The sequence below is a fragment of the Setaria viridis genome, chromosome 7 (genome assembly GCF_005286985.2).
Source record: "Setaria viridis chromosome 7, Setaria_viridis_v4.0, whole genome shotgun sequence".
Lineage (NCBI taxonomy): Eukaryota > Viridiplantae > Streptophyta > Magnoliopsida > Poales > Poaceae > Setaria > Setaria viridis.
Genome location: NC_048269.2, coordinates 1,454,680 through 1,586,433, shown reverse-complemented (window position 1 = coordinate 1,586,433; position 131,754 = coordinate 1,454,680). Strand labels below are relative to the sequence as shown.

The window sequence follows — 131,754 nt, the reverse complement described above, 5'->3', positions numbered from 1 at the left end:
CCACAAATGAGTTCGGGCCTTCTTGATAAAGTTGCCATCAAAATTCTTCTTGAAGATCTGGAATTGGGTTGCCATTTTCATCATGTTCTCTCTTTCACATATTTTTCTTCGACGCCTTCAGGAAGTGTGAAGTATTTCTTGACATCTGCCCACAACATATCTTTTGTGTCTACAGGAGCACGTATGGATCATCTTTTTTACCCTTCCATTCTCTAATGTTGATGGGTACGTTGTCCCTTACAATAGTCCAACACTGATTCATGAACTTTCTAGCCACATGTTCGGGAGCAATTGGCTTGCCCTTTTGTCACTTCCGTGATGTGAAGCCTTCCCTCAATTATCTTTGTACGACCTCGTGGCTTATTCGCTTCGTCGATCCAGAGGGCTAATAGTTCAAGATTCGTTAATTAGTACATAGTAATAATGGATATGAAATAATAGATGGGATAAAATAATAAAAATAATATCTACCTCGCTAAAACATTCCATCATGGCACGGTTTTGTTCCGCATTGTCATCAATGCGGTGCTCGGGCTCATCATTGCCGTCATGGGACATGTTGAGGAACATGGCCACCTGGCTACCCTCATCCTCGGTGTAGTTATTGGAACGTTGGAGCTACTACCACCAGCAATAATCTGCTCCATTATATACCTTGCATCCTCTTCGTCTCCCATCTCAACTAATTTAAACCCACATGAAATCATAGATACATTAAATTAAAATTTTTATTGTAGACTTTGATGTAGCATCAATGAATCATACACATCAAAATTTGATTTTGTTGATTTCATGAAACCAAAACTTCACTATTCTAGTAGTTGAATAAAGTAGTGCATAAAACTATAAAAGAATAATAAAAAAACATATTCGAATTTTGGTCCTACATATATGATGTTATGCATGAATATTTGGATGAGCATAAAAAACATTTGTGCCATTTTGTCTAGCAATATTCTAGTCTTCTACATTTAACGTCAGGTTAAGTAGGTTTACATTGGTTTTCGTAATGGAAGGCTCAACTTGGTCTATCTCTTAAAGTTTGACTTTAACATACGGTTGATTTGTTTTTAACTTAACGTCCACATTCCAATGCATCCATATAAATGGGAAAAAATTACAAGATAATCCTAAAAATTTTGCATCAGTAAATCTAGAAATGCATGAGCACATCATATTATAAGGGAAATTGCATCTTTTATTAATTGGAATATCGGGTAAATGGATTTGGAAATTACTTTAAGCTATTTGAAGATAAGTTTATTGCGCATAAATATTTGAAGCATAACTCTAAGTTTAATTACTCCATATTAATAGGAATATCAAAAGTATAAGTTTATTACTTGAAGCTAAGTAAATAAAACCAGTAATGAAGCAATTATAATGAAACAAAAATAGTAAAACAAGGGGCCCGGTTCGGGGGGGGGGGAGGGGGCACAGGATGGCGGGGGCGGGTGAATGTGCATTTGGCCCCCTAAGTGGGTTTTGGTTAAGGGACTAATGATTTTATCAAGTGATTGATAGGTTTAAATTCTAAAGAAGTGCAAAGGTGTAAGAAAAGAACCTCAATTTCACTGAAGAATGGTGTTAAGCTTAAAAGAAGACCTTTTTATAATTTCTATTTTTGAAATTGAGTTTAGGAACACCGTACTATTAAGGGGGATGCGAATTGATAGCTTGAAGAGGCCAAAGTGCTGATTTGAGATGCTAACCAACCATCACCACTCGCTCTGTCAGAACCACTCAAATTAACCTATTGTGCTAAACATCGCCTTAAATGCGACCAAACACTTTAATCGGATCAAGATGGTAGTCTATCGGGTTTCACCTGATACAACCACGTATTTGCGATCGAAACAAGCATACATTACTCGTACGAAGACGAGCCCAGAGATTACAACAATCTAGATGAGAACATTATAGAGGTCCATATTTATTTATTATAAACCGAGTTCAAATTCATTAAGTAGTTCAGAGTTCAAGTGCAGCGGAAAGAAACAATGATCTAATGATAATCCATGACATCACTCACCACGGCCCTCACCCGCCAAGGACATGTCCGACTCAACCATCCATTTCGGAGGGAGCGGGGTACGGCCAAGTCACGCTAGCGACTATTGCATCAGTTTCATTACCTAAAAATAAAGCAAAGCAAGGCTGAGTATACTAATACTCCACAAGGCTTACCCATCAGGTGGTATGTACTCCACTGACTCCTAGACATGTAAGGCTTTTTGGCTGAGGGGTTTGTTTTTTCCAAAAGCTTTCTAAAGCGGGTCCTTGCTTTAAAGTTTTAGCATCAAATTCTAGTTAACTAACCATTTTAGCTAAGCATCTATTGTAAGCAAGCATGGTAGAACAAGCAATTTAATCAAGCCTCAATATTAAGTACCATCATTGTTCACCTTCTTACTCAGTGTAGTATAGTGATCAAGTAGTCTCAATAACTGTGAGAAAAATACGATTCGAATCGAATTTCTTAACCTTGCAAGGTGGACCTACACACACGACATATGCATACCATGATAGGTCCACACATTATCAACGGTTCCCATCTATCCCCAGTGCATGTTCAGGGCCCACTTCCCTTGGATACAAGGCCCCACTATTCCTCGGACGATGCCGTGCCTATGGTAGAACCACCCAAATTAACTTGGCTAAAGTGTACTCAACTTTGCCTCACATGTGAACCGACACTTTAATCAAGTTAACATGGTAGTATGTTGGGTTTCACCCGATAAACCACTTGTCTCGGATTGAAACAAAGCATACTCACACAAAGGTGAGTCCAGAGATTACAACAATCCATGTAGATTAATACAGGTCCCAGCTTCAATTATTACACCACATGAGTTCGAAATTGCATAAAGTAAAGTTTTCAGAGTTTAAGCAGCGGAAATAAGCAATAGACTAGACATCGATGCAGCGATGCCATGGTGAAGTCTGCCATGTCATCAGTTACCGCGATCCTCACCAACCAAGGATGGGTCCCACTCGATTGTCCAACCCGAAGGGAGCTGGGTCAGCCAAGTCAAGCTAGCAGCACAGTCATCAATGTCTACCATATTACTTGAAAAATAAGCCACAAGCAAGGCTTAGTATACTAATACTCAGCAAGACTTACCCATCAAGTGGTAACTACTCCACCGACTTCTCGACATGCAAGGCTTTTTGGCTGAGGGGTTTGTTTTGCCAAAAGCATCTAAGGTAGGTCCTTACTTTCAAATTTTAGCATCAGGTTCTAGTTGCTTATTCATTCTAAGTAAGCAGGGTGATCAAACAATTTAGATCAAACATCATTATTAAGTAATCATTCTTGCTTCCATTTCATACTCAGTGCAGCATAGTGATCAAGTAGTCTCAAACTATGAGAGGCAGACGATTCGAATTGAGTTTTTAATCTTGCAAGGTGAACTTAACCCCACGACATATGCGTACCACGCCAGGTCAACACATATCAGTCGTCCCCATCAATCCCCAGGCACGTGGTCAGGCCCACTTCCCTTAGATACAATACCCCATCGTCCTGGAAGGATGCCGTACCGTGACTGCACTTGTACCCACATGATGCACAAGGGGAACCAAGTTCCAGAGAAAGTGGGGAGGTATGCCCACATCCCAGTTCAATCAGGTACTAGGCTTCCCCATCCCATACTAGCTATGAGATTAGTACTTTCAAGCACTTGATCACAATCACTGTCACTGTTCAACCTTAGCACATTTATCATTAGACAGATGGGGCAATCCACCAATTCAGACCAATTGCCTGGCCCCGCCTGTCATCCTTATGGTTCCGACATGAGTAAGCAAGCAACTCCTATAACTTGCGAGTGACAGGAAATCACTCGACTTTTACCGAGTCCCTATTTAGCATTGTAGCTACTCGACCTATCCTGCTAGTGTTCAACCATAGGTACTTATGATCATGCAGCTAAGTTTTCAAGCAACTTCTATGAACTTAAATGTGCAAACATAAGTATCATACATATTTCATGTCAATGCAAAATCTGGCCGACAAATAATTATACGTAGTTTTGCCGTGCGTTAATCCGATATGACCTAGCACTCAATGACATAGGATCTATACTGGTTCGAGCAACGTGCCTTACATCCAGTTAGGGGGTCGGTCGTCGACTTTATTCCTGAGCCCAGGTGCTCAAAGTTTGTAGTGGGAGTACAAACGTGAGGAGGAACAAGATGGGTGTCTGAGCCCTGGTGTGGTCGAAGCCCAAACATGAGCTAATTGTTGGGAGTGTAGTGCATTACAAGTGTGAGCATGTATGTGTGTGAGAAAGGAGTCGGTCAGAGAGAGGGAAGGGGGCCACCCCCTTTTATAACACAAGGGGTGGCCCTTATAGGTTAGGAGAAGAATAAGAAAGTGGGTGTACGGGTGCTGCCTAGTCTTGTCGAATCCCATGCCGGTGGATATGGTATGGCCTCCATCCTCGGTCCCTGTTCTCCTTATCAGGTCATCATGTTGCAATGTCAGGCCATCACGCCGTAGCGGGTAGGTTTACGGTGCCACTGTGCAGACGTGCGCACGGCGTGGCATGGTACGGCTCTGCGTACGGCTGGCTGACCCGGGGGCTGCTTTGTTATCTGTCCCACCTGCTGTCAGGGCCTACTTCGGGTGGCCATTCCTGGTCGGGGGGTCGTCGCAAGTGGTACGGTGGGAACTTGGTCGGGAAGAACACGTCAGGAGCGCCCAGCCAAGGAGAGCTAGTCGAGAGACATTGGTTGGGGTCGGACTACGATCCCACCCCTGGTGTACTTTGTCTGGTAGGTCCCCGGCTGGGTCTCCTGTTCAGGGGAAGCTGGTCGGTGGCTAGCCGTGGCCTTGGCCTAACTATTCACAGCAAGGCCGGCCCAAACACTTGCTATCGCTGTGCCCTTTGTTGGGCTAAGTCTTATGGGAAACAGTCCCGTTGGGGACCCCGGGTCTATGGACCCGTCATTGCATAAACTTAAAAATCGAGATTATGCTCTTGGGCTTGCTTTCCTGAACTAGGTTAGTAGGTGGGTCGTTGGATGCTTGGCTGGGGTCTTGCTCAGCCTCGATCTAATGCAGCTCCGCAGAAGGTTCCTCCTCGTTGTCGGAAGCAGCTTGTACGTTCCGTCACCTAGATTCGCTTCTACACGAGATGCATATGTAATAATTCAAGATTCATATTTTTCATATGCAGGATGCATTTCAGATATTACTATAGAAGTATAAAGTTCATAATGACCACATTCACCTAGATAAGGTTTCAAACTTGATTTATTCTTAAAGTAAAGTACTTTTGCGATTTAAACCTCGAGCTTGATTGTGATTGTGTACATATATATAGTTTTGAACACTTGAACTTCAGAAAGAAAGGTGGGTTCATTCTAGGGTTTCTCAACTTCCATTTGGAGAGTTATCCATTTTCTGAATTTTTAAACAACTTAATTTAACATTTACCATTTTACCCTTCTTATTCAATATTTGTTATTATTCCATTTAACTAGCTATTAACTTCAATAAATGTTTTTGGTTGCATTAAATAATATACTTGCCCTTCAAATATTACAGAGGCTGCCCAACCATATCCGTGAGCTACTGTAAAATTTTGGGACTCATTTGACCTCTACAAAAATTACTAAATTTAAAAAGTACCCTATGGAAGATTTCATAGATCTATTTTATCTCAAGTTTCAGTGGCAGTTTGAATCTGAAATTTTTACAGGAGTTTTCCAAGTACTAACATAGATTAATGTAAATTTTCCAAGGTTTATAAAGCATGCCAACTATTTATCCTATTTTAAGTGTATTAAACCATGTGCAAAAATATAAGCAAGGTAAAACATGTATAAAACAGAAACTAAAATTTTTCCTAGGGAACCAATTGTATAAGTAACTCAACAAGGGTGATCTTGCATTTTTATCTATTTTCTTCCATTTATAGTGTAAATAACAAGATTAAGCCTAGCATTCAAGTAGTTGGCTCAAAACAATATGTTTAACATGTAAACTAGTGTTGTAAAATTCATATCTAGAACAAGCATGTCAAAAGTGATTCAACAAAGGTGGATTCATATTTTTATCATTTTTCCATGATTTACTAAGCATTTATTGGCTTAAACACAAAATAAATCCTTAATTAAAATCTACAACAGTAACATGTCCACAAATATATTTCTGTGGAACTACTCTTGACCAAGAGTCTAAAAAAGTTGGAATCATATTTTTAGAAATTTTCTACATTCTCCTACACATTTCCAAATTTTAGCCATTTTAAATCCACAATAAAACAGAAAAGGTTAAACCGTTTTACAGATGGGCCCTTGGAACTTTTGAATCCTCACAGATAGGCCCAGCAGTTTTACGGGTTAAACCTCAGAAAGATTTGGGGACTTTCAAATAGGTCCATGGACCTCGCCAGCGGTTTGCCGGTGAAATTCCGGCGAGCAGCAGCAGCAATAGGTGGGTGCAAGGGCTCACCGTGGTTCGATGTGGTGAAGGAAATGCAGGCGGAGAAGGCTTGACGGCGGCGGTCCACGGCGAGGCCTTAGGCGCGGCGGCGGGGAGTCATCTCCGACGCCGGCATTGGTGAAGGAGGCTGGGCAGCGGCTCTGGAAGCTCGAGTGGGGCGTAGGAGGTTCACTGGAGGGGCTAGGAGGTGGTGACGAGGGCCGGAGGGTGGTGCTTGATGGTGGGGTTCTCTGGCGGCAGCGGAGCTTCAGCGGAGGAAGATGGCGCATGGTGAAGCGTCGGGGAGGCAATGGGGCCTTTTAAAGGCACCAGGGGTCTAAGGAGGGGCTGGATGAAGCTTGCTGGGGACACCGGGGAGCACGGGGAGGGCCGGTGATAGGCAGAAGGGAGCTGGAAGCGTCAGGGTGGGCCACGGCGGTGCTGCGCACGTGGGCGGGCGGCGAGGAGTGGCAGAGCAGGATATGGGGCGATGCATGATTCCTTTTGTCGCACGTAGGGACTTGTCGGGAGGAGGAGCTCATGTTGTCGCCTCACCACCGGAATTGGCCAATCGGCGGAGCCAGTGGCGGTTAGCTCGTAGGCGCGACAGGGGTGCACGTGGGCGCGTCGCGGACATTGATCGGGGAAGAGATGCACAACAGAGGATAAAGATTGCACTCACGGTGACTGGGCAGCCTCGGGGAAGGTCACGTCCTGTCGCCGGCGAACATTTGCCGATGGAGCTGCACCGGTTGGGTGGTGCCATGTTGCAACATCGCAAGCGAGACGCACGGTAACCATGCACTGGCATACACCAGGGATTTGTGTGGCGTGTGAGGGCTGCCAGTTTGAACCGGATTTTCTCCAAAAATTTGAACTACACTTGAAAATTTTCAAATATAGAAGTTGTTGTCCAAATCCTACACTACAACTCCTACAAAGTCTCATGAGTCAAAAACCTAACATAAGAGGAGATAAAATGGGTAGAATTTTGGTGGAACGTCGGACATGGCTGAATTTCAAATTTTCCCCAAATTTGCTGACTTTTGATTTGGAATTTGAGGGCCTTACACTCAAAATCAAGAGATGTGCAAATAACAAAAATTGTTTTTCTTGACATTTTCTACAACCCTCATATTGGCCAAAAGTTGAGTTCTTATATAAATTTTTGTTTTTAAAAACTACCCCCAATTCGTGCTTTTTGAAGCATATTTGAACATTTGAAGAATCTGCAACGTTTTCAAAATTTGGGATTTGAACTTTGGATGTGTTTTGTACCTTCCCAAACTAATTTGTTGGTTTTCACATTTAGTTTCTTGTTTGGCCCTATTTGACTTTAAATTTGCCCTTTTGGTGCTTTACAAGTTAAATTTGAAATTTACAAGTAGCTACTTAAGGCATAGTGATGATTTGAGTGTTCAAATACTCTAATTAGCCTTTGCAAAGTTTACTTGAACTAGGGATGTTATAGTGCCATGGCCGTACATGATGCACAAGGGGAAAACGTTTCCAGAGAGAGTGGGGAAAAAGTCCATGCCCCGGTTCAATTAGGTACTAGGCTTACTGATTACCATATTGTCAGCATGTGTTTTGTACGTTCAAAGACTTGACCACAAACATCGACACGGTTCGACCTTAGAAATTTTTCTCTATACAGATGCAGCATCAACAAATTTAGGAACATGGCACAAAGCCCCGTCCGTCAATCTTATGATTCTAACATAAGAAAACATGCAACACCTATAGCTCGCGAGTGACAGGATATCACTTGACTTTTACCATGTCCCTATTTAGCATAGCAACTGAGCGACCTATCATGCTAGTGTTCAAACATGGATACTAGGATCATGCAAGACAGGTTTCAATACAACTCCTATGGACTTAATGCAAAAACATAAGTAACAAGAATATTGTATAATTTTTGAAAACTAGGGTTATCCTTTGGGGCTTGCCTTCTTGTCCTATATTAGCCTTAGGGTCTTCCGAACTTTGGTTCAGGCCTTGGTTTGCCTCGATCACGTTCAGCTCACCCTCCTGCTATCCTTCTTCATATTCCAAGACGAGCTCGTACGTTTCGTTGGCGAGGTTAGCTTCTACACAAGATAAATATGCATAAGATTTCTTCTCTTGTAGCCACATTCACCTAGACAAGTTTAAAAACATTTCTTTCCTTTTAGCCACATTCACCTAGACAAGTTTATGCACATTTCTTTTTCTTTTGGCCACATTCACCTAGACAAGTTTATAATCATTTATTTTCTTCACAAAACAAGCTTGGTTGGAAAGAAAACATAGATTTTATTTTGATGGTGATTGTGTACACATATAAAATTCTTAGAAATTTATTATTCAAAGGACAGTAGGTGGTGGTGGTGTTTTGGTACTGTTTAGCAAACTCTAAGGGATGATCATGCTATTGATGAAGAGCATAAATAATCATTTGTGAGCCTACAAATCCTTGTAGCAATTTCCTTACTAAATAAACTAGCTTTCAACATGAATAAATTTTCAGGAAGCATCGGCAAGTATATGAACATGAATGACTTACAAGAGCTTCCCCCTACACAAGATATCTACTGTAAAAATTTAAGATGGAGTTGACAACTACAGAATTTACTAAAAATCAAACATGGTTACATGGTAGATATGAAGAATGATTTATAACTAGAGGTCTACCATCAGTTTAGCTCTAAAAATTTTACAGAATGGTTTTCAACACTATCAAATACTACTGTGAATTTATTAGGATTTTATAAGTAGGAAAACTATTTATTCCACAATAAGGAGATTAAACAACATGCATTTTGGTAAACAACGTAAACACATATTTCACAAGGACAAGTATTTTTACTAGTCAATATGAGCATTAGGAAGCTAGTAAACTTTATTTCGCATTTTCATCAATTTTTAACTAATTATCATGCAAATAACAATATTAAGAAAGCAACAAGCATTTATATTTAAAACAGCATGAAAACCATAGATTCCACTAACACAAGTTGCAGATCTAGAACATTCATGATAAATGGAATCTAACAAAATTGGTTTTGCAATTTTTAGACCACCATATGATTTATAAAGCATTTAATGAATTTTAGACAAAATAAATCATAGCACCAGATATAGAATAGTAACATGCACATAAACATTTTTGAAATAAATTAGATATCATCAGAAACTCAATAAACAAGATTCACATTTTTATCAATTTTCTATGATTTTATACGAATTTCCAAAGTTTCAACCATTTTCTATGCATTTTATTCAAATTGGCATTTTCCCTTTTACAGAACGACCCTTAGAACCGTTCAGTATTTAGAACTGTGCCCCTGCATTTTTGCACTAGAGACCCTGAAATCAAAACTTCGATTGCAATTGGGTCCCTAGGCTGGCCGGCGGCTCGGGGAGCGTGATTCCGGCGAAGTGGGGCCATGGGGTCGTGGGCTAAGGGCACGGGGGTGACAAGGGACTCACCAGCGACTAGTTCGGTGTAGGGCTCGGGGTCGGAGGTGAGCTGGTGAGGTCTCGCGGCGGAGCAGTGGTGGTGCGGCTGCTTCGGCTCGAGCTCCGGCGAGGGTGGCGGTGGTGGTGGAGGTCTGTGGGGCTGGGGAGGTGGAGTGGTGGTTGGGAAAGGCACTGAGGCACTTGGGTGGCGATGGTGAGGGTCGGGAGTAGGGGCTCGGGCGGCGTTAATGGCGGACGGCGAAGGTATGGGCACTATCCCTTTTTATAAGCGGCAAAGGGAAGGGGATAGGTGAGATTCTCAGGCGAGCCTCTCTACGCATTGGCGCGGCGGGAATGGCCGGGAGGCCGTGGCTTGTGTCGGCGCGCTGGGGTGTGTCGCCACTAGTGGTTGGTGGTCAGAGATTGTGCCGTGCAGGGGAGGGGATAGCACGCACGGGGGTTGGGCAAGCTGTTGGCGCATGTTGTGCTATCGCCTCGCCACGTGGTGCCAGCAAGCACGCCGCGAATGCGGTGACCGCACCCAGAGCGCGTTGCGTTCCCAGTTGGCATGCGAAGGGGCCTGCTTCGACATGAAATTTCTCTCAAAATTGGAACTACACATTTAAATCTCCCAATATAAAAGTCTGAGTTCAAAGTATGGGCTACAACTTTTCTAAAAGCCAACATATGAAAAACTTGATGGATTTGGAGATAAATTTGGGAGAACTTTGGTAGAACATAGGCCAAAACTCTTTTTGAATTTGATTTAAATTTTGGCCCAACTTCAACTCTGTTTATGAACACCTACCACTCAAAATCAAGAAAAGTGCTAATTGTGAAAGTTGCTCAATTTGAAAAGATCTATCAGTTTTATATTGGCCAAAAATTGAGTTCTTCTTTAAAATTTGTTTTCATTTGCTTCCCAAGTGCACCCTTACAAGGGTGTTTAGTACTTAGCCAATTCTGACTTTTCTTTGGTTTGTTCTCAATTTCCTATTGATTTGCTCTTAATTACTAGGGATGTCACAGCCTACCCCCTTACAAAGAATCTTGTTCCGAGATTTGGGTGATTAAAACTAGTGTGTGTGTGTGTGTGTGTACCTTTCTATCCGAGTAGGAACCCGCGGAAATTTTTGTTGAGAAATTCTTCGGTTTCCCACATTGCGTCATCTTCGGTATGATGGTTCCATTGTATTTTAAACATTTTTATCACTTGTTGCCTAGTCCTTCTTTCCTTACGATCAAGAATCTTGGAGGGAAACTCAACATATGAAAGATCTAGTTCTACCCATATTTCCTCTTATTCGACAACCTTGGTTGGAATTCGAACACATTTCTTAAGTTGAGAGACATGGAAGATATCGTGGATAGATGAGAGTCTATGTGGAAGTTTCACTCGATAGGCCACAGGTCCACATATTTCAGAGATTTCATAGGGACCAATATATCGAGGGGCTAGTTTTCCCTTGACTCCAAATCTTTGCACACCTTTGGTTGGTGAAACCTGAAGGTATACGTGATCACTAACATTGAATTGTAAGGGTTTCCTCCTCTTGACAAAATAGCTCTTTTGTCTAGATTGGGCGGCTTTAAGGTGCTTTTGTATTACCCTAACTTTTTCTTCTACCTCAATTACCAACTTTGGCCTGAATATTTTCCGCTCTCCAGCTTGGGACCAACTCAACAGAGTTTCACACCTACAACCATACAAGGCCTCAAATGGTGCCATCCTCACACTAGCTTGGTAGCTGTTGTTATTAGAAAAAGTTCGCTAGAGACAAGCATTTATCCTAGTTTTTATCATAATGAATGATGCAAGCTCCAAGCATGTCTTCAAGGATTTCATTTACCCTTTCCGTTTGTCCATCTGTTTGAGGGTGATAAGTCAAGCTATGGATTAGTTTAGTGGCAAGAGAAGATTACAACTGTTCCCAGAAGTGTGCCACAAACTGAGTACCTCAGTCTGAGATGATTGTTTTGGGCACTCCATGTAAGCAAACAATGCGATCAAGATATATCTTGGCATATCTCTTGGTTGAGTAGGTTGTATGAATCGGAATAAAATGTGCCGTTTTAGCAAGTCTATCAACTATAACCCATATGGAATCATACCTCTGACAGGTGTTGGGCAAACCAAAAATGAAGTCCATAATTATGTCCTCCCATTTCCATGATGGTATAGGCAATGTTTAAAGAGTACCGGCAACTTTTAAGTGGCTGGCCTTTACTCTTTGACAAGTGTCGCATTCCGGCACATACTTAGCAATCTCTCTTTTCATCCCAGTCTACCAAAAATTTTGTTTGAGGCCTTGGTACATTTTGGTGCTACCCGGTTGAATAGAGAACTTGGAAAGATGTGCCTCATCCAGGATTTGTTTTCGGAGATCGGGATTCTCTAGAACAACCATGCGGTCCTGAAACCATGCAACTCCCTTCCAATCTCAGCGGAAGCATCTATATTTCTCTTCCCCTTGAGAGAGCTTTTGCTTTATAATTTTTATACCTTCGTCATCTAACTATGCCATAACAATTTGATCATGCAAAGTAGGTTCGATAGAAATGTGGTTCATTGTGCCTTGAGGAATAATTTCCAAATTAAGCTTCCTCGTTTCATGACACAAAGTTTTTGTAAAGGATTATGAGGAAACGCAATTGCAATGAGCCTTGCGGTTTAATGCATCTGCAACCACATTGGCCTTCCTGGGGTGACAGTGCACCTCAAGATCACAATCCTTAATTAACTCCAACCACCTCCTTTGATGCATATTCAGATCGGCTTGGGTAAAGGTATACTTGAGACTTTTGTGATATGTGTAGATGTTGTAGTGAGAACCCATCAGATAATGTCTCCAAATCTTTAGAGCATGAATGACCGCTGCTAGCTCGAGGTCATGTGTTGGGTAATTCTGGTCATGAGGTCGAAGTGCACGTGAAGCATAAGCAATGACTCGATTATCTTGCAGAATAACACAACCGAGACTAGTGCTAGAGGCGTCACAATAAACATCAAAGGGCCTCGCGTTATCGGGTTGAGCTAAGACTTGTGCTAAAGTTAGTAGTTTTCGCAGAGTGTGGAAAGCTTCTTCACACTTTTTGCTCCATACAAACTTGAATTCTTTCTTTGACAACTCCATCATTGGCTTAGCAATTTTTGAGAAGTCAGGAATGAAACGATGATAATAGCCCGCTAGACCAAGGAAACTTCTGATCTGATGAATGGAAGTGGGTGGCTTTCAATCCATCACTTCTTGTACCTTGTCTGGATCAATGTCTATGCCTTCACTAGAGATTGTGTGTCCCAAGAATTTCACACTATCCAACCAAAATTCACATTTAGAGAATTCGGCATAAAGTTGGTGATCTCTAAGGCATTGGAGAACAATAAGGAGATGTTGGGCATTTTCTTCTTTATTTTTGGAGTAAACGAGGATGTCATCTATAAAACCATAACAAACTTGTCAAGCTCAGGCATAAACACCGAATTCATGAGATACATGAAGTATGCAAGAGCATTCATGATCCTGAAAGACATGACTAGGTACTCATATAACCCATATCGAGTGGAGAAGGCGGTCTTAGGGATGTCACTCGGTCGGATCTTAATTTGATGATATCCATAGCGGAGATCAATTTTTGAGAACACCTTGGCTCTGGCTAGTTGATGAAAGAGGACATCAATACAGGGTAGCGGATATTTATTCTTGATAGTCATCGCATTGAAAGCTCAGTAATCTACACACATCCTCAAACTATCATCCTTTTTCTTGACAAAGAGAGCTGGGCAGCCCCAAGGTGATGTGCTTGGGCAAATAAAACCCTTGTCTAGTAGCTCTTGAAGTTGGGTTTTCAATTCTGCCAACTCCATAGGCGTCATTCGATAGGGTCTTTTTGAGATAAGTGCAGTGCCTGGCTGTAGTTCAATGGCAAACTCAATGTCCTATCCGGCGGCATTTCTAGCAAATCATTCGAAAAAACATCGGCGTACTCGCATATCACGGGAATTTCTTCTAGTCGGGACCCTATTGCTAGAAAAGCGCACAAATTTATGCACTCTCGGGGTGGCAATTAAAGTGTGGACGCTCCATGTTTGGTGAATTTATCTCGACGGTCCATGCTGCAATGTCTAATGTGACTTTGTGCTAAGTCATCCAATTTGTCCCCAAAATAATGTATATGCCTTCAAGTCCCAAAATAATAAGGTCAGTTTTGAAAATTTTACTACCCAACTTGACTGGCACCCGACGGGTTATTCCGTTGGAAGCAATTTTACCGCTTAGTGTTGAAATCATATAAGACCCTTTTGTGTGACAGAAATCCAATCCACATTTACCATTGAATTTGGTTCCAATAAAACTATGTGATGCACCAGAATCAAACAATATAATCACAGGCCGGTTATGGATAGAGAAAGTGCCCATCATCACCGGTGCACCCTTGGGAAGATCGGCGAGAGTAGTGAAATTCATCCTTCCTTGCTTGACCTGGACTGTCTGCTTCTTGCCCTTGTTCTGATTGGAGCCTTGTCCCTGATTCTGGGCCTGTTCTGAGGACACTCTCAGGAAAAGTGATTAGGACTCCCACAAATGAAGCAATGATTCCCATTGCCAGGGTGACCTGGCTACGGAGTATTGGGCCTTGGGCCTTGCTGTTGGAAATTAGGGAAATGTGAAGCTCCCTGCTGTTGCGGTGGCCTGATCACCCAACGTCCAGGCTATGGGGCTCTCTGGGGAGCCCTAGATGGAGTGTTCTGGACTATCCGATACCTCTGGCTTGGGGCACTAGCTAGTGCAACTGGGGTCTTCCTATTTTTGTCTGCATGATGAGGCATAATACAATCCTCTTGCGAGATTGCTAAGTTCACCAACTCATTAAAGTTGTTTCTCTTGATGGGATTCAGTTGATCTATGAGACCTTGACGGAAACGGTCCCCCTTTTTCTCATCCGTGTCAGCATGATAGCCTTTGTACTGACATAAGTCATTGAAAGTCTGAGCATATTCGAGCACAGTGCGCGTGCCCTAAGTCAGTGCCAGCATTCAATTTTCTATCCAACAGTCCCTCTGGAATATGATGGCCCCTAAAAGCAGTTTTGAATTCCTCCTAGGAAATAACATGATTTGCCAGTTGCATGCCATGGTAATGATCCCACCATAAATGTGCTGAGCCTCTAAGTTGTGGTGCAGCAAACTTTGAATTGTTCTGATCAGAACAAACAGTGGCGAGTAGAGAGAATTTGGATTCAATGGTGCGAACCCAAGCATTCGCGTCCAAAGGCTCCTCTGTTTTGAAAAACAAAGGGGGCTGAGTGTCGAGGAAATCCTGGTAGCTCGCAACATGTGGTAGATGGACGTTTCGCCCACCCTGGTGCTACTGTCCTTAGACAAGATGTCGCAGCAACTCAGTTTGGGCAACCAATATTGCCTCCATAGAAGGCGGGGGTGGTGGTGGTGGCTACTATTGCCCGCTGCCACTAGCTCCAAAACCACTAGGGTTTTGATGTGTACCCTACACCATCTGCAAGGGTGAACCTTTCTATTAGTCACATAATTTTCAAACTTGCTCACAAGAAGATGAAACAAGGTAAAATATGTGTGGAATATTAAAGTTCAAGATGCAGTTAAATAATGTGAGCAGAAAACTGTAACTTAGGAGAAAATTCATATCTCCTGACTCAAGCATCCATAAATTCTCATCTTTGGTCATTGAGTATGTAATTTAGTATGCTACAACTTTGGTATTCAATTCAAGGGTTAACTAGGCTGAAAAATTCCATCTTTGCCTCTCTGTCCTGGCTGTTTTTCAGCAGGCCGAGCTGCAATGTTTTACTCATGACTCGAGTTAGGCAAGTCCAATTATACTGAAATTTTGTGAGCATTTAGGTTATGAAATTCCCAACAACTTTGGTATCCATCAAACAGCCCAGAGATGAAAGGAAACTATGTTAAAAAGGCAAACATGTTCCTGCTGCAGAAAGTTGGCAATGACACGTTGATTACATCAAAAGTCAAGTTTTTGGGACATGCCCCCATTGTCATGGTGTCACAATCGTAGCATCGGCTACACAAAAGAATACTCAACTCTATGCTAGCCTATTACGTCCATGGTCCAAAAGTTAGGATGCACTGAGGAGTATACACAAAGGTTATCCGAAGCATCTAGAAATCGTCCAAGTTGTTGACAGAAGACACACTGAGCATCGGGGAGTGAGCTCCCCAAGGTGGTAGCTGTGGCGCTCTGCTCTCCATGTCCATACCGGAGATACCCTCTACCTCTCTGGGTCCTCCCCATCCTCCCCCATGTTGGCCGGATGGGCCTGCATAGCTGCCTCCTGCTCGTGGTGCATCTCAATGTGATCATTCGCGTCCTCTAACTCCATGTTCAGGTCGTGAATCTGATCCTCCAAGAGGTAAATGGTAGCTGCCCTGTCACTTAGCTCTGTCTAGAGCTCTGCCCCCTAACCCCCTAAACCTCCAACTGTCTGATCCTCGTGTCCTTGTCAACCATCTGTCTGGTTGCTCCTATCATTCACCATCATCTAATTTGCGTGCTCCAGATCAGACAACTGAGCTATCGTCTTGCTCTGGAGAGTATGAAATGGTACTGTGCTTTCATGCACTATGCGGAAGTAAGGATCGTCTCCTCAGGACCAATGAACCCCAAAAGATCCATGTGATCTACTCTATCAAGCCACATGGGATCGTCTGTCTGTGCTGCCGGAAACAGACCCACAGGGGTGACAACAATCTCCTTCGGGTGCTGACTACAAAAGGTAGCGAGCCCCTGCAGAGCAGTCGCCACCCACGTGTCGTCAAGGTGGTACCCAAGAGTCTCGACCTCCAAGGTAGGCCACTCGAGGTGTGCTGGGTGGGGGAGAAGCGTGAGGTGCACGCGGAAACGCGGCACTCCGTGCTCCTCGAACTCCTGTCCCATGTAGCGGGGACGGGTAATGTAGCCCACCGAGCTCAAAATGCCCCACAAAATGGAAGGAAAGCCCTCCCAGTATAGGCACTCAAAGTGAACACGCCCGTACATATCCACCATGATGTAAACAGGGTTAGCCATCTGGAAGAAAACAAAAATGAGGGAGTATGTGAGCTAGGAAAACCTCTTATCCAAGAATGATAACTTATTTCTTGATGGATAGTAAAATGGCCATAACTCGAGAAGTACCTATCCCAACCTCTCCAAATTTTACCAGAATATCCCTTAGGTATTTGGCCACAACTTTGTTATGACGCTGTTGATGCCTTTTTCGGTCAACACACAAGTGCGCTGGCTCGTGCATGCACTAGTTGATCACCTCGTCGGAGCCTCTGCTCCTAGCCGATCAGACCGGCCTAGCATAGGGACACCGCGAAAGCCTAGAAACACCACCTCAGGATGGATCCCGTTGGAGATGGCGTGCCTAGGGTTGCTCTGAGATTGGTCAGGACACTCAAAACGTCCTCAAACGCAGTTGAGACGAAGGAGGAAAACAAGGGGGTTGGAAAAGTTAGGATTTGGAGATAAAAAGGTAAATAGATTTGTTTTACAATTGGGTGCTAGCCCTCAATCGGTCAGGGCCCTTTATATTTATAGGGTGGGAGGTCTTTTCCTGCAAGGAAATCACGATTTATCTCCAATTCAACCAGGACTCCAAATCTTGCCTCGGACTCGGGCTAACGGGTCTAACTGGTCGGGGCCACCGGTCAGACCGGTGGGTGCTCGCCAGATCGGCTTTGAGCTTGATCAGTGCCACTGCCACTTTTGGACGTCAACACATGCCCCCCTGTTTCTTGGTAAAGCTTGCATACCAAGAAATAAATCTAAGGGCGATGGATTCAACCAGCCATTTGTCCTTTGACATACAGCACTTTCAGATGACTTTCAGTAGCTTTAGGCTTCTGGAATACAGCTTCCTTAGGCCCAAAGTCAAGGTCAGCCAAATCGTACTCCGATATCACATAACCATCCATCGACATATGAATCACATTTGTATCCAGGGTCATGCTCTTAGGCGAGGTATTGTAATCATCGAGTTGTTCATCATCCTTGAAGTCACGAACTGATGTCGACTCATCATCACAAGCCGTAGAGACCGAAGAAGCGAACCCGGGTGGCAACACTTGCTCGACTGGTCTGACCGACTTGGGTGTCAGCATAGACGCCTCAACCAGTCTGACCGGTTCCTCATCCGATCTGATCGGTGGAGCTTGGGCGGCAGCCTTGAGTCTCCACTCCTTCCTTTGAGGTGTCGTGGGTCTGTATCTATTGAATGCCTCATCCCTTTGCTTTTCTAGCTCCTATTCCTTCTTCTCTTGCAACCTCAGCCTCTGCAACTTTCTCCTTTGTGTGCGAGTCAACCCGGGAGGACACCACCTTGGCAAGAAGTACTTGGAGCTTGACCTGCTACTGCTAGCGTCATGATCATTAGCAACGGGAACCTTTTGATTAGACGACGTGACCAAATTGCTTGTGCCAATCGGTCCTTTTGCATTAGCCTCAATGGGAACATCCATAGACCCAATCTGGATAGTAGCTTTCTCTTTGCCCTTCCCTGAGTCTACTTTCATCTTCTAAGCCTCCTCCCCCCTCTATTTAGGGCAATATACTTGCTTCGGGGGAGGAGTCTAGGGTGCTTGGACAGACTGGTCCTACCGGTCAGGGTGGACTGGTCTGACCAGGCGAGTCTATGGACCCTGACCAGATGAGCAGGGTGCCCAATGGCCTTGCATGAGGATGAGATCCTGTCCAAAGCTGACTTTCTAGAACCTCCCCATCTAGGATGGAAAGACAGCTGCTGCACGAACTGGTAGGGCACCCACATTATCCCATTGTCATCCCACACCGAGCGCGAAGGATTTGGTGCCGGAGGAGCCCAGGATGTGGAGGGGTACCATTTTGGTTGAACATGGTCACTTCTCTGTTTAATAATCTCTCTCGGCAGCGAGCCTTGTCTCCCCTGATGAGTAGGCAACCTCATTCTCTTTTTTACTGGCCGATCACTTGTAACGGCCTTTTCTTTAGTATACTTGTCTAGAAGCATATCGAAAGTGACTTTTTCCCTAGGATTGCTCCCATGATCCTTTGCCAAGTTGAGCTTCCGACTCCCAATATCTGGATGCTTTTGTTTCAGCATTTGGGGGCATTCCTGGGTCTGAGCGGTCCCCTAGACCGATCTGACCAGTTTGGCCTGACCAGCAGACTTGAGCGACTTTTGACCCGATGCCAACAACGTCACTTGCCCCCCGTGCCCAGAGGCTTTTATAGTGATTTTGAATGACTCTCTACCATCTGGTGTTCATGTACCACTTCCCTTGTCAACTGTTTTCCTCTCAAATCGGGTTTCTCTTCCCCGATGACCACATTCTTACCCTTAGTGGCTTCAGCTTGATGTGGCCAAACCAGTACCTTGGGCTGCTATATTTCCATTGTATTGATAGGGAACGGTGCCTTATCCACTTGCATCTCATGGAATGTCAACCGGCCTTCATTTATAGCCGATTGAACCTGACGACGGAACACATTGCAATCATTAGTAGCATGAGAAAAAGTATTATGAAACTTGCAATATGCTTTTCTCTTCCGTTCTTCAAGTGGAGGCATAGTATGAGGAATTTTCAGATGTCCAAGTTTAAGCAATTCATCAAAAATACGATTACACTTGGAAACATCGAAAGTAAATTTCACTTCTTCTTGCTGACTTTTTTGGGTCGACTTAAGAGATGCACGGGAATAAGATTTAGCTTTAGAAGGCCACACAAATTTAGTAATATAAACTTCATCATTCGAATTATCGGAATCATACTCAATAGCATGTGTATTAGACCGACGAGACTTAAAGTTATCCTTTTCTTTAGCAATTCTAAGCTCCATTGTCGAAGCCTTCATAAGCACTTGTGCAATAGTATGAAGCTCAAAACCTTCTAGTCAATCCCTAATGGATGAACTAGGCACAATAGCGAGTAGCGCGGGCGTTTCAGGGACAATGGCTAACTGGCCGGCTTGGGAGGCCTGACCGGTCAGACTGCCTACCTAGACCGGTCGACCACTTCAGCCATGTTCGGCTTGGCAGTTCGGTCCGGGGCAGCGTCTGTCCCGCGTAGAAGTTCAACGGCATGCCATACTTAGGGTTTTCAGGAGTAGCCCTTGGATTTGCCGATGCACTTTATGCATGACCCCACATGAATCAACTTGAAAAAAACATCTTTATTAGACGTAACAGATTTACTTTCTACCAGTTGATCTATTCGTGCCATTAAAGAAGCAGTAACCTAATTTTGCTCAGCAAGGTTTTTACAGAACTCTTCATTAAAAGCGGACTGATCGAGGGGAAGATTACTCACATTGCCCACTTCCTCAATCATGCTATCTTTCATCTTGATCGCGGGCAACTCGAAGTCCTGCACTCTCGTCACCTTGCCCTTGCGATCTTTCTTGACACCCATAAGTTATCGCATCTTGATGTATTCCAGGAGCGTCGCAATGTTTCGCTGCTTCTCCTCGCTAAGATCCTCCATGGACGCCGTGATGATGTTGTCCTTGTCGATGTTCGTAGTAGATCCCATCTTACTAGGGTTTTTCCAGAACAGTTGTAAAACAAGATCTTTTTTCCCTAGCAGATTCGCCAAAATGTGTTGACGCCATTTTCAGTCAAAATATGAGTGTGTTGGCTCATGTGTGCACCAATTGATCACCTCGTCGGAGCCTCTGCTCCTGGCTGGTCAGACCGGTCAGGCAGGCTGGTCAGACTAGTCCGGTACAGGGATGCCACAAAAGCCTAGAAACACCACCTCGAGAGGGACCCCATCAGAGATGGTGCACCTAGGGTTGCTCTAAGATCGGTCAGGCCACTCAGAACGTCCTCAAACGCTGTCGAGACGAAGGAGGAAAGCAAGGGGGTTGAAAAAGTTAGGGTTTGGAGATAAAAAAGGTAAATAGATTTGTGTGACGATTGGGTGATAGCCCTCAATCGGCCAGGACCCTTTATATTTGTAGGGTGGGAGGTCTTTTCCCGCAAGAAAATCCCAATTTATCTCCAATTTGACCAAGACTCCAAATCTCACCTTGGAATCAGGCTGACCGGTCTGACCGGTCGGGGCCACTGGTCAGACCGGTGGGTGCTCGCTGGATCAGCTTTGAGCTTGATCAGTGCCGCTGCCACTTTTGGGCGCCAACAGACGCGTTCCCCAGATTCCATCGTTAATGTTGCATAAAATGACTTTGTTTTACGGCTGTCAAATCTGGAATTTTCTGGAACTGAGCACCACTAAACTGACCATAAATGTTAAGATACTCATCTAAAAATCTTGAAATTTTACGAGAATATTATCCACTATGTTATCTACAACTTTGCTTTTATGGAAATGGACCAAAACTAATCCCAATGTAGTCAAACAATTCAATTTCGGTCAGCTGTAAACCCAGAAATTCTGGCAAACAGTCGGTTACCAATTTGAGCATAACTTGAGTTATACTTTGCCAAATTTTATGAGAATTTTATAGCATAACTCATGCTAAATTTGGAACAAATTTTGTATAGAACATTTTTAAAAAAAAGATCATTTGATAGCCCGAAAAATTCCAACAGTAGGTAGTTACAGTTTGTGGACAGCTAGAAAATCCTTAGGTGATTGGCAAGAGTTTTTGTGAGAGAGACACTAGGTTGATATGCTGCCCATAACCAATTTGTAGGTTTTTAGCATGATGCATGCATGTCCTGTATGTCCTCACAAAATTCAAAGAATTGCCAATATCTTGGACTTACGGGGTTAGTGCTGGTGACATGGCATAAATTACGGCTCTCCCTATAATCTCTAACTGAATCTCTAACCGTTCTTAACTTAATGTAATCATGGTTAGTGTACTAGCAGAAGATCATCCAGAGCATAAATTGAACCTTTCGTGCTAGCATTCATGAAAGCGTCCCCATTCATTACCATTCACTCCAGAAAGCTCACTTTTTATGTGTTGCCATCATACTTTCATATGATGCCGTGGGTACATTACAGCAATCATCGTACCCCTGCGCCAACCATATTTTTATGTACCTCCACCATATTTTCATACGGTGTCGTGGGTACGTTACAGCAATCGTCGTACCCCTGCGGCAACCATTGTGCAAGAAAGTAAGTTTTGTCTGAAAGTAATGTGCTAGAAGTCAGTATTATATAACCATAAGTTAGTTAGCCACCTGATCAACCCACAATCCCCTAGGGCTTCACAGACTATATTTCATCCTAACGAACCAACGCACTTTTCAAACGCGATTTTTCTGGGCAAGTTTTATCGAAATAAGTTTTTAAGGCTCGTTGCTTTCTCTGGTGCATGCTTTTCGCTTTGAAACTAGCTGTGGCAGAACCACGCAAATTAACCAGACTAAAGTGAGCTAAACATCGCCATAAATGCGACCAAACACTTTAATCGGATCAAGATGGTAGTCTATCAGGTTTCACCCGATACAACCATGTATTTGCGATTGAAACAAGCATACAATACTCGTACAAAGATGAGCCTAGAGATTATAACAATCCAGATGAGAACATTACAGAGGTCCATATTTATTTATTACAAACCAAGTTCAAATTCATAAAGTAGTTCAGAGATCAAGTGAAGTGGAAAGAAACGATGATCTAACGATGATTTATGATATCATTGTGAAGCCATCCATAACATCACTCACCACGGTCTTCGCCCGCTGAGGACATGTCTCACTCAACCGTCCATCCCGGAGGGAGCTGGTACAGCCATGTCACACTAGCAACTATTGCATCAATTGCATTACCTGAAAACAAAACCACAAGCAAGGCTGAGTATACTAATACTCCGCAAGGCTTACCCGTCAGGTGGTATCTACTCCACTGACTCCTAGACATGCAATGCTTTTTGGCTGAGGGGTTTGTTTTTGCCAAAAGCTTCTAAAGTGGGTCCTTGCTTTAAAGTTTTAGCATCAAATTCTAGTTGATTAACCATTCTAGATAAGCATCTATTCTAAGCAAGCATGCTAGAACAATCAATTTAACCAAGCCTCAATATTAAGTATCATCATTGTTCACCTTCTTACTAAGTGCAGCATAGTGATCAAGTAGTCTCAATAACTGCGAGAAACAGACGATTCGAATCGAATTTCTTAACCTTGTAAGGTGGACCTAAACACACGATATGTGCATACCAGACGGGTCCACACATTATCAACGGTTCCCATCGATCCCCGGTGCATGTCAGAGGCCCACTTCCCTTGGATACAAGGCCCCATCGGTCCTCGGACGACATCGTGCCGTGGCCGCACTTGTACCCACATGATGCACCAAGGGAAACTATTTCTAGAGAGAGCGGGGAAAAAGTCCATGACCTAGCTCAATGAGGTACTAGGCTTACTGATTACCATAAGTAACAAGAATATTGTATAAATTTGGGAAACCAGGGTTATGCTTCGGGGCTTCCCTTCTTGTCCTAAATCAACCTTGGGCTCTTCTGAACTTTGGTTTGGACCTTGGATTGCCTCGATCCCGTTCAGCTCACCCATCAGCTCACCCACCTGCTGTCCTTCTTCGCGTTCCGGGATGAGCTCGTACATTCCGTCGGCGAGGTTATCTCTACACGAGATGCATATGCATAACATTTCTCTTATATTCTTTCATGATGTAGGTTTCATTTCGTTAACCATTACAAATATATGGGGTGTATTTTGTTTTGGCCACATTCACCTAGACAAGTTTATAACCATTTCTTCTTTTTTGGCCACATTCACCTAGACAAGTTTATAAATATTTCTTTCCTTTTGGCCATATTCACCTAGACAAGTTTATACACATTTCTTTTTCTTTTGGCCACATTCACGTGGACAAGTTTATAATTATTTCTTTTCTTCACAAAACAAGCTTGGTTGGAAAAAAAACATAGATTTTATTGTGATGGTGATTGTGTACACATATAAAATTTTTAGAAATTTATTATTCAAAGGACAGTAGGTGGTGGTGTTTTTGTACTGTTTAGCAAACTCTTAGTAGCAATTTCTTTACTAAATAAACTAGCATTCGACATGAATAAATGTTCAGGAAGCATCTGCTAGTATATGTGACATCCCTAGAATTTAAAGGGGCCAAATAAGAGCATTTAAGAATGAAATTAGAAATGAATCAAAATGGACAAGTGTCAAGTTTCAAAAACCTTTCAAATTCCTTAAGTGTTGAAAAACACCCTAAAATGCAATTATTTGGGGATGGATTTAAAAAAAGAATTTCATATGTAAACTCAACTTTTGGCCAATATAAAGTTGTAGAACTTCTCAAGTCAAGAAACTTTCATAATTTGGACTTCCTCTGATTTTGAGCGGAAGGCATTCAAAAATTGGATCAAAAGTTGGCCAAATTTGGGCAAATTCAAATTTCAACGTAGCCAGCGTTCTACCAAAATTTGCACAAGTTTATTTCCCGATCTGTTGAGAATTAGACCAAACAGCTTTCGTAGAGGTTGTAGCACGAGGTTCAAACTCCAACTTTTAGATTTGAAGATTTCAAAGTTTTGTTCAAATTTTTGGATAAACTTCAATGGAAAGACCCAGCCCTCGCACGCCTGACGCAACGCCCACATGCACCGGATCAGGGTGATCGCGCACGGCGCGTCGCACAGCGCCACATCGCGCCGCGCGGCTGGTGTAGCGCTGGCGACCAACCCCCACCGGTGAGGTGACCCAACGAGCCCGGCCTTCGCCCAGTCCCCAGCCACACTATCACCTCTTCTCCATGCCAATCCCCGCCAGCCAGTCGCTGCCCGCTGCCCATGCGCTCCCGCGCCCCACACGCCACCGGCGGCCAACCCCGGTGCCTGCTCTACCTGCGCCTCTCCCGGCCACCTCTCGCTCGCCCAACCATGCCTCGAGCTTATCCTGGCACCGCTCAGTCGCACATGTCGCTTTGCCGCTATAAAAGCCCCTCCCGAGCTCGCCAGTGCCCCCTCGCCATCAAACCACCTCACTCGACCCTCACCAGAGCTCCCTGAACCCTTCGAGCACCACACGCGCCCAACAACACCTCCCCGAGCACTCCCTCGGCCTCCTCTGCCACCGCCGTCACCGGAGAAGAAACACCCCCGCCGCGCCTGAGACCTCACCGTCGACCGCCGCCTCCATACCTCCTCCGCTCGTGACTCCCACAACCCGCCAACCCTCGGTGAGCCCCTCAACACACCTGTGCCCTTAGCTTGCCCTATCCTCGCCGGAATTCCTGTCGGAGCGCCGCCGGAGCACCGCCGGCCAAGCCCCACGACATTGCAAAACCCCAAATCTGTCCAAGGTCCTCAGCGCAAGAACATAGGAGCCTAGTTGTGAAACTTTAAAAGTTTCAAAGGACCAATCTGTAAAACGCAAAGTTCAGATTTGAATTTAAAATCCATTTAAATGGCTAAAACTTTGGAAATGTGTAGAAAAATGTAGAAACCTGGGAAAAATATGAAACTAATTTTGCTAGGTTCCTGATGATGTCTAGTTTCATTTAAAAATATTCATGAGCATTTTAGTGTCATGTATCTAGCCTAGAAATTATTTTGTATAAAAGCCATTTAAATGCATAATAAATCATAGGATGCTCTGAAAAAATGAAACCACTTTTGTTAGCTTCCTTTTGACATGCATATTCAGATCTGTAATTTTTGCCCTATTGTTTTAAATTCAAATAATTAATTTCTATTTTAATCTTGTTATTTGCGTAATAAATAGTGGAAAATAGGTCAGCATGCAAAGTAAATTTTGTTAGGTTCCTGATGTACATGTGTGACTAGTAAAAATAATGGCTCCTGTAAAATATGTCTTTTAGATTGCTTAAGAAAATACATGTTGTTTAAGGTCTTTATTATGTAATAAATAGTTTGCATGCTCCTAAAACTCTAAACAATCTACAGTAATATATATTGGTGTTGGTAACCCTTCTGTAAAATTTGTGGAGCTAGACTGTTGATGAAACTTAAGTTAAAAATAATTCTTCATGTTCTGCAAATTAATATTATTTGATTTTTAATAAATGCTGTAGAAGTCAAATGCATCTCAAATTTTTACAGTAGATCACTTGTGCAAAAGGGAAGCATTTGTAGAAATTTCAGAATCATATCTTCACAAATTCTTCCAGAAACATTTATTCATGTTCAAGGGCTAGTTTAATTAATAATCACCATCGCATCGTTATGCGAGGCTGTTTTCAATTTGAAATCTTCTTCTATGAAAGAGATGGGCATGTGTGCCGACTCTAGCTGGGCTGGAGGCCCATCACGTATGATTGTATTTACTTGCCTGAAGTAATCTCTCTTTTGTCTTTTATTTTTGAACTCAAGAAGAGATCCTCCAGCTATTGGCATTATCATGCCATAGGTGGGCAAGGCGTTTGGACTGTCTTTTGGGTGTTCAAGTTGCGAGGATCCTCCTAATATTGGCATTATCATGCTGTAAGTGGGTAAAGCATTGGGGTTGTTGTTCTATGTGTTGTTAGCCTCGGCTTTAGGAATTTCGTTGGATAGCTTTGGTGAAGGTAGTGGTATATCGTGTAGAGGCTGAGAGGATGCGAAGCTCGCAGCTTGTGAGGCTTGCTAAGTTTGAGGCTGGAATTGTGGTGAATGTTGCCACATCATAGTAGGTTGAAAGTTTATGAGGTTAGTGTTTGGGAAGTATGGTTGTTGTGGCCAAAAGAAGTATGGTGGATGGTTTTGGGTGCCACAGCAGCTTTTTTCTCTTCAGCTATTCTTTCCAAGGTTTTTTTTAATTTCTAGACAAAAGTCAGTTCTGTGGTTTGCTTGCCATGGAAGGTGCAGTAGAACATTCGAGGTTGGTTGTTGTCCTCTTCCTCGGCCTCTTCCTCTTTTGGTGTAACTACCTCTCCGTCCACTACCAAAATTTGGTGGTTGCTGCTGCTAAGGATGCCTGTTATAATTTTGATTTTGTTGCTGCGAGGATTGAGCACCCTCGATTGACAATACTTGTTGAGCTGGGTATGGGTGCTGATGTTACACGTAGTTGTACCTCGAGGCTTGCCAATTTTGATCTTTTTCGGCTTGCCTTTGGTGGTTTCTCTCCATCACTCTTTTTTGTGATCTTCATCTAATCTGCAATACTTTTCCAGCTTAGCAAACAGAACCTCCATGGTTTTTGTCTTTCCCTTGTTAGGTGCGAGGCTGTTGGGCCTGGAGTTAGCCCTCGGATGCAAGCAGCTATGGCTACACTTTCATCCACATCAGGAGTTTATGACTTTAACTGCACAAATCTTTTGACATAGCTAGCCAAAGGCTCTTTGTCTTTTTGGATGCAATGGAATAGGTCACTCGGGTTTGAAGCTGTCCAATGGAAACCTTGGAAATTTTGTATCACCTTGGTTTTGAGATTTATCCAGCTGTATGCAGACTGTGGTGGAAGTAGTGAGTACCAATAAGCGCTGCTCCCTCGCAGGCTATGATTAAGGATTTGGCTAAGACCACATCATCTCCTCCAGCAGATGCTACTGCAGCCTTGTAGCTCATTAGGAATTGGCGAGGCTTATTTTGCCCATTGAATTTTGGCAATGTGACCACCTTGCAAGTTGTAGGCCACGGAACTGTTTGCAAGCTCAAAGATAATGGAGAATTTTTGTCAGTTGTTATGCAGGTGTTTGTCATCGTTGTGGTGTTATGTCCAACAAGGCTAGAATTTGGCTGTGGGATAGGTGTGTCATTTGTGGCATGTTGTTCAAGAAGTTGGCGGTTGTGGTGGTGTGGTGTGCAGGTATTGCAGCTCATCCAGCTCTTCTTGCAATTCTGCTAGCTGTTTTCTTGCTTCATTCAATTTTGCTATTTTGCTGGCTGCTAGTCATTGAGCTTGCAGCTCTTGAGCGAATTTTTCTTTTTCTTTTTTCAACATTTCAAGTAGCTTTAGTACCAAGGCTAATTCTTTCTCCATCTCTCCAAGTGGATCATTTTGTGTCCTTGTTTGTGGTTGCGCTTGGCTCGAGGTCTCCTACTCAGCTCTTTTTTTCTCACTCCTTGTTCTTAGGCTGGCTTCTATTCTTTTCAGTTTTTCTAAAGTGTTCATGTTGTCTTCTTCAACAGGAACGAGTTGTCTCTACTGCTCTCTCTCACCCTCAACAGTCTTCTTCTTCTTTTTTGGTGGCATCATGGGTTGCTTCGTTGTTGAGAACACGGTGGACGCTTTGTTGGTCTCAAAGGAATTCGAGCACAACTGATGGAATGGGTAAAACACTTACAATCTCTTGAAAACCATCCGCCTTTTACAACGGGGTAGGGCTCCCCTTTTATAGTGACTTGGAGGTCATTTTACATACCGTAAATGTCCTTCCTCACCTACTACATTCCTAGGATATACCCTACATAAAGGTCTTTAGGGTAACATGTACAAATTGAACTCTCCTACGTGGTCACGCAACTCACGCTTCCTTGTAGTCACGCTTCTCACACCTTCATGTAGTCATGCTTCTCATGCCTTCATGTATTCACGCTTCTCACGCCTTTGAGTCCTTAACCTCGGGGCTTCTTCTCTGCGTCAGTTTAAGTCTTCTGCTTCACAACCTTAGCCTTGTGTTGAGGGAATTCCTTAGCCTTGTGTCTCCAACCTCGAGGCATACAGATTAGTCCTGACCCTGAGTAGAAAAACATAGCGAAAAGTTTGGTGCTCAAGGTTAGCTTTGAGCGCTTGAGGGTATCTTAGCTATCAAGCAGATAACCATTAGTCTCGAAGTCGAAATGGCAAACGAATTGCGAGGACCTAGTTTATAGGTTAGTTTAGAACCTGCGAGGTTAAATGAATTTTGTCCATTGTCCTCTATCTTGTGAGGTTAGAAAGTTTTTGTCGATGCACGCTGCTCGAGATTGCTCGGTTATTGGGCGTGTCCCAACACTCCACCAACGTATAACATATTCATTTTTCCTTTCGTGTTTCCATCGATCTAGGGGGTGTTTGGATACAAGGTATTAAACTTTAGGAGGGTCACATCGGATGTTCGGACGTTAATTAGGAGGACTAAACATGAGCTAATTATAAAACTAACTGTAGAACCCCTATACTAATTCGTGAGACGAAACTATTAAGCCTAATTAATCCATCATTAGCAAATGGTTACTGTAACACCACATTGTCAAATCATGGACTAATTAGGTTTAATAGATTCGTCTCGCGAATTAGACTCCATCTGTGCAATTAGTTTTGTAATTAGATTATATTTAATACTTCTAATTAATATGTAAATATCCGATATGACATGTTCTAAAATTTAGAACGTTGGATCCAAACAGACCCCTAGTCTAGATCTACATGATTTTTTCAATATTTAATTATTTTCTTTGTTAGCTGCTGTATCTGCGCTTTTATTCCAGCTACACAGAAGCACAACCGTTTCGTAACAACCTGTTTCCCCAATTCATCCCGCATGATTTACTTTGATTTCTGCTGACCTTTTGATTTTCTCCAAAATCCGATTTGACCACAGCCATCAATCAATTGATGGCCACCGGATTCCTCGATTGATAGCATTTACTTGTCCGATTCATCAAACCACACTACCATGACCGAATCTCTGATTTTTTTGCCGAATGTTTGTACAAACTGATATAGAAATTGCTTGTTAGTAGTTCTTCTCCATGCTCAGTAGTTTCTCCTTTCAGGTTAGCATATAATTGGTTTAACTGGCAGGTTAGCATATATTAACTAGTTGTTTTCTGGTACAGGCAGTGCTCGCTGTCCGATCATGAAGGTGAGCAGCATTAGCCAGAATTAAGCTTGGAGCACATTCTGGACAGCATCGCCCACAAGATCACAAAATCAGTTTAATGTACTTTTGTTTTTGTCCAGTACATCATTTACGTCACTAAAACTGATGTTGTAATTCATGCCCTATATCATCCATATTTTTCTATTAATTCAATTCAAATTCCAGTACATTGTCCCTGCCGTTGTCGGAATTCATACTTGTGCTACTGCTACACAATACCTAACATATTGGTCTAAAAAAAAATTTAGCTACCATTTTATAGTAAATAAATTACACCATTTGTGGCAAATGCCACCATGGTTTTACCATAATTTGTATTGCATCCTACTCTTATTTCCATTGAGTTACATCCTGCTATTCCTCGGAGCATCTTGACCTATCCTCAAAGCATCTTGATGCTAAATAGTTGTGGTAACTCCTAGTCTAAATTATGTTACAATTGATTTATAATAAATTATGACATACAAAAATGGACATATCAATTCTAGTAAGTCGACTACATTGTTGTCTGAAACCATATTAGTTATAAAATAGCATGATAAATTAATCTTTGTTATAGTAACTGGTTCCTCGTAACTTCAATATAACAAATCGTACCTTATTCTGTAGTAAATTGATACTGCTACATGTAAATACAAACAAATAGTAAGTTGTGTCCAAAATAACCAAAGTAGTAGTACTTGCGCCATTGTCGTAATTCACGTGCTACCAAATAGCAAATTCCGATATGTTACCTGAGCCATTCTCGTAACCATTGTGCACTGGCATGCACGTGTGAACAAAAAGAACTCAGGCACATTCTGTAGCCCTGCAGCGCGCTCACATGAACCATGTAGACAAAATAATAGGCATGCATGTTTTATTTAGTAGTAAATGCAACGGTAATAACGGTCATTTACTAGAAAAACCTGGCCGGCTCATGCAGCCTGCACGTCGGCTCGCTCGCCCTGGCTGGATGGCTTGTAGCTCATGCAAATGGAAACGGAACAAGCAAGGAAGCCGCGGCAATTGGACGGGGAGGACTGTGGCCGTGTGAGGAACCAAACGTCAGTGTATCTAATGCGTTGGATGTGCAGAATAAGCTATTTTATGGCTGGACATAGATTATAGTCATTCTCTATAGCCAGCCACAAAATAACTATTATGTAGCTGTTGACGTTATTTATTGACACGTATTAAAAGTTGGCGTCAAAAGGAAGCAGAGATGCTGATGCGTGATATAGGAGCAATGGCTAGTAAAATTGGCCGATGGAGTCCTGGAGGATCAGCCAATGAGGACAGGAGGATTCAGCCAATGGGAACCGATGGGGTCTAGCCGATGCAAGTAGGAGGGTTCCAGCCGATCAGAGGTGCTGGAGCTTCGACCGATAAGAGGCAAAAAAAAAAGTCTTGATCGACGAGGAGGTTGCAAGATAGTGGATATAGGGTTGGTTAATAGAGTCCAAGTTCGTTTTCGACTCTTATACGAGTCGTTTTGTTTAGAAAGTTTGTTTCTTTGGTTATAGATATTGTAGTGCGTCGTAGTCGACCAGGAGTAGGAGTCTTGAGTTTGGGATATAAATAGAGACCCAGAGAGATCTAAAAAAGATGTACACACCAATAAACAAATTCACTTTATTCACAATTTACTTTCAAGTCGGCGACTTCGCCAAAGTTCCCTTTTTCACGGGTTCTTCCAAGCTTGGAATAGATTCCAATCAGCTGCTTATCCTGTTTTTCAATCAAGAATTGTTCTATAGCCGACTAGATCTGTTTCAAGTGCGGTTCGTGTAGCATTGTTTAGGTTGTTTTTTAACAATTCCTTTGCATTGATTACGCATACATCAGCTGACCTAGCTGATTGTCTTTTTCTGCATCGGCTACTTGGCCGTTTACAATCTCTTGGAGCTAATCGGAACACCAGCCGATTCGCTCTCAGATTTAATGCCTTCATTGTCCTTGTCAATTGGTAGGTCAAATTGACTGGCACGCCTTGGATCGAGAGGGTCAACTTGTACTTGAGCGAAGCAGATCTCTCAGGTTTCGTGTGTTAGTACACGAAGGTTACCGTCCGATTTTTGCATTAACAGTAGCCAGATCCGACATATATATACAATTCTATTAGATTCATATATAGATGTTAGGATCACGACCATATATATGGAATTGAAATTAATAGGTTCGACTTGAAAGACAATCTCACTATAGCTCGGCTTGGCTCGTTGAGCACGGTTGAACTTGGATTTCAAATGATAAATGATAGAGACCATAATAAATACAAAAAAAATCAATCTGAAACTTTGCAGCTGAATGCTGGTCGTTATATGTATGGGTTTTAGAGAGTTTTACAAAGATATATGCAAAATGTGTTTGTAAATCTCTGCATAGTACTACCTCCATCCATAAATATATGACGTTTAGAACAAGTAAATTAGTTCAAAGCTTGTCATAAATGTCATATATTTGAGAACGGAGGGAGTAGGGACCGAATTGGTTTAGGCACTTAAATGGATAATTCGTATCCGAATCCGGACATTCAATATCCGTACATATTTGATACTCAAAGTTGAATTTTCTAATATCCGAATAGGATGAATATCAATAGTTGACAAATCTTGGCACTATTCCTATTCGAATTCGATCCGAGAAAAAAATAACTATATGTATTTGTATCCGCATACATCCGTTCATATCCAATCTGTTTTGTATTTGTATCCGCGTACATATGTTCATATCCGATCCATTTTCATCCTCCTAGGAGGGAGTATTACTATTGCATTCTCTTTTTCTAAGAAAACAAAATAGACCTGTAATCGTTCGAGACCACGCTAGAGCTAAAATCGTACCATTGAAACACAGCCTTGGTTCCATACATTTCCAATCATCGAATATGATCATAGTTTGCAAACATGATCTAAATGTGCAATGACTCCATCAGAAACTAACAAAATGCTGGCAAATTGTATTTCCTGAATGGAGGGGAGGGCTCTGTTTTTCTTGTGTAATATACAACACTTGAACTATTTGTGCTAAGTTTCTACCGGGTATCCACCCTTTTATTACATGTGCACCCATGAGTAGAAACTCATTCCTCTTGTACAATGATCTACACTCTACAACAGAATATCCCCAAAGAATGATGGTATTCGTCATTTGACCCTACACCTAACAACAGGTTCAGTGAATATCGACATCATTGTCTTGAATCTGTGGATGAGTTAAATTTCAAATAGGCTTGGCCCAGCATGTCACCCAGCCGGAGATGAGCTTCTGTGGAGAGGTGCAACTGATCGTCCCGGAGTGGCAATCCAATTGCATCCACAAGAATGACGTTAGGAAGTTTGATATTTTTCTGAGCTTCCCTTACAATATCAGTGTAATTCCCCTCTCCTGATGCAAGACCAACCTGAAGGGAACAAGTGACAAAACAGTTTCTTATTTCTCACTCTGGATACACTGACGTAGGAAAAATAAAATAAATGATCTTTTCACCAAGGATAATAAAGCTGAAAACAGAGGTAAGTGGGTGTAGATTCGTTAAATGTTCAGAGCTTAAGATCCCAGAACATGTTATTCACAGATTTTTAGAACTTTACTAACACATAAACATATCCAGATCAATGGGGTAACCAGAATGTACATGTGTAAACAAAGTTAGTCTTGAGGCATAGAAACAAGAATAACCAATGTTATTTTCCCTACATCATATTCACTGAAGCTTCATTAGACAGAGTACTGTACTGGACTCCAGTTCATATCTCAACTAAAGCCCAGAATCACAAAAAACATGTGAATTGACCGCTGGTAAAGGTAGTGCCTTAAAGGGTAAACTGCAGAGTGACTAGCAACAATCTCCTAGCTCCTGGTGGTAAAGTGCCCTCCTTGGACCATTCGGATTAAGCTTGTTCAAGGAAAAAATGGATCATTAAACCTGATAAAAAGGATCTACTATACTTTTATCAGAAAATGAAAATCTCAAATTAGTCATCAGTCCTGTGCTATTCTCACAAAGACCAAAAACATAACCACTTTGAGTCAAAGGTAAGAAATATGATAGTGATGTTGGGCGCGCTTGGTACCTTGGCCAGCCTAGCCTCACCTCGCCAGCTCGAGCAAGGCCTAGCAAAAATCCCTCTCCCTCAGAAGCAAGCAAAAAGCTTGCCATCACAGACTTCAGGAAGAGCTTGCTCAGAAACCAAATGCAAGTTTTCTTGCCTAGCTAGGCAAAGCAAGGTCCAGCAAGGGATCCAAGCACCCCCGTAAAAGTCATACCTAGTTATTAGGTAGTGTGTAGTGTGTCCTGTAATATACTAACTGTTGCTTGGAGGAAGACCATTATTTAAAAAGATGCTTGGCAAGAGCCACAAAATTTCTTAAAACAAAGTTATTGCGTTTAGTTTGGTTGTCTTTAGCATGCTGCCATTTCATATGGCATCAGCCATTTGGTAGGATGTACTATTTCCTTAAAAGGCTTGGTAGCTAAATGAATGTTCCATTCTTTACTCCAATGGTTCACAGAAGGGTGGCCCTAGTTAGCACATTGACAACTAGAGTACTTTCAGTGAGTCACAAGCAACTTTTTGTTACTTATGTTGGAACTTTAGTACAACATGTTTTCAGTCATGCCATTCTTGCATGGAGGTTTTCATATGTACTACATGTTGCATATCTAAGAATCAACCAATTGATTTACATTAACCTGCAGTTATGAGATAATGATGACTTCCTCACCCACAAAAAAATGCATTAACTTAACTTGATCTACTACAGAAGTTGTACTCGATGCAGAGTTTCAGTGTGTTTCTATGTTTCATTTCCACAAAGAGTGATGGTCAAATGTATGGGAGCTCTCTATCAGTAGTTCCTCGGGTCATGTATCTCTTAACATTTTGCAATAATTTCATGTGGAGTGAGTTCTAAGGACTCAAAGGGTCATAGGTTTCCAGCTGGAGTATGTCAAAGACATGACCCTTTCAATCTGGTTTGATTTTCAAGTGAATGCAAAAGAGTAGAGTGAAAGTAGCGTACATGAGGAAGGGTGACTGGCATAGTGGCATGTTCAGCATTCTTTCCCCCATACAAGGCCAATCGTCGGGCTACTAATTTTATAGTTAGTCAAGATGAGCCCGGAACAGCAAGTACACCTGGATTGAAGGGACAATTTTGCCCATAAAACAGCCAAATTTTGTTTAGCCAATTACTAGTTCCTCAAGCAATCAATTTGCATGGAAACGAATGGAAATTGAGCAGAGCATTTGTAGCATCCACACTGTTTGACTAGCAATGGAAATTAAGCTGAATTTCAGCAAAATTCTTCGAAATGACCAGGCTGATGACCTAAACTGATCAACTTTATCACTTGCTTTCAGTAAAAGTAAGGCCACCAATTGCCTAAAAGAGTGTTTACGCTATCAAGCAGTACTGGCGCTGATGTTAATCAGAAAGGAGCCAACTTTTAGTAGGCTCAATAATGCCTAGACTAGTTTTCCCGTAAAGAAACAAATTTGGCCTGATGCCACGACGGAAGCAGAAGTTGACCTGTATGACGAGCAGGTCGGGGATGCCGAGATCGGCCCTGAGATCGTTGACGAGGCGCTCCATCCTTCCACCGTAGGCCGTGGCGTCGTCCAGCTCGATGGTGTCGCTCTCCCCCTGGAACCAGAGCACGGCGCCGAGCGTCCCTCCGCCGGCGCCCAGTGCGGCGCGCGCCCGGGCGACGGCGGCCTCGTAGAGCGGCTCCCCTCTCGCCCACATCCAGATCCTGGTGCCGCCCACCGCGGACGGCACGAGGCCCAGCACGAGGGAGGAGTCGCCGCCAGACTCCCGGAGGAGGCGGTGCGCGAAGGGCATGGCGGGGCCGAGGCCGCAGGCCTTGTGGGTGTCGATGTCGGCGTGGAGCGGCGGGGCGGCGACGACCCAGCGCCTGGAGGCGGCGAGGCGGAGCACGCGCGGGTGCGGGCGGAACGGCGGCGGCAGCGGGGAGGGCGCGATGCCCCGGCCGGCCATGTTGGACTGGCCGGCGAGGAGGAAGAGCAGCTTGGGGCGCGGCGCGTAGGGGGAGGCCGGGAAGGTGAGGAGGAGGGTGGAGAGGTGCGCGGCGAGCGGCGGCGGCGGCGCGACGAGGAGGAAGGAGAGCGCCGCCGCCGCCGCCAGCGCGCACAGCAGCAGCGGCCGCCGGGCCGCCGCCGGCTTCATGGTTGACTGGGCTGGGCTTGTGGCTCCGGCTCGGCCCAGCAGCTTTTGAGAAGGGACGGTTGGCTTGCCCGCTGCGTTGGTTGACTTGGACGTTTCGGCTGGCTTTGGCCTTTGGGTGACCCCCACCACACCACGGCACCACCTGTCCACCCACACACGTGCGACACACCCTACCTGCATGTTCAGACTTTGGCCTACATTTGCTAAATTCTGTGTTACGTGACAATATTTTTTTTTGAAAAAAGACGTGACAAAAATTTGAGATTGAAGCAAAACGGTACTAGCACGGAATTTTCTAAACACCACGGAATTCCGGCATTTCAAGTAAAGGACTTGGAATAAAACGGCCCTGGCCAACACGTGGGCATACTTAAAAGTGGGGCCATTTCGTACAAGTAAAAGCTGTGTTGCGTTGAACAATAATGAAAATAGAGATCGAGGAGGATGATGGCAGTGTTTGAACCAAATCTTCAGTGCCGTTTCCTAGAACCCGTTTTTATCGATGCCATCTTTATGGATTTTAATGCTTTACCAGTGGTGCCAGATGTATTCTCCCCTATGAATTAGAAGGATAGGATGAAAGAACAAGCCAACATACTGCTGAAAGTGTACTGTGAGCATCTATGCAGCGCAGTCCACACGAGCATCGAATCCTATATCTTCAACCAGTGTAATACTTACCGTACGGGTGAGATTACATTCCTACATAAATTCAGTTAAACATAGCATGGTAACAAGCTATGTACAGGGTCTTGGTTTTAACCGCACCCTTAGCGTGACCCTAAAATTAAGAGAGTGTTTGAATACTAGATGTTAAACTTTAGCAGTGTCATATTGGATGTTCGGATGCTAATTAGGAGGATTAAACATGAGCTAATTATAAAACTAATTGCAGAACCCTTGGGCTAATTCACAAGACGAATCTATTAAGCCTAATTAATCCATCATTAGCAAATGGTTACTGTAGCACCACGTTGTCAAATCATTGACTAATAAGGCTTAATAGATTCGTCTCGCGAATTAGACTCCATCTATGCAATTAGTTTTGTAATTAGTCTATTTTTAATACTTCTACTTAGTATCCAAACATCCGACGTGACAGGTCAACCTGTTAATTGGGTTGGAACCCAAACTGTAACCCCACCAACCCATTCTCACAAATATATAAATTTAACCCACTCCAAATCAAACTTCCACCATCACACACCATACCACCCCAAACTTTTCAGTGCATAAGTTATACAAACTGCTTGCCAAATATGGTTACAACCCAATAAGAACCCATTAGATAGCTACTAGTAGTCAAACAAGTTGCAAAGACCTATGTTACATATATATACAGGCTGTTCACGCTTGTTCTCTGATCGGGTGCTGGTGCTACACTCCACAGCAAGCCAGGATGTTCTTCCAAAAACCTGACGTCCAATCCAAAAGGATGCATAAAAGCCTTTATTACAAAGCATAGACGAAGACACAATACTGCCTGGTTCTATACTCAGACGATGCTCCATAATGCTAGCATCAATTGCTTGGGACTGAATGCCAAGTACCAAGACTAGAAGTAGCTAAGAGTTAAAATCTCAGAAGAGGCCACAGCATTCCTCCAGCACGCAGCAGCAGCAGAGCGCGGCCAAACTGGAGAGGAACACAGATCAAAATGAGACCAAGTAATTAAGCAGGACATATGACATCAGGCAAAGCAAATGAGATCAAAATGTAAACTGGCAACATGCCTAACAGCAATCTCTATATTAGCTCTTAAACAGACACGCAAACAATGGTACAGGGACCAAAAGATAAAAAATGTTACAACCATCTTGCTCTCCCCTCTGCAAGACACTAGAAACAGCTAACTTAAAACCAGAATAAGCAATAAGCATCACCCTGATGAGCTCTCCATTAGCTGCATAGACCAAGTTCTCATCCAACTCACAGGGTGAATTGCAATATAAGCCAGAATCAGCAGTAATATCTACTATTTCGAGTAAACATGGATCTCCTCTTAAATTCAACATACTAGTAATATGCATTCAACTATTCAAGACTTAAATAGACCTTTGCTCCTCTTCTTTATTAATATATGAACAGCAGAACTCCTGCTTGTTCCTTTTTTATTTAAGAAAAAAAAGAAGACTCAAATAGACCGGTGAACTCAATTTACCAGAGCATCGATTGTCAAGATTAAGAGACTTCAGTGAACTCAAACCTATGATACTGCTAGCATAAACAAACCTGAGAGATGTCGAAGTTCATTGCTCCCAACTTCAGTGTCTGAAAGCTCCAGGCTTTTTAGCTACACGAGACCTACAGCACATCAAGATGCAAATATAGATCAACTGATACTTAGCAACTAAAAAAAACACTCAAACTATTAAATGTAGTAGCAAACAGTGAAAAAAAGAACATATATGAGTCCATCCATTTAGTGTGTGTTTAAACAGAAATAAAGCATGTTAAAACAGAAATAAAGGATGTTTAAAATAGGATGTATGTGTTGTGTAAAACCTGATGGAGTGACAAAGGTGACCATTTCACTAGTCTGATCTTCACTAATTTGTTGACCTGCAATATAATGAGCATATAGTAAGTAAATGAACATGGAAATATGCACACATGCCAAAACAGAATGAGGGTATACCTTCATTGTCTGCATCTTTTTCCTTGAATAACTAGTCTTTCCCACACACAAGGGCTTCTAACATCTCTGGAGTTAGTGAGCTTCTTGACTCCCCAAGAATCCTATCTCCAAGACTAAAGGCTGATTCGGAAGAAATGGTACTAAGAGGAATGGCGAGGAAATCACGTGCCATAACTGATAAGATCGGGAACTTCTCAGCATGTGCCTTCCACCAAGCCAAAATGTCAAAGTTTTCAATGTCTTCCACACAATCTTCTTCAAAGTAGATGTCAAATTCAGATTTTGGTGGACGAGTCTTTCTCCGACTTGACTTGAAGTTTGTAAATTCTGATCCTAGCTGCCTTTTCGCAAGCACCGGTGAGCCCACACAAATGCTGCCCTCACTTGCATATGTAACAGAGTATGCACTAACTCTCCTCAAGCGTTGCTCATACTCCAGGAAGTATTTTTTCATCCAAACTAGAGCAGCATCAACACTTGAATCAATCTGATCTATATTGCTACAAATCTTCTGGTAGAAGAACTCTGCATATTCTGCTTTTCCCCTCGGATCTAACATTGTTGCAATAACAATTCCAAGGTTGACATCATAATCCTTTTTATTTCTGCGAGCAATAGGCTGGTTTGACTCATCAAAATCTCTACCCCAATACTTTTCAAACTTGATACTCATGCCTGTAGCCAAGTCTTGTAGTGCCACACTTGTCTGCCAAGAAGGGTTATCCAAGGCATCTCGAATTGAAACAATTAAAGGTAAGAACATGTATGAAGTTGGTTTCCTATGAGCCGATATTGCTTTTGTAGCCTCTTCAAAAGTTTTAAGAAACTTACAGATTGAATCAGCTGTGCTCCATTCTTGTTCATTTGGAGGAATTTCTACATGTTGATTTGCATAGCTATTCAGGACGGTCTTGTACTTGATTGCTTCTGCAACCATCTTGAAGGTGGAATTCCAACGGTTGGGTATGTCAAGAGCAATACCATGTTTTGTTGGAAGACCATTCACCACTGCAATTTCATTAAAAGCTTGCATTCTTGAGGGAGAAGAGACAATGTACTTCAAGAGCTCCCGAATCTTCTTTATCCCCTCATGAATAATTTTCATCCCATCTTGAACCAAAATATTCAGAATATGCGCACAACATCTCACATGCAAATGTGCACCCTCAAGCATCAACTCATACTTGTGAGTATCTACCAACAGGTCACATGCAGTGTTGTTGTTACTAGCATTGTCCACTGTGAGAGTAAACAATTTGTTTCGTATGCCCCACTCAGTCAAGCAGCTGACAAGTGCTTCTTCGATAGCAAACCCTGAGTGTGGATATTTGACCTCTTTGAAACTTATTATCTTCTTCTTGATCTTGAAGTCAGGAGTGATATAGTGAGCTGTTACAACCATGTAGCCTAAGTTTTGAATTGATGTCCACAAATCCGATGTCAAGCACACATGGGAGTCTAGGCTTTCAAGTTCATTCTGAATATCTTGCTTCATTCTCTGGTACTTCTTTAGACAATCATTGTGAACAGTTTGCCGTCCCACAACACTTAGAGTTGGCTGCATGGACTGAACCCATGGTTTGAAGTATGGATCCTCAAACTTGTTAAATGGGATTTCAGCATGTATGACAAACTCTATCATACGCTCATGACTAAACTGAGGGTCAAACACAAAGTTCTCTATGGGCTTCTTTAAGGTTGCTATGAATCTGTTCCTCTCGGCTTCCCCAATTGCATGACAATATTGAGAAATGTGGGTTCTAAGGCTACTAGTTCCAGATTTGGTGCTTAACTGCATTCGACAATACTTGCAAACAGCTCTAAAACAATTATCCACTTCCACAAGATTCTGCTCAAAATGTTCCCACACCTTGGACCTTTTTGCACGTGTTTGAGTTGAATTAGAGTCATCAGAGCTTTCCGATGTGTTAATAGACATGTTGAAGAATCCCTAACAATTTTATGGCTTATCAGAACTTAAGTGACAGTTCTATTTAAACAGAGCATGTTCTATTTAAACAGCCTAGAAACTTAACTTTCACTGTAACACCAACATGGAACTAGAAATGACAGTATCACTTGTCAAGCAAACAGAAATTGTATGTTTACATTTTATACTCCATCTCTTTATTGTGGAAAAAATGACAGTATCACTTGTCAAGAAACAGGAAGCAATGTCAACAGCAACTCACAATGACAAATTGACAACAAGACTTTATATGATTGTCCGAAAATCCAACACAAAATTAGCAAACGAAGCAAGGGAGTACCTTGTAGTAGCCTCTTTTATCATAACTATCTTCTGAGAAGTCGTTTGTAGCAGCCTCCAACTAAGACAAACTGAACTGTGCAATGCCTGTCAGGGAAGCAGACGATAGTTCAAATTATGCAAACCTGAAACCGGAAGTTGTTGTGATACTATGCAATTCGAAGGGGTCAAGGGATCAGACTCTGCCCTTCTTACTGTTGCTACCATGGTCTTCCCCCACGAACTCTATTGTATGCAACATATAACTGCTACCAGATTTTATTTTAATCATCCATCACCATACAAGTAAACATTTATCGGCTTCTAGGATTAACATGAGTTATGATGATGTGCTTTCCCAGTTGTGTTGAATAAATCATACAGTAGTAGAGTGCTTATGATGTACCAGTTTGGCATCTGAGTAATGGTGCTCCAGGTTCAGTGGTAGATGGTGGGTATAAACTCAAAATATGTGCTTATCATTAATACATCCATGCTGGTTTTCCATCACAGAAGTGGGTATAAACTAAGGCTTCCTTTACACAGGAAAGAATGGAAACAATGATGAATTAAACAAGAATAGCTGAAGAAAGTACCAAACGAATTAACTTCTCCACCTCAATTCTTCTTGTCTCTGTCTGCACGAACCAGTATGTTTGAAAAAGTCTTGCTTCTTGTATTGTCCTTGTTGCTCGAAAGAGTTCCTTTAGTTATAGAACTTGAACAATTATACAACAATTATAGAACTTCCTTTTGACCCGTATTAAGGAAGACAAGAACTTGTTCATCAGAAAAGGGGAACATACCACGCGATTCAGGAAGGAGCACGGAGTAGAGAGGCTTGCCGAGGATATCTCGCAGACGATAGAAAGGAGCCTTCACTGCTGCATCTTGAGAGCTAGAGGAAAGGAGGAGGGAACCGCCGCCGCCATCGCCGCCGCCGGATCTTTCCGAGGTTGGGTGGGAGGCGTGGCCTGGTGCTGTTATGGGTGAGGCGGAGGTGGCGGAGTGGGAGGGGGAGGGAGGGAGGCGAGGCGGAGGTGATGGCGGCGGGATCTCGAGAGGGGGATGGAGGGAGGCGAGGCAGAGGTGGTGGCGGCGGGATCTTGGGATGGGGAGGGAGGGAGGCGAGTCAGAGAACCGGAGGTGGCGGCGGGATCTCGGGAGGGGGAGGGAGGGAGGCGAGGCGGAGGACCGGAGGTGGCGGCGGTGGCCGGTGGGAGTCAGTGAGGCGGAGAACACAACGGAACAGAACAGGCGGAGGTCGGGAGGTGGTAGGATAGGCCGGCGGATTCTTAACAGTTGGAACCCACGGGTACGACCCATTAGAACTCCAATAATAACTATTCATCACCACACCACACCAAACTGCTAGGGAGGTGGAGCCCAAACCAAGTGAATTTGTTAGCAGTGTTGGCCCATTAGCACCCAAGCTAAGGAAGCCCAAAGTAAAATCCAAACTGTTAAAGTTATTTCAGCCCAAACTATTTGCAGGGTTAGTGACAGGTGCTAAACTTTAGCGGGTAGTATCAAACACCCCTAAGTTACCCTGGACGCAGTAACACTAACACTGGATTTTTACCAGGCAAATTAGCGCGACAACAAAAGCCAGCCCTGCATCATTTTATATACTTCTAGAAGTTGGATCAGTGGGTCAGCACAGCAGCTAGGCTTCAAGGGCGCCTCAGCTGCTGAACCTGGGCTACCGGCAGAGACAGTAGTCCCAGGAGCCCCATGCTGGTTTGTTCTGGATGCCACGGCAGCCATTAGAGAAGCGATTATCACGCTCCGCTCCACCATAAGCTTCTTCCGCATCTTCTCTGTCAATTCTGTCGATCGTAAGACCAGATTTTCAACATCAGAAAGAAACGACATCTTAGCTTCCATTTTCTTAAACTGCATGAGAAAGGACGTCAGTGAGCCAAAGCGCACAATGTTAAACAAACAAAGAACAGGTATAAGTATTTTCTGAAATTTCCTAGCACAAACGCCTAGTCAAAAACAAAAGGTGACATTGGAATCTGAAACTTTGTTGGTAACGTAAACGGTATAGAATCATTGCCACATGAGTTACTTGTTTTTCGATCACAAGTGCAGCTAGCTAGTTGCCGAAGATGATCTTCCTCCTGCTCCGCGATCGAGGAACATAGCCTTCACTGCAGCTGCTGAAACGGCAGGTAGCCTTATTACGGGATCAGCAGCAGCAGTAGCAGCAATGATGTTTTTGTTGCTATTAGGTTCTGTGATCATATACGAGCCAAATTATTCCTACGTCACAGAAACTATTTTGGAAACAGTCTACCATAGGGAAATGATATAAAAGCTAAGCTGCATTTACAAGTCACTTTCCATATAATATTTAATAACTGAAATGCCAATGACTCCCTATGCTACATGATATAGGAACCTCATGCAATACGTGAATTAAACTTTGTAAGTATTGATGATCAGTCTGTTAAAAATAGGTATATTTCTTGTAAAGAGTCATGTGTTAACATGTCAAATGAACGTGATGACATTAAATACATAGAAGCGTTGGTTAAACCTCGAGCTACAGATAGATCTTGTATAGATAGAGAAGGTTTAAACCATATGTGTCTTGTATCACAAGTTGTAATCAAACTCTTCTAATCTATTGGGAATTCCTCCTATATTAACGCGGAGTTGTGCGCTAGCCTAGGCAGGCAGCCACGTTCACCTAATCACCATTACTTCTTTCATGGTAATCAGAGCCACTTCCTCAAAATACATCTACTGTCATGGCCTCCAGTTCCTCGTCGTCGTCGTCAAGTGCTCTTGGGTCACCCGTCTCCGAGAAGCTCACGCGAGAGAACTTCATTCTTTGGAAGGCCCAGGTGTTGCCGCCGATCACGGGTGCTCGCCTCCTTGGCATCCTTGACGGCTCAATTCCGGCACCAACAAAAACAATCCAAGATGACAAGAAGAACGACATCTCCAACGCAGCGTATGAGAGTTGGCTAGCGCAAGACTAGCAGGTACTCGGCCATCTCGTCAACTCCCTGTTGTCCATAGTGTTTGCCTAGGTAGCTACGTTGACATCATCATCCGAAGTTTGGGCGGCATTGGAAGACATGTACTCGGCAGAATCACATGCACGAGAGTAACCAATCTACAGATGCAACTTGCAAGCCTCAAGAAGGGAAGCATGAACATCGCGACGTACTTCAACAAGATGAAGGCCATAGGAGATGAAATTGCTGCTGCAGCGAAGTCTATTTACAATCATGAGACGATATCCTTTATTTTGAATGGTCTTGATTTTGAATACAATCCCATTGTCTCCTCTGTCTTGGGCCGGTCAGATCCCATCTCTATCAATGACCTTTATGCTCAAGTCATGGCATATGAGATGCGCCTGGACGTGTTTGATCAGCGTTCAGCAAGTCACTACCAATCCTCAGCAAATTCAGCTTCTAGAGGTCAGGGAGGCTTCAACCCTCATTGCAATGGTGGATCTAGTGGAAGTCGGGCGAGGGTGAGGCGGCCGCAGCTCTGGAGGGTGCGGCAACTCCTCCAACAACAACTTCAAATCTAGAGGACAGTCAAGCAGGCCCCAGTGCCAGATCTGTAGTAGGACCAATCACACCGCTCTTGAATGTTGGCACAGATTTGAAGAAGATTTCCAGCCATTGAACAACAACAAATCAAGCTCAACCGCCTATGGTGTTGACAGCGGTGCGACTGATCATATTACTAGTGAATTGGACAAGATGATGGTACATGACTAGTATGGCGGCCATGATCAAGTCCACACAACGAATGGTTCAGGTATGAAAATCAGAAGTATTGGTCATTTAACTTTACATACCCCAATTCGCAACCTTTTATTAAAAAATATATTGCATGTTCCTAGCGCTCATAAAAGTCTTGCTTCAGTTCATCGTCTTGCCTTTGATAATAATATATTCTTTGAATTTCATCCAAATCTTTTCATCATGAAGGACCGAGCAACAAAGAAAATTCTTCATCAAGGCAGGTGTGAAGGAGGCCTTTATCCCCTAGTTTCAAGCTCTTCTGAAGCAAGCACAAATAAAGTACAGTTTGGAGTCAATAAGCCATCCGTGTATAGGTGGTGTAGTCGTTTGGGTCATCCATCTTTTCCTATTGTTAGGATGTTCTAAAGAATAATAAATTATCTTTTCTAAATGATACTAGTAGTAACTCAGTTTGTGATCCTTGCCAAAGAGCCAAGAGCCATGAATTACCTTATGCAAATTCAAATAATGTGTCTACTTTTCCTCTCCAATTGATTCACTCTAACGTATGGGGTCCAGCTCTAGAATCTGTTGGTAGACATACATACTATGTGAGCTTCATCGATGACTATAGTAAATATACATGGATCTATTTGCTTCGAAAGAAGTCTGAAGTTTTCTAAGTCTTTCATAATTTCCAAAACTTGTTGAGCACAAGTTTGATAGGAAAATTTTATCCATGCAAACAGATTGGGGAGGAGAGTATGAGGGGTTGCATTCCTTTTTCCAGAAAATTGGCATCTCCCATCGAGTTTAATGTCCTCATGCTCATCAACAAAATGGTTCTGCAGAAAGAAAACATAGGCATATAATAGAGGTTGGGCTTGCTCTTCTTGCAAACGCATCAATGCCCTTAAAATTTTGGGATGAAGTTTTCCTAACCGCTACTTATTTAATTAATCTTTTTCCTAGCAAAGTCATCAATTATCACATGCCAGTAGAGCTTCTTCTTCAAGAAAAAACCAACTATGCCTCTCTTCGTGTCTTTGGGTGTGCATGTTGGCTAAATCTTAGGCCCTTCAACACAAGAAAACTTGCCTTTCGCTGAAAAAGATGTGCCTTCGTTGGTTATAGCTCTATTCACAAAGGATTCAAGTGTCTTAATATTCCAATTGGTCATGTGTATATCTCCCATGATGTAATCTTTGATGAATCTATTTTTCCTTTTGAAACTCTCCATGAAAACGTTGGTGCTCGCCTTCATCAAGAAATTCTTCTTTTACTGGATTATCTTTTGAATAATAGTTCTGAGGATGTAAGTTGTAATGCTAATACTACTGATGATCATAATCTTGGTTCTAGTGTTGTGTCACATGTGCAAGAGCAATCTGGAGAAAATTTGGCGCAAAATGATGCTTGGATCACCCAAAACAGGCAAGAAATAGGAAGCTTTCCATGCAATAACAGAGACCTGGCTGTCTCTGAAAATGACGATGTTCCGCAAGTGCCTATGAACCCTGATTTCTAGGTGGATCCGCTAGCGCCTATGCCTTCCTCATCCGCCCGAGCGATCCCGCTAGCTAGATAGTCGATGCTGCATGGCGTTCGGTCTCCACTCGCTAGCCCGAGCACGCCGCGTGCCGCCATGTCTCCACCCGCGCCCCGCGATGAGTCTAGCGCCCAGCCGCGTGGCACGCTAGGACAGGCAGGGGCCATCGCCGCGCCCGTGCTAGGACAGGGCATCTCGGCTTCGGTGGAGATTTTCTCTCTCGGATTGAAGAGTATCTTGGCTCCTTAAGTGGGTTTTGGTGAATTAATGATGCAAGCTTAAGTGTCTAATGAAGTTTTCAAGTGCATAAGAAGGTTTAAAAGGAATGATAGACATGGAGCACTTGTGATTGACCCCTCAAAAGGAAATGAATAGATACAAGGCATACCTTGAAGGCTAAAATTATTTTTGATTTGAATTTGAGTCTAGGAATGCCGCACTATTAAGAGGGATGCGTAATCTCTAGTCTTTACATTGAAAAAGGTGCTCAAGATGACCTAAAAAACCTATGAGACACACCTTTGCACCTGCACATCACATGGGGATACTTAGATTGGTTCTAACTAGAGAGCTCTGGAATTTTCCGGAAAATCTTCTAGAATATTCTGGAGTTTGCAGAGTTTTCGAAAAAATTCCGGAAGTCTAGAGATTTCCAAAAATTGTTTCGGAAGAATCCGGGAGTTCCGGAGTTTCCGGAAAATTCCAGAACTTAACTCCCAATAGCTAGTTTCGGGGTGAAGGGGTATAAATACCCCCTCACCCCCTCCCACAGTCACTCTCTCGACATAACACTGACTTGAGCTGTTCAGAAACATTCAAAGCCCCTCTTTACTCCCCTCCTGACCTTTAGGTGAAGATTTGGTGGGGGATTTAAGAAGGGATTCAAGGGAGAGCAAGGGAGAGTGCTAGTGAGCTGATTTCCCATCTCTTGAACACCTTGTTCTGTCAAGCCGGTGGTTTCACGTTTGTTACTCTTGGAGCTTCAAGCTCCTAGCTGGCTAGGTGTTGCCTGTAGAGCATCCAACGATTGTGGCTGCCCACGGGAAGTTTGTATTACCCTGACGATTGAGTAAGTGACTCTAGCTTGATCTTTGTGGTCGCTAGAGGGAGGAAAGTGGTTTAGGAGTGAAAGGCCCACCCTTCGTGGGTTCTCAACGGAGATGTAGGCTTCAAGGTGTGAAGCTGAACTCTGGAAAACAAATCCTTGTGTCTCTTGTGGTTGTTGTTATTAATTTCGTTCATATTCAAGCATAGAACATATTTCTAGATTTCATGCTCGATCTACATTCCTAGCACATTTCCGGCTGTTCTATCTTGTCCCAACGGCCTAGAATAACCTGTTGCTTAACCTATATTCAACGATTTACATTTTAGCAAGTATTTCATAAGGTTGTAGTTCAAATCCTTGTTTCTCCAAAAATTTCGTAAGTTGCGGAATTTCCGGAACAATCTCTGAAAACTCTGGAAGTCGCTGATAAAATAGTTAGAAGTTGTAAAAAATTTCAGGTTCGACTATTCACCCCCCTCTAGTCAACATTCTATATCCTTTCATGGATCTTCTACGGCTCCAAACTCTACAGTTCCGAACTCTGCTGATTCAACAGCAAATTCTCCTCGACCTAGGACAAGATCTCAAAGTGGCATTGTTAAACAAAAATAGTATACTGATGGGACTGTTAGATATGGTTTCTTTTCTTCTACAGGAGAATCGCATACTCTACAGGAAGCACTTGGTGATCACGGGTGGACAAAAGCAATGGAAGAGGAGCTTACGACGCTTCATAATAAAAACAAGACTTGGCACTTGGTTCCTCCCTCCAAAGGTAACAATCTTATTGATTGCAAATAGGTGTATAAATTAAAGTGAAAAGCTAATGGGAGTATAGATCGTTATAAAGCAAGATTGGTGGCTAAGGGATTCAAACAAATATATGGTATTGATTATGAAGACACATTCAGGCCTGTTGTGAAAATTGCTACTGTTCGACTTGTACTAACTATAGCAGTCTCAAGAGGCTGGTGTTTGAGGCAGTTAGATGTACAAAATGCATTTCTCCATGGTGTTCTTGAGGAAGAGGTTTACATGAGACAACCTCTAGACTTTGAGGATGCAAAATTTCCAAATTATGTGTGTAAGTTGGATAAAGCTATTTATGGGTTGAAGCAAGCTCTAAGGACCTGGTATTCAAGGTTGAGTTGAAAGTTGCTTGATCTTGGGTTTAGAGCGTCCAAATCTGATGCATCACTATTTATTTACTTCAGGTCGAACACAACCATATTTATGCTCATATATGTTGATGATATCATAGTAACAGGGTTATCTATGGATGCAATTTCAGCTTTACTTAAAGATCTATGAGCAGATTTTGCTCTCAAAGATCTAGGAAATCTGAATTATTTTCTTGGGATTGAAGTCAAACCAACTCAGGGAGGCGTTATGTTGTCACAAACAAAGTATGTGTCAGATGTTTTGAAGAGAGTTGGTATGACAAATTGTAAGTCTTCTTTCACTCCCTTAGGAGTCTCGGAAAAATTATCTTGTCAAGATGGTACTCTATTGTCATTAGAAGATGGTACAAGATATCGTAGTATTGTTGGGGCCTTGAAATATTTAACTCTCACGCGTCCTGATTTAGCTTTTGCTGTTAACAAAGTGTGTCAATTTCTGCATGCTCCCACAACTACTCACCGATCGGCTGTTAAAAGAATTTTGAGGTATGTGAAAGGGACAATCAATATTGGGCTTGAGATACGTAAGTCATCTTCTACTTTGATAAGTGCTTTTTTTGATGCAGATTGGGCTGGTAGCATTGATGATAGAAGATCTACTAGTGGATTTGTTGTTTATTTTGGTCCAAATTTAATCTCATGGAGCGCTAGGAAACACGCAATTGTGTCTAGATCAAGCAATGAAGTAGAATATAAGTCATTGTCTAATGCAATAGCTGAGACTATTTGGGTAGAAGCGTTACTGTCCGAGTTAGGTGTGAAATTAAAGGAACCTCCTTGTCTATGGTGTGACAATCTTGGTGCAACATATTTATCAGCTAATCCTATTTTCATGCACGTGCTAAACATATTGAGATTGATTTTCACTTTGTAAGAGAAAGGGTAGCAAGGAAGCAGTTGGAGATTCGCTTTATTTTGTCTAAAGACCAGCTGGCCGGTGGTTTCACCAAGGCAGTTTCATCTGGAGAGTTTGAGAAATTCAGAGACAATCTAAACCTCAGAAGCAAGCCTGGTTAAGATTGAGGGAGGCTGTTAAAGGATAGGTATATTCCTCGTAAAGAGTCTTGTGTTAACACATCATATGAATGCGATGACATTGGATACATAGATGTGTTGGTTAATCCTCGAGCTACAGATAGATCTTGTATAGATAGAGAAGGTTTAAACCATCTGTCTTGTATCACAAGTTGTAATCAAACTCTTGTAATTGTTGGGATTCCCCCTGTACTAACACGGAGCGGTGAGCTAGCCTAGGCAGGCAGCCATGTTCACCTAATTACCATTACTTGTTTCACAGTCATCAGTTATGCAACTTTGATATGTTAATTCTCTCTCTCTCTCACACACACAAGATCCCATTACATCTGCGATTTAAATGGGTTACTTCCACATGACAGTAAGTTATAGTCACTAGTAATCTATCACAAACATCATCAATTGCCAAATTTAGTTTCTGGAGACTGTCTATAGGAGTGGGCTGCCTATTAACGAAATAGGGGGAGTAAATAAGCACCAGCTGCAATAAAATTATCTTATTTTGAAATTGTTGTTTTTTATCCAATATTTTGGATAACCACAGCTTTCCATAAAACAATTGAAGCTCGCCAGTTTCTTAATCCTGGTTGGGGCCAGGAATTTGATGACCGGTCAATAGCCCCACTTGCAGGAGTTCAAAACCATGGGACTGAGACACATTCCTCAATGGTGTGCAATGTAAACAATAATTACAAAGGTCGAATGAAGTACCTTCAGTGTTTCCATTTCCAGTTTGGTTGGACTCGTGTTGTTGCATGCTAGATGAGGCAGCAGGTGCATGTTCAATCTCCTCTAGCTCTACCTTTCCATGTGAAGGTGACTCATCATCCGGTAAATCCTTAGAACTTGGTTTGTCCCCTTCTACTCGTTCAGGGTTGGTTGTGTCCTTTGTACTTGCTGCCCTGGCTTCTTGGGAAGCTATGGAACTAGGTTCGTTTGTATTATTTGAAGTAGCAGAACATGGAATGGTATTAGACCATCTCTCATCTTATCAGATGCAACACTACTCTCCACAATAGCAGTTTGATTATCAGAATCCTTTGTGCTATTGGATATGACCTCCGCTTGGGGATCTTCAACAAATGATTCCTTTATGTTAGATAATTCTAGTTGATCTTTCTGTGAGGTGAATGTAGCATTCTCCTTTTCCAGAGCTAAAGCATTTTCTTCACATTTTGAGCAATGTGAGCACCTCTCCTTGGCACTCATCGCCTGCGCAAGAGCCACAAGTTCCAATTTTTATCAGTAAAATTTGGCAATTGCAAATCGATGCTAAACATGAGTCTTAATGAACTACGCTACCTGAAATTGCAAGTGGGATCTTCGTGGTTACTCAGTGGATCTGGAAGAATAAAACAGTGCCCAGTTGCCAATTCGAAAGCAGGAGATATTTCTGATATAGCTCTCAGTGAATTACAACATGAAGTAACAGCATCATCAAATTCCACAAGAGAAGCCAAAAATGCAGCCTGCAGGTTATTTATCCAAACATCAAAGAGCACTCTTGTTATGTAACAGGTTTCCCCTTGGTAACAGGTGATTAGTCCTATGTATGTAAGTTGATGGTTTTTTCTGCTCAGGTTTTTTCCTTAAAAAACCTGGCTGTACCTTGGGTTTCTCAACCCTTTCTTCTTAATAATATATTGATACGCAGCTCTGCTGTGTTTTGAGAAAAAAAACTCTTGTTATGTAAGTAACAAAAGATTAATAAATGCAGAAATGTCTACTCACTAGTGCCATAACAGGATTTCCTGCTTCAGAAAAATGAACCCAAGTCTTCATTATACAGAAAGTGACCAACTGCTTCAAAAGTAGATCTCAGGACATCAATAACAAAGTTGGATGCGTGTTCCCCAGAGACATCAACATCAGCTGAATTTTTCTTATTTTCATGATCCATCAATGAAGATTTGTTTGATTCATCAACAATGGAAGATGCAACTAGATCATTATCACCAGGATTCATGGTACCCTCTTTAGCAGAAACAAAGTGAGCTAATTTTGTTTCTGTTTCTGAAGAACTAGCATTTGCTTTCTTGAAAGTTTTTCATCAGTGCTCTCTTTTCCTTTTGCATTGTCATCTACATCCATTTCCTTAGATACATCAAAAGTGCCAGTTTCTGCTGACTCCTTTTGTATGATCTTCTGAGGTGTTTCATTGAAATCTTCACCCTCTAGAAAGGAGTCCAAAATTGGCATTTGGAGAAAGTATAGCATGCACTGTTCTTTTGTTTTTGTAGCAACATGCTCAGCAATCATATCCCATTCTTTTCCTTTAAAAATTTCTAACGCTTCCAAAAGAAGCAATGTCTCCTGGTCAGTCCAGTTAGAACCACCTGAGCCTGAAATCTCTGCATATTCCATAAGGATGAAATCAGCTTTTGACATGCCTTCATCAAACTTTCCTTCATTGTAGCAATCAGAACACAAATCAAAGTCTACCTGGAAAGAATTGAGGTTAGATCAATCAGCATTAGACCCCAAATGAATAACAGATTATCAGAGTTCAGGAATGATGATTAAATAATATTTTGTGACAGGGTAAACACGCCATAGTAAGATGGGGGGTACCACTTAGCATGGTCAGAGTAATCTAAAATATGCACGGGTTGAAGCAAATAGGTGAATATGATGTACCATAATAATTGGAATGATCACGCTACATATTAGGTTAAGCTGCCTCATGCAAAGCTAAAGGTTGCCCCTTCTGGGTACAAGTGTAGAACGCACATAATGCACAAGGTAAAGTATGATTCCCAGTTGCGTAGAAATTATGTGAGCCTATGAACACATCATTTCTTAACCAAAATAATAAGTTGTTGAACATGCCCTACTCGCTACTCGAGGGGTTACCCAACGACTATCGTTTAGTGTTTAGATGAAAATTGGCTAAAAATGACACTGTGCAATTAATTCCAAGTAACAATTTGAACATGACAATGCATTGGGCATCACCACACAAACAGCCTAAGGAAGTGCCAGTATGCACAGAGAGCAGGTCTCGAAAGTTAGGTATGAACTGCAATACATGTCTTGTTGTGTTTTTTTTTCTATACTGTACTTTCCATAGGCTGGCTGTATGATGAAATGCATTAATGTACTGACGGTGCTGCTCATATGCAATATCATGCAAAACATGTTTATTTGGTAATTGGTACCAAATTTCGAAAGGTCAATTTTAGCCTAATTCAAATTCTGGAAAATGAGCATACGCGTGCATTCAGAAAAGAGTGAACACAAAAATTGAATAATATGGTTGTTGATTATTGCATCTATACGCAAAACTGCCATGGGAGTGTAGCTCCTATCACATTGACAACTATTTCTTGGCAAGGCTTACCGGCAAAGGTAAGGATGATATGTACAAGTACAAGGACCGAACTAATTTGGCAAACTTGATTGCAACTGAATCAAGTTAAAATTTAAAAGCTAGTGCTGGCTAATCATGGGCTTACCGGCGAAGGTGGGGGACGTGTACGCCGCGGGATAGGACGGCCTCGATCTCCTACTCCAGCGACGGCCGTGGCAGCGGGGGAGGGGGCGGCGCCTCCTCCTCCTGCTCCTGCTGGCGCGGAGGATCAACGGCGCGGCGCGGCGCTTTCTTCCGCGCGGGCTTGCCCCGCGATTTGCGGGCGGCCAGGCGGCTACCCGGTGCAAGCTAGCGGCGGCTCGACGACGGCGAGCTCCCGGGACTGGCGCTTCGGCAGCCGGGACGCGGAGAGCGCCGCGGGTGCGGCTCTCTCCTTGCGCTTGGTCGCCGCCCCGCGGCGAGGGTTTTGGGCTCCATGTCGAAGCAAAGGAGCTGGAGTGAGTGAGAGTGCAGGGTGGCGTGCGTGCGCTACTGTTGACTGGAGAAATGAGCCGTTTGAGGTGGACTTTGGCCTTTAGCAGGGCGATGCCGTTTCACTGAATAGTGGGACCTGTGCTTTAGTGTACCTATATTCCAGCAATTGAGCAGCTTCCATGTATATGTAAAATTCGTGCAATGGAGAAAGGGCCCAACTAGGGAAATCCATTTTTTTTGGCTCCAACGGAGTGAAAAAATGATTTTGGAGAGAGAGAGAGCGCGCACGCTTATAAGGTACACATATAATAACTCACGGGTGCGAGAGAGAGCGATGTATATATAGAACAAATCCAAAAAGGGATAGATTTAGAAAGAATTAGGTCCACCCTAAAAAAATAAGGTTTGATGGAGAAATCATGTCCAGTTATCAAGTGAAGTTTTTTCGATATGATGTTTATTAGTCCATACCATCAAAAATAGAAATTGAACCATGCATGCTCTGGGAACCCTGCCTCAAAAATTCACACTACAGCAGGGTTGTTCTTATATATGGAGTAGTATCCAATGATGCAGCTAGATAAAACTAAACTTTAGTATTCGCGTTAATTTGCAATAAGGTACACATATAATCTTTAGGAATGTTCAAATTCTTTGACAACTGAGTCTCAACAAGCCGGCCAACTAAATATGACTAAACTTTAGTGTTTTTCTTAATGAAAAATGCAAGTTGATTGAATATAATCTTTTATCAGTAATTTTGCTAAATACATAAAAGTAGATAATGATACACCAGTATCACACCGTTCCGTTGGCACCGTTTAGTTGGGTAACCAGACGTTGACATAACAGTACCCGTCCTTCTATAATATTGCTCGTCGAAAATATACTACAGTTGCACACCTTTAAATATATCCTTTAGGAGGGCTTTAGTAGGTCACAAGAATGACAATATGGTATCAAGACTAGTAAATATAAATTTGCAGAAGGGCAAAGATATCTTTATATGGTCATGCAAATAGATCTTTCTCAGTACGCTCTATGTATAAGTATCTTATCAATAGTGGAATTAGAGTCAGGAAATATGGCATACCAAGTTATCATTAAAAAAAGTTGGCAACTTACTCTATCCCATCACTAAACTAGTACTATGGAGTAGTTTGGTACAGTAATAGAAGGCAGCACAATCATGTTTGCCGACCACCTTTTCTACTTTGAAGAGACGATATCCTTGTAATGCAAAAAAAATGTATTTCCCTAGTTTGGGAATCCTTTCTCAATTGTGCATAAAGTTCCAGAATCCACTGTTAATAATCACTCACTCCTTGTGTAATGTAAAAAGTAAAAGAAAAAAAATAAAGAAAAGGTAAAAGAAACTAGCCCAGAGGGAGAGAGCAGAGCGCAGGCGCCGGTATTCAGGGGAGGTAGTGCGTGAGGGCGTAGGCGACGGTGGATCCGTAGAAGATGAGCCCACCGACGACGAGCACGGAGAGCCCGAAGGTGGCGCCGACGGCGAGCGGGGTGCCGCAGGAGACGATGCCGAATTTGAGCTGGATGGCGTCGACCATGGACAGCAGCAGGAAGAAGGTTCCCATGATGGAGCACCCGGCCGCCAGCAGCATCATCGGCTGCGCGAACCTGAGCACGGCGCGCCTCCGCTCCCTCGGCCCCGCGGCGCGCCACGCCGGCATCTCCTCGCAGTCGTCGGACGGCGGGGGCTTCTGGTCGCCGTCGCCGTAGAAGTCGTCGGCGGCTAGGAGCGTGACGGCGAGCTTCATCCCCTGCGCGACTAGGCTGGAGAGGAGGTAGAAGCCGAAGGAGAGGATCTCGAAGAGGAAGAAGTTGCGCGCGATGTCGTCGCCGGCGACGCAGGCGGGCGGGATGGCGGCGGAGGGCGTGATGGTGCCCGTGATGCCGATGAAGACGGCCACCGTGAAGAAGGTGTTGGCGGAGACGATGCCCTCCAGCGCCTTCACGTGCACGTCCGGGTTGCGCCGCCGCAGCGTCGGCATCGCTGCTGCTCTGCTTCCCCTGCTGCTCTGCTCTGCTTCACTAGTATAGTAAGCAGCTACTGCTAGTGATCGAGTGATGCGGCTGACGAGTTTCTTGTCAATGATGGCAAAGGTTGTTAGGAACAATAATCATCTTCTGAGGTGGTTTTAACTACTACGAATAAATTAAATATTTGTTGTACTAGACGAGAATAGAATAATTAATATTCAGAACCAGCATTCAACCCAATAATATAAGAGCGTGTTTCCACTTTCCAATGGTGAGCCCTATATCTAAATTCATGGAGTTTATTCGAAATATAAGTTTACACCCTAAAAATACTATAAAGTAATTCTCTATATGAAACCTCTCTGAGATGGTAATTCAATATAAATGCCTGTAATTTAACTTCCACAAATAATTAAGTTACACATCACTCAACCATGGCAAGCCTTGGCAGTGGCCAGCGATGCGTGACATCAAATTAAACGCCAACACAAATCTGGCAAAATTGTGGCTAATATCTCTGTAATTCAGGGCATTGGATAGCTACGGTCACACGTTTCCACAATACCTAGTTAAGGGACGCCCACACGTTTGCATTTCTTAAAATTAAATAGCTGCGGTCAATGACTGGTCAAACTCCAAAAAAGAAAATGAAAACCACAATGTTTCCAAGACAATGTCGACAAGTTGAACTGGTTGGTGCATGCAACTCAATATGGTATCAGAATCTGAGATCTCGAGTTCGAATCTTGACGAGCGTGATTAAATAAAATAATTGTAGCCCACTCCAATTTCCACGTGTGGCCTGAGGGACCTTTCACTATCAGCTTAAACTTTTGGATTGAATTGATTGGTGCATACAACTCAATAGTTATTAGATCAACCAAGCTCGATTGAATATGATCGATCACACTCCTACTCCATATAATTAACCTAGCTTAATGCCTCGCATAATGTGTGTACTACTTCTAGAACAATACTTGATCCATACTTAAAGCAGCTCCATGGAACGTGCGCTCAGCTAGCTTTGCGGTTGGGCAAACCTGAAAGGTGTGTTAATTAGCTGGATGATCCATATGATCAGGTCGAGAAGACGATGCACGGATGGATGTGGCCCCAGTCCCAGCCCTATCGATTCTGATAGCTGCGTGCCAACAACCGGTGGTTGAGAACATCGAGCCAGTTTATTTCAAAAAAAAAGAAAAAGAGAGGGAACATGGAGCCAGCAGGCCCAGCATACAGGATATAGCGCAGCAGGCAGCTAGTGAGTTATGTCCATGGCGTATTTGTTTTTTTTTTACGAACCCATGGCGTATTTGTTGTCTACTAGTACTAGTCCACTGCCTCAATCAAAGAATACAGGATACAGCAGACAACAAGAATGACTATCGTACTTATTTCAGTTTGACCAAGAAGGTGTAAATGGTAGTCATTAAGCTTCTTGCTTGATCTTTCCAATAGGGTCATTATCAGCTTTCGGATGTGGTAAGGCTATCACATGACTTCTACAGATCTTTGATATTTATTTTTTTCGAGTCGCTTCCTCTTAGGAAGAAGTACATGGTGAACAACTTGGCTCTAGACGTTTTCTCCTTTTTCTTCTTTTTGTATTTAAGCCAAAGCTCACGAATATTTTTTTTGTTAACTCTTTTTTAACTAATATTTTAAAAATAACTCACCCAAACACATATTTGCAGATATGACCCTTTTGGTCGCGCCGGTCCGCGTGGCGCGACAAATACACTCTGCCGCGCCACATGCAATGGCGTGACAAGGTGTGCCACGTCGGAGAGCACGGAAGGGGTCTGCCAGCGTATAATCCATGTGAAAAGCTTGTCACGCCACTCCTGGTGGCGTGACAACACACTCTTGTCACGCCACTCCGGGTGGTGTGACAAGGTCTGAATTTAAAAAATCATAACTTTTTCATACGAACTCGGATGAAGATGCTTTTTATATGAAAATTGTAGCTCTCGACGAGATCTACAACTTTGTAGTTTTGAGTTTTTTTATTTAAATTCATTAACATATATTAATAATTGATCTAAACTTTAGACAACATATTGAGCGTCTGATCCTGTTTTCTGTCATCTCCAACTTGGCTTGGTTCATCATGGTTCCACCAAATAAGTTCTATACAATATATTATCTATGAAATTATAGGAAATAGATAAAGTTAATATGTCAAAAACTACTACAACTAAACTGAAAGATATATAGTTATCAAATATGAAACATATATAAATAAAGATAACAGAACTCAAACTTTTGCTTTATTTATATACCTGTTTTGAAGCAGAAGCCTTTATAGGAGTTGTAGAGTAAATTTTAGACCACAACTTTGTTAATTTGAGTTTGGGCTAATTCACCCTGGAACATTTTCAAATTCGAGCTCAAAGTAAGCACCAGCTTAAATGCAGCACACAGCTCTAAGTTTCAAAAACAGTGAATGTCTTCCATTTTGGCATGTGATTTCTACAAAATTCAAAACTAAACTGGATGTAAACTTTTTATAAGATTTTTAGTATGAAGTGTGTACTACAATATTTCCCATTTGACCCCGGAGCTGAGCCATTTCAAAACTTGAGTTAAAGTTCAGCTAAAATATTAAAAACAACTCCATTTCTAATCCTGCTAAGTCTCTGAAACCCGCGTTACCGAGTATTTTGAACTCGTATAACTTCAATTTGAGAACGAAATTACCAAAGATCGTTGACTAGGCAGAGGCTGCACAGGATTTGACGATGTATGCAATTTTGTTCTCAAATTGAACTTATACGAGTTCAAAATACTCGGGAACGCGGGTTTCATAGACTTACGGGGTGTTTGGATACCAGGGGCTAAACTTTAGCCCTATCACATCAGATGTTCGGATACTAATTAGAAGGACTAAACATAAGCTAATTACAAAACTAATTGCAGAACCCCTAGGCTAAATCACGAGACGAATCTATTAAGCCTAATTAATCCATCATTAGCGAATGGTTACTGTAGCACCACATTGTCAAATCATGGACTAATTAGGCTTAATAGATTCATCTCGTGATTTAGCCTAGAGGTTGTGTAATTAGTTTTGTAATTAGTCTAGGTTTAATACTCCTAATTAGTGTCCAAACATTCGATGTGACGGGGGCTAAAATTTAGCCCCCTCCTCCCAAACACCCCTTTAGCAGGATTTGAAATGGAGCTGTTTTTAATATTTTAGCCGAACTTTAACTCAAGTTTTGAAATGGCTCCGCTCCGATTTAGACCAGGGTCAAATGGGAAATATTATAGTACACACTTCATACTAAAACTCTTATAAAAGGTTAGATCCAGTTTAGTTTTGAATTTTGTAGAAATTCACATGCCAAAATGGAAGACATTCACTGTTTTTGAAACTTAGAGCTGTGTGCTGCATTTAGGTTGGTGCTTACTTTGAGCTCGAATTTGAAAATGTTCCAGGGTGGATTGGCCCAAACTCAAATTAACAAAGTTGTGATCTAAAGTTTACTCTACAACTCCTATAAAGGCTTCTGCTTCAAACCAGGTATATAAATAAAGCGAAGTTTGAGTTCTGTTATCTTTATTTATATATGTTTCATATTTGATAACTATATATCTTTCATTTTAGTTGTAGTAGTTTTTGACATATTAACTTTATCTATTTCCTATAATTTCATAGATAATGTATTGTATAGAACTTATTTGGTGGAACCATGATGAACCAAGCTAAGTTGGAGATGACCGAAAACAGGATCAGACGCTCAATATGTTGTCTAAAGTTTAGATCAATTATTAATGTATCTTAATGACTTTAAATAAAAAACTTAAAATTACAAAGTTGTAGATCTCGTCGAGAGCTACAATTTTCATATAAAAATCATCTTCATCCAAGTTCGTATGAAAAAGTTATGCTTTTTTTAAAGTCAGACCTTGTCACACCACTCCGGGTGGCGTGACAAGAGTGTGTTGTCACGCCGGCAGGAGTGGCGTGACAAGCTTTCCAAATAGATTATGCGCTGGCAGATCCCTTCCACGCTCTCCGACGTGGCACACCTTGTCATGCCATTGCATGTGGCGCGACAGAGTGTTCTTGTCGCGCCACGCGGACCGGCGTGACCAAAAGGGTCATATCTGCAAATATTTGTTTGGGTGAGTTATTTTTAAATATTAGTTAAAAAAGGGTTAAAAATAAAAAAAATTCCAAAGCTCACTAATGCTTGGTAAAGAAGAAGAAAGGAAAAAATGCCCTAAAAGTGGCAGCAGTGCCTGGTTAATCCTAGACACACATTGCACTTTGGACAGCTTAAATTGGCTGCGGGTGCAAATTATTACTAATGTACAACTAAATATTTTATTTATCTAAATTCAACTGTTTATTCACTTATCCCCTAAAGTTCATTGATATTATACTATATTACAATCTTATAAAAATATAGAATAACAAAGAGAAGGAACTAGAGAAAGAGAAAAATAAAATAGCAAACAAAACTCGCACCATGTCACCGTTGACTAAATTATGATATGGATTTTAACTGGTGTCTTCAAAGTCCTTACAGTTCAAAGATAGGAGCCCCAGCTGCAGTGCTTTTAAGCAAGCATTGAGACTTGATCATTTCTTGTTCTCATGTCAATCATTTATGTTTCTTTCGATGAAATACCCTTTCAATGATAGTTTTGACAGATAATCAATTTATTCTATTTACTTTCCATTTGAATACGCTACTCCTATTTAGAGTGTTCCTATACGGTGTTAGAAAACGAAGCAACGACATAAATGATATGCAATGCTCCAACATGAAGTTCACGACTATGTATGATCAATGCAAACTCGATAATTTGAAGAAATTCGACCCATTATAACCAAAATAGGAGCATCTGAAATGAAGTTGAAATTTGCATTTTATCCTAAATAAAATATTGAAATATAGACAATGTTATGCATACTTTAAATCAATATCTTCAAAAAATCTGAGTCGAGATGTAATAGTTTGAAGTGCACTGAATTGCACGGTGCCGTTCTTGCCATCTTGTGTAGTTAAGTGGGAAATTTTGAGAATCTTCAGTGCTACCTTTTCTTTATAACATTCCTTTTCTAATCCATATACAGCTAGGATCATGCTTCGCTGTTTGAGGCAAGCCATAACTCATGGAATACGTACTAGAAAATTAGACATCCTACAGCAGCACCAAAGAGATAGAAGAAGCAGACACTATTAAATAATCCTCCAGTCATTCACTTAAATCAGAATGTTACTGCAGGTTGTGCCACGGTATATATGGCAGAAAATATGTTCAGGATAAGGTTTCTAGTTGCTATTAGCACTCCCCAGCTGGTTGCTGATGTCCACCGAATCTAAAATAAAGCTGAGGGTAGTTTACACAGAACCTACAGTTTTAATTGGATCACAGTCAACATTGCTAATGGACTCAGTACTTTTTTTTTTCTAATAGGGGCCAAAGAATAGAGTAGCCCCCTAGAACGCTAGGCACCGGGTTTACCTCGGCCGGACCACTTTCCACTCTAGTGAAGATGCGCCTAACAGGATTCGAACCTTGGCTGCTTACTCCACGGATGCAGCAGCTGGCCACCCAACCTTCCTCCCGCTCCCTTAGTACTTTTTTTTTTATTTCTATATTTTCTCTCAACACAAAATTCACTTGGAACCATTGGCTTACTCATAGCTAAGACAAAGTTTAAGCAGATAAGGCAAAATAAACTATTCCTTGAACTGACAAATATACAGAACCCCTGCAGCTCTGCAACAGTTAGGAGAATCTGATTAGTTTTGCAGGCCTACTTCCCAGATTCCCTGAAGTAGACCGGATGGTTGAATTCCAGTTTCTCATTTTCTTACAGTTCAAAGTAATAGAAGTTTGTTGGGCCTTGCTACGGTGCTCCGGATTACCTCTTGGGAGGTAAGAGTTCGAGTGAATCACAGCCGTCGGTTTTTAAATAAAAGATATAATTAAATAATTAAAATAATTCAAAAAAAAGAAAAAGGCTGGCAATCTCGCAGTGCTTATTTTCATCCCTTATCCATTCACGGAGGGAAAAATAAGATTCTATATGATCAACCATGATGCCATGTTCACGTTATGAAAAATTATGAAAACTATACGTGTTCACCTTCAATGTGAGGGAAAAAAATTAAAACGATATGCACTATTTTTCCTTTGACACCAAGTCACGTTCACGTTAGAACAAACGACCATCCTGCACATATTCCCGTTATGAAAAATAATGAAAATGGTACATCACGTTTGGCCTCTCACGTGCTCGTGTCACATCTTTTTCCTCTCTTTGAAACTTTGTATCACGTTACGTTCTATGCAACCGATGCATGTTGGATATATTTAGCCTATCATATTAGATGATTCAACCCTGCATGCATGGAAGTTATATCTAGAAAGATTTTCCCATACTTTTCATATTTTTTAAAATAAAAAGAATATAAATAAATATTTATTCTATTACCTCTTAGCACGCCAATTTGTGAACCGCAAGTGCATGGATCAGTTGTAGCTCTTCCCTTGGGGTTTGGGTTATCAATACGTGGAACAAGTGGATTTGCACACTTAACTAAGCACTAACCTATGTAACCGAAGGTTCTTTGTATAAGATAGGATTGAACTAACAAAAGAACTAAGTGATCTAGATTAAAGTAGATAGAGAGTATGGATGCAAACAAGATAGATAAAATGTTTATCCTAGAGATCTAAGATCACTTGTAGATGCAATCGCCAAGCATGAAATGACTCGATCTAAGTGTTATCGTGAGTGGATGTGAACCATGCCTAACACTTTTCTTTTCGCATGTTGTCACTACACGAGGGTACTCAACTATGGGATGATAAGAACATGGCATGATGATCATTCTAGGTAAGCAAATAAGCAACCCAAAGTAGCACTGGCCAGCCATTACAAGAAAGAGCATCATCAAGATATGATTGATAACAAATAGATCTTAAACAAGAGGTTCCGTGATTACAACCCAAAGTAGCCGATCAGCTTGGGAGGTTTCTCCCTTCTCTGGTACTCCGCTTCGCCTAGCTTCCTATAGATCCAATCTTCTCTCTATTTTTCCTCCTTGTGGCGGCGGTAGATGGTGTTTGTGTAGTGTTTTCCTGAAGCCATGGAGGGTGCTCCTCCTCCCAGGGACATCGGGGCGAGCGCCTCCTTGCGGAGGCAGAGTACGCCGAGCTGGTCGGCAGCGAAGTCCATGCTCCCGAAGCGGAAGGTCTGGAATGGCGCGAAGACGGGGGAGCCCATAGCCCACCGAGCGGGGGCGCAGGGAACTCCAGCGAGCCAAAGTGAATCATATCGCTCGAGCTCGCCATGCAGAGAATGGCGGGAAGGTGAGCCATCCGATGACCGAAAATGCGAACGCACGGCGGTTTCCCCATGGATGGTGCCAAACTGTTGCTGTGGAATCTGGCCGACAGGTAAATATATGTAGTTTGCCACGCGTTAGATCGGATATGGCCTAGCACACAATGACTCAGGATTTATACTAGTTCGGGCAACAGGCCCTACTCCAGTCGAGGGTCGGTCGGTTGATTGTATTCCTGAGCCCAGGTGCTCAAAGTTTGCAGTGGGGGTACAAACGAGCGAGAAGTGGAGAAGGGGGTGTTCGAGGCTCGGTCGTGCTCTAGTTCGAGTGGAGGAGAGTGATGGGGGCTCAAACGTGCACTAAGTGTTTGGAGAGAGTCAGAGAGTCTTCTATCGAGAGAGAGAGCGCGCGCCCCCTTTTATAGTTCAAGGGGACTGCCTTACAAGTCAGAGAGAGAGGGTGCATGGGTGCTGCCTAATCTTGTTAGTGCCCATGTTATCGGGTACGGGATGGCCATCACCCTCCATCCATGTTCATCACATCCAGTCGCTCCGTCATGACGGGTAGGTAGCACAGTGTTCGCCTAACATGGCACGGCGGCACTGTGCGGCGCGTGTGCAGGGCATGGTGAGGTACGGTCCTTTGTACGGCGGTTGACCTGAGTGTCTCCCCTTATCCGCTTCACCTGCTCCCTAGGTCCACACCGAGCAGGCATCCCGGTCGGTCCCGACCATGCCGGTTGGGAGGGAGCGATGTGCGTCGGTCCGATCAGAGGCATATCCCCGGTCAGGGAAACTTGGTCAGAGTCGGATTGTGGTCCTGGCCCCGACCCAGCCTCTTGGTCGGGGGCGCCGGTTGATGGTCGGATCATGATTGTGGCCTGGCGTCACGTATCTGGGTCGGCCCAGGTGCGCGTTGTCGATGCGCCGCTTTTTGGACCGAGCGTTGTGAAAAAGCGGACCCATTGGAGATCCCGGATCTATGGACCCGTCAATGGTCGATAGAAAAACCCTAGAGATGTCGTGGACGTCACGCTAAAGAAACGGGAGGCCGATCGGGCCCAAGAATGGGCCAGGCCAATCAAACTGGACCCTCTCTTACCCTCTTGGTCCTCTCCTTTCTCGTGCTGGCTGCCCTCGACAATCCATGTCCAAATATCCATTAAGCTCTTTATGTAAACCCACTTGTCGTATTTCCTATCATAATGCAATATACTCTAAAATACAACAAATATGTAATAATGAGGTTATTTGAGGTGCCAAGTGGTGAGTTAGTATAAAATTAATTATGAAAATACTAGTTAAATAGCACTAAAATACGTCAATAACAAACGTCAACAGTAATACCCCACCGTAACTACCACAGCAAAGTCCAAATTTGATTTGTACGTGTTTTTCTAGTTTCTGATGAGCTAGTAGCCTGCATGGAGTAGCTGAAGATTAATTTAGAGGAGTGCATCGATCACACTGTATAAAAAGTGATTAAAAGTTTTTTTCTTTTGAGAAAGACAACAATATATATAATTTAAATCAGCATGTAGGAGTTTGGCCAAGCATTTTGAGCGAGTTCGTACGACCATTCTCGTCTGCCTAATCACAGGTGAGAGGTACTCCTGCTGCTTGACTCTGACCAAAGCAGCTCAAGCTGCCGATGTTGACATTTCCTTCGATACGACCACGTGCGCACATCAAATCCAGTACGCTTGTTTGACTTTGTCAACGTTTAATGCATGGAGGACACATGAAGCAAAAAGCCGCAGCTATAAAGTGATCTATCCAACCCCGTTCTCTGATGGCGTAACAACTAGCTAGCCAGCCAGCCCACCACGATGCTGCTCTCTGATCGTATCACCGGTGCAATCCACAGGCTCGCCGTCCTGCTCCTCTGTGCGGCAGCAGCCATCTCCGGCGGCGCCGGGGCGGCGCGCGTGGACACCTTCAGCTACCCTGCCTTCGACACCACCACGATGCGGGACCTCGTGGCGGCCAGCAACGCGGCCATCCTCCTGCCGGCGTCCCTCCTTTTCGAACACGACGGCGCCTTCTCCGAGTTCAACCGCACCGAGGGCTTCCTCCTGCTCCCCGGCACCGTCGACGTCTGGCGCCCCGGCGCCGGCGGGGCCCTGGCCGTCGAGGCCTCCTTCAACACCAGCTTCACGCTGACCGCCGCCGCGCCCGTCGCATTCGTCCTCCTCCTCGACAGCCTCCCGCCGCTGCACGGCCGGGGCGGCCTCCGCGGCTTCGCCAACTACACCTCGTCCGACGACGGAGTCAGCATCGCCGCCGCCGGCGGCCTCGCGACCGTCGAGGCCGGCCCGGTGAGGTCGTACGGCCCGGACGACCCCGCCGTCGGCCTCAACGTCACCGTCACGCCCAACGTTACCGCGGCTAGCAGGACCGTGTGGATCGAGTACGACGCCGCTGGACACCGTCTGTCCGTGCGCGTGGCTAGCGCCGGCGAGCCGAGGCCGGCCATGGCCCTCATCGACGCGCCACTCGGCCTCGCCGGGCGGCGCACCACCGAGACCGCGTCCGTCGGATTCTTCGCCGCCGCGATCCAGGACATCGTCGTCGGTGTCCGCGACTGGCACCTGGCGGTGGACAGCTTTGAGGGCGGCGGGAAGAAGGGCACGGCGTGGTGGGTGATACTGCTCGCGGTGCTCGGGTCTGTGGCTGCCACGGCCGCCGTTGTCACCGCGGTGGTGTGCTGCTTGCAGTCCAGGCTGCGGCGGGAGCGCAACATGCAGCCGCCGAAGATGTAGCTTGGCATCATTTAGTGATACGTAGGGCCCGTGGCAACAAGTATTGCTTATTAGTAGTATGTATGCCTTGATCACAGTTTGATTAGATTTTTAACAAAAAATGTTGTATGTATGTATGTAATCTCGCTTAGTTAGGGGTTTAAAACTCTGCTAAGACCAAGAGATAGTATGGTTATGGTTCTTGCTATGTCGCGTGCTTTTTTTTAGGGTCACCTGGGGAATCCCCACCTAAATTTTACTAAAGGACCTTGAGTAAGCTAAAATCAGGACAAGATTTTCAGCATGTCGCCTGCTTTTTATGTAAAATATGAGAGCTCGCCTTGCCACGCGCTATGCTCTCTACAATGAAGCGCAATGTTACTGGGTGGATTTGCTGAAGGACACCAAATTTTGTCCAGTTAGAATCTGAATAATATAGATACAGGTTAAGCTTTCCGATGTTGTAATTTCTTTGTTCAGTGTCCTCTCGGTCCTTGCCATCATGCGGTTGGTACTAACTGCTAGTAAAAGTATTCTAAGTTCTAACCATGGATGCAAATTAAATAGCATCGAGAACAATGAGTTTCAGAAGCATTTAATTTTCTTGAATTTTAATCTACCAGGTTGAATATGACAGCTAGCTGTATTTCAAAAATAACCCCTCTTTTCCTTCAAAAGCAGCATTGATCCAGCTTTCTTCTTCCTCAAGCGCTCGTTTGCAATTTTTTACTACTAGCTAGTAGCCCAATCAACAATGCATGTCTCGTCGCTTGTTAAGGTATCTGCCATGATGCAGTCAACCGATGTGTTGAATATATGATTGCTTTGTTCAAAAGAATTGCTTGTGCTCATCTCCTCCTGCGTCTGTCAGTTCTATATTAATCTGTCTATGTTTATTACTTGCAAAAACAATCTGTTTGTGGAAGCGTGGACGCAATTGATTGGCCAAGAGGAGATCAGGTCGCCGCCATGCTTTGTTTTGAGCACGCAGGTTTGACCAAAATCATTAAAAGCACTTGAAATGTATATATACATCCTGATGTTATAGAGACAGTACCGTAATCGAGATGCTGATCAGTGCAACAATGCAGAGGCTTGTCCTGCTGGCGCTGTGCGCGGCAGCGACCTCCGCCGCGGCGTCCGGCGGCGACGTGGATACCTACAGCTTCCCGGCCTTCGACGCCAGAACGGAGGACATCGTCGCCGTCACCAACACGTCCATCACCGGCCTCGCTCTCCTCTTCGGCCCCGCGTCATCATCAGATGAGCACTACTCCCGCGTTAACCACTCCGAGGGCTTCCTGCTCCTTTCCCAGAGGGTCGGCGTCTGGCGCGCCGGCGACGTCGTCGACGGCGGCGGGGTGCCGGAGCGCGAGGCGTCGTTCAACACCAGCTTCTCGCTGGCCGGGTCCTCCGCCGTGGCGTTCGTCGTCCTCCGGGACATCTACCCGCCGTTCCTGAACCGGGACGGGTTCCGCGGCCCCGGGAACGTCACGTTCGCCCCGGACGCCGCCACGTCCGGCGGCCTCGCCGCCGTCGAGGCCGGCGCGGTGAGGGCGTACGGCCAGTACGAGCCGGGCGTGGGCCTCAACGTCACCGTCACGCCAAACGGCACTGCTCCTAGCAGGACCGTGTGGATCGAGTACGACGCCGCCGCGCACCGCCTGTTGGTGTACGTCGCTGCTGGCGCCACGGGCGCGTCGTCCAGGCCGCCCGAGGCCCTCCTCGACGCGACGATCAGGCTCGCCGCCGGCCGCCGAACCACCCAGAACGCGTCCGTCGGATTCTTCGCTGGCGCCGTCCGCGACGTCATCGTTGGCGTCCGTGGATGGAACATGACGTTGGAGAGGTTGGATGGCCGGATCTCGGGTGCCGGTGAAGGGAGGAAGAAGGGCACGTCGTGCGCGGTGATACTCCTCGTCGTGCTTGGGTCGGTGGCGGTCATGTTCTGATTGAGATTGATGCTCTGATGGTTATACAGTCAGAGCTACATCGACAAGTTTTGATGTAAGCGCTGCTGCAGGGCATATCCGTGTGCTATAGAATCATGTAGTTGACCTGACGATTTTTTAGTCCTACAAGAAAGTAGAAACTCTAATAAAGTAGCACATGGTCTTGCTACCTTGGGAGTAGTTGTTCATAGGAGATGGATCCAATTATGAAAAATCTTTGGGGTTATATTTGTGCACGGGTGGACCACGGTTTAGTGGTGTTTACGTGGTTTAATGGTGAGGATAAGGGTACTCACTGCTCCTACACGGCTCCTACAGACCAGGATACTGGTCAGCTTGGCAAGTGGGCCTGCTTGACCATGGTGTGCGGGGCAAGGCATGGCATGAAGACGTATGGAGCACAAGCTCGAAGATCGGGCGAGTAGATTCCGCCCGGATATTGCGGGATATGCGTTGTAGTCTGACTCAGGTTGCTTTTTATGTAACAACTGACTAGGATTAGATCCTATCTGACTTGTAACCCTAGATCGTCAGCCTATGTAAGGCGGCCAGAGACACCCCCGAGGGCAAGGCATCCCAACTCATCTCATACCAGCAATACAACCCACCAGAACACAGGACGTTGGGTGTTAAACCTCCTCGGTGGTCCGAACTTGTCTAAACCTTACGCCTCTGTGTTACCATTTGAGTTCTTGGTCTTGCGATCTCGCCCGCCTACAAATCTATCACCTGGGCAGTCCCTTGGTGGACTTCCAGTCACTAAATCCGACAGTTGGCACACCTGGTAGGGGTGATCGTGAGATCCTCCCAGCGATCTCGATGGCATCCTGTCCCGGCATCATCTTCCCCGAGAGCATGAATGACTTCCTCGCCAACCTAATCTAGCTTCGCTTCGGAAGCATGCCGGTGGAGTCTGACTTCGCCACCACCTTTGTCAGCTCAGCATCCATTGAATCTGCATCGACGGAACTCGGTCTTCACTCGAGGATCATTGCACCGATCATCCAGCAGGTCGGCGATCTCTCTCTTTCGACAAGAGTTCCGCACACCCTCGTGGCAACCTACCCACCCATGTCATCTGATCTAATCACGAGGCTAGATCAGATCAGCAGTACCATTCTGAATGCATCAACCTTCCCGAGTTGGCTTTACGCCCTGGAATGTTGGGCCAGGCCCTTCCTGCGCCCACTTTGACCTCAAAAACTTGGCTGCCATGTTTTCCCAGAAATTCACATAGTCATTTTAGATCCAATCTGACGACCCACCCGTACCCTACCCAGGTTTTGGACTACGATGAATTTTAGGTCCCTCACTTTGCCTTGACTCCAAACTCTTACGGCGAGGGTGACGATGGAAACTTCACCTTACCGAATCGGGAAGTCTTCGTTTCCGTCGATGAACCTCCATGGGATGGCAAAACTTCCTAGGAGGAAGGCTGCAACTCTAGGAACTGGGGACAATACCGTAGAAGGGTTCTTCACAGGGCTGGAGCCGCTCAAAATCGAAGTCCATGCACTTCAAGGTCTCGGTGAAGATGATGTTGAGACTGCTGCCACCGTCAATCAATTCCTTGAGGAGTAGCGCCCGATCTATGGTTGGGCAAACCACCAGCGGGTACGACCTAGGATCTGGGGTATGGACCTAGTGACCTTGCTTGGAGAAGGTTATAGACTGCTCTGACTAGCACAGATACTGGACTGGCTGTATGGAGACAAAGTGCACCTCTCACTAGCGTAGCTTCTATTGGCGGTTGCTGCAAAAAGCGTTGTGGCCACCCACGATGATGTTGACTTGGCACTCCGGTCACTGAAAATCCCCATTTTGGTTGGCATCAGGCCATTGGGCATCTTGGTGTGGCTGGTCGCAGTGCTCCTCTCGGTTCTGGTCATCGTGGTTATCATGCTCGCGATTGTCACGGTTGCCATGGTCATCGCGGTCGTCACGATGACGGTCGCGGTCATCGTTGTAGCGGTCATCGTGGCGGCGGTCATTGCTGACGTTGCCATCATCATGGTGTTGGTAGTCGTGCCTGTTGTCATCCCGACGGTAGTCAGTGCGGTGGGGCCGCTTGTATTCCATAGGGCACCGAGCTCTTTCTTCAAGACCGTGCAATCTTGGAGAGTGTGACGTGCGTCCTTGTAGAAGGGGCATGGAACATTGAGGGTGCCAATTCCGAAATTGTAATGGGCCAAGCCCATTATTTTAACAAGAGTCCGCTTGCCAATACCACACGCGGAGGATGGTGTGTGCTTGCTTCGGAGATAGATAGAGGTAAAAGCATGACTACAGGTAGAGTAGTTGCAACTTGCAAGACCTCCGCATCAGGTTGGTCATTCTTTGTAATTACTACTAATAGTGAGAATGTGAGATGCTAGATTACTGACTTGGGATGCATGGTCTTCATTTAATTTGATTTCATTCGTGCCTTTCTTGCTCATTTGTGCATTCTTTGTAATTACTACTTATAGTGAGAATGTGAGATGCTAGATTACTGACTTGGGATGCATGGTCTTCATTTAATTTGATTTCATGCGTGCCTTTCTTGTTCATTTGTGTTGGCAGTGGAAGGCGAGGCACCCATCTGCTCATGTGGGGAGGCGAGGCGCTGGTGACCAAAGGTGCCGTGGCCAGCCCCGCTGCGCGTCGGCGAGGGGGGGGGGGGGCAGCTAGGTGGGAGGGTGGCGGGGTCGGTCAAGGATTGTTGGTGGGAGGAGTGGTGGGGGTCGTGCTCGAGCCGGCGGGACTTGGGCTCGGGCTCGGGCTCAGGCAGGGTGATTTTCTTTTTATTTTTTAATATCCCTTTAGTACCGATTATTTCACCAGTACTAAGGGCACTCCCTTTACTATCGAAGTAGCAATACCGATTGCACAACCGGTACTAAAGGGGGTTAGGAACTAAAGGGGCTTTCCCGGTAGTGAAGCCCCAGTAGTGAAAGCACGAAACAAACACCACCTAATATGATGGATAAGTGTTACCCACTACATATATCCATATGCCATAAAATAATAATCCCTAATATCGCTTATGTCAAAAACTAGCATATAGTGCATCAATTTGTGATGCGGACCAAATCTAAACATCCATTCATAAGGGCAGGTATATTGCTACACCTCACCAGTCTCATATGTCATCTCGTGCAGTATCACATAGGATTTTTGCTGATGTGGAAAAAGAGGGTGAAGAGAGAGAGAGATTACATAGATTGCACATATTGTTTATTAAGTCATCTCAAGATTACATATCAATGCATGAGACCGTCTATTAGACAACGTTAATATACTCTTCAACCGCCCGAGGCTATCCAACTATAGCTCCACTAGTAGAAAAACGACCTTCCATCCTCAACAAAAATCTCGGTCATTTTTTTGACCATCCCGGGTCTAAATTTCGTGATTGGTGGAGACCTCTACCAACCGGGATTAAAGGGATTAAAGGGTCCCCCACGGGTGAATATGAAATGATCATATCCTCTACTCGATTGGATGGGCTGTGTAGGTGAGATGGTAAGGAAGTTACACACGAGATAAGAGGTTGCGGGTTTGAATCCCATGCACCGTGCACGCGTATATTTCGAGATCCATACGTCTCTCCAACAAGGATTGATGCTCAGTTTTCTACCATGCTCGTTTGACGTAACAGTAAGGCCGGTGCAGCCAGGTCGTAGAGCCCAGACAACCCGGGCTGTTGGCCTCAACGTCACTGTTGCGCCCAACGGCACTGCGCCGAGCAGAACCTCAGCGCACTGCGGCACTGCCTGACCATGTACGTACGTGGCTGGCGCCAGCGAGTCGAGGCCATCGAGACCGCGTTCTATGGCTTCTTTGCCTTCTAAAATATGATATGGGAGCTGCTAAAGTTCATTCGATCTATTGCTGAAAATCAGTTTGTTACAGTCGGTGTTTCCTAGGGAACAGTATCACAACGGAGCAGCTTCTTCAGGCAGAGTAAAACTATCACCGTTTCATTAAAAAAAGGTAAAACTATCACCAACTATGAAAATGAATTAACATCAACAAACCATTTTGTAATAAAGCAATGGAACTACCAAGTTCATTCATTCGGAATTTCTTCATCCCTGAAAAAGCAATGTGCGATCTGAGTAGAGTTATACGAGATATGTACCTCAAGACAGGTGTTTGTGAGCTCTGTAAGTTCTAGGTGGTTACCTATACAATTCGTATTTTCTGAAGAATAGATGAGCCGCAATATAAGCAAACGAAGATTGCAATGCAAGCGATAAAATTTTGACATAGACGATTGTTATCCCTGGTCGGAATAAAAGCCTCTTTCAATATGTTTGTGAGCTTAAACACCCGGTATGATATCTGCAATATAAGCCATGTAATGAATATCTTTTGATGGTTTTGCTGAACGGAAATCAATTTGAAGCTGGAGCTTACCAGAAGAAATATCATTGTTGTAAGCAAAAAGTTAAGCAACGGATAATCTTGTATGAAAGATAGAAGCAACTTTGGCTGTCCATTTGGAATACCAGATCTGTAAAAGAAGCCACTGATGGATCAGTCTGAAAACTGAAAACACAACAGAATATCTAAAGCATCTGAACATTCTCTATTGGGTTCAGTTTAATAAACTTCTAGTATGAAAGGTTAACTTGGTTGCTTTTGATTTCCACGGTTGAATCTTTAATTACCTTATAGGCACATTCATACACACATTACACTGAACGACTACCTTCAGTAATTAGAAACGTACTGAGTCCCATACCTGAGCCAGATGTGGAACTGAGAAATATAACTCTCCATTGTAATTTTGCCAAGCCAACTATAAAAAAGGGATTAAATACTTAGAGATAGAGTAACTGAAACTATATAAAAGCAAATATCCCGATAATAAGTTGATAAAGATTTAGAGATTTTCCTACGATCTTAGAAAGGTACCAAGACATATATACCAATCTCGAATTTTAGTTTTGATAGCTCTTGATAACTTTGCAAAGGCCAAAAGAAACATAAAATTTTAAATGCTTACACAAAAAGTGCCAAAGAGGTACTCCTCAACTGCTGGGTGCAATTGCGTAAGCAGATGTAAACACTGTAAGAAACATACGGGTCAACTGTAATGAGAAGTTTCTGCCATACACCATATCATAGGAATTTCATTGCAATAACATTTGTTATACATACGTAATAGGAATCCATGATGTGTAGGGATGGTACTTGTTGTATGTAAGTTTGTCTAGCTTGTAGATATATTCGTACCACAGATAGCCAGCCTAGAAGAACAGAACCCCTAGTTAGTTATTTTATTAACCTGAACTCATCCTAATTGGTGTAACGATGATGGAAACATTTGGTCAGAAGTTACCATCAAGGAAATTGTCACAATGGTTCCCTTGATTGTCAGTTTAACCTTATTCTCAGATTCTTCCAGCTTTTCCATCCATCTTTCAACCTGTATATGACAGAAGGATCTGTGTTAGATTAGCATGAGGTAAACATAAGGATTATGGAGCGAACGCTTAAATTAGACACACCAAAGAGAAAAACTGTATGGAAATTAACTTGAATATCTAATGCGTGTTCATACAGTTCAGTGGGAATGAAAGATATATCTTCTATTTGAAATACTTACATTAGGGTGAAAGTAAGCATAGATCATTCCAATGATCCATATGTATCGATCAAGGCCAGAACGGAAATGCCACTCGTGTAACAGGGGTAAGTTTACCTTCGAAGGCTCTGGATTTTTGTAGCCTGAACTAAAAGGACATTTCTGTTCAGTCCCTAACTCAAAATGACAATGGCATACAGAAAGAAATACAGAGTTACCTTACCTATGAGAAACGTAAATGGTGCCCACAAAATTTCAAATACCCCAGGAATTTCCCATATAAAAATGACAGTGAAAAAGCAACAAGCAATCTTAATAGCAATGACTGATGATATCTCGTTGTACTTGTTGAACAGAAAGAGTGATCCATATACCATTAGAGTATACAGGGTGTGCATTGGAGAGATATAATACAGCATGTAATCATTGTCGAGGACAATGCAACAGAGTGCTGCAAAGAAATTCACCCTCCACATCATCTGCATTAAAAGTAAAGTTGTTAGTGTTCAGTGATGGAAAGGTGGAGTTACAAGAAATATAGACAACTCAAATTTATCATTAGTATCAAAGCAGGTAAATTTGAGTTAGGATGGGCACCTGAGCAAATCTTGCAATACTAAAATCTTTCTTCTTATAATAATAGGAGAAATTCCCAAATCCAGTCATCCAGACATAGCAAGCAATGAATACACGAATTGCATTGTATATTTCTGAGGCAGCGAAATAGTGGTACATCAGAAATAAGACCTGGAATTGCAGATTGAATAATTAGACTACTCCTGCAGACAAAACACAACTATAAAAAAATACAACAGTGCATTTGACATGCCATCACGCTCAAGTCTCTCTTCAAATCCATGGTGATATAGATAGCTAAAAATCACACTACTGAAACAACTAAATAAGTCAAGTAAGATCACCAACCTGCATCCACCCTCTCCATTCATCAGTTTGGTGGCGATTAAGATAGAGAATGGATTTTCTTGAAATTGCTGACGGTTCGTGGTGCTTCTTAAGCGAAGTAAGTGTTGATGCAATGATAAGGAGAATGTATAAAAACAGAAACATGTCACGGTTGTAGCTCTGTCGAAAACAAAACAGGGATGGGCGTGCTGAGGCCATAGAAGATCAGAGCGCTAAAAGTCAAAAGGACAGTCTTCAGATATCTGAAACTTTCTAAAACTACAGTTTAACTAACAAAACTTATGTTACATCAAATCTCTAGCTACTCTGCTGAGAGTGTCAAGATTAAGTAACAGGACTGACTTTATTCTTACCTTCTTGCTTTCTGCAAAAATGCTTGTCCGATCACAGATGTAAAAGTAAACCAGAATAATGCCAAATTCAGACCTGGAAATGGTTAAACGACAAATAAGGACCATCATTCTCATTCATCACGTAGCCAGAATTCCTAGAGCAGATGTACCATTAATTCTTTATGATTGACCTTACATGGCTCTCAGCACACCCCTGTTTTCAAGCAGAAAGGACTTGTTCAATGTTATGAACCTGCAGCTCACAAGTCACAATTCACAAAAAAACAGAGACATCAACATTCGGCAAACTGTATGTGCTATATATATAATCATGATGGTTTTTGTTTTTGTGTTAGTCGTTTAGTCACCTTATTAAATTTGCCTTGGCAGACTTGTCCTGGGATGGATGTTTCCATGGGCCTCCTTCAAGTAGCACTGTCTTGTCATCTTCTTTAATGGTTTGGTTACCCAAATAAGCATCAGAGTGGCTGCAGATGATGAAACAATAATCGCAGCAAAATTAGGACGCCTGTTGTTCAAGTTGCTCGTGATGTAACTACCGTAAGGTCTAAACAACAATTGACATTACTGACAACTGTTGCAGTCGAGGTTATCCGTCCTTAAACATTGACAGACTTAAGAATCTTTAGATTGAAGAGAGATATTGATTCAGATCTTGAGTCTCAAATAAAGCTGAGCAAAATCCAGGGGTTTCTGCAGAGATGTAACTTACTTTTTTTCATAAGATGAGGATGCCCTGTATCCCAGGAATTCAGAATAGATCCATGCTGCGAGGACAGAGGAGAGACCAAGCAAAAATGACACCTGCAAGATATTAGCAAAACTATGAGTGCTATGAGCCTAGCAAATATTTCAACAAAAGCATCAGAATGGTTAACCTGAAAAGCCATCCTAATTCGTCAAGCGTCGTGCTGCCTGGTATGCACACAGCTTCTATATATACAGTTCCAAATACTACATAAAGTAGCTATAAGGTTGAACAAGCGAAAATATAGACGGAACTGATTTATTCCACACGCAAGCCTCAAAAGTCTAAAACTATTACACGGGGTGACAAAGTCCATGGGCATCAATTTCACTGACTAATTACCAATGACTGATTCTCAGAGAGAGAGATGATTATCAGAACTTAGTACTAACTACTAATAACTAGTCCGGTGCAGCCTCTGCTCCTTGTTGTAGGTGGCACTAGTTCGTATAGAGTTGTTCAACCATTGAGAAAAATAATTGTCTATTTGGAGATGTGTTGGATTCAATTTTGTTGACCTCAATTCAAATTTGTGAAATGACTGGCCTTGTCCACATTAGGGGCGCGAGCATGGGTTTTATTTGAAGGTCAAATTGCATACTTACACCTACTTCTACTTTTGAATTAGGATTTGTGGCATTAAAAAACTGCGAGTCGCAAAACAGCCATCAAAAGTCTTCCAAATACATTCTGTTTGCCACCAGAATCTTTTCAGCGAGCTGGCATCATCTACTGTGTTTAGCAAAATAAAAAACATAAAAATTGCAAAATCCAAGGCATGGAGAATGACACAATTGCCCTCACCTTCCTTTTCAACTCTTCCTTATCTTCCTAATCCCTTATATTCTACTGTTGAGAAAAATGTATACTGAGATTAGACGGTCCGAAAAATTGGCTGACGTGGCCTGACGAACGCCTGATTTTGGCCCGATTCCAAGGTCAGCTTTCATCTTATAGAGACTGAAACCAATGGTGAAAGGTGCAACTGAGCCTGATTCCAGAATTTCCACACTCCTACTCTAGTTTTTGCAGCAAAATGTTTTTTCACCTTCTAAAGGAAATTTAGTTCCATTCCACTAGTCAAATTACAATTTCAACCTTTGCTACCATCGCTAACCATTCATCTACGTTCATATTTACTTTTAATCACTCTTATGTAGCAAATAAGAAAGTCCAACTACATTCAAAGTTTCCATCTCAATTTGAATAGTCTACACCTAAAAAATCAACATGATTTGAATAGATTCTACCTCAATTATAAAAATTGAACATCTAATTGGAAAAAAGCTCTCCAACTTAAATACAAGAATTTCTAACTAGATTTAAAGATTTTCCAAATCTCAATATTGTTTTTTAATAATCTTTATGTCGGTATGCGTATTCCTTAATATAGAATTCTACCTAGATGCTTTTGGGTTGCCAATTTTTTTACTCAAATTTAGGTGTGTAGTCCTTCTTAGCAGACAAACTTGCAAATCCACATATATAGTTTCTTCTTATAATTTGCATAGGTGTACCTATTGTCTTGATCTCACTTTGGTCCACATCCTTCGCTATTACACTGAAGAAAGTACACATAAAAGATTGGAAGGTGTAGCCATTGCTGTGTGTGCAGTGGGCTCCAGAAGTTGGCAGCTGCATGCGGCAGACTGAGGGGGTGTTTGGATACGAGGTACTAAATTTTAGTAGGGTCATATCGGATATTCGAATGCTAATTAGGAGGACTAAACATGAGCTAATTACAAAACTAATTGCACAGATGGAGTCTAATTCGCGAGACGAATCTATTAAGGCTAATTAATTCATCATTAGCAAATAGTTACTGTAGCACCACATTGTCAAATCATGGACTAATTAGATTTAATAGTGCAATTAGTTTTGTAATTAGACTATATTTAATACTACTAATTAGTATCAAATATCCGATGTGATGGATGCTAAAGTTTAGCAAAACACCCCCTGAGACATGAAAATACTTGTCCGTATATGGCTGCTCAAGGCTCTGCCCGCTTCTCTGCTTTGACACTTGACAGTACCAAGGCCTACGCATTGAAAAAGCTGATGGACTCCTTCCTGTTTCATCGAAAGAAAAAAAAAGAAACCTAGGCTCATGCGTCACAGTGGCAAGCGTCGGTGAGCGTCATAGATGGTCGCCACTCGACACATGGTGCGCCCGCCCACAACGCAAGATCTTTTGTATGTGCAAGGACCGGAGGGTCTCAAGGTTGGGAACCTCCTGGTCCAGAGTTTGATTCCAGAGCTATGCGATTTTCTGCTAATGGAGTCGGCCTATTATGGTCTCCGATGAAGGTTAGGTGCATATCAAACGTTATATATCTAGAAAAATCAAAATAAATAGTAATTTGGAATGAAGAGAGTATTAATGTGCAAGGATAGGAGGGGGAAATAGAGGAAGGGCCCACATCGCCGGATCTTTTGTGTGATCAAATAGAAATAAGCCCGGCACAGAACAGTGGTGCATGTTGGTAAGAAGTAAGCTTAAACTTAGTAGCTCTTTAACCATACCCATCAGTTATAAACCGAGAACTTCATAACACATAAGCACTTTACCTTTGATCCCCGTCTCTAGACATAAATCTTGAAGAACAACATGAAATATTGATCATGAATTACGCCAAAGTTGCTGCATATCTGATGAGGCGGAATAAAAACTCGTGGTAGAGGAGAGGTGAGGGAAGAGAATATGATTACCAATTAGGCCCTGTTTGGAAATGGTTTTTTAGAGATAAATGCTCAAGATTTGTGTCAACATCTGATGATGCGGATTAACTCGTGCTAGAGGAGAGGTGAAGGAAGAGAACATGATTACAATTTAGAAACTGTTTGGAAAGTGGTGGAATGTGTACTAATAAATCCTGAAAATTCGGCCTCTTCCAAACAGGCCCTTCTTACAGAACAACAGAGTTATGGAACTGTAGATTCAAGATTTGTACAGCTGGCCATCTACTATGCAGCATGTGGCTTGGGCAGTGCCGGACCGATCACACACAAGACGCTGTGCATGGAAACAGGATTAGTACAATTTAGGCCCTATTTCAAAAGCGGTTTTAGTCTACCTACTAAATCTACCAGTTAACTCTTTGCTATGGACACACCACCTTGTTCCCCCACAGAGATAACCTTTTCTCCGTTCACACCATTTTGTGCACCCAAAGATTCAACCCAGTTAAAATGAAGAGTAAAATACATGCGTGGACATTATACTATTTCAATTTAGCCATCGTATTTAGAAAAGTATAAATCGTGACCTTAAAGTTGCTCGACTCTTTCGATACGGTCACTAGCTCTCTAATGATACAGATTTGGATGATGCTAGGATGGCCTAACTGAATTTTTTTTTCAAAAAAGACATGTATATATTTAAAAGTTGCTCTAGCATCACATATGCGTTTTCATTTATAACTTTTTTCATTTATCCCCTCCTCTCTGGTTCTCTTGATTTTATCTATAATCGTTGTTGGCGAACGTATGCGTTATGTTGACCCCTGTTATTAGTCCACGTTCTTTATTATGATGATAAGATCGGATCCGCCCTAGTGCCATTCATAGGCGGAGAGCAGCGACGGCAAAGAAACAACGACACTTGCCCACGCAACGCGTGAGGATAATTCTATCCATCGCCTACGATGGCTCCCGTCCGTCGGCCAAACAACGCACAACCTTGTACGTGTACAGGAACTTCAATGCATTTTATTTAGCCACAAAAGATTATATACTTCAATTATTTGGACACCAATCTATCCACGATGTAGCACATGCAATTCTTTAATTCCATTGCGGGTAAATGTACATGTGTTTTCTATTAAAAAAAACTCAGTATTGGATGCCACATCATTGAATAAGTATCGCTAGAGAGTTAGGGCAGTCCCAATGGAAGAAACCAACCTAGTTTCCATAGTCTAGGATATTGTATCAAGAAATCATCCTTCAAAATACAACTTTTTTATCTAGAGTCTAAACGAAAATCTAACCAATCATTCTCCCTTCTAGTACAAGCGGTGCATCATGTAAAGGAGCTCGAGTGATGGGTAGCAGCGGTGCAAGCGCAAAGGATCCGGCAATAAGTAAGAAGAAACTACTTGGGTCTCCCCAATGCAGATTCGCTAGTTTCTTGGCTTATTGGTGCGCATGAGGACTTGGTTTCCTCTGTAAAAAATGGTTTCTCTCTCTATCCATAATAAATCTACTGCCACATCAGCAAATTGCTTAGTTGGCATGATAATTAAGAGGGATAGAAACTATCATCAATGTCCCATTGGGACTGCGCTTAGTAGCTGTATTGATGGAGTTGAACAACTTTAATGACCATGACTTACACTTTTCTAAGCACGATGGCTAAATTGAAACAAGCTAAGTCATTCAAGCATTTTACTCTAAAATGAACCATCAAGATCTCTCCTGACATCGTTTTCTCTCCCATCACTCAAATCCAACGGTCCACATTGTTTCGTTAGTCCTTATTTGGCTAGTCCCTCCGCACGCCCCTCTGCCCGGTTAACTCTTTTCTAGGTGCGCTTCATTCGCCGGCGTAGACCCTGCGACCGCAGGCCCACACACCCAACGCACACACCCCTCCCGGTTCTAGCGGCGGCGGGTGCCGCAACCAGTCCTCGGTGGGCATCGGCCTAGATCCCACGCGACGCTCCCAAGGCGCGGCTTCTGGCCCAGATCGGCACGGTGCTGCTAGGACGCGGCTACCAGCGCGTGGATCTACCTCGGAGAGGGCCCACTGGTGGCACGACGAGGAGGACAGGCCCCTAGACGACGGCTGGCGGGGGGCTCGCCTCACTCGACTCTGCGGCGCGACGCGGCCGCCGAGGGGGCCGAAGCCGTGGGTGGGTGCGGTAGGCCGTTGCGGCGCAGGGGCTAAGGGCGCATGGCCGGCCGAGGCGCGGGGGACTCGCCTCGTGAGACTCGGCGGCGTGACGTGGGCGACGAGGGGGCCAACAGTGGCTGTGTAAGCCCGGTGCGTTGCACGGCTGGGGCGAGGGTGCGGTGGCGGCAGCAGAGGAGAGGAGGAGAAGGGCCGCACCGCCTGAGTTGAGGTCCGGCGCGACGACGCCGCGGTCGCTGAGCACGGGCTCCTCGCCGTGTGGGTCGATCCAGAGGTCCAACGACGGGGAGGCCTAACGCAGGGCAAGGCAGGGACGTGGCTGGCGTTGGGGGGCGGGGGGGGGGGGGGGCGAGTGGGGGGTGGCCTGGCGCCCCTAATGCTGCCGTAACACCCCCACAGCAGCCACTAAACTATTATGTTAATCATAGGATTAGAGCCCCAATTAGACTCACAATTACCCCAAAGCATGATCAGTACTCAGAGACTTGCCGTTCTTTATTTCTCCGACCAGAGTACATATATATCTTAAAGATCTAAATCTTTCTTTCTTTCGATTCTTTTGGATACTGGTCCACGGAGAAAAAGAAAACAATTGATTCAAGTTTTTGGTCTGGTAGTCTGAGAAAAAACATATAATTGACATGTAACTTTCTTCTATTTTTTCATGTTTTGCGTTTCATGCTATTTTGAAGCATAATTTACTCATATACACTTTTCTTATCACCAAACGCATCTGTATTCTCTATTATTGGATATTCTTTTACGAGTGCTCGATCAATGATCACAATTAGTAACATCAATGTGTAATATGAATATATATATATATTCGGGTCATACAACCTAACAACTATTACATGGCAACATATAGGAGGTCCCATTCTACATATACAATCGAATATATATAGTCTAGCATACTCGTTGCTAGAATACCTATAGTCTAGCATACTCGTTTCTAGAATACCTTTGTCGGCCGTGCTATATTATAGTCCTTTTAATTTTTTTTATGAGATAGTTTTTTCACTTGTGTCTCAGCCCCCTATCCTCAAATCTTGGCTCCACGGCCTGAGCCCCATCCAGGTCACAGACGAGTCGAGCCCTCGAGCGCACGAGCAGAAGGTTCAGCCGCTGGAGCTCTCCGCTCCCGACGGTGCGGTGCAGGTCCGCAGCGGCGCGGTGGTGACGCACCCGGACGTGATGGCGTGATCCACGGCATCGAGCGCCTCCTGGTCTGGCGCTCTGTGCAGGAGGCCTTCAACTGGCTACGCAGCCTGGCCGCCATCTCTGCCGTGCTCCCGACCAGCGCGACCGAGGTGGACCCCCCGTCCCTCTCGGCGCGCCGCCGCACATTCCAACATGCATAGCCACATCTCCCTGCCCAAAGTCGCAGGTTTCTTCATTCTTCAAGGAGCTCAAAGCTATGCAAATAAGAGCATTTCTTGTTTTCCCTCCATCTGGTATTGCCATAGAGAATCATAAAAAATTCAGAAGTTGCCGATGTACTGAGAATCATCAAACATTTGTCTTGTATAATTTAGGCCATTTTCTAATTAACATGGATCAAATCTTGTATGTTACTATGTTTTAGCAAATGAAATACTTTCGCGTTAAGAATAAGAGGCTAGGCATCAGGAGCTGAAAGTGGTTGGTCAGACAGTATAAGCAATCTTGCTCCGTTTACTGTAGTGTCTATATTGTGTTCTAAGTTTCAGTTGGATAAGCTGCTTGCGGTAACCAATTTCACCTGCAATTAGCCAATTAGTGATATTCTTATAAATTGTGATTCAAGGCGCTGTTAGTGGGAAGGCAAAGATAGGAACGCCAGCTATTGGCAACAAAACTGGTGATGATATTTCTTTGATAGTGAGCTTGCTTAGCTTTTGTTCTTTTTCTATGGACCAGGACCATACTGCCTAACCATCTACAGCTACTTTTAGAAAAAAAATCAGATTGGTACTTTCAGATGATACAAAGCAACAGATGCTTCATCTACAGCTACTCAGGTTCGTACTGTATATGACTACAAAATTAGATTTTACTGGCACTATCAATTTACCATGCTTCGTTCATGGAATTCTTCAGATCAATGACTTTGCTAGCTCAGTAGCTCTGATAATATTTGAAGTTTTTGAATTTTGATGCCTTTTTTGGGACTTTGACATAGCTGACTCATTTCGAGCTATAGGAAGTTGGACACATACAAGTGTGCTCTGTAGTTGAAGTCCGCGGCAGATGCGGGCTCTAAGTTTAGGAGGGGCTCACCTCTTCTTCCTCCCCCTTTCCTCCCTTCTCTTCTTCTTCCTTCTTCCTAAAAATCATGTTGTGACGACCAACCCCTAATCTTCCGAGTTAATCTTAATCGGAGCCCTTGAACATAGTCATCCACCTTGTTTTTACCGCGCCTGAATGCTCAGCCTTCAGCCGATCCCGACCCCGGAGACCCGACCCCTCCCCGCTTCTCTCCGATCCCGACCCCGGCGAGTTCAGCTAACCGTCGGATCCTGCTAGCCTTCCTCAAGCGTCCGTTCTATCTGACCGGTGGATCCGCGAGATCTTTTCCCCAGATCCTCCTCGACAGGCGCACTCGAGTTGCATGCCCGCTTCAGAGTCTTCCTGCCGCGTGGCTCGTCTTCTCCGACGCCGCCGCTCAGTTTTGTCTCTGGCAAGCGACCGAGTGGGTTCTCGCGCCCCCTTCCCCAATGGCAGCGGAAGCCCCTCTGCCACCTTTCTGCAGAGCCTCGCCTCCCGCACCCATCATCATGCCGCTAGATCTCGGCCCCAGAGCCCGATGTCGCCCGTCTTTTCCGTCACTTCAACCACAGTCGCGCCGCCTGGTCTCCGGTACACGACGATTCCTCCATCGCCAACCCTGACCGCGGCCGCGACAGCTCCTTTCCCCATCCTGTCAGAAGCCGCCCGACAATCTGTTGCTCCGCGCTCGCCCGCGCGTCCGCGGCTGCCTGTCTTCTCACCTGTGCGCCCTCGATTCTAGCGCCGTTAAACCGGTTGCTTCTATCATATCTTCCGCACGATGACGCCCGCCTTCCGCCAAATCTCAACCACCGGTCTACCGCTCCTACGCCGCCCTGACGGCAGAACCCAATGACCGCTGGCGCCACCCCCGGAGTCCTGCACCACCGCCCTCTTCGCTCAATCGCCGCCCCGGCAGAGCACTCCATTGTTTCTCCCCGGCCTTCGCGCCGCTTCCCTTCTCTCTCTCCCGCGCCGCTTCCTTTCTCCGTTCCAGCAGCTATAAAAGGAATGCACCAGCCGCTGGAGTTCCCTCCGCCATTGTTGCCTTCAGCCATTTTCTTACTCCCTGCTCAAGCTCCTAGCGCCACACACCAAGTTCCTGAGGAGCTCTGCTCTCAGATTCTCTCTCAGTTTTCTCCAAGTCACCCAGCCGCTTGCTCCTCCGCGCTGCGTAAAAGCTTACTTGTGATCTGCAAGAAGCATCGCCGCCGCCGGAGCACTGCCGGTCTTAGCCGTTGTTCAAGCTTTGGCCGCTCCACCCAAGCCTGCTTCTTCTCGACCCCAAGCTTTCCTTTCAGGAAGAAGGTGAGTTGCCGACCCCAGTCCGCTTCGCCCGACCCCTCCTATCCGCCCGATCCCGGTTCCGTCTCACCCGACCCTGTCTGTTCCGCCGACCCTTATCCGCCTCGCCCAAGGGCTCGGCTGTGATCGTTTTCTTCAACCCGAGGGTGTATGTGTAAAACTTAGGAACCCTTCAGCGCTTGCGTCTGAGGATCCCTAGTTTTCCCACATCCTCTAGTTCAAGGATCAGAGCATAAGTTCCTTTCCGACGCTTGCCTTTCGATCATCACCAGCTCTCTTGAACCTCCCTACCCTCCTGCTCTTTGTCGCGAGTTTCTGGGCTCAGGCGAGCCAGTGCTGCTGTTGAAATAACTGTCTATGCTAACTCTTGCATTGCATTCGTGTAGAGCTGCACCTCGCCGACGGCTTCTACGAGTTACACCCGGCGCCAGAAGAAGAAGGTGTAGCCGAGCTCCTGCCCTCCGAAGCCGAAGTCGCCCCAGAAGTCGAGCAGTTTCCTTCCTCTTTGCTCGAAGGCAAGCCCCAGTTGCATGAAAACCCTGTGTGTTTTACCAGACTTGCGCATGCCTTCTGTAACATGCTTGTGCATTTACGTATAGGAGTTGTTTGAAACCCTAGATGCATGACCTAGTTATCCCCTTGATCTGAGCACTAGCTGTTGGACCGAGTAGTTGCCTTGCTTAACTAGGAGACGGTAAAAGTCGAGTGATCTCCTGTCACTCGCGAGTTGTAGGAGTTGCATGTCTACTCTTTCTGTTATAACTATAAGGACGATGGACGGGGTAGGGTTTTGGTAACTCTTTGGTGGTCGGATGGTTGCCCCGTGTGTCTATGAAATCTTGCTAAGGCCCGACAGTGGTGGTGTTCGTGATCAAGTGTTTGAAAGTACTAGCCTCATATTTAGTATGGGATGAGGAAGCCTAGTACCGGATTGAACCTAGACGTGAGCGGTCGCCCCATTGTTCTTGGAACGGAGTTTCCCCTGCTGGTTGTCGCACGTGGTGGCAAGCGTGGTCACAGGACGGCAGAGGCCGGGTCTGTGGAACCTTGCACCAAAGGAAATGGGCCCGACACGGGTTAGGGGATTGATGGGGAAGGCCGACACAGGAAGCGACCTTCGGGTGCGCGGATGTCGTGAGGCTAGGTTCACCATGCATGGTGAAAGAACTCGAATCGATTCGTCTGCCTCTCACAGTTTGAGATTGCTTGATCGCTATGTCACCCTGAGTAAATGAGGAATCTGATGATGACATGTTTGTTGATATATCTATACATCTTGTTTGGTTCTATGAATGCTTAGAATAAGTTGCAAAACCTAGACTGGTAAATGAATCTAGAACCAGAGCTAAAACTTGAAAATAGGGTTACTTAGTGCTTTTGGCAAACACACCCTCAGCCAAAAAGCCCTGCATGTCTAGAAGGAGGAGTAGTTTTTACTCCTATCAGTTAAGTCTTGTTGAGCTTAGTAGCTCAGCCTTGTTGTGGCTTTTGTTTTTCAGGTGAAGTTGCTGCTCCCGACCCCTCTGTTGCTGGCGCTTGGCCGCCCCAGCTCCCGCCGGGCTGGACGGTCGAGTGGGATCCTTCCTCGGACGGCGAGGAAAGGAACCAGTGATGTCCCGGTTGGCCTCACCAGGGACGTCCGACCCCGACGATTGCTTCCGCTAGTGGTTTTACCTTTTGTTGTTTTACCTTCGAACCTTGTAAAAACTCTGATGTTGGTTTTTGTGACCGAACTAAAAGGTGAATTCGTTAATCTCAGTGGACTCGTTGTATTCTCTGGAACCACTCACCTTCGTGTGAGTCTGCTAAACTCGATCCTGTTCAGGTGGTTAATCGGATGAAATCCGACGGCACTTTGTGTTAACTTGGCTTAAGCATGGGTGTCGCATGTTAGGCGGCTTAACCCTGTTTGATCAAGCTAATTCGAAGTGGATCCGCCACAGCTGGTATCAGAGCAGGTTTAGCAGTACAGAGAACACAACAAGCCCTAAACACTTCTTTGAAAAGCTAAAAGTTGCAAGAAACTTTTGAAAAATCTCGTACGATCGTTAAGGATGGCTTTAGTGCGAGAGGCCCTAGGGGATTTTGGGGTTGTTTTAGGTGACTAATAATTACTTGGTTATCTTGCTAACCCTCCAGCACTTCGCCATGTCTATCATACGTGTGCCGAGTTCCGCATCACGAGCATGCGAAGGTTGATATGGAGTTCTATTCAAAGGACCCTATCCTCGTGGTTGTTTTCGCCCACGTCTATCACACGTGCGCAGGTTCCGTATGTACTCCATACGAAGGTTGGTACGGTTCGATTCCAACGAACCTATCCGCACGGTTGGTTCGCCACGTTTGTCATACGTGTGCTGATTCCGCATCACGAGTATGCGAAGGGTTATATGGTTCCATTCAAGGGGAACCTATTTCCACGGTTGAGTGCTGTCCATGCAGCCTTAAACGCATGGGTGCCGTTCCTATAGTGAGCGGTAATGTTTGGGAACACTTCCGTGGGTGCTGGCACGGAAGGTTCGTGTGTTGGTGTTTTTCTGCAGGTATGCTAACCGCGTTCGTTTAGGAGACGTTGTTAGACCTGACTAGATATTATAGGGAGAGACGTAATTGTTGTCTTGTCACCGGCACTGACCGCGTAAGACCCGAGTTTGGGCAGTTGTTTTTGGTTAAGTGTAAGGTAGGCCGTGCATGCATCATACCTAAAAAGCTGTAAGGTTTCCTTCTCAACAGCAACCTTGTTCGGAAGAGTTCTTTTTGGATCTAAGGATTTCTAGTTCTTTCAGTTGCCCTCGGTTACAACCGAATGCTTCTCTGTCCGACCCCTGACCTGATCCTTGGAGTCTATCTCACGTGGTTTCGGTTTCTTGGTTCCAGATGGTTGTTCCCGGGCATGTTCTTTTTGGAGCGGACGGTACTTTCCAGTCGACATGTCTGCATTTCGAGGGTTTTCCCGCGATTCTATGGGACACGTTGAAGTGGTTTGGGTACCAGTCCCCACCCTTGTACGCCGGACGGTTATATCTGGAGCAGGGTATCCAGACGTGTCAAGTGCAGGCGGTGGTACCTCCTCCCCCTGTGCGGCCCGACTGGCCCTCTTTCGGCATAATAGCCTATGGCCTTGCTCCTGAGGATACATGGGAGTCTGCCGCCCTCCAGCTTCTCACTCAGTTCTGCCAGCTGCATCCCTTGGAGATCACGCTCGACCCGATCGGCCTTTTCCCCGTTAGGAACTGGCTGGACCCGGCGTGGCTTGACCGCGTTGGGAACATTGAGGTGCTAGCCACCACATGCGCCATGGTCACCATCTCCACCAATATCAGGTGCATGGCAGCTCTTTACCGGCTAATAGAGCTTCAAGGGAGAGCCATGACCCTCTTCGCCCGGACAGCAGCAGATGTTCACGGGTACCTCCAAGCGGCACGGAGAGATATGGTAGGCCAAACCTACCAGCTTATTCAACGGGGTATCCAGATCCACGACATGCAAGACCGGATCTCCGAGCTTGAGGGAGAAGTCGCCGACCTCGTGGACGGCATGATAGAGCTATCGGAGGAGAAGATGGAGATGGAAATGGAGTTGGCAGTTGCCAATGCCTATTTGGAGGAGCATCAAGCTGAGCTCGACGATATGCATGCCCTCAACATGCAGCTCGAAGCTCAGGAGGACCCTGAGGAAGACGAAGGAGCGTCCAGCATGGATATCGAGGAAGATGGCGCCCCTTCTCCTACTCATAGTGTCCATTGGTAGATTGAGGGTTCTCAAGGAACCATTCTTTGTTGTACTCCTCGGCAGCCTAATTTTGGAAAGGTTGTAATAGGTTAGCCTAGAGTCGAGTACTCCCTGTGATTGGAACACCGTTGTATATAAAGTTAATTCTGGTGCCTGGCTTTTTCATCTTTGTATGGTGTGGATGCTAGGTTAAGTAAGTTGCGCCATGATCATATGCTGTGTTCTGAGAGCATGTTCAGTTGGCCGACCCCAGCTTGTGAGACCAAGTGTGCCGACCCTTTGAGGCAGTGTCCGCCTCGTCCGACCCTTTTTAAGTATGGATCGTTGCCGACCCCTTGGCTCGAGTTGTATATGACATGTTTTGCCCGAAGTTGAGTACCAGGTCAAGATAAGTGTTATCTACTCTGAGAATGGGAAAAGTGTGTTTTCCCTATGAGGACGTGTGTTGCACCATTGGCAAGAGTCGCATTAAAGGATTTAATTTATATGTTCCATTTGTTGGAGTACATCTAAGGTTATGAAATTAATGGAGCGTTAACTCTTGCAGATGGCGCATCGCACTAGGTCTGGTTCTGTGCCCGGCAGTAGCGATCAGTGACAGGATCTTCCCCCACCCCCACCCTCATCGCCACTGGAGGCAATCCTAGCAACTCAAACTGAGCTTCTAAGGCATCTGGTGCAAGGGCAACAGCAACAGCCACATGGTGGAAGAGCTCAGCAGCAGCCGCATATCGCTCGGTATGAGGACTTTCTGGGGACACAGCCCTCTTTGTTTCAAAAGATGCAAGAACCACTCGATGCTGACGCCTGGGTTCGTACGATCGAATCCAAGTTCGAGCTTCTCACTGCTCCATGCCCCGACAACAACAAGGCTCGGTTTGCAGCTCAACAACTGCGTGGCTCCGCACGGCTTTGGTGGGATCACTACCATGCCATGCTGCCGGCTGGCCATGTAGTCAGTTGGAATGAGTTCAAGATGGCGTTCAAGGCGCATCACATTCCAGAAGGTCTCTTGGAGCGCAAGCTCAACGAGTTTCTGGCCCTTACCCAAGGAACCTGAGATGTGCTGCATTATGCTCAAGCCTTCAACGACATGTGCCGTTATGCCGGCTATCATGCAGACACAGACGAGAAGAAGCGGGACAGATTCCGCCGAGGACTGAGCTTGGAGCTCAGGGAAAGGTTGAACCCCATAAAGGTGGACACCTACAATGAGTTGGTCAATCTGGCCATCTCTCAGGAGGACTGCATGCAAGCTCTCAAGGCCGACCAAAAGAGGAAAGCCTCTGTGGCATTTCCGAGTCCGCCGACTCGAAGGTTCCGGATGGTTCCTCCACAAGCCCCTGGCCGACCCCAGCAGTCGGGAAGGTGGATCGCCCGACCCCCGCCAGTAACAGCGCCTCGTTTTCCAGGCTTCCAACCGCAAGTGCCCCGGCCGACCCTGCCAACGCCACCCCACCCGGCAGCTAGTAACCGTTGTTTTACCTGCGGTAACGAAGGGCATTTTGCGAAGGACTGCCCCAGAAACAAGAGTCAACAGCAAAGTCCAAACCCCATGGCAGCCAGAGGAAGAAGGCCCAAGGTGCAAGTCCGACAAGGCCGACTCAACTACACCAGCTTGACCGAGCTCCCCGAAGGTGCGCCAGTAATGACGGGTACTTTCCTTGTTTTAAATCAAGCTGTTGTTGTGTTGTTTGATTCGGGAGCCTCTCATAGCTTTATCGGAAGTAAGGCTAGGGAAAGATGTGGGCTAAATGTCGGTCACACTAAGGAACCTTATGTGATCGCCACTCCTGGAGGAAGGATAACGTCGGATCAGATTGTTACTCTTGTACCCCTCTAGCTAGGCTCCACCCTCTTCAAGGAAAACCTTATCACCCTTGACTTAGAAGGCATAGATGTCATCCTTGGTATGGATTGGATGGCCCGACATCACGTGGTTCTAGATACAGTAGCCCGATCCCTCTACCTTAGCTCACCCTTCCATGGCAGTTCTACCATATCCTTGACCCATCCTGAGTCTGCACTTCCTTGTGCCTACCCTCTATCGGGAGCCCGTCTAGAAGGCCTCCCTGTTATCTGTGAGTACCCTGACGTGTTTCCAGAAGACTTGCCGGGTATGCCACCTGATAGAGAAGTGGAGTTTTCCATAGAGTTGATTCCTGGCACAGCCCCAATATCTAAGAGACCCTATCGGATGCCACCCGCTGAGTTAGCCGAGTTGAAGACCCAGTTACATGATCTGTTGGAAAAAGGCTTCATCCGACCCAGTACCTCATCTTGGGGTTGCCCTGCCCTGTTTGTGAAGAAGAAGGATGGCAGTCTACGTATGTGTGTGGATTACCGACCCCTCAATGCTGTGACCATCAGAAACAAGTACCCCCTACCACGCATTGATGTCTTGTTTGATCAGTTAGCCGGAGCAAAAGTGTTCTCCAAGATCGATCTTCGTTCTGGTTATCACCAAATCAAGATTCAACCCTGCGACATACCCAAGACAGCTTTCTCCACCAGATATGGACTGTACGAGTACCTAGTCATGTCCTTTGGACTCACCAATGCACCCGCCTATTTCATGTACCTCATGAACTCGGTATTCATGCCCGAGCTGGACAAGTTCGTAGTGGTGTTCATCGATGATATCCTATTGTACTCGAAGAACGAAGAGGAACATGCCGACTATCTTCATATAGTTCTCCAACGGCTAAGAGATCACCAACTCTATGCCAAGTTCTCCAAGTGTGAGTTCTGGCTAGATAGTGTCAAGTTCTTGGGACATACTATCTCTAAGGATGGTATCGCCGTTGACCCCAGTAAGGTGCAGGAAGTCATGGAATGGAAGCCTCCTGCCTCAGTGCACCAGATCAGAAGTTTCCTTGGACTGGCCGGCTACTATCGGCGTTTCATACCGGATTTTTCTAAGATAGCTAAGCCGATGACCGAGTTGTTGAAGAAAGAGGTCAAATTTGTGTGGGACAACAAGTGTGAAGAAGCCTTCAAGACCCTGAAGCACTTGCTGACCACAGCCCCAGTTTTGGCTCAGCCCGACCCCTCTAGGCCGTATGACGTATACTGTGACGCCTCTGGCACTGGACTCGGATGTGTTCTTATGCAAGACAATCGAGTCATTGTCTATGCCTCACGGGCGTTACGACCTCATGAGCTGAGCTACCCGACCCATGACCTCGAGTTGGCAGCAGTGATACATGCCTTAAAGATATGGAGACACTACCTGATGGGAACCCACCGCAACATCTACACCGACCACAAGAGCCTCAAGTACATCTTCACTCAAGCCGACCTCAACATGTGCCAAAGGAGATGGTTGGAGCTGATAAAGGATTATGAATTGGAAGTGCACTATCATCCCGGCAAAGCCAATGTGGTAGCCGATGCCCTCAGTCGCAAACACCATTGCAACTGCTTGTTGTCAACAGCCTCTACCAAGACTCTGTGTCACGAGATGGAAAAACTCAGTCTGGAGCTTATTCCTCATGGAACCCTTGGTCACATCATCCTTGACTCAGTTTTGGAAGACCAAATCCGGTCAGCACAAGTAAGAGATAAGGAAATACAACGGATCATCAGTAAGATCTCAGTAAAGGATGAGGGATATAAGCAATTCCGACAGGACAAAACGGGAGGCGTGCATTACGGAAACCGAATAGTTGTACCCGCCGACCCCGAGCTGAAGAAGCAAATCCTAGATGAAGCTCATCTCTCCAAGTTCTCAATCCATCCTGGCAGCACTAAGATGTACCATGATCTCCGTCAAACCTTTTGGTGGAGTGGAATGAAGCCGGAAATAGCTCGGTATGTTTCAGAATGTGACACCTGTCAACGCGTCAAAGCCAGTCATTTAAAGGTAGCAGGAACCTTGCAACCGCTACCTATTCCCTCTTGGAAATGGGAAGACATCAGCATGGATTTCATAGTTGGATTGCCCCTTACATCACAACGATATGATTCCATCTGGGTTATAGTGGACCGTTTGACCAAGACCGCCCACTTCCTTCCTGTTCGCACCACCTACACCGTCAAGCAGTATGCAGAGTTGTACCTCGACCGCATAGTTTCCCTACATGGTGTACCCAAGACCATCGTCTCTGATCGAGGAGTCCAGTTTGTGGCACGCTTTTGGGAGCAACTACAAGCATCCATGGGCACCAAGCTTATCCGAAGCTCAACATATCATCCTCAAACCGATGGCCAAACCGAGAGAGTCAACCAGATTCTTGAAGACATGTTAAGAGCTTGTGTTATCCACTATGACAAGAATTGGGACAAGTGTCTGCCCTTAGCAGAATTCTCCTACAATAACAGCTACCAGGCTAGTTTGAAGATGGCACCGTTCGAAGCCCTGTATGGCCGGAGATGCCGGACCCCCTTGAACTGGTCCCAACTAGGAGAAAGACAGGTCTATGGCCCTGACTTAGTGGCAGAAGCCGAAGAGCAAGTAAAGGTAATTCAAGCTAATCTCAAGGCTGCCCAATCTCGACAGAAGAGTTACTCCGACCGGCGAAGAAGACCCCTGCAGTTCGACCTTGGTGATCATGTGTACCTTCGAGTCTCCCCGACCAAAGGAGTACAACGGTTTGGAGTAAAAGGCAAGTTACCTCCCCGCTATATTGGCCCTTATGAGATTGTGGAGATATGTGGACCCGTTGCTTACCGGATCCAACTCCCAGAATAGCTATCGGCCATACATGATGTTTTCCATGTGTCTCAACTGAAGAAATGTGTCCGAGTTCCAGCAGAGATCTTAGAGCAAGAACAGCTTCAGGTAGAGCCCGACCTGACCTACGCCGAGTACCCAGATCGAGTTCTTGACCAGAAGGAAAGGCACACCCGACGCCAAGTGATAAAGATGTACAAGATCCTCTGGAGAAACCACACCGAAGATGAAGCAACATGGGAAACGGACGAATATCTGAACAAGCGCTTCCCAGGTTTTCTGTCTCGTCAAGGAGGTAAAACGTCACCCCGCTTTTTGATGTCCGAATCTCGGGACGAGATTCTTTTTAAGAGGGGTAGGCTATGACGATCGACCCCTAATCTTCCGAGTTAATCTTAATCGGAGCCCTTGAACATAGTCATCTACCTTGTTTTTACCGCGCCTGAGTGCTCAGCCTTCAGCCGATCCCGACCCCGGAGACCCGACCCCTCCCCGCTTCGCTCCGATCCCGACCCCGGCGAGTTCAGCCCACCGTCGGATCCTGCTAGCCTTCCTCAAGCGTCCGTTCTATCTGACCGGTGGACCCGCGAGATCTTTTCCCCAGATCCTCCGCGACAGGCGCACTCGAGTTGCATGCCCGCTTCAGAGTCTTCCTGCCGCGTGGCTCGTCTTCTCCGACGCCGCCGCTCAGTTTTGTCTCTGGCAAGCGACCGAGTGGGTTCTCGCGCCCTCTTCCCCAATGGCAGCGGAAGCCCCTCTGCCACCTTTCTGCAGAGCCTTGCCTCCCGCGCCCATCATCACGCTGCCAGATCCTGGCCCAGAGCCCGATGTCGCCCGTCTTTTCCATCACTTCAACCACAGTCGCACCGCCTGGTCTCCGGTACACGACGATTCCTCCATCACCAACCCTGACCGCGGCCGCGACAGCTCCTTTCCCCGTCCTGTCAGAAGCCGCCCGACAATCTGTTGCTCCGCGCTCGCCCGCGCGTCCGCGGCTGCCTATCTTCTCACCTGTGCGCCCTTGATTCTAGCGCCGTTAAACCGGTCGCTTCTATCATATCTTCCGCACGACGACGCCCGCCTTCTGCCAAATCTCAACCACCGGTCTACCGCTCCTACGCCGCCCTGACGGCAGAACCCAATGACCGCTGGCGCCACCCCCGGAGTCCTGCACCACCGCCCTCTTCGCTCAATCGCCGCCCCGGCAGAGCACTCCATTGTTTCTCCCTGGCCTTCGCGCCGCTTCCCTTCTCTCTCTCCCGCGCCGCTTCCTTTCTCCGTTCCAGCAGCTATAAAAGGAATGCACCAGCCGCTGGAGTTCCCTCCGCCATTGTTGCCTTCAGCCATTTTCTTACTCCCTGCTCAAGCTCCTAGCGCCACACACCAAGTTTCTGAGGAGCTCTGCTCTCAGATTCTCTCTCAGTTTTCTCCAAGTCACCCAGCCGCTTGCTCCTCCGCGCTGCGTAAAAGCTTACTTGTGATCTGCAAGAAGCATCGCCGCCGCCGGAGCACTGCCGGTCTTAGCCGTTGTTCAAGCTTTGGTCCCTCCACCCAAGCCTGCTTCTTCCCGACCCCAAGCTTTCCTTTCAGGAAGAAGGTGAGTTGCCGACCCTAGTCCGCTTCACCCGACCTCTCCTATCCGCCCGATCCCGGTTCCATCTCGCCCGACCCTGTCTGTTCCGCTGACCCTTATCCGCCTCGCCCGAGGGCTCGGCTGTGATCTTTTTCTTCAACCCGAGGGTGTATGTGTAAAACTTAGGAACCCTTCAGCGCTTGCGTCTGAGGATCCCTAGTTTTCCCATATCCTCTAGATCAAGGATCAGAGCATAAGTTCCTTTCCGACGCTTGCCTTTCGATCATCACCAGCTCTCTTGAACATCCCTACCCTCCTGCTCTTTGTCGCGAGTTTCTGGGCTCAGGCGAGCCAGTGCTGCTGTTGAAATAACTATCTATGCTAACTCTTGCATTGCATTCGTGTAGAGCTGCACCTCGCCGATGGCTTCTACGAGTTACACCCGGCGCCAGAAGAAGAAGGTGTAGCCGAGCTCCTGCCCTCCGAAGCTAAAGTCGCCCCAGAAGTCGAGCAGTTTCCTTCCTCTTTGCTCGAAGGCAAGCCCCGGTTGCATGAAAACCCTGTGTGTTTTACCAATCTTGCGCATGCCTTCTGTAACATGCTTGTGCATTTACATATAGGAGTTGTTTGAAACCCTAGATGCATGACCTAGTTATCCCCTTGATCTGAGCACTAGCTGTTGGACCGAGTAGTTGCCTTGCTTAACTAGGAGACGGTAAAAGTCGAGTGACCTCCTGTCACTCGCGAGTTGTAGGAGTTGCATGTCTACTCTTTCTGTTATAACTATAAGGACGATGGACGGGGCAGGGTTTTGGTAACTCTTTGGTGGTCGGATGGTTGCCCCGTCTGTCTATGAAATCTTGCTAAGGCCCGACAGTGGTGGTGTTCGTGATCAAGTGTTTGAAAGTACTAGCCTCATACTTAGTATGGGATGAGGAAGCCTAGTACCGGATTGAACCTAGACGTGAGCGGTCGCCCCATTGTTCTTGGAACGGAGTTTCCCCTGCTGGTTGTCGCACGTGGTGGCAAGCGTGGTCACAGGACGGCAGAGGCCGGGTCTGTGGAACCTTGCACCAAAGGAAATGGGCCCGACACGGGTTAGGGGATTGATGGGGAAGGCCGACACAGGAAGCGACCTTCGGGTGCGTGGATGTCGTGAGGCTAGGTTCACCATGCATGGTGAAAGAACTCGAATCGATTCGTCTGCCTCTCACAGTTTGAGATTGCTTGATCGCTATGTCACCTTGAGTAAATGAGGAATCTGATGATGACATGTTTGTTGATATATCTATACATCTTGTTTGGTTCTATGAATGCTTAGAATAGGTTGCAAAACCTAGACTGGTAAATGAATCTAGAACTGGAGCTAAAACTTGAAAATAGGGTTACTTAGTGCTTTTGGCAAACACACCCCTCAGCCAAAAAACCCTACATGTCTAGAAGGAGGAGTAGTTTTTACTCCTATCGGTTAAGTCTTGTTGAGCTTAGTAGCTCAGCCTTGTTGTGGCTCCTGTTTTTCAGGTGAAGTTGCTGCTCCCGACCCCTTTGTTGCTGGCGCTTGGCCGCCCCAGCTCCCGCCGGGCTGGACGGTTGAGTGGGATCCTTCCTCGGACGGCGAGGAAAGGAACCAGTGATGTCCCGGTTGGCCTCACCAGGGACGTCCGACCCCGACGATTGCTTCCGCTAGTGGTTTTACCTTTTGCTGTTTTACCTTCGAACCTTGTAAAAACTCTGATGTTGGTTTTTGTGACCGAACTAAAAGGTGAATTCGTTAATCTCAGTGGACTCGTTGTATTCTCTGGAACCACTCACCTTCGTGTGAGTCTGCTAAACTCGATCCTGTTCAGGTGGTTAATCGGATGAAATCCGACGGCATTTCGTGTTAACTTGGCTTAAGCATGGGTGTCGCATGTTAGGCGGCTTAACCCTGTTTGATCAAGCGAATCCGAAGTGGATCCGCCACACATGTAGGGGTTCAAGGGGGCTCCATTGTCCGAGCATACAGATCAGGTCCCACCCATCCTACCGCTAGATCCGCCCCTGGTCGAAGTTACGTACTCCTCCTTTTGTTTTCAACTATAAGTTGTCTCTTTGTTTTCCACTACAATTTGTGGTGAAGTAAACTAGATATCATTAATACTATTTTGAAACCAATGCATGGCTATATGATCAATAATATAATAACTCCCATAGTATCTATTTTTTTCACGGATCTTAAATATATTTCAGTTTATACTTGATTGAAACCAATGCATGGCTACATGATCGATAATATAATAACTCTCCGTAGCATCTCTTTATTCATGGATCTTAAATACATTTCAGTTTATACTTGATTGTCAAAAATATGTGTTGCTTTGCTTATTTGATTTGCACTATTTCTGTTTGTGTGCTTCTACATATTTCTTAGAAGAACCTAATCAAATCATGATTTTGCAGTACAAAGTTCAGGTACTACATCATGCTTCTACACCCCTACTTCATGCATACAGATCAGGTCCATGTCTTAACCCTCATTAATAAAAATGGGAAAAATTGTATTGAGATGTCCTATGGTGGTTTTATTGCCCTAGGGAAAGCCAGTATCCTATTGAATTCAACTGTCCTAGAGAAATTCCAAATATTCAATTAGGTTAGTTTGATCTCTGGAATTGTAGCTACCATATATATAGATTAACCTGAGTTGGCATCTACTATGTTCAGCCAACTCTCTACTGTGTTCAGACTCTCATGTCACAATGACTAGGTGTAGACTAGAACAATTTGTCTACATTCTTTATCTCCCAAGTGAGGTTGAAGGTGATGTTTCAGACCAAGAAGTAGAAGATGTTTTGGACGATAGTGAAGCGGGTGGGATGCCTTGTGACAAGAGGAGGTACAGCATATTGAGCTGTAGTGTAAAGATTTGGGAGTTATATTTGTGAAAATTATGTTTGTATGTGTGGAAAATGTCTACAAAAGTGTGACATGAAATTCATATTACCTGTTTATGGACAGCAAATTTGTGGTTTTGAAGACTGGAGTCATACAACATATAATTATTCTTTGTTTTTGTTATACAACATATAATTATTCTCTCATTTTCTTACCATACCAAAAGGTTTTGGTTGCTTAAATTACAACTATAATATTCATCTTTTTGTTGCTTTGTTTGCATTGCAAAATTAATCCGTAGCGTTAGCACAGGCATTCTACTAGTAGGACATAAATACAAAAGGTTTAGTAGAAATGTGTGCTAACAAATCCTGAAATCCCTAGAACATTCGTGCTCTTGCATTGAAGCCCTTACTACTGCAACAGAAGAGTGACTGATGCCTCAACATTTGTGTCAACATCTGTAGATTATTCTCTTCAACACACCTTGTTTATGAGGAACAACCATGTGGTCTGGGAGGGGCATGCTTCTTGCATGGGCCAACTACTACTAGAACTGATGTCCAATGGGTTATGCGTGAATGCGTTTGCCGAGTTCGCCACTTATATTATATATACCATTTCCTGTCTCTTCTCTCCCAGTGCCTCAGTCACCGAAGGACTATTCAGCATGGAAGGGAGACGTTCTTCTGCTGCGCTCCTCTTCCTCGCGCTTGCGCTCGCCGCCGGCAGCCTCGGTGCGGTGGCGCAACTCCATCCGCCGGCCGGCAAGCGCTACATGCTCGTCGCCTTGCAGACGGGCCGCGGTGACAATTCCAAGTTAGCCGTGAGGACAGGCGACAACGCCATCCCCGGCTTCGCCAACGGGAAGCACCAGTGGTTCGCCGTTACGGGGAACGAGGACCTCGTCCCGCCGGGAAGCAAGAGCTACCGCCGCAACATCCCCGGCCGCGGCCAGGGCCTCGTCAACATGCTGGGCGCTTTGGTGAATAATAATGGCACACGTTAGGCCGGGGATTGTTCTTTAGTTGTCGTTCATGTGTACGTTAGGTTATTTTTAAGCTTGTTTCTTTTTTCTTCCATCCTGAGTCCTGCTCAAATCGTGTTACTGTTGTCTGTGTGCTTCTCTCCAGTTTAGAGGAATGAGCTTGGATTTAGCTGACTTCATCTGGAGTCATGCATGATGCTATTGTAATGGTTGAGTAATGTACTCCGTCTTGTCGCAAATTGAAATGGTAGGAGTCCTGAAAAGAACTACTGTCTTTCCTGCTTGCTTAAATCTGAAGGGAAATTTTCCTATATGTCATTGGCTAAAACTTTTATCCCTGATGTGCCACCTAAAAAACTCAAATCTTGTAAATGCCATTGTGAATAAAATCTAATCTCTTTCATGCCAATGTTGACTGGATACCGGTAGTCTTAGCTAACAGACCTTGCCCTTGCTCTTACCTGGACCCAAATTTCACTGCTGGTCAGTGGTGCTTTTTATACCACCAATTGAATTTAAACAATCTGCATATGGATATGTTTACAAATTCTTTAATAGGTCCACCACAAGCACTTCACAACCTAGCTGCATATGCATAGTTTCTTTAAAAAAAGTGACGTTACATACATAGTCTTATAGCACTCCTAAATACATAACCTTTTGACTACAAAATTGCACAGATTTCACATAATTGCGACAGTAAACTACTAAGAGCATAGGATTTGCAGCTAGGTGAATGCATGCATGTGTTTCATCAAAAGTTTGAGTAGGAAGATTAACGCGATACAGTGCTGATGTACGTACAGTGCTAGATTAACAGATACTACATTGAAGTACTAGTAGGAAGAGACTATTAGCATCAGAATCTGAATGACCTGCGGGCTCCCCTTGGCACCCACCAATCGAACAAATACAACTCGAAATAGCAACAAAGAAGTGCAGATATTGCACTGCACCGAGAGGGGGGGGGGGGGGGGGGGGGGGGGGGGGGGGGGGCGGGCGTTGTGTTGGAGAGGCTTACAGCTCGGGCAGCCTGGGCAGGTTTATTGTCTCCTGGTTCGGCAGGCTCATCTTTTATTCTCGAGAAGGCAATCGAAGCTCCTGTTTGACTTGTGGCTACCTCCGGTTGTGTAGTACAACATGCGTGTCTGAGTCAGCCTTGTATTGGCACTACCAGAATCTAGAATTGCCTTGGCAGCCAAAGACCGCCAAGAAAATGATTCTTGGTAGCCGACAGCGAAGCAAAATCCGGCAAACCCAGTCCAAGGCTCCAAGCCGGAGAGCCACCCCTTCCTGGTCAGAAATGCAGCGCCGTCTCCATCCCTCGCCGAGCCTCCCTTCCAGTCATCGTTGATTCGGTGCGGTCAGGGAGAGGCTAGGCTTCCGTGACTTGGGATGGATGGGAAAGGGGCAAAATTGGTATTTCAAATTCTCCTAATGATGGATGCAGGTAGTGGAGATCGACCAAGTTAAATCTATATTTTCTTGGCAAACTATGAGCTTAACAAGCTTCTTCCGGTACAATCAAATCAATCCAGCGTGGATCCAATGAGCCCCGATGACCTGATATCCGTTGCCGATCCATTACAGCAGAAATCATCATCATCATCTGAAGAGTCTGAGAGCGGTAGGTGATCTCCTTCCGGTGGCCACACAAACTCTGGCTTCGTTAGCGGCACGTCTATGCTGCAGGTGCTCAGCCGGTGCGACGGGTTCGGGTCGCTGCACGCCAAACCGAGGATGAGCACCCCGAAAGCATAGACGGGGGACTGGGGCTCGTCTATGAGCTAGCTAATCGATGCGGGACAGATGAAGAGAGGGCATAATAATAATCATCAAATGCAATCACATCACATCACAGAGGGATGAATCGAAGCAACTTGAATTTTCAGGAAAAAAAAAACCAAAGCACCTTCAACTACAAATGTCTATTGCATCCTACAAAATAATTTCCTTTTCTGGTTCAATCTTGTGAAAAGTGAATGGAAAAATATCAGAATTGCAGATGAATCGTGGAGAGCAGTGTCGCTAGGCGCCTGCACATCACCATGGTGGCCGTACATCGGCGCCCCCGAGGTTCTGGAGGTACCTCCTCGTGCAAGCTCTCACCACCGGCGACCGCAGGCCATCACGCACCACCACCGGATCAAGAAGGTGAGGAACACGGCGGCACCCGCCTACCGCAAGCCCTCCGTGTGCCTCCGACAACGACTGCCACTACCAATTATACAGAGCGGGCCCACACGTTGGACGCTTGTTTACTTTTATTTTTTTCTCTGATGAACCCTATATGGAAGAAATTATCTGCTCTTTTATTTTTCTTATGGAATTATATCACTTATCACATATACACATGATTGAATGTAATTTTCTTCGATATAAGTCTAAAATCTAAATTCTACTCCCTCCGTTTCAAATTGCAAGTAGTTTTAGCTTTTTTAGGTTCACAGATATTATTATGCATCTACATACAGTGTATTCTTAGGTGCAAAATAATATCCATAAATATAGAAAAGTCAAAACGATATAAAATTTGGAACGGAGGGAGTAATGTTTACGCCTCATGGCCCTCTCATTACCTTAGAAGGTTGACCAACACATCAGCAACTATACTTGACGGTTCCATTTTAGTGGAAAAGAAGTTTTGGCACCCAGGTGATCCCATTATTGACGATTATTATTGGACATAAGTTCTGAATGGAGATGATTTTAATTTTTCGATTCACCATCATTTCTATCACTATATTTCAACATAGTTCTTCCCCTTAGCAACGCACTCATATATTTGCTAGTCAGTCATTAAAGGAACGGTGGAAATTAGAGAAGGATCAATCAAGAAAAGGAGTCACCAAAAGAAGAATCAATCGAGGAAAGGAACCACTGAAAGAATATAAAAAGTAAAAGATAAAGAACATAAAGCAATTAAGTGCGCCGTTGAGGGAATCGTCTCAAACCATATGGGGGCTGTACTGACTGTGACTGCTATATAGCTACCATGAATACCTGCCCAATACCGCGTGCAGCGTGCTTTATGTTCACGTCTTCCCCGCAACAACTCCTACAATAGCAATGTAGAGCTAGCAAAGCTGCCAGGAATAGGCATAGCTCTGCCGCTGATACACGAGATTTGCCACTCCATGGCCACCGCTGGCAGCAGCAAGCCGTTCGGATCCATGTCGGCCATCGTCGCAGACGCCGCGAGCGGGTACCACATCCTCAAGATCGATGGCTACTCCGGCACTAAGGGGACGCCGACAGGAGAGTACATCAAGTCCCGACCCTTCACTGTGGGCGGCCATCGCTGGTGCATCCTATATTATCCCAATGGAAATACCTCGGAGTCTGCAGATTGTGTATCCCTTTTTCTTTCCCTCGATGAAAATGTCACCAAGACACTGAAGGTGCAACATAGATTCTGTTTCATCGACGACGTGGAGGAGGAAACTCCGTCACTGACATCAGAGACAGTATGCAGCTTCGAGAGCTACGGCAATTGGGGCCGCGCAACGTTCATTAGAAGGGAAGATCTGGAGAAATCGAAGCATCTCAAAGACGATTCTTTCGTGGTCCGCTGCGACATGGCCATCATCAATGAGTTACACACAGAGGAGATGTCCGAGGCCCCTACCGCGACCTTCGTCTCCGTGCCCCCATCGGACTTGCATCAACATCTTGGCGACCTCCTCCAGAGCGAGAAGGGCGCTGATGTGGTGTTTGAGGTTGGCAGCGAGACATTCAAGGCGCATAGGTGCGTGCTTGCAGCCAGGTCACCAGTCTTCAGCGCAGAGCTCTTTGGCCTAATGAAGGAGAGTGATGCTGCAGGCATCGTCCACGTAGACGACATGGAGGCACATGTTTTCAAGGCGTTGCTCTTCTTCGTTTACACTGACTCGTTGCCAGAGCTGAACGGAGAAGCGGAAGGTGGCATGTCCCAACATCTCCTTGTTGCTGCGGACAGGTATAACCTTGAGAGGCTCAAGCTGATTTGCGAACACAAACTATGCAAGTGCATTGAGGCAAGCACTTTGGCAACTATCTTGGCGTTATCTGAGCAGCACCACTGCCATGGACTGAAGAAGGCATGCTTCAACTTCCTCAGCTCTCCTGTAAATCTGACGGCTGTCCTTGCAACCGACGCCTTCGAGTATCTGAATAAAAGCTGTCCTTCTGTTTTAAAGGAATTGATTGCCAAGCTTGGTAAGTAAATTCACCGATAGTACTTATATGTCTGATCAATTTGTGTTAGTTGTCACAGCATGATCAGGTTTTGTCTACTATTCTGGTATAGCATGTTGAGACTGTATGTGCTGTAAGTCCTATGTATCTTCATAACTAATTTTGCTTTACTGTCTTATTATCCTGTGCTATTGCAGCTCTATAAGCATGTATGTGAAATAAAATGTGAAACGGATATCTAAAGCCCAATATACTGAAAAGATATATTTGTTTGAATGTTTTTTATATTTAACCACATCTGGATCTGGAACGCGCCTGCACGCTCTGCTTTGTTTTCTGTACCATCATTCTAGGGGGCTGTGCTTCATTGCTTGCACAGGCCATTTACTGGCCGGCCAGGTTTTCTCAATGTAAACTGGGCTGGATTTATTTGGTCCAGTTAATTGCTCTTTTATAGGTTCACATTGGGCTCATTCGATGTATTTTGTAATACTGTGTGTACCTTTTGCGTAAAGCAGAAAAACATAGTGTCACAATTTCGCAAGCTGAAACATTCCATGGGCCATGGCAATGTTTAGATCCAAAAAATAAAAAATAAAATCACATTTGTCATTAATCGTGGAAGGGTAAAAATCTTGACTACATGAACTGTATAGTGATCTACTGTGCTTTGTTATAAATAATTAAAAACCAGAACAGGTATATTACTTAGCAACAATAGTTTATAATAAATAGGTTACACCAAAAGCATCTGTAGGCTGGTGGGCTTTGGTAACAGAAAAGGAAAACTTAAAGGTACCTTAGCTGACAGCAAGATATTAGGCAGGCCTATATCAGTAATTTTGCTCATATCAAGGACAGTTATATCTGAATGTTGATCCTCTGTACCATTCTTTGAAAGGTAATTTATAGCTTCCCCATTTTTATAGCAAGAATTTTTAGAAAAGCTAGAAACATGAATCAAATGAGAAAAAGATGATCAACTCGATTTCTCTCCAATGCCGTAAATTGAAGTTTAATCACAATGAAACAGTTCACACCAACATACTTTCCAAAAAGATATATCTTACTATTACTAATTGGAGACTCCTTTTAAAGTCTCCAGGTGAAGTCATCTGGTACATTCTTGAAAAGGAGAAATTTTAAAAATTCTCACAAAAAGCAAAACATCCAATCATCGATCGGTAGACTCAATAATCATGGTTATTGGACGTATGCCATTATGAAAATAGTCCAAAGGAACCCTAAATCTTTAAAGACCGAGACGTGCGTTCAAGCTCAGGCTCCTCATTGGGCCACGTCCTCTGTGATTATCGATCCTCTGATCATATTTCAACGGTGGAAATCAAAGCATAGGCGCGGGCCGGGCATCTTCTCGACCCTTCGCGTGTCGCATGACCGCAGTTTCCTTCCCCGCGCGCCCTCCCCTGTTCTCGTCGCGTTTCCAACCTCCTCACCAGCGTGGAAGGGACGAGGGAGCAGACGGCGGCGCGTCGCGCTGAGGGATCGGGTGCGTGTCAGCGTGACTAGCTACGATGAAGGCCGATCCCACCTGGCATACTCCCTAGTTTCTCACTCCGTGCTGCACCCTCCCTCCAAGCACTGGCCCGTGCCTCTGCCAAGCAGTATGGAACGAGAGAGACGAAGCCGGGTGACGACTGCTGGAGGAAGCAAGCGGGTTAACCGGCGGACGTATGAGGTAGGACGTAGGCGACCACCGGTGGGTCGCCGGCAGCCCGGCACACGGCCACAACATCACGGCGGAGGTATGTTGTTCGACGATATGCCCAACCAGGACATGGAGCCGGACATACCTGTTGCTGCTACTTCCTGTTCAAACATGCTGATAGGCAGCAGATTCATGGCACTTGGCACCAGAACAACGAAATGCCGACTGAATTGCGACAATGACTGGCAATTTTATCAATTGTCATCAGTGCCATCTCGTTCATTGCTGGTCGTCCGCCAGACCATGCACACATAATTTATATCTCCAAAGGTATAAGTTACAATAATTATGGTCCTGTAACAATTATTTTAGGTTGTGCTCCCATCTTCACCGTTGAGCATATCCGGCACGAGCGACACACGGCTCGGTAGGAGCGTGACCTCTACGCGGGCTGGAAGGCTGAGGGCGAGAAGATGGCGGCCGACCTTGGGGCGGAGGTCAGTCGGCTCCAGTCGCAGATGCAGGGGCTTGAGACCGCTGTGTCCCAAGGGGTCGATCGGGAATGTCTGCTAAGAGCCCAATCTGAGGGTAAGGATTTCATTGTCCTCTTGCTTGTAGCGTTGCTCTGGTTTCTGACTTGGTGGCCTTTTTTGGACAGGCCTTGAGGGCGACCTCGCACGGCTGAAAGATGCTATCGATGCGGAGCGCGCCGAGCACGCCAACCTGCGGGACACCGTCTGCATCGTCTGTGAGGACCTTAGTGTGGTCCAAGAGGAGGGGACGAGCACGCTGGTGGCTCGTGTCCTCGGGACTTACCAGCGGGCCCGTGAGATCGCTCAGGAGGCGCTCCATGTTGGAGTGAGGCGGGCCTTCGGCGTCTTCGGCTCTCACTACTCCAACATCAACTTCGACGCGATGGGCGGGGGTACGCCTCCGGCTACTCTGAGGCCGAGCTGGAAGAGATTGATGCGTCGGTGCTTAATCCAGCGGAGGCCTTGGCGCAGCTCCTGGAGGATGAGGCCATCTCACCAGAGGACCCAGGAATGAGCTAACTGTATCGGGCCAAGCGGCTCAAAAACATGTAAATAAGTTAGGAAATTTCAAACTTGCTTTTGTGATGGCTGGAGAGGCCTTTCTATTTATGCAATTTTCTTGAAAAAGTTTTCGATCCTCTTTCTACTTTTTGGATTTGGAAAGTTCAGAGCGCGAGTCGGATGTGCCGGGAAGTGCTGATGAGTAGAGGCAACGTAGCCGCTGGGGCATAGGTTTCTCGCAGTCCGATAGGTCTTGCCCGAGCGCCGTTCGCGCACTCCTTTCTTTTCACGCCCAAACGTTTAGGAAGAGGGTCAGTTTGGAAAAAATGGTGTTTTGAGAAGACGCCAAGTGTCTTGGGCTGGAGTCCTTGACAGCCCCCGAGGGATATGCGACCCTGGGGCAGAGCTAGGGTCGGGTATCCCTAAGCTTGGGATGAAACTTTAGCGAAGGCAAGTCAAAATAGCCCTTTTTTCACAAACTGAAAGATGACGGAAGTATGTATGTACAAGCTTGGAAATAATGGCTAAGGGTAGAAATGTCTTAGCTGTTCGATGTTCCATGCGTTGGTGAAGATCTGCCCGTTGGGGGTTGCTAGCTTGTATGTGCCCGGTCGCAGTACTTGTGCGATGATGAAAGGACCTTCCCATGGAGGGGTCAGCTTGTGCCAACCTCTGTTGTCTTGAATGAGGCGGAGCACCAAGTCGCCGATGCTGAAGGCCCGACCCATGACCTTACGACTGTGGTACCGTCGCAAGGCCTGCTGGTACCTGGCCGAGTGCAGCAGAGCTACGTCTCATGCCTCGTCTAGTTGGTCTTGTGCATCCACGAGGGATGCTTGGTTCTCTTGCTCGTCGTATGCTCTGACCCTTAGCGATCCATACTCCAAATCTGTGGGGAGGATTGCCTCGGACCCATAGACCATGAAGAATGGCGTGAAGCCGGTGGCCCTGCTGGGGGTCGTCCTCAGGCTCCATAGGATCGCGGGGAGTTCCACAACCCATCGGCTGCTGAACTTGTTGAGGCGGTCAAAGATCCATGGCTTGAGACCCTGGAGTATCATGCCGTTGGCCTGCTCAACTTGTCCGTTCGTGCGGGGATGCGCTACGGCCGACCAGTCCACTCGGATGTGGTGATCATCGCAGAACGTGAGGAATTTCTTCCTGGTGAACTGCGTGTCGTTGTCCATGATGACGGAGTTGGGGACTCTGAAGCGGTGGACGATGTCGGTGAAGAATTGCACCGCCTGCTTGAACTTGATCTGCGTGATCGGTTGAGCCTCGATCCACTTCATGAATTTGTCAATGGCGACCAGCAGGTGGGTGAAGCCACTGGGCACTTTCTTAAAGGGCCCAATGAGGTCCAGACCCCAGACCGCGAAGGGCCATGTGATGGGGATGGCTTGGAGTGCCTAGGCAGGCAGGTGAGTTTGTCACGTGAAGAATTGGCACCCTTCGCAGGTGCGCACCACACGGGTGGCATCGGCGACCGCCGTCGGCTAGTAGAAGCTTTCGTAAGATGTTCCTGACGAGGGTTCTCGGTGCGGCGTGGTGACCGCAGGCTCCAGCGTGGATGTCTTGGAGTAGCGCCTTTCCTTGCTCGATTGGGATGTAGCGCTGCAGGATGCTGATATGGCTCCGCTTGTAGAGCTCCCAGTCGAGGATGATGAAGGATTTGGCGCAACAGGCGATCCTTCGCGCCTCTGCCTTGTCTATCGGGAGCAACTTGCGGATGAGGTAATCAAGGTACGGGGCTCTCCAGTCAGGCGGGGGGTCGGGCCCCTCTGCTGGATTTGCATCGATTTCCATGACCTCGGGATCGGGGGGGTTGGCCTCCGAGTTTGGGATAGGTGACGTGTTGCCAACCTCCTTCGACTCCTCATAGCAGATCGAGGGCTTATGCTGGTCGCTGATAAAGATGCCGGCGGGGACTAGTCCCTGGCCGGACGCCGCCTTTGCCAGCTCATCAGCTGCCTCGTTGAAGCGTCTCACGATGTGGTTGAGCTCGAGACCATCAAACTTGTCCTCGAGCTGGCGGACCGTGTTGCAGTATGCCATCATTTTGGGATCATGGCAGCTCCACTCACTTGTTCAACGACTAACTAGGAGTCAGTTCGACGACTAACTAGGAGTTGCCTCGGATGTCCAGCTGTCGGATGCCCAGCTCGATGGCGATGCGAAGCCCATTGAGAAAAGCCTCGTACTCGGCAACGTTGTTGGACGCGGGAAAATGGAGGCGGATCATGTACCTCATGTGTACGCCGAGGAGGGAGATAAAGACTAGGTCTGCTCTGGCACAAGCTTTCATTAGCGACCCGTCAAAGTACATTGTCCAGTACTCATGCTTCTCCGGCACCGGTGGCTCTAGGACCTCCGTCCACTCCGCGACAAAGTCGGTGAGCACCTGGGACTTGATGGCTGTTCGGGGGGCATAGGTGATGCCCTGGTCCATAAGCTCGAGTGCCCATTCTGCGATCCGCCCTGTGGTGTCCTAATTCCGGATCACTTCATCGAGGGGGAACAATGACACGACCGTCACCGGGTGGGAGGTGAAGTAGCGGCGCAGCTACCTCTTTGTGATGAGGACTGCATATATGAGCTTTTGGATTTGGGGGTAGCGGGCCTTGGAGTCGGACAAGACCTCACTAATGAAGTACACCGGGCGCTTCACCTTGAGGGCGTGTCCCTCCTCCTCTTGCTCCACCACAAGAGCAGCGCTGACCACCTCGGTGGTCGCCGCAATGTAGAGCAAGAGTGGCTCCCCGTCGTTCGGTGGGACCAGGATTGGGGCTTTCGTCAGGATTTCCTTGAGCCGGTCAAGCGCCTTTTGGGCCTCAGCGGTCCACACGAATGGTCGGTCTTCTTCAGGAGTCGGTAGAGGGGGAGTCCTCGTTCGCCGAGGCATGAGATGAAGCGGCTCAGGGCCGCAAGGCATCCCATGACGCGCTGTACTCCCTTCAAGTTTTGGATCGGCCCCATGTCAGTGATGGCCAATATCTTCTTCGGGTTGGCTTCGATGCCGCACATGGAGACGATGAAGCCGAGCAGCATGCCCCTCAGGACCCTGAAAATGCATTTTTCGGGGTTGAGTTTGATGCGCTTGTCTCTCAGCCTTTCGAAGGCCAGCTCAAGGTCGGGGATGAGCTAGTTGCCTTTCTTGGACTTGACCACGATGTCATCCACATAAGCCTCAACGGTTCACCCGATGAGGTCCCCAAAACACTTGAGCATACATCGCTGGTATGTAGCCCCCGCGTTTTTGAGGCCAAACGGCATCATGACGTAGTAGTAGAGCCCGAAAGGGGTGATGAAAGAGGTTGCGAGCTGGTTGGACTCTTTCATCGCGATTTGGTGGTAACCGGAATACGTGTCGAGGAAGCTAAGGGTTTCGCACCCTATGGTTGAGTCGACTATTTGATCTATGCGTGGCAAAAGAAACGGATCCTTTGGGCACGCTTTGTTGAGACCCGTATAGTCAACACTCAACACATATTCTCCATTTCCCATTCTTCTTTTGTACAAGAACGGGGTTGGCTAACCACTCAGGGTGGTACACTTCCTTGATGAACCCGGCCGCCAAAAGCTTCTGGAGCTCCTCACCGATGGCCTTGTGCCTCTCCTCGTCGAAGCGGCACAGGCCTTGTCTCACCGGTTTGGAGCCGACCTTGATGTTCAAGGAGTGCTCGGCGACTTCCCTCGGAATGCCAGGCATGTCCGAGGGTTTCCACGCAAAAATGTCACTGTTTGCGCGGAGGAAGTCGATGAGCGCGCTTCCTATTTGGGGGATAGGGTAGCACCTATCCACACCGTCCTGCCGTCGGAGCAGTTCAGGTCGAGGGGGACCTCCTTCACACCTTCCGTGGCTTTGAACAAAGTGGAGGACTGCTTGGAGTCAGGCAGGTCCTCGGTGCCCTCTGCAAGCTGGACCACCTGGTCCTTCGAGCAAGTGATGACCAAGGCGTACTCACAACACTCGACATCACACTCGTACGCCTTCAAGAAAGACGTGCCAACGGTGATGACCCCATTAGGCCCTGACAGCTTGAGCTTGAGGTAGGTGTAGTTGGGGATGGCCATGAATTTGGCGTAGCATGGCCATCCTAAGATGGCGTGGTAGGTTTCGCGGAAGCCTACCACCTCGAATGTGAGGGTCTCCTTCCTGAAGTTGGAAGGAGTCCCGAAAGTGATAGGCAAGTCGATCTACCCGAGGGGCATTGCCCATTTCCCCGGCACGATGCCGTGGAATGGTGCCTCGCTAGGACGGAGATGGGATCGGTTGATCCCCATGGCGTCGAGGGTCTTGGTGTAGAGGATGTTGAGGCTGCTGCCTCCATCCATGAGCACCTTGGTGAGGTGCTTCGTGCCGACGATGGGGTCGACGACGAGGGGCTAGCGTCCTGGCTGCAGGACACGCTCCGGGTGGTCAGACTGGTCAAAGGTTATGGTGGACCTTGACCAGTCGAGGAAGGTCTGGGTAGCGGGGTTGGCCGCGTAGACCTTGCGGCGTTCCAGCTTTCGGCGGCGCCTAAAGTCATAGGCCGCTGGCCCACCGAAGATCATGAAGTAGCCATTCATGTTGGGGAAGCCGTCTTCCTTGTCTCCGACGTCCTTCTTCTCTTCTTCGGGCTCCCGTCTCCGGTCACCCTTCACCGGATTGCCCACAAGGTACCTCTTCATGAGGTTGCAATCCTTGTAGGCATGCTTGGTGGGGAACTCGTGGTTCGGGCACGGTCCCTCAAGCAACTTGTCGAAGAAGCTGGGGGTGCCATCGGGAGGCGGCTGTCCCCGTTTGCGCTTGGCAACAGCCACAAGGGGAGCCTCGCGCCATTGCTTGTTCTTCTTCTTTTGATGGCGGTTGGAGGTTCACTCGTCGATGTCCTCCTCCCGCTTCGCCTTGCCTTTGGAGCGATCAAAGATTGCCCCATTGGCCTCTTCACCCGAGGCGAAGCTGGTGGTGATGTTGAGGAGCTCCTCGGTGGTCCGTGGGCCCCTGCGTCCCAGCTCGTGGACTAGGGGCCTGCAGGAGGTTCCCGCCAAGAAGGCTCTGATGACGTCGGCGTCGGCGATGTTGGAGAGCTCGGTGCGCTTCCTGGAGAAACACCGGATGTAGTCTCGGAGGGACTCATCCGACCCCTAGCGGTAGCTCCGGAGGTCCTAGGAGTTTCCGGGGCGCACGTACGTGCCCTAGAAGTTCCCTACAAAGATTTCTTTTACGTCGTTCCAGTTCCGATCCGACCCGACGGAATGTGTTCCAGCCAGGCTCGCGCTGAATCGGCTAAGAAAAGAGGGAGGTTGCGGATGATGAACAGGTTATCGTCCATCCCACCGGCCAGACAAGCAAGCCAGTAATCGCTGAGCCAAAGCCTAGGGTTCATCTCCCCGGAGTATTTGGCCACGTTGGTGGGCTGCCGGAAACATGCTAGGAATGGCGCGTTCAGGATGCGCGCGGAGAAGGCCCTAGGCCCTGCCGGGTCAGGGCTCGGGCTCCGATCTTCTTCGCTGTCATAGCGGCCACCATGGTGTACGTGGTAGCCGTGGTTGGCTCCGTCCTCCCTGTCTGCGCGGTAGCGCCTCCGCATGTCCAGGGTGTCACGGGCGTCGCGGACGGGACCAACGCGCTGGTGGACAGATGGGGTTGCACCACCTGTAGGTGGTGGGGTCCGTCGAGTGGGCGCGGCCCGGTTCCCCCCGGTGGGAGGTTGGTGGACAGACTCCCCACGCGTTTTGAGAGGCATGGTAGGTGCTACCCTACTGGTGTTGTGCCAGCGTCGCCAGGACGCGGAGCTCTTCGCTTGCTGGACTGCGGCGCACTCGAGCAGGTTGCGCACCTCTTGGTGGGCCTGTTGCTCCTTGGGCGTCGCTGGCTCGAGGAGTCGTCGGAGTAGGGCCGCTGCGGCAGCGATGTTCTGATTGGCCCATGCAAAGTGTTGAGGATGATTCTCGTCCTCGCAGATGCGTTGCTGGACGTCGCGTGCCCGTTGACGCGCCCCGCCTTCATTGCGGGGGTGCTCGACCTCCTGATCGGGCACCGCGCGCGCCTCCGGCAGCCAAGGCTGCTCCGGGACCCTGGCGAGGGCTCCAGCTATAGCTGCGGCGCGTGGTGGGGGAGTGCGCTGCCTCCATTCGCTGCCGTCGTCGTTGGACCCCGTGGAGTGCACGTTGGCCATGAAGCACTCACGCAAGGGGTGGTGGCTCCCGTTGTCGGAACCAGCGTCGGAGGTTGTTTCCATTACGCCTACGAACTCATTGTTCGCGGGTGGCATGATCATGGATCGTGCCGGGAGATGATCGTAAGTCGTCACGGCGTTGCGTAGGCCAAAGGGCCGCTCCTCTGAAGGAGGCCCCGTGGTGCGCACCCAGCTGCTCTCCGCCATTCCAGCGGCGGAGCCGAAGGTGACGGGGTGAGCGGATAGGACAAGGAGAGGAATCAACTCGATTCCCTCTCCTGTGGCAAGGAAGTCCAGGCTCCCGAAGCAGATGTGGGAGCTGGGCGCGAAGCCAATGTCGTGGTTGGCCATCCGAAGCCGGTGATGATCGTCGTTGGCGGAGGTCACTGTTGCTGGAGGTGGGCCCAGGCCGTTATGACCATTGTTTAAGGAATATAAGGAGGTCATTAATACTTCCCCCTAGTACCTACACATTGCTTGGGGCTTCAGGGATATGGGTACCCCATGGGTCCCCACCGACCAGGATACTGGCCGGACCTGACAATTGGGCCCGCCCAACCAGGACGAGCAGGTCGAGGACATGAAGTTACTTGGAGTACACGTCAAAGCAACAAGACTGTCCAAATCTACCGAGACATCGTGGGATTGCTTTCCATGTAAAGACCGAGTAGATTAGATTCAAACTGACATGTAATCCTTGGTCGTCAGCCTATGTAAGGTGGCCAAGGGCACCCTCGAGGACATCAAATCTCATACCAAGCAATATAATCCACGTATACGTGACGTAGGGTATTACTCTTGGAGGCCCGAACCTGTCTGAAACCCTCGTGTCCACTTCGTGTTCTCATGAGCACCTTCGATTTCTTGGTTTTGCAATCGCCCTCACCTACAAATGAATGACTTTGGTAACCCCCTAATGGGCTGCTAGGCTTATAAATCCGACACCCCTAAAATGCCTTATTGGACACACTATTTTTTGCCTCCATTGCAGCACTTCTAGTGTGGAACCCAACTTTTTACGCCCCAGCTTGCAATCTGGGTACAACAATTTGGCAAACTAAAACCAACCAATCTGGGTCAAGGTCAGTGAATAGATCTCTGCCTGGAAAGGCTACTTGGCCACCATACTTCAATTATTAAAATGTGGCACTTCCTCCAAAAGGTGATTGGACAACTATTTTAAGATTCCTTTATGATATTTGGCTAGAATTTATGAACTTAAAGTTTTCTTTCTACCATTACTTAAAGTCCATTATGAAGCATCTATAGTCTTTAGTGTATCTTTGTTGTCTTTTTCTAAAATTCTAGCATTTTTCTTTTTGTCAAACTAGTGAATGCTATTGAGGTTGAATAGTGTAATTTTTTTGTCACTCTAATTTAACATGCAAAATATCCAAAAAATTGTAGCAAGGACCAAATTTTATTTATTTGACCTACAATTAATTTACCTCATGTTTATTACAAGCTCTAAATATTATAAACACATTTACTCTATTTTTCCCCATACCTAATATTGATCGAGTTCTAGAGCATCCAAATGAAGGTATTGTTCACAGATAGAATGCATTGACTTATACAGTGATGTTCATGAAAGCCACCGAATCATTCGGTGACTATGAGCAGAAACAAACTTGGACGATCGGATGATCCGATGGGTACCACAAAGTGGCATCAGATCATCTGATCGCCACAATGGTGGCGTCCTGAGCAAAGGACCACTGGATGATCCGGTGGCGCATTTTTACAAAGCGTCGGATTATCGATGGAAAAGAGGCAAGCAACATCAAAGCATCGTATGATCCGATGCTAGGCAAATGGGGAGCATCAGACTAAGCACATTTACTTTGAAATCATCCAGAGAGGTTTTGGGCAAAATCTAACCATGCAACACTAGATGATCCGATGCCCCATCGGACAAAGCATCAGATGAATCGATGGAGGCATTGGATGAGTCAATGGAATGCATCGGTGAAGTTTTTGGGCAAGGGGGCCAACAGCTGTTTGCGTCAGCAAGGGCACTGGATGATTCGATACCCACCCAAAGTGACCATCGGATCATCCGATGCTCACTGATTTTACTAGCCATTGGAGCAACAGCTCTTTGAGGTCCTTGGACATTTATACCCCCTCTAATCACCCATTTGGATTGTATGGAGTGTCCAGGAGTACATTCAAGACTGAGACTCATCAAGAACACATCCATACGACCAAAAGTGCAAAAGTGATAATCCAAGACTTAACACATGCTTAGAGAGTGATTAGTGCTAGGATAGGCCTAGAGAGAGTAAGTGCAAGGTGTTGCTACCTTGGTGTCTCTTCAGCATGTCTTCGACCCTCCAGCTTGGTGTGGAGCGGCGATGACGACCGTGTGCGGGGGACAAGGAGACCCATTCCTTCGTGGAGAAGCTCCATAGGGGAGACGGTGTCATGGTGACAAGAAGAGAGGGAGTGGTGAGCCTTGCCTTTGTGGCAATCTTCTCATCCAGCTTGGTGAGAGCCTTTGTGGCGAGTCCAAGACCTTGACCGGGATAGACTCGGTGATCGAAAGAATATCATCAGAAGAGCTCCAACGTGGACTAGGGGTGGTATTTGCCTATCAATACCACGGGCCATGGGAGAAATCGTCATGCCGAGTTTGCATCCTTCCTAATCTCCTTTACGTATCCGCATTTCATACTTGCAACTTGAATTCCTCTAATTTTTATAGTAGTATTTTGTTAGGATTGGCCCTAGGTTGCAAAACTCTTTGTGGGTGCGAAGTTTCACTAGATCAACCATAGATGCACATCTAGATAGCATTATCTAGTTTATGTTTTGATGGAAGAAGAGGAAGCCATAGGTTAAGGATTTTAAGATTGCCTAATTCCACACCTCTCCCTCTTAGGCTACATGCACCGATTCCTTACACAATGCATTTGGTTATCTGTGCAACTAAAATTATTGTCTACAAAATTGCATCCATAACATATCAGTGTAAATCGGCAGTACAAAATTAATTTCTTTAGACTGTTTAAAATACTTGTAGACTTTAGATTCAGTATACCTAGACCAGCTTCATCCAGCTTGGATCAAATGTTGCATATCCGTTGTTTTTTCACCTTTGTACAAGATTTGATAAGATTTTTTTTTTCCATAAGTACTGCTGGGCAATAAGCTTCACCATCTATTCACTACAACTGCGGTGACCTGAATTAGAGGTTCATGTGAAATTGGCTCAACCCCGTTCAAGCCCTTCTCATTTTGGCTGTCATTTTTGCTTCAAAAGTTTCAGCAATATGTGTCTCTACTATGCAGTAATTAAAACAAAACATATGGGCACAGAAATCTTTTTGTTGTATATATTTCTTGTTGCCCATAGACTGAAAGCCTGCCACAGTGTGCAGTAGTGCTGCTAGAGACTCATGAAGTTTGTTAAGTTTCCATGGATGTTCAACTGAACAAAAATTAGTCCTTGTGGTGTCTGTCTGTTTGAAGCCATGGCGAGTTGCATAATTTTGGTTAGAACAATCTCATCAAAAGTGTATTTAACAAATGCTGCTAGAGGATCATGTATAGAAAAAATTCGTTGTGGTTTATACGGCAAAGTTATCAGATAAACTGTATAGAATTAGCAAACTGTGGTCTTTACCGAGTCTTTCTGATAAGAAAACTGTTAAAACTACCAAGATTTTCTGATACAGAAACATGTACGTAGTTGAATGTTGCCTAGGAATAACTGTAATTGTGGTCTTTACCAAGATTCACTACTAGGGAAAGGATCTTCTATACCGGTTGCGAACCTCCCTTTAGTACCGGTTTTGCAACTGGTATTGCTATTTCGGTACAAAGACCTCCTTTAGTACCGGTTGAAACAACTGATACTAAATGGGTATTAAAAAGTAAAAAAAAAGAAATCCACCCGCCGGCCCTGCCCTCCCCGGCCCCCGCCCTGTAGCCCGCGGCGACGGCGGAGGGAGCGGCGGGGTGGGGAGGGGCCGGGAGCGACGGGGCAGCGGCGGCGGCGGAGACGGATGGGAGGGGCGGAGGCGGTGGTGGAGGCGGAGGGGAGTAGCAGGCGGCGGGGAGCAGGAGGGGCGGGTCAGAGGCGGAGGCGAAGGGGAGGAGCAGGCAGCGAGGCCCTAGGGAGGAGCGGAGGCAGAGGAGCAGGCAGGCGGGGCCGGCGGTAGTTGGGGGATTGTTTTTGTTAATTTTTTCATACCCTTTAGTACCAGTTATTCCAACCGGTACTAGATAACCGGTACTAGAGGACCCCCCTCTAGTACCGATTTGCTAGTACCGGTTGTGCAACCGGTACTAGGGGTTCCCAACCGGTACAGGAGCTGCTTTTTCTAGTAGTGTGTCATCAGTCTATGTAGTGACTTCAATTGTTTGTGTGCAATTCTGGCAGCAGCGCCTTTAATTTGGCGATATGAATTGTCTTTTCACAAGGATGAGATATTTATATCTGTTTTTTGAGTGTCGGTTTGCTCGTATGATATGGGAAGGCTTTTGGTATTTCAGAATCTCGTAGTATTGCAAACATGTTTGGCACGTGGCTCATGTGGATTAGTCATAACCTAAAACCTTTAGTGTTACTTGGAGCAGCCGCTACATGTTGGTCCTTGTGCTTTTGCAGAAATGGCGTGATATTTGAGAACAAACAACATTATTTTTTGCAGTTTATCTTGTCAATGACACACTGGTTTCGTACATGGACTATCCTCCAGAAGCCTACGTCTTTGGAGCAGCATAGGACTTGGTTGTAGCGGCATCTCATTGCTTAGTGCAAATAGCCTAGGCACATGGGTGACGGTCTAGTCTTTGGATTGAAAGTCATTAGTGTGCCTACCTTCGTGTTTCTTTTTATAAGGCTAGGTACCATTTGGTAGAGGGAGGGAGCTCTTCAAGTTGATCTGTTGTATCACCTTGATGTAACATTACATGAAATTAATAAATCTTCCCATAAAAAAAAACATTTGCAGGCTTGGGAATATCCAATGCTGGAGTCAATGTTTGCATGATGCACATAAGATTTGTTTGCATGATGCTTGGGAATAATATCATATTCTAACTGATGGAAATGTCCACGGATACGAACAACGTACCCTCGTTCATATCGGAAATATAATATATATTGTCAATTGCATAGGCGTTCGAGGTAGTGTAGGATAAAAAGAATGTTACAACTATATAGCGAAAAAATATAAAAGATTGTTACAATTATATAGCAAACAAAATATATTTGCACATCGCCAGCACAATAGCACTGTAGGTTATAGTTGTCCACGTGGGACCAGAGGGCTCTAGCGAGCCTTTTGGTGGTATTGTTGGGGAGATGAATAAGGATGGCTCCTGGATGGTTTGTAGAGGGATGACGAAGCACCCTCTGTTGTCGTCGGAGAACTTGAACAATGGAAAAGTTGTAGTCGATCTGTCCATGGGGCAGATGCAGTCATCCTTGTCAGAGCCGGAGGATTTGCTCCATGGTTTTGCGTGGGAGCAGGAGAGCAGTGAGCACATGATCATGAGTAGGATGGCGGTGCGGCGACGATACCGGACTAGTGGTAGCGGAAGAAGAAGCTTATGAACCTCAAAGCAGACCATCCTCAGCAGCTAGCTTGCAGTATACCTTGCTTACTTTGCTTATGATGATGCACGTACAAGTTTTATAGATGCATGGCATGTAGATAGGCGTACTTCGTGGGAAATGGACACGTTGAATACTACTACATCCAAGTATGCAATTGAACAATTCCACGCGCATGGACCCTGATCGTCAAATGGTCATTGAATTCTAGGCCGGCCACACACGAGACACTACAGCTCTTTTGGGCAGCTGTGTGGCGACCTCTCTGTAGGAACCAGAGTCAAGTTCACTAGTTGCGGTCTGCCAAATTAAAAGCGCTAATGCCAGAATTGCACACACACAATTGAAGTCACTATGTAGACCGACGACAGATCGCCATAGAGTGCAAGAATATCTCCTTTATTGGTAGTTCAAATAATGGGCAAACGTAAGCCGACCGGAGTTTGAATTGTCGTACAAGCTAACCCGTCCGTTACGTTGCAGGTGGATTACGGTCGTACATCAAATTCCTCTCTAATGATAGTGAACGTCTGTCTCGAAGCTTGAGAACATTCAACCCCTTGGTGTACGCTCGAGGTCAGTGGTCTATATGACCAGAACAATACGTCAGCTCCATTATAATTATACCTGACGTGATGAGTTTTGCACTGTGACATAGTGTGAGAGTTTAATTATAAATACGTAATTTAGTGAATGAACGTTGTTTGTGATAACTTTCTGATTTTGACGAACCAAGTGAGCTGAGGCAAAAGGGGCTTTACGAGAATGTTGTCTTTTGTCTTGTCCATGTACACCAGACCAAGAAATCCTTAGTGGGTAATTATGGCTAGGAGACCCTTTGTAAAGGTTTCATAGTGCTTCCTAGCAAACTTTCCTCAAGACCGTTTACGAGGGCTCGAGACCCTGGAAAATGTGGAATATAAATCATGACTCGTGGGTAAAGTGGTACAACAGTGAAAACTTATTCTAATGGTGATGAGCAGTTAAGACCTTCACCTAGTTAGAATGGTCGATCGCTTTGGTTGGATGCTCGAATTACAGCAGTGGTGGTGACTGGTTTCGCTTGTCCCTGGTGGTGATGACCAAGGCAAGGGAAGTGATGTTACCACGGGATATTTTCACATAAGCTCGGGACAAGTGGAGGCCACATGTGCCTTGTAGTTTTGGTAATACTTGTTTTTTTTTTCTCGAATAGCACAGGAGAATCGCATGTCATTTTACGAGAAAAGGATGAAAAATATAGAAAGATTAGTTTTGGGCTAACTGTAATTATAATATCTTTACATTCTTAATTAAATTTGATTAGCACTAAATAAAGCTTTTACTTGCCTTAAACCTCGCATGTGATGTTTTCGTACACCTGAAGAGTATATATAGGTGTACTAACACTTCCTCTTTCATCCCCTTACCGCGTGAATCCGTCCCTCTACTTCTCAGATAAGATCAAGAGAAAGGAACTGCCCCATGAAGCCTACTCCATCAACTGCCAAGTTGAAGAGGGAGTCTACACTGCTGCACGTTGATATTATCAAGGTTTCAAGATGACATTTGTTCTGTTATTCACTACTGAAGTTACCGTATTTACGAAACTTGATCACGGGCATACATAGTATTCGGCTTTGAACTTAAAATTTTAAATCAGGCATGACAAAGAATTAAGCAGGGAGCCATGTGGGACGCCGAGGCTGTAACAAGATGCACAAGCTCAAATATATTACCATTGCTATTGACCACTCCTACTGAACCCTTGTTGATACTTGATAGAAATGGCTCCCTTCCAAAACACATCACTACTAGAGAACTCTGTATTAGTACCAGCTCGTAGACTGCATATCTTCCGAAAATGCATCTGGGATTAATCTGTCGAGATAAAAGGGGGGTATTTTATCACGGGTCCCTCTACCAGGATATAAAACCCTCCTTTAGTCCCGGTTTGTAAAACCAACCGGGACTAACGAGGCTGCCACGCCAGGCGGTGGACAGACCCCTTTAGTACCGGTTGGTGTTACAAACCTGGACTAAAGGGCGTGCGTACAGCACCATGCAGGCGCCTACATGGCATCTATAATTTGGTGCATATCTCACTTACCCCTTTAGTTAGCCTTTACCCCTTTAGTTAGCCTTTAGTAGTTGAGAATGTTTTTTTATAATGAAATCAATCAAACTAGTATTTAAACGAATCAAACAATTATTTAAATGAATCAAACAAGTATTTATACAAATACTATACGATTTTTAGCGTACTCTATATATATACAAATCTAATTAGTGTACGTATTACATATATATACAAACTCAATCAAACTATATATATATATATATATATATATATATATATATATATATCTATGATGATCTTCCCGTCGAGGTGCTGGATCCATCATAATGAAAGTCTCCTTTTGGATTTTACCACCTCGTCCACTAGGAATTCAATGAGATCTTCACATATTGCCGCTACTCTTTCCTTCTTCAAGAGTCCCAATTGAATATTCCACATCTGTAATTTGGATACATATATGTGAATTTTACACGAACAATTGTAGAAAATAAATAACTATTAATAGTTTTATTTTACATACTTTAAATTCATGCTCGTGGCCTTGCTGGTCTTGGGTCCCAATAAATTGTGCATGTGCTCACAGACATAGTAGCCACATAGATTATCATTCCCAGGTTCCTATCTTAAGCACTGTTGTGGGGGAAAACAATTAAGTTATTAAATATTCATGCTATAGAATGTACAAAATGTGCAGACTTAATACGTACCGGGAAGTTTGTTCTCCATGTAAATTTTTCTTTGAATTGACCTAAGTGCCCTGATGAATTCTCTCCATGCTCTGCGGATTAAAATAACGAATGATATAGTGTTAGGTGAAAATTTAGGAAACAAAATTTTGTATAGAGATAGAGGTCCACAATTATTACATGTCTAGCGTCTGTTGAACGTCTTGGTACTCCCTCGGATCTCTCCTCAACGAATCGAAGATAGTGACGTGACTTCGATCAATGTTAATAATAATGAGGATCTAGTGGGAGCTGCGTACGTAAATGTTCATATATATTAGAGGTAACTAACATTAATTAGGTAAGGAAAAAGAAAATGAATATAGACGGTATACACACACTTACTTGAAGTTGTATGGAGGTAGTATGTGATCCTTTAATTTTTGTCTACCTAAAGAATTGTATACTGCCAGCAACGTTTTGTCTAGAAAATCTCGTATTTGGGCTTGGTTCACTATGGATGGATCAATGAAGCCAATATGGAGGTATGCTTCATGTCGGCACGTCCGAATTAGCATCCTATATAAAATGGAAGACGAAGTTAATTAGTACGGCGATGCATGCACAAAAAAATGATATGAGCCAATATTTACATGTACATATAAATGGACACTTACAGAGTCCAGGCGCTCATCAGAGAGACGTCTAGGGCACCATGATGGTACACTTCGCATATATCCTTGAATCGTAGCCACAGGACTGCCTCGCCTTCGCCGTGAAAATCTATCGGTTTTATCTTAAGGCCCAACATCTCCCTCTCGTCGGCAGACAACTTCATGTACCATTGATGGAATTCTTATATCTTTGTTGATAGCTTCTTTAGCAAATCAGGGATAACCATAGGCTTGCCTAGCTCAAAGGTCCATTTCGGTTCACTTGGCGGTGCAGCTGGTAGCTCAAATTTTTTCCTTTTTTTCTTCTCATCAACCTTTACTAATGCCCGTTCATAGTTTGATAGTAGGGGTTGACTCTTCTTGGCTTGTTCTTGCATCTTGATGAATTTATATAATTCTCTTCGATCTACTAGCGGTGGCTCCATCTTCCTTGCTTTTCTTAATTCCCTCTGTTCCCTCAACCACTCACTAGCTTGCACTTGGATTTCGGTCTAGTGTTCCTCATGAGTCATTGCCTCCCAGCGTTCCTCAGGAGTCACCTCAGGCTCCTTTGTTTCCTTCTTACGCTGTCTTATCTTGGGAGGTGGTAGTCGCGACTTCTTAATTGGTGCTCTTAGTCCCGGCGAAGGTGATCGTGGAGGGGTGTTGTTGTCGTCATCGTCGCTACAACCACTAGGATGTGGTGGAGATGGAGACCTCAATCGTGGAGCAGGTTGTGGTGGAGATGATGGTCTCGATGTCTGAGGAGATGGTCACTGCTGTGGATTTGCGGATAGTGGTCTTGAGCTCTAAGGAGGTGCCTCCATGCCGGGGATGATGATGTAGCGTTTGTGCCATAGAATGACCTCGTGAACCACTTCTCCTAGTCTTGTTGACCCGTCGCCTACAGGGAAGTCGAGCTCTAGACCTTCAAATTGGCTATCAAGGATTCTCTCTACGCCAACACTGGCATAGCCAGGTGGAAGCTCTATGCCATAGCATGTATGATTTGGCACGATTGGCAATGCACTCCCGTACGCCACCTGGATATATAAAAGAAATGAAGTTCTTAATGCTGAGGTTGCCGATCGGTACATGCAGCTCACATGTTTGCGTGATGGCATCCATAGGTAATATTTACTCTTCCACGGGTAATCCTGGCGTATGTGGCTTAGGTAGCCCTGTGGATGCACACCTGATCCCGAGGTGTTGAGAAGGGCTGCCAACTGCGTCGGCCATTCATCTACTGCCTTCCTCATGCATTCTTACTTCTACAGATTGCAGTTTGGATTCTATCGTGCACCGCCACCTCACATCCTCTTGCTCCTTTCTTCGGTTCTGGCTTGTGTACTTGTCCAAGTCACCTCGAAATGCGAATTTCCACGGAACAAGCCCGAACTCTCGAGTACGTCCTAGGTGTTCGGGATTCCCGAGGGCCATTGTGAGCTCATCATTCTCTTAGCACACCGTCAACATCCCATCCTTAACATCTTTAATAATCTTGTCAAGCTTTGTGGCCGCTTCACGTAACAGGTCATCAAAGACTAGCATCCCATCATCTAGGTTTATAATTTCTAAGCATTTCAACAAAAATTTGTAAACATGTGTACCAAAGTTCAATTAATTTCTAAGCATTAATTAGTAGTATAAAACTATATTCCACAAACAACTAGAAGTAATCTACCAAATTTCTAAAATTAATTCAGGCCAAGGGATGTCCGGAGTTGGAGGTGGGCGCATCAGTGCGCGGCGACGATGGGGGAGGCGGCCAGCTGGCTGGCGACGGGGACGGCGGTCATGGCGACAGGGACGGCTACGATGACGGGGAGGAGGTGGCGCCAGTGCGCGATGAGGGGCACGCGCGGAGGTTGCGGCGACAAGGATGGACGCACTGGCGGCAGTGACGGGGACGGAGGAGGTGGCCGGCGATGATTGCGGGTGAAGATGATGGCGGCGGCGACAGAGACGGAGGAGGCCAGCGAATAGGATGGGCCGCCAGCGATGACGGGGAGCGGTGATGGAAGAGCCAGGCAACGGGCGGGACGAGGACGACGAGTGAAAATTTTGCTAATTGTTGGGCGGGGGGAGTGTAGAAGACGCTGTAACTTTTATACAAGACCCCCTTTTTATCCCGGTTTGTAACAGCAACCGGGATTAAAGGACACTTAACCCCGATTCCTAATACAAACCGAGATAAAAGGGGGGCCTTTTATCTCGGTTTATGATCACCCACGATAAAAATTCCCCCCTTTTATCTCGGTTTATGATCAACTGTGATAAATGGGTACTTCCACGCGGGAATCGAAAAGTCCCTTTTATCCCGGTTCTACTTTATAACCGGGATAAATGGGGGCCTTCTCCTATTTTTCATCTAGTTTTTGGAAATTTATTCAATTTATGTTTTCACTGGATTTCAGGATGCAAAAAATAAGATATTTACATATTTCAGACATGCAAAAATATATTAAATTAGCAAGTTTGTTTACAATAAGTTTTAACTAGTCATAAATGCTATACTATTGCTTTTTGCTTCTATTTGGAAATTTATTTGATTTATGTTTTCACTGGATTTCATGAAGCGAAATATAAGAAATTTACATATTTCAAACATGCAAAAATATATTAAATTAGCAAGTTTGTTTACAATAAATTTTAACTAGTCATAAATTCTATACTATTTCTTTTTGCTTCTATTTTAAAATTTATTCTCGCCGGTTGGAACTTGTAGGCATCGGATCTCGCGCGGGTTTTGCTTGATTTCATGAAGCAAAAATTAAAATAAAACTATCCATCACATTGCTAAAATTTTAGATAAAAATACACAAATTAAAATTTCAGAAGCAAACAACATGATACACTATGACAAACTCAAATATTGCTGAATGTTTACATAGAAATACACAAATTTAAACTTGAGAGAAACAACAACATGATACACTACGACAAACCATCCACTAAGTACTATCTAGAAGGACTTCAAGCATCCTTGGGAAGCGAAGATGAAGGTTTCGCTGACGCAGCCTCATCATGTGGTTTATTTGTACCTCCTGCAATGGTAGTACTTATAAGTGGACCTAATGTTGGGATACGAGGTAGGCTACACTAGCGCAAAACAAAATTTCTACTGCGTAAACCAGGAAAACTGCCGTATAAGGATCACGGGATTACCACTCGACGCACTACTGGTGCGGAAGATGTAGATTCGCGTCGATGCAGCGAAGTGGATCAGTGTAGTCGTACGTGGTCGATCACGTCGACGTCCAGCAGCTCCTCAGCAGCTCGTCCACGTGCAGCAAGATCTCCCTCGTGCCGCGGCTCATCATCGGCTCGTCGTCGGCTCGTCGTGGCTCGTCGGCAGCTCGTCGTGGTTCGTCGGCGGCTCGTCCAAGTGCTTCAGGCGCAACACCTCCAAGGTATCCACACGTGCAGGGAGGAAGCGTCGCAAGCCGGATTGCTAGATCCGCGAGTTGCAACAGGCGAGGGCGTGGGAGGCGCGGCAGATGTGTTTCGCTAAAAAGGTGTAAACCCTAGGGCGCTCCCACCCCTCTATTTATAGAGGTTCCTAACGGGCCTTTGGGTTCGAGGCCCATTAGTACTTCTAAACCTAATCCAACTCGGATCACATCCGAATTAGGCTTCCAGCCCCTTAAGTGTGTGACCCTATAGGTTCGGATACGTATAGACATGGCCCGAGTACTCCTACTCGGCCCAATAGTCGGTAGCGGTCTCTATCAAGACGTGCCAACTCCTATACGCACACGAAGATCATATCAGACGAACCATCACAACATAATATACATGCTATTCCCTTTGCCTCACGATATTTGGTCTAGCTTCAAGCCGACCGCTCTTTCTCGATCCTATGATTCGGAATCCCTTTGTAGGTTAACTCTTAACCGTACGTAGCATGGCCATGCATTTTTCGGATCCGATCACTCGAGGGGCCCAGAGATATCACTCTCAATCAGAGAGGGGCAAATCCCATCTTGATTGACCATGTCTCATAGCATGCTTCTTGACAAACCCGAAAGCTACCTTTATAACTACCCTGTTACGGCGTAGCGTTTGATAGCCCCTAAGTAGGTCGATTCACATCTTGAATACATGCGACAATCTCAGGTCTAAGGACAAAGCGTATATGTTGTTTAAAGAGAGAACTACTTCTCGTGTTGGGTCAGTCCTAGCACATGTCTCCACATGTGTCCACATTATTAGTTCAACATCTCCATGTCCATGACTTGTGAAACATAGTCATCAACTAATACATGTGCTAGTCTAATATTCATGTGTGTCCTCACATGAACTCCGACTAGGGACAACTTTAGAATAACCATACAAGTAAAGAGTTTCACATACAATTCACATAATTGCAAATCAATTCAAGTAGCCTTTAATGGATATTCAATGAACACAATATATAAATCATGGATACAAATGGAATATCATCATCTCTATGATTGCCTCTAGGGCATACCTCCAACATCTAAAACACCCGGGATTGGCGGTTGAGCATAACGACCACCAAAAGGAGATTCCTGACCCGCCGCAATAGCATCTTCATGACATCTTTGCAAATAACGAAGCATTGCTTTTCCCCTTGCCGCGAGAGGAACGACGATCTCCTCCACCATCGCCACTACATCTAGCATTAGAAGCCATCTCTATGTACCACAAATTATTTAACTCATATTTAATTTACAAATAACTAAACTATTAAAAAATTCAATATTTCCCACATAATACTTATTCTAAAAATGGCTAATTGCATACCTCTATCTGAAAAGTACTAAAGTATCAAATTACACCTACAATTTATATAGCTAATTTATAAGTATTAAAAACACATTTACTCTAATTTTTTCCTAATACATAAAATTGAAATAATCTCAATTCTACCTCACATTTACTATCCATTTCTCCCTCACATTCAAACTATCCAGCACATTATAGCTCAAAAACATGTATAAATACAAATCCTCTACATGCTTAACAATAAACAAACTAATTTTTCTCCCTCTCTAAAGTATAAAACAAAGCTTAACAACAATAAATGAACGGAGCATGAAGTAGCTAACCTTCACAACACTTTGGATGGGTGAAATTCCTACAGAAATGAGGAAAAAAATTTTAGCAGCACCTCCCCTAAGCTTGCTTCAGTGCCATGGAGAGGATTCACTTCTCTATCTTTGTGCAGTGGAGTGGCTCGGGCTGGAGGAATGGAGGAGGAAGAAAGGATACTTGTAGATAATATTTTATCCCAGTTCGTAAATCCAACCGGTACAAAAGATTAGAGCTTTTGTCCCGGTTGGTGGTTACTACCGGTTGGTAATCCAACCGGGACAAAAGCTCCAACCTTTTGTCCCGGTTTGAATTACCAACCGGGAGTAAAACTTTTATCCCAGTTGGTAACTCCAACCGGGATAAAAGGTTGAAGCTTTTGTCTCGGTTGGTGGCTCCAACCAGGGGTAAAGGGTGGCGTCGTTGGTGCCCGGAAACTAGCAGTTTTAACCAAGACTAAAGGGTGGCCTGTAGTCCCGGTTGCAAAAAAGGAACCGAGAGTAAAGGTGTGCCCCATTCCAGCCTACCGTGGCACACCCCCTTTTCTCCCGGGATGAAATTAAACCGAGACTAAAGAGGGTGGTATCTAAAGTCAGTTCTCTAGTAGTGCATGCTGCGTTATTGTTATGGATCATGTATGCCTATCAGTTTTGAGAGGTGGCGTCCCAAAGGAGGCCTACAGTGTGACGAAAAGGCGTCACTCAGTGGCTCGTGGGACTCTCTATGGACTAATGTAACACTAGTGTTCACATTCAAGAAAGGCTGTGTTACAAAATTAACAAATACATGAAAGATTGCGAAGATGACAATTTTGATTAGTTTAGGTTCCAAATTATTCGTAAACTTTTAATACTAGCTAATGTCTCTTTTCAAAAATAGTTTGTCTACAATTGCTAGCTTGTACAATAGCATGCATTGATAGACTAGCTAGTTACCTTACTCATCAGTAGCTGAATGGCTTCATGACCAATCTTGACTTCAACAACACGGGTATTATACCTGTCATTTTTAGCAACCAACACGGGGACAGGGGCCAGTAGAGGAAGGTACGTCCCTGGAATATGTGTAGCAGGTATGATGCGAAGTTCCGAACTGAAGAGCTACCGAGTACAGACCTAGGGAGAAGACTAGGTGTAAGGAATCGGTGCTTGAAGCTCAAGAGGTGGAGGAGGTGAATTAGGCAATCTTAAAATCCTTAGCTTACAGGTTCCACTACTTGCATCAAAACATAAACTAGATCATGCTTTCTAAATATGCAACTAAGGTTGATCTAGTGAAACTTCCTACCCACGAAGAGTTTTGCAACGTAGAGCTAATCCTATCAAGACACTACTCTAGAAGTAAAGGCACTCAAGTTGCAAATATGAAATACGAAAACGTAAAGAAGTGAGTTAGAATGATGCAAACTTAGGCACGACAATTTATCCAGTAGTATCGGTAAGCAAATGCTACCCCTAGTCCACATTGGAGCTCCACCAAGGATATGCTCCCGGTCACCAAGTCTCTCCCAGTCAAGGTCTTGGGCTCACCACAAAGGCTCTTGCCAAGCCAGATGAGAAGCTTGCCACAAAGGCAAGGCTCACCCGTCCCTCTCTTTCAGTCACCTTGATGCCGTCTCCACTACGGAGCTTCTCCACGAAGAAAGGGGTCTCCTCATCGACTGCACGAGGTCATCATCACTGCCCCACACCAAGCCGGAGGGTCGAACACTTGCTGGCAAGCCACCAAGGTTCCAAGGCACCGGCGCACCAAGCTTACAATGGTAGTTCACTCCTCGAACGAATAACAAGGTAGCAACACCTTGCACTCACTCTCTCTAGGCCTATCCTAGAAATAATCACACTCTAAGCATGTGCTAATTGCCTTTTGATGATCACTTTAGCACTTGGGTGGCATGAATGTGTTCTTGATGTGTCTTGCACTCCTATGGACTCTTGCACACTCCAGCAGCTTCGAATGGGTGAGTGGAGGAGGTATAAATAGCCCAAGGCATAAAAGAGCCATTGCTCCAATGGTTAGTTAAAGTGTACCATCGGATGTTCCAACGGTATGCATTTTGGTAGCATCAGAACATTCGGTGCTACTAGCCGTTGGCCTCCTCGCGCCCAAAACTGACTCAACACACCGATTGATATGGTGGTTCGTCCAATGGTGCATCGGATCAATCAGTGCACTTGGACTTCACCAAAAATGTCTCTGGAACTTCTCTGAAGTAAATATGTTTGCTCTGACGCCCACCGATCCATAGCATCAGATCATCCGGTGCTTGGTTGTTTTTCTTCTTCAGCTCAGAAATTTATCTAATGCTAGTAAATAATTGGCCATCGGATCATCCAATGGTATGAATTGACTTGGCCTTCATCATAGTTGTACCCAATGTTCGACATTTGCACCGACGCTTCCACCGGGGCCATGGGAACATCCGATGATGTCAGGTTCCACAGCGCGCTGCAGCACCAACTGATTCGGTGGCATTCTCTCTCCTCACCGAATGAGTCGGTGACTTGCTCAACCACTTCCTTGCTACTATCACCGATTGATACGGTGACATACCCTTGCTTCCATAGTATAGATCGGTGCATTACACCGATGCATAATTTTTCATTTTCTTTCCTTGTCTTTGGTTGTGGTTTCCTCCTTAGAACCTAAAATACCTTCAAGGCATACTCTAAGCACTTTGTTAGTCCTAATGTTTGTGTTTTCACTTAATCACCAAATCACAAACTAATGGCTTAATGGGGCTATGTTCGCTACAATCTCCCCCTTTTTTGTCATTGATGACAACACAATCAAAGCAAGCATAAATTTATAAGAATTTATCGATTGAACCACTTGCACTTGGTGTCAGATTTAGTAGCCTGGTAGTCCACTAGGGGGTTACCCAAGTGGTTGATTTGTAGGTAGGGAGGATTGTGAGACCAAGAACTCAAAGTTGATCACGAGAACATGAAGGTTTAGAAAGGTACGGGCCTCCGCAGAGTAATACCCTACATCCTGTAATCTAGTTTGTATTGCTTTGCGCTCGTGCGTGGAATAGTTGAGATGCGATGGGATGCCCTCGGGAGGTGCCCTTGGCCGCCTTAAGACGGCATTAGCACCTGCGAGCGCTGATGATAAAATCACCAGGGGAAAAAAATTTGGCCTTGCACATGAATAAACCACATCAAGATATATACCAAATTCCAAATGATCTTTTGCAGATATATTTCACACACACATTCCACATACCACATTCCAAATATATACCACATTCCACATTCTAGAAATTAGGCATGGCATTCACAGAAAACATAATAGTATTTGAAACTTAAGCATTTCTGCATACAAGCAGATGCATGTGTTCGCTATATACTATACACAACTAGTATTTCATAATACTAAAGTACTCAACATGAGTACACAAAAGAGTGTGCTTCCATCAGATTTGTGTGTAACAAGATCCACACTCATGTTAGCATGTCCAACTAGTATTTCATAATACTAAAGTACTCAACATGAGTACACAACTAGTCTAGATCTACACCGTGGATCTTCCCTGTTTTGATCTCACGCTTGATAGCAACACGAAGCTCCTCCGCCTTTTGTCGAATCTGACATTTCACAGTTAAAGGGATCAGTTAGCATGTGAAAAGAAAAATCAATCGGGTTAAATCAAAGGGAAGGATCCTCACCTCCCAAGTCTTTAGAACTGGTGCATCGGATTCATCATCGTTGTCGTCAGTAGCTATTATCTTTATCAACATCTTGTAAAATGCGACATTATGCTCTATTACCTGATCCATCATCACAAGCAAAACATGATCACAATATATAGAATCACAATTTCGAATCACAAGCAAAATAGGAGCATGATCAACATATCTAAAGTTTTTCCCTTTAACCCGAGCATGAGAAAAACAGAGCATGAGCAAAGGGGTTAGTTAGCATGTGGAGCATGATCAAAATGCACAGATCTTACATCTAACATCTCACATTACTTATCTCACAATCACATTACCTCACAATACTTCTAACATCATCAGCACCCAAAAAACCCCTAATTTGTGTACAGAAGGCACTCACCTCGCTGCTGGCAGCCACATCTGAAGCCTGGTGGGACTTTAAGGTTAGGCTTGACATCCTCATCGTCTTCCATGGTGGCCGCCGTGTCGGTGTCGGGGTGGTGGCTTGGCCCCATGGTGGATGAGGGACGGCGGGAATTCGACAGCCCCGAGGTGGACCGAAGTTGTAGGCGCAATGACCAGTGGGTTGGCGCAGGACGTGTGGTGGACCCGATCCGGTGGCGGGTTGCTGTAGGGGTCGTGGCGCCACTGGCTGAGGGGCGGCGGGAGGTCGACGGCCCCGAGGTCATCGTCGGAGAGAGGGTGAACCGCCCCTAGGCGTCACGTGACTGCCGCCTGGAGATGTGGCGCTTGCGTCCGATCATCGTCATCGCTCCGATGAGGTTCCAGTGAGAGGGGAGGAGGGGAAGTTGGAGGAAGAAAGCGCGGGCGATGGGACGTTTTGGGGAGACGAACGGGCGCGGGTGTGTGAAGATGGAAAGGCGGAGGCCGCGAGGGGATGTTTTTATAAGTATTGGGTCACCGGCAGGTGGGACCCACTGGAGTCAGCAGTGGAAAAAAAATTTGGCCTCGCACACAAACTCACCGATAGGTGGGACCCACTGGAGTCAGCAGTGGAAAAAAAATTTGGCCTCGCACACAAACTCGTGCAATGTGTCCGATCGAGGGCCTACCTGCGAGTGCACGTAGCACTACAAGCAGCATGCCCCACAGACCAGTCGCAAGTTGCACAAGACAGTGCGGCCGAAGCCACAAGGGGAGATGGACGAGACGGTACGTGAGTTCGAGAGAGGCACCAATGATCAAATATTTAAGCAAGTGCTTCTCCCCCTGTGTAAGCGAGGTGGGACTATACTGCAACACAAGTGACCGCATGCCACACGCCTACCTCAAGTGGGCCGAAACTTCAAAATGACCCATGATGCACGGGATGCAACACAGGCGCACTGTGCTGGTGGGTGGTAACGGGGCTCGCTAGCGCTGAATCTCTATGCTGGCGGGCGGTGTCTGCCCGTACTGATGATCTGTGCTGGCGGGCCATGCACGGAGTCCTCAACGTATAAATACTGCTCCGGGATCATATTTTTCTAACTCCCGGCGGTATGTTCTTCTTGCAACTGATGCCGGTAGGCTGCTCCACCGCGCCCCCGGCCCCTCGCGCCGCTGTCAACAACACCGAGCGCCGCCACCGCAGCTTCCCTGAGCACTGTCGCTCCCTGTTCGCCGCCACTCCCCGTCCGTGCTGCCCCGACATTGTACTATCGTCCCCCACATGTTTCATTTTGTTTCCATTTTGTTCAATAATATTAGAAATGGTTATTTACTCCATTTTGTTCAATAGATCACAACTGTTTCATTATGTTCAATAGATCACAAATGTTTCATTTTGTTTCATTTTGTTTCCATTTCGTTCAATAGATCAAAAATTTGTTTATTAGATTATTTATATCCTACATGAAATTATGCACATTTATATGATTTTCTATGATATTTGTGTGGATAGTTTGGCGTACGTGTGGCAAGTGGTGGTGGCTGTGGACATGGCCACTGTGGAGGTAGCCGCCATGGTGGTGGCGGCCGTGGAGGTGGTTATGGACATTTCAGGCACGATGACAATCCACCTAGTGTTCCAGGACTGCAATTCCATGGGCCCATTGACATTCCATTCGGCAATCACACCAGCGGAACAATTCCCAACATAGTAATATTCTTTCTTTCTTTTAATTGATTTTGTTACTATATATGAATAAATTCTAAATTTACTTCAATGCAGCTTATCAATAATATTAGATGGCTCAGAGATGTTGTTCAAGATTTAGGTGGTACTGTTCCTACGGTCCAAACAGAGGACGTATGACCAAATATGCAAAGAAAACGTCTCTATTTTCAAGTACATAATTGGCATGTAGACCTCACCTAGTTGTCACCAGGATATGCCATCCCGATGGTCTTAATGTTCTCAATGATCTCACTTTCTATAGGCCACATCAGTTAACGTCTCCAATGTTCTCCATTTATAGTAATGTATGAGGTCGTCCATGTGAAGCGAAAGAGAGTGCACTCATCCTTACTCTCACTTATTTTGATGAAGTTTTGGACTGGACGATTGGAGACATTAACTATATTCCATATCTAAGGATGCGAACCGGAGTATGATGAAATATGTAACATGCATGGTTGTACCGCTACCCTTTTCTTATGCATTTGAACTTGTTCTCCCTAGGACCTTTAATTATTGATGTAATAATTTGCACTATTATTAGAACTGGTTATATTGTATTGTGGCTTGGATGTACCCCTACCATTTTCTTATGCTGGCAGTAAGTTACAAGATAATAAAGTCTAGTACACATTAATAAAGTCTTACAAGATAATTAATAAGTCTTACAAGAATATTAATTAGTCAAATAACATAAGAGAAAATAAATGTAATTCCTTTCTTCCTTCACAGCCAGTACGTACCATGGCTTCATGGATTTATCAATGTTTGCTTCAACACACTTGATTCTTCGTTCATGGTCTTTGAAAAGGTCCAATTCCTCATACTGATTGTAATCCTCAATGTCTAGTGGACCTTCAACTCCAAGGATCCTTTATTTTTCGGAGACAATAATGTGCTTCTTTCCATTCATAGGGTCTATTGTGTAGAATACCTATGCGACATATTTCTAAACTACATTGGCTAGGTCTACAAGTGTCAACCCATAATTGTCATCTATAATGCCATTTGGGTGTTTGACCCATTGGCACCGAAAGTCGGGGATCTGGATATTCTCTCCATAGTCAGGTTCTCATATTTCCTCTATGAAACCATAATAAGTTATATTCTTTCCGGATGTATCAATTGCCTCTATGCGAACACTGCTATTTTGATAAGCCACGCTTTTGTTGTCCTTTGCGGTGGTATAAAATGTGTATCCATTAATTTCATCTGCTTGCCATGAGGTGACATTGCTTGATGGCCCAGATGCCAACCTGGTCAATGTTACATCTTCTATGACATTTCCTTCAAATAGATGCTGATGATTCAATCCTTCGAGCGACCATTACTTTGTCCACAGACCTCATTTAGGTGTTGCTCGATGAAGGGCTCCACTAATGCAAGCTATTGTAGAATGCTTGAATGCACTTTCTCCAATTGCTGGTTGTCCTTGTCTATGAATCTTTTCATTCCAATGGTACCTTTTCCGGACAACCCGCCCTCGTGCCGAGATTCCGGTAAACCAATAGCTCTCTTATCTTTTTTGTAATCTATGCAGTAATCAACACTCACTTCTGTATGGTTGCTCTCGATCATGCTACCCTTTGGAAAGGCCTTGTTTCTCATGTATCCATTGAGAGTCGACATGAACCATTCGTATGTCTAAATCTGATAGAAGTACATAGGCCCTAGTTCAGTTATTTGCTGGACCATGTGGACCATGAGATGTTCCATGATATCAAAAAGGATGGAGGGAAGCACATCTCGAGCTGGGTCTAAGTTCCCAACACAAACAGTTGAAGCCTAGCCACCTCAACACACTCAATCACTTTTTGGGAAATCACGTTGAAGAAGTAACACATCCGTGTGATAACCATCTTCACGAATACTAATTTGATAGTCCAGATCGCAATAGCGAGAAAAACTGTGATCATCACATGGCAATCATGAGAGTTATATCCGGCAAGCATCATGTCCTTCAATGAGACTAGTGACCGGATTTTTGATGAGAATCCGGTCGGCACTTTCAACCCGAGCAAGCACTTGAACATGGCCAATTTCTCATCTGGTGTTAAGTTGTAGCTAGCTAGGGGAAGGTAATGCTTACCATTAGGTACTTCTTACA

The 131,754-nt window shown here is 45.1% G+C and overlaps 8 protein-coding genes, 1 non-coding gene and 1 pseudogene across 12 annotated transcripts; 5 read left to right on the top strand and 5 right to left on the bottom strand.

The window, feature by feature from the left end:
- Nucleotides 1-32,515: 32,515 nt before the first annotated feature.
- On the bottom strand, nt 32,516-35,795 carry LOC117865428 (probable carbohydrate esterase At4g34215). The gene is made up of 2 exons (XM_034749624.2): nt 35,112-35,795; nt 32,516-32,979 (listed from the first exon to the last, which is right to left on the bottom strand). Exons 1-2 carry the CDS (start codon nt 35,766-35,768, stop codon nt 32,767-32,769), a joined length of 870 nt encoding a protein of 289 aa, XP_034605515.1. The 5' UTR covers nt 35,769-35,795; the 3' UTR covers nt 32,516-32,766.
- A 2,642-nt stretch (nt 35,796-38,437) lies between these two features.
- Nucleotides 38,438-43,607, bottom strand: LOC117863656 (zinc finger BED domain-containing protein RICESLEEPER 2-like). Its single transcript, XM_034747462.2, has 3 exons — nt 43,404-43,607; nt 42,287-42,550; nt 38,438-40,357 (listed from the first exon to the last, which is right to left on the bottom strand). The coding sequence occupies exons 1-3, from the start codon at nt 43,605-43,607 to the stop codon at nt 38,438-38,440; spliced, it is 2,388 nt and encodes a 795-aa protein (XP_034603353.2).
- Nucleotides 43,608-43,886: 279 nt separating this feature from the next.
- On the top strand, nt 43,887-44,027 carry LOC117866013 (small nucleolar RNA Z247). Its single transcript, XR_004642714.1, has one exon. It is a non-coding gene; the product is annotated as a small nucleolar RNA Z247 (small nucleolar RNA).
- Nucleotides 44,028-49,593: 5,566 nt separating this feature from the next.
- On the bottom strand, nt 49,594-52,970 carry LOC117863655 (SWI/SNF complex subunit SWI3D-like; annotated as a pseudogene).
- Nucleotides 52,971-54,195: 1,225 nt separating this feature from the next.
- LOC117863200 (uncharacterized) lies at nt 54,196-55,167 on the bottom strand. Its single transcript, XM_034746817.2, has one exon. It carries the CDS (start codon nt 54,977-54,979, stop codon nt 54,383-54,385), a length of 597 nt encoding a protein of 198 aa, XP_034602708.1. The 5' UTR covers nt 54,980-55,167; the 3' UTR covers nt 54,196-54,382.
- Nucleotides 55,168-64,050: 8,883 nt separating this feature from the next.
- Nucleotides 64,051-65,229, top strand: LOC117865537 (uncharacterized). Its single transcript, XM_034749760.2, has one exon. The coding sequence runs from the start codon at nt 64,110-64,112 to the stop codon at nt 65,040-65,042; it is 933 nt and encodes a 310-aa protein (XP_034605651.1). The 5' UTR covers nt 64,051-64,109; the 3' UTR covers nt 65,043-65,229.
- An 861-nt stretch (nt 65,230-66,090) lies between these two features.
- Nucleotides 66,091-67,199, top strand: LOC117865372 (uncharacterized). Its single transcript, XM_034749558.2, has one exon. The coding sequence runs from the start codon at nt 66,107-66,109 to the stop codon at nt 66,971-66,973; it is 867 nt and encodes a 288-aa protein (XP_034605449.1). The 5' UTR covers nt 66,091-66,106; the 3' UTR covers nt 66,974-67,199.
- Nucleotides 67,200-70,815: 3,616 nt separating this feature from the next.
- LOC117863031 (protein REDUCED WALL ACETYLATION 3) lies at nt 70,816-74,835 on the bottom strand. Of its 4 annotated transcripts, XM_034746603.2 has the most exons (16): nt 74,704-74,835; nt 74,538-74,629; nt 74,173-74,292; nt 74,001-74,057; nt 73,826-73,898; nt 73,473-73,631; nt 73,146-73,295; nt 72,772-73,027; nt 72,570-72,691; nt 72,303-72,389; nt 72,122-72,210; nt 71,967-72,029; nt 71,703-71,759; nt 71,375-71,471; nt 71,141-71,299; nt 70,816-71,049 (listed from the first exon to the last, which is right to left on the bottom strand). In XM_034746603.2, the coding sequence occupies exons 1-15, from the start codon at nt 74,713-74,715 to the stop codon at nt 71,141-71,143; spliced, it is 1,593 nt and encodes a 530-aa protein (XP_034602494.1). In that variant the 5' UTR covers nt 74,716-74,835; the 3' UTR covers nt 70,816-71,049. The 4 variants fall into 4 exon arrangements, with proteins under 4 accessions (XP_034602494.1, XP_034602496.1, XP_034602497.1 ...); XM_034746605.2 differs by lacking the exons at nt 74,538-74,629; nt 74,704-74,835 and having other exon boundaries at nt 73,473-73,684; nt 73,996-74,057; nt 74,173-74,249; XM_034746606.2 differs by lacking the exons at nt 74,538-74,629; nt 74,704-74,835 and having other exon boundaries at nt 73,473-73,684; nt 73,975-74,057; nt 74,173-74,216.
- Nucleotides 74,836-99,820: 24,985 nt separating this feature from the next.
- On the top strand, nt 99,821-101,274 carry LOC117862583 (BTB/POZ and MATH domain-containing protein 1). Its single transcript, XM_034746078.2, has one exon. It carries the CDS (start codon nt 99,960-99,962, stop codon nt 101,025-101,027), a length of 1,068 nt encoding a protein of 355 aa, XP_034601969.1. The 5' UTR covers nt 99,821-99,959; the 3' UTR covers nt 101,028-101,274.
- Nucleotides 101,275-101,396: 122 nt separating this feature from the next.
- On the top strand, nt 101,397-104,029 carry LOC117862584 (uncharacterized). The gene is made up of 2 exons (XM_072295136.1): nt 101,397-103,255; nt 103,326-104,029. The coding sequence occupies exons 1-2, from the start codon at nt 103,141-103,143 to the stop codon at nt 103,712-103,714; spliced, it is 504 nt and encodes a 167-aa protein (XP_072151237.1). The 5' UTR covers nt 101,397-103,140; the 3' UTR covers nt 103,715-104,029.
- Nucleotides 104,030-131,754: the final 27,725 nt, after the last annotated feature.

Bases quoted from the DNA above. Each gene is read 5' to 3' on its own strand.
- LOC117863031 (XM_034746603.2), bottom strand. The intron at 72,692-72,771 runs GTAAGGTAACTC...CTTTTAGTTCAG, and splicing joins ACCATTTACGTTTCTCATAG to GCTACAAAAATCCAGAGCCT. The intron at 72,030-72,121 runs GTATGTATAACA...TGTTTCTTACAG, and splicing joins ACATCATGGATTCCTATTAC to TGTTTACATCTGCTTACGCA.
- LOC117865537 (XM_034749760.2), top strand. From the start codon at position 64,110: ATGCTGCTCTCTGATCGTATCACCGGTGCAATCCACAGGCTCGCCGTC.
- LOC117862583 (XM_034746078.2), top strand. From the start codon at position 99,960: ATGGCCACCGCTGGCAGCAGCAAGCCGTTCGGATCCATGTCGGCCATC.
- LOC117865372 (XM_034749558.2), top strand. From the start codon at position 66,107: ATGCAGAGGCTTGTCCTGCTGGCGCTGTGCGCGGCAGCGACCTCCGCC.
- LOC117865428 (XM_034749624.2), bottom strand. From the start codon at position 35,768: ATGAAGCCGGCGGCGGCCCGGCGGCCGCTGCTGCTGTGCGCGCTGGCG. The intron at 32,980-35,111 runs GTCAACTTCTGC...TGTTCCCTTCAG, and splicing joins CCGACCTGCTCGTCATACAG to GTTGGTCTTGCATCAGGAGA.
- LOC117863656 (XM_034747462.2), bottom strand. From the start codon at position 43,607: ATGTCGTTCTTCTTGTCATCTTGGATTGTTTTTGTTGGTGCCGGAATT. The intron at 42,551-43,403 runs GTATTTTGAGGA...TTTCTCATGCAG, and splicing joins TGGAGGCCATGACAGTAGAT to TTTAAGAAAATGGAAGCTAA. The intron at 40,358-42,286 runs GTATATAAAATG...TAAAATTGTTAG, and splicing joins CACTGATCCAACTTCTAGAA to GGATTCTTCAACATGTCTAT.
- LOC117862584 (XM_072295136.1), top strand. From the start codon at position 103,141: ATGGCGGCCGACCTTGGGGCGGAGGTCAGTCGGCTCCAGTCGCAGATG. The intron at 103,256-103,325 runs GTAAGGATTTCA...TTTTTTGGACAG, and splicing joins GCTAAGAGCCCAATCTGAGG to GCCTTGAGGGCGACCTCGCA.
- LOC117863200 (XM_034746817.2), bottom strand. From the start codon at position 54,979: ATGCCGACGCTGCGGCGGCGCAACCCGGACGTGCACGTGAAGGCGCTG.